At 38.4% G+C, this 137,178-nt stretch overlaps 8 protein-coding genes across 12 annotated transcripts; 5 read left to right on the forward strand and 3 right to left on the reverse strand.

The window, feature by feature from the left end:
* Nucleotides 1–11,064: 11,064 nt before the first annotated feature.
* On the forward strand, nt 11,065–12,079 carry LOC122643301 (LOB domain-containing protein 1-like). Its single transcript, XM_043836936.1, has 2 exons — nt 11,065–11,364; nt 11,687–12,079. Exons 1-2 carry the CDS (start codon nt 11,065–11,067, stop codon nt 12,053–12,055), a joined length of 669 nt encoding a protein of 222 aa, XP_043692871.1. The 3' UTR covers nt 12,056–12,079.
* Nucleotides 12,080–20,827: 8,748 nt separating this feature from the next.
* On the reverse strand, nt 20,828–22,204 carry LOC122643302 (aspartic proteinase CDR1-like). Its single transcript, XM_043836937.1, has one exon. The coding sequence runs from the start codon at nt 22,154–22,156 to the stop codon at nt 20,828–20,830; it is 1,329 nt and encodes a 442-aa protein (XP_043692872.1). The 5' UTR covers nt 22,157–22,204.
* A 1,802-nt stretch (nt 22,205–24,006) lies between these two features.
* On the reverse strand, nt 24,007–43,734 carry LOC122642654 (rhodanese-like/PpiC domain-containing protein 12, chloroplastic). 3 transcript variants are annotated; one of them, XM_043836191.1, is made up of 8 exons: nt 43,477–43,734; nt 39,617–39,766; nt 36,819–36,910; nt 31,756–31,856; nt 26,431–26,541; nt 25,844–25,952; nt 24,819–24,869; nt 24,007–24,245 (listed from the first exon to the last, which is right to left on the reverse strand). In XM_043836191.1, the coding sequence occupies exons 1-8, from the start codon at nt 43,709–43,711 to the stop codon at nt 24,165–24,167; spliced, it is 930 nt and encodes a 309-aa protein (XP_043692126.1). In that variant the 5' UTR covers nt 43,712–43,734; the 3' UTR covers nt 24,007–24,164. The 3 variants fall into 3 exon arrangements, with proteins under 3 accessions (XP_043692126.1, XP_043692127.1, XP_043692128.1); XM_043836192.1 differs by lacking the exon at nt 26,431–26,541; XM_043836193.1 differs by lacking the exon at nt 25,844–25,952.
* Nucleotides 43,735–44,197: 463 nt separating this feature from the next.
* LOC122643303 lies at nt 44,198–46,570 on the forward strand. The gene is made up of 3 exons (XM_043836938.1): nt 44,198–44,500; nt 45,281–45,955; nt 46,106–46,570. The coding sequence occupies exons 1-3, from the start codon at nt 44,198–44,200 to the stop codon at nt 46,568–46,570; spliced, it is 1,443 nt and encodes a 480-aa protein (XP_043692873.1).
* A 9,884-nt stretch (nt 46,571–56,454) lies between these two features.
* On the forward strand, nt 56,455–57,601 carry LOC122643304 (cytochrome P450 CYP82H23-like). The gene is made up of 2 exons (XM_043836939.1): nt 56,455–57,411; nt 57,596–57,601. The coding sequence occupies exons 1-2, from the start codon at nt 56,455–56,457 to the stop codon at nt 57,599–57,601; spliced, it is 963 nt and encodes a 320-aa protein (XP_043692874.1).
* A 9,873-nt stretch (nt 57,602–67,474) lies between these two features.
* LOC122643879 (protein STAY-GREEN homolog, chloroplastic-like) lies at nt 67,475–68,051 on the forward strand. The gene is made up of 3 exons (XM_043837449.1): nt 67,475–67,646; nt 67,727–67,900; nt 68,018–68,051. Exons 1-3 carry the CDS (start codon nt 67,530–67,532, stop codon nt 68,042–68,044), a joined length of 318 nt encoding a protein of 105 aa, XP_043693384.1. The 5' UTR covers nt 67,475–67,529; the 3' UTR covers nt 68,045–68,051.
* Nucleotides 68,052–73,233: 5,182 nt separating this feature from the next.
* LOC122643306 (sigma factor binding protein 1, chloroplastic-like) lies at nt 73,234–73,638 on the forward strand. The gene has a single exon (XM_043836940.1). It carries the CDS (start codon nt 73,267–73,269, stop codon nt 73,636–73,638), a length of 372 nt encoding a protein of 123 aa, XP_043692875.1. The 5' UTR covers nt 73,234–73,266.
* A 29,135-nt stretch (nt 73,639–102,773) lies between these two features.
* LOC122641901 (RNA helicase aquarius) lies at nt 102,774–122,055 on the reverse strand. 3 transcript variants are annotated; one of them, XM_043835228.1, is made up of 15 exons: nt 121,630–122,055; nt 121,433–121,525; nt 120,909–120,971; nt 117,481–117,567; nt 115,350–115,502; nt 115,091–115,251; nt 114,578–114,812; nt 114,355–114,465; nt 111,212–112,270; nt 110,843–111,106; nt 107,344–107,529; nt 104,927–106,081; nt 103,898–104,248; nt 103,519–103,759; nt 102,774–103,356 (listed from the first exon to the last, which is right to left on the reverse strand). In XM_043835228.1, exons 1-15 carry the CDS (start codon nt 122,047–122,049, stop codon nt 103,283–103,285), a joined length of 4,653 nt encoding a protein of 1,550 aa, XP_043691163.1. In that variant the 5' UTR covers nt 122,050–122,055; the 3' UTR covers nt 102,774–103,282. The 3 variants fall into 3 exon arrangements, with proteins under 3 accessions (XP_043691163.1, XP_043691162.1, XP_043691161.1); XM_043835227.1 differs by having other exon boundaries at nt 102,774–103,324; nt 103,379–103,759; XM_043835226.1 differs by having other exon boundaries at nt 102,774–103,759.
* Between the last annotated feature and the right edge of the window lie 15,123 nt (nt 122,056–137,178).

The raw sequence follows: 137,178 nt of genomic DNA on the forward strand, positions 1-137,178 counted from the left end.
AAAGAGGACCCGTCAATATTCAATTTCCACCAGCCCATGCGTGGGTGTTTCCATCTAACTTCGAAATTGGTCCTAGGCTGGGCCTTATCAATCACAACATTCAGGGTTCGTGCCAAGGTGAGGTCCTGGACTGAGCGTACCAAGGCTCCTTTATTTTTTGTGCAATCCGACATCTCAGCGAAGCAAGCTTTAACTACCTGAGAGGGAGTTCTCTGCCGGTTCTCAAAACGCCTTCTGTTTCTCTCCCACCAAATTTGCTTGCAACCAATAATGAGCAAAACTCACCATGCTTGCGGTAATGGGACCACCTTTATTTTCCTGCGCCACCATGAGAAGAGTCTTTCGATGGAAGGGAACCCGCCCCAAGTTAGGTTGAAATTGTACATAATCTCCCTCCACAACTGAATTGAAAAGCCACATTCCAAGAAAATATGATGACTTGAATCACAGGCTGCATAACAAAGATCACAACGAGAGGCTAAGGGAACAGCTTTGCATCTCACTTTGTGGTCCATTGGGAGTGCATCATGCATTAAACGCCAACCAAAGATAGAGGTTCTAGGGAGGAGATCTCGATCCCAAACCGTTAAGGCCCAGCCTGGCGCTGCTGCTTTGTCTCTAATGGCTTCCCAGGCAGATTTAACAGAAAAAAAAACCTGTGCTAGTATGAGCCCAAAACCGCTTGTCTTCTCGGTTGGAGATAGAGATGCCCCTATCAATAATCTTGTTATAAACCTGTTGAAGGTGAGGGTGCTGGTCCACTGGAAAAGACCACCTACCATCTTCTAAGAAATCAGCCACCGCGGCACAGAGATTACTAGGGATATGATAAGGAAGGAGAAGATCCTGCACATTATCATTTCCAATCCATTTATCATACCAGAATTTAATTGAAGTCCCATCTCCAATCACCCATTTCTCTGCTGATTGCACAAAACTCCAAATTTTTCTAAGACCAGGGAGGATGGAGGATGACCCAATCGAATTTTTTAAATTCTCATCTTGCTTCAGGAATCTGCATCTTAAAAAGGCAGCAAAGGGGGTGTCATCCACTTTTATAGACCATGCTAGCTTACAGATTAAAGCCAAATTAAGATCACGCAGTCTGCGAACTCCAATTCCTCCCTCCATTTTGGGCTTGCACAAACGATCCCATTTGACTGTGATGGCTTTATGTGTGTCAGATTCCCCTGTCCAAATAAAATTACGGACCCACCTCTCCATAATTTTAATTGCGCCTACTGGCCAGAGATAAATGGAACAATTATGGATAGGGATGCTGCTCATTACAGATCTAACCAGTTCGATACGGCCAGCCATAGAAAGGAGGTGACCCTTCCAAGAATTCAGTCTTTGCTTGAACTTGTCAATGAGAGGTTGAATTGCATCCTTCTTGATTCTGCCCTTCATCAAAGCGACTCCCAAATATCTAGTTGGAAAATTGCAAACCGAGATATTAAGAGTGGAGACGATCCTTTGCCTTCTGATAGCCGTGACATGACCCAGAAAAATCTTGCTTTTAGAGTAATTAATAATTTGGCCCGAGGCAGCTCCATAGGCTTCCAGAAAACATTTAACTCGCCTGAGGTCATGTATCTCTGCTTTCATGAAAATGAAGAGGTCATCAGCATAGAGAAGGTGGGAAGGAGTGTTTACCAGTGTAGGACCATTGAGAGCTTTGATCCACCCCCTGCTGCGCATATCACTGAGACCCCTACACAGAACCTCTTCAAAGAGGATGAAAAGAAGGGGGGATAGGGGATCCCCTTGACGAAGGCCTCTCTCCATCCCAAAGAAACCCACCGGTCCACCATTGACCATAATAGAGATCCGGGTCAAAACAAGAATTTGGTGTACCCAATGCACCCAAGTCTGCGAGAAACCAAAAGCAAGCATCACATCGAATAAAAAATCCCATTCCAGCGTATCAAAAGCTTTATGGATGTTTAGTTTCAAGCCAATGCCTCCACCCCTGCATTTCACCTTCATCATGTTAGTCAATTCAGAGGCAACCCCTATATTTTCAAAAATTACCTTCCCTTTTTGAAAGGTCCCCTGCTCTGCTGAGATCACTTTGTGTAAAATGGAAGACATTCTGGAAGCCATAATTTTGGGAATAATTTTGAAGAAAAAATTTCCCAAACATAAGGGGCGGAATTGACCAACCTTGGTGGCATTTTCTACTTTAGGAATAAGGCAGAGAAAATTGCAGTTGACTCCCTTGGTCACAATGCCATCTCTGAAGAAGCTTTGGAAGCCACGGCAGACTTCCCCGCTAATAATATGCCAACAAACTCTGAAAAAGGTTCCTGGAAATCCGTCCGGGCCTGAGGCACTAGAGGGGTCCAGGTCAAACACTGTAGACTTGATTTCCTCTTGAGAAGGAATTCTAGTGAGCATTGCATTATCTTCTTCTGAAATCAGAGCAGGGATAACAGACATCAAATCTCCATTCTTGATGCAGTCTCCTTTCTTGAAGAAATTTTCAAAGTGCGCCACCAAGTGATCTCCAATTTGCTTTGTATCTGTGATTACAGAACCATCATCCTTGATAATCTCTCTAATGAGGCTCCTTGCTCGTCGCATCTTAACTGATTGGTGGAAATACTTTGTGCATTTATCTCCATTTTTAACCCATTTATCTCTAGCTTTTTCCTTCTAGAGCTTACCTTGCAGCTCAATGGCTTTTGCATAGTCTCCTCGAGCTTGCATCTCTCTATCAAAAAGATCTTCAGAGAAACCTTCAACCTCAATCAAGCCCTGCACACTTTCCAGACATTGCTTGGTGAGACTAACTTCAAGGTTTATATGAGGGCAGACCTGTTTCGCCCAATCCCTAAGATGGCCTTTGAGCCTCTTGAGCTTGCGGTGCACCACAAAAATTGGAGAGCCCTGAATAGCTTCAGTCCAAGAACTTTCAATCACCTTACATAAATCTTCATGTTCAGTCCAAAACCGCTGGATGCGGTAAGGAGCATTGATGGGGCGAGGCACAATCTCGCAGAAAATAAGCAAGGGAGAGTGGTCCGAGGAGCCACGAACTAAGACCCGTTGCACGCTCCCACTATAGGTTTGGTTCCAATTTTCATTACAGAAGCTGAGATCCAAGATGTCTTGGATGTTACCCAATCTGCGATTATTGGACCAGGTGTACTTGCGGCCAATAGAGTACAGCGGAATGAGCTTGGTTGTATCGATCATGGTGGCAAAATCCTCCGCAGAACCCACGTTGAAGCGCCCCAGACCGGTCTTATCATTAGCATAAAGGTAAGCATTAAAGTCTCCAACAACTAACCAAGGGCAAGAGATCCCTGCGATAGAGGCCAGATCATAGCACAGTTGGTGTCTGTTCGCGCGCAGGCAGCTAACATGAACTATAGAGATAAAACTCTTGGTCCCGTTAAAATCCACTTGAATAGATATATGCTGATCTGAAGTAACAATTGTCGCCGGTCGGTGCAGGCCATTCTTCCAAAAGAACCACAAATTTGCAAGCTTATCATCGCTGTCATTTGTAATAGCATCCACCGCCATGCCTAAAGACTGAAAGAATCGCCAGGGGCATCGATCAATTCCAATCTTAGGTTCATCCAGACACAAGAAGTCTGGGTTGTGTTCTTTTACCAAGTTCCAGAGATGATCTCTCGCACGGGTGTTGCCCACCCCTCTGATATTCCAAAACATGCACCGCATAATAAAAAATTGGGGAAGCCTTCGCGACGCCCTGCACCAGCGTCCCTTCGTTGAGCATTCAAGGTCTCATTAACTGTAGTAGCTTCATGAGACCCTTTTTCTCTTCGCCGAACGCCCATAACAATATTTTCAGGCACTATGTGCTTCTCTCTAGCATTGCACTTCCGTGTAGCTTGAGTGAATGAGATGTCAGCATTTGAATCCTCCGCCAAAGCTGATCCCACATGTGTTATCACAACTGTTCGACCATTGTCCCTGCAGTCTACCGAGGAAGGAGAAGAAGCCTCTCCTTCAGCTTCAGCATTACTCAGCTGGTTCGGTCCAATCAGATGGTTAAGCTGAGAACACATTTGAGCCAGGTCATTCCCATGCATTACGTCTTTATTCGCAGAGAGAGGGGACTCAGCCACAACCGCTAGAGACTCCATAGATCGCGGAGAGGATGGAATAACACCAGGAGCAATGCCAGCATTATCCTTCACGGTCACCTCCAAATCCGCAAGCGAAGCTTCACCTTCCTTAACGGAACCCGCAAACCCTGCTGCAGCATCTTCTCTTTCCTTATCAGTGTCCGCCAAAAGCTCCTTATCCGTAACCGCCACGACAAGAGATTTTAAACTTCGTCGTCACCTCTGACGTCGTCGGCGGTTTCTATCATTGTCCACATAGGTGGCGCCTGGAACAGCTGCATCAACCGTGTCTTCCTGCTCCTGACGGTAAGTGCACATATTCGGTCTGTGTCCATACCTATGGCATTTGGTGCAGCGAGTAGGGGGTCTTCATAAACCACTTTTTGCTTGAACATGTACATCTCCAGAGATCCCTCTTGCTCTCTCTCTACGCAAATCTCGTCCATACGCGGCATGGTATCGTCAATATCAACACAAACTCTCGCGAAATGGCCATAATGTGAATCTTTGGTGCGCTTGTCAATTGCAATCGGTCTCCCAACTGTCTTTGCAATTGACAGAAGAATATCCTCGTGCTAGAATAGGGAATCTAATCCACGATAGCCAATTGAGTAATGGCTTGATCGTCTACCATAAAATCTTTCCTCCACTATTGAAAACGCAAAGGCTGCCCATCCATCCATATCGGACTGCGCCTCCAAACACTGGTCATGTCTTCCAAGTTTTCAAATCGGAAAAGCACAAACCCTTTCCCTAAGGACTTCATCCAGACACCATCTTTCAAACCCCAGTGCTTAGTTGCTTCGCGGAGCCTGTCCATAGAAGTAAATCTAAAGTTGAGGCGCCCAATGAGAGAGAACTTAAGCTTGTCAAGCTGTGCAACGTAAGTCGCCTGAGGGATCTTGATTCTCGTCAAGGCACCATCTCGTATAGGCGACGGAAGGCTTTCAATAGCCGGAAGAGCAGGCTTAACCACTGTAGCAGAAGATGGAGGGGGAACCATCGTCTGCGAAGGCTGGGGCTGGTTACAAGGAAAGCCCAAGAAGATTTCAAGATCAATCATCGGCCTTCCTTCAGGGTCCTGGGCATCTCCCAGGAAAGCTATTTTAGGAACTTCCAAAAATTGCAGACTTCCTGCCATTGCGGAACTCACCATCAACAATGTAAAAGGAAAATCGTACTTGGAATAGTCTTATTACTCCAAAGAAATCCATTTATATTTTTTCAAAAGAAAATAAAAAATTATTCTTGTTCCTATATAATTTTTATGTATATAAATGCGAATCTATAGTTGTTTTCTCCGTAAACAATCTTCTCATTTACAATCAATGTCTTTTGAAGCCTTTCTTGAGCGAACACATTTCTATGGAAAAAGAGAATATCTTCTAGTACTTTTTCGTAATGATTTTCAAACCACCCTATGCTTGGCCCAGGACCCTTTCATACATTATGTCAGATGTCAAGCCAAATATAGTTTTGCTAGTATCAGGTTTTTCTTGTTGTGCGTCGGGCAGAGTGTTGTTGGTTTCAAGGTCTATCAGGACATCTGACACTCCCTTGTTCTATTCGACTTGTGTTGGTCCCATTAGAAGTCGGCATGGCTGTGCGGTACCAACCGACCTGTCATTGGTGTTGACGATGCCTCTTTGTGTACCATCAAATCCCATCTGACACTCCCTTGTTCGATCCGACTTGTGTTGGTCCTATCAGAAGTCGGCATGGCTGTGCAACTTCGATCGATCTGTTGTTGGTGTCGACGATGCCTCTTCGTGTGCCGTCAAACACTCTTTGAGTGCCGTTATTGGCCAATTTTCATGTGTCTCTTGAAGGGGTTGTTAGAAAAACAACGCAGCAGAATGGCGACTTTGCAGAAGAAATGCAAAGGGAAAGCAAAACCACACACACGTGACAAGATTTATGTGGTTCACCCCCAAGAAGGAAGGCTACATCCACGGTCGAGCGATAGAACGAATCTAGTATTTTTGTGAAGCAAATACAAACCCTCACTAACTCATCTCTAAAAGAGATAACTACAATACATAGAAAAACCCTAACCCAGAAAGTACAAGACTGCCCCTAGAGACCCACCCAGTTTGGTTCGGACCTGAACCAACATAGGGCGAAATACATATCAAATCGAAGATCTCGACGAGCTCTACAGTATGCACTTTTTGGTCATTTTGGTGCGTTTAGAAGGCGAAACAACCCGTTGAAGAATCAAATCACTTTCTGGACTGAGATCAGGCTTCACCAATAATAGGGACACATCCCTTAGGAAGGGTACTTCCAAGGGGTCCTTCTCCTCTATATATAAAGGACGTTTTGGACACTTGTTAGAGTGCATTCTAAGTGTTCTACATTCTCTCTCTCTCTCTCTCTCAAATTCCTTTTTCAGTTTTGCTTCTAGTTTTCACTGTTTTGGGAGATGTTTCTACTCCATTCTTTTGGTTGATTAAGCACAACCTGAACGTATCTCGACATGACCCAATAAGAGAGTGCAATAACTATTGGAAGGGCTATTGGTTTATCTTGGAGGTTGATTTCCCAGAACCCTATTGCACCTTAAGGGGCGTTTACAATCTTAAGGAGAGTGACTAGTGGCACTACTCAGCCCCCATCTAATTCTTTGAATGTCTTCATGATGTTAACAAGTTTGTGATGCAATGTAAGTGTTTGTATTCACCATCTTCAACCGCGGTTCGTCTACAAATCAGATAAGTAATCTACACCCTCTTTTTACATGTACATATCATGTATGGTTTTGATGACTAATTTCCAGCACATTAGTTTAGTAATGATTACAAAATTTTTCAAACACTATGTCTTGGGCCATATCAGAGATATATACTAAATCCTTAATACAATACCAGGGCCAAGAAGATTTAGTTGGAGATGGAAGAATATCAGTGATACTGACTACATAATTTTAGTAATGACTATATAATTTTTCATTTTAGTACTAATTTGATGTCACATACTTTTCTCTTACAACCAGACAAAGCCTACTAAAAACAAAAAAAAAAGGGATTTCATGCTCCTTAATTAATGACAAATCTTTCAAAAGTTAATCCAGCAGGAGTCTCATGGGAACTCACTTCACCTGGTGACCTCGCTTTCAATAATGTAGCTTTCAATTTTGAGTAAATCTGGTTATGTCTTTAAAATTATCATGTTTTTCTCCTGCCTTAATTCAAAGATTCCTTATAGTTTTTGTTCGGCCGTATGGTCAATAATAGTTACTATCGTTGGCATTATTCTCCATGCATGTTCTCATGCTCATTTTTTCTTGGACCATAAAAGTCAAAAAATCATTTCCATTGATGGAAGGCTGCTGTGCTGTGCTGTGCTGTGCTATGCTGTATTGTGTGGTGAGTTTGATCGATCTGGTTGATGCATGGTTGCTGGCTTTGGCTCACACTACCAGTGTGAATGAGGAATACCAATGGCTGTTTACATAAAAAGTATCATCCACTGAGTTGAGATCCCCTGCCCCTGCATATACGTTCACTGTCATTTAAAAGGTGAAGAAGGGTATTGTTTATAGAAACAAAAGGGACAGGTGTTGACATATGAAGTGTTCGATCAGGTGATGTACGTGCAAAAGATCTGAATTCAACAATAACTGCCTACCGCAGTTGGTGAGCTGCATGTGGTGCGCTTCATGCCATGCTCACCAGGAGGTCTCCAGTTTGAGTGTTCTAATTGTTACCTTCCACCCTCCCCGTTCCTCTCGAATCATTGTCCTCTCTAATTCGTTGCCCCCTCCAATTCCTCACATGGGAGCGGGAATGACCACCCTACCCCTGTCCAAAAACACTGCCCAAAGTGGGATCCACTCCTCCCTATTAGAGGAATTGGAGGTGATAATTATTCACCCCCCCCCCCCCCGCTTTAAAAAAATATATATATAAAAGCTCCTAATTCCAAAAAAAAAAAAAAAATCTGAACTCTCATCCACATGGGATCAATATATATATTGACAAATAAGAAAAAGATCCATGTGAAAGAAATTGCACCGTCGTGGAAAAGTTTTTCCCTAAACCGTAATTCTCTCTCTCAATCATTCCTGTTAGGGGTGCAGGTTTGGCTTTGTTGGCCCAAACCCACCCTGAGCCCGAACAGGGCTTGGGCTGAGATACCTGGCCCTGAGGGCAGGGTCAAGGTCGAGAATTTCTGCACTGAGTCAGGGTCGGGTCGGGTCGGACTAGGATTGAGGCCTCGGGCTGAACCTGACCTGAGCTTGTTTTAAGTTATATTATAAAATATATATTGATATACTAAACTTCAAATGTCACATATATTTTGTTATATAATATATCATATATGAAGATAATAAGTGATAATATATTTTATTATAGTGTTATTTTATGTAAAATTCATAATTTTCTCCCTGACCCAGCCCCCAACTTAGTCCAGTTCATGTATCTCTCCCTTCCCTCACTCCATGATCAGGGTCAATCAGGGTTAGCTCGGCCCGACTAAGGGGACTCAGGATTGGACTGGGGTTTTAAAAAGCCTAACCCAACCTGATCCTTTTGCAGCCCTAATTCCTGTAGTGTAAGGCAGTAAACATAGGTGTACCACACCAGCAATAATCAACTTGATTAGACACTCCATAACTTCATGATGTATATATGTGTTTTCTTGAGGCTTCATTTCCTTTCAAGTGAAAAATCATGTAAGAGATTTTTTTCTTGGTTGAAACTCTGGTGATTCCTTACAATTCCTTTAAAGAATGTAGGGATAGTATTCTTTTATTTATTTATTTATTTATTTTTTATAGGAAAGAAACAAAATAGATTACTTCGGAAGTGAATACTAAACAATATTGTTAGATTGAGCATATCTAGCTAGATTGATAACTAAGGCTATAAAAAAAGAATCTCCTTGTTTGTCAAAACATAGATATCAGTAATAGTTCCCTCAAAAAATTTAAGGATGTGATTGACAATGTTTTATAAAAATAAAAAAAACTTTTGTAATCACGTTCTTTGAACTTAATTGAAAATCTTGCCTCATGCGGTAGTTTAACTTTTTAATTACAGGGCACATGACTTTGATTTTGGATGACTAGCCCAATCAAAAATGACTGCTAGCCTTGACTTCAAATAGGATGTCCAAAGAAGATTGGTAGGGCCATTGATTTGAGTCTCTCTCTCTCTCTCTCTCTATACATATATATATATATATATAGAGGCATTGATTTGGGATCCAGATCTTCTATAGTCCAGCTGCTCAAGTGGTCATAGCGGTGCAGACCATGTGGGGCGTGCATTTACTGCCGTAGAGAATCTGTTTCCATTAATTTGAGACCTCCAAAATCTCTCTCTCTCTCTCTCTCTCTGTTGCCTTTTGTGGTAGTTAAACTTTTCGACTACAGGGCTCATAGAGTTTGATTTTTGATGACTAGCCCAATCAGAAATGGCTGCTAGCCTTGTCTCCAAGTAGGATGTCAAAAGAAGATTGGAAGGGGCATTGATTTGACTCTCTCTCTCTCTGTCTCAAATGTTTATCATGTTTCAAGTTTGGAGAAGGGGTGGGCTGAGTCATTTGCACGCGCACACACACACATTTGACAGCGATGAGTCATTTTTTATATAGATAACATGTTTCATGAAAGTATAACATTTATCCTTTTGCCATTTGGTATTACATGAGTTTGTCTGTGATAGAGGACTCAGATACGTCTCAATGGTAAAATTTTAGTTCAAAACACATAAGAAAAGTTGCTCAAAATCTGATTCTAAGTTTTAGTAAAATTATCAAGATGGCATCAAATGAAGATGAATATACATTACAAAATGGTGCATCTTTTGTAATTTTAGCTACTTTCTCATTCATTTTAAGATAAAATTGTATAAATGAGATGTTTACATGGCCGTCTATCATATAGCCTTACCCATGTACTGCCATGTGACAAATAGTGATGCGTTATACTTCACGAAACATATATAATTTATATTAATTCCCATGTGTACAGTCTCATTGACACTCATGCTGGTGTAGACGCTACACAACTTGACAACAATATCTTGCCCTATATATATAACTTCATTTCTTTCCAAGTGGAAATCACATGTTTTTTGTGGAATCATCGATAGTTCTTGATACCTACGGTTTGTTGTAGGAATGGAAATGAAATTCTTTAGATAAAGAAAAATGAAACTTTTGTAATCATGATTGTATAAGCTACTTAATTTTTTTCCTACCTTTGGTATTGTAATTTTTAATGTAATATTTATTTTTAATTAAAATTATTTTTATATTTGGTAATTATATTTTTCAACATATTTTTATTTTTTTAGTCCAAAGAATTTGACTGCAAAATAAAGTAAAATTTGAACAATCAAAATTAAAAGCCAAAAATTATTATTATTATTATTATTACAATGATTACAAACAGTTCCATTTCCATTTTAATTTTAATAGAAATACAGAAAGGATAATATAAAGAAGAATAGTGGTCGGTTCATCTATTTAATTTGAATTTTGATTTCATTGCTACCGCATCATTTTTTTTTTTTTCTTCTCAAGCTCGGCACTATTGAATGTTATGTCTGCCAGGTGTCGAGTTATTCATCTTGAACTGCACCGCATTACACCATAGGGGAATTGAAAAGAATTTAAATCCAACATAAAATAATAATTACATGCAAGAACCTTTCCCACACGACGTCAAATAGAAAAAAGACCTTGCCCTAGGTCTTGTCAGGGTCTGAATCCTTAATATAGGAATTATCGAACTTTGAATTGTAAGACACAAGTTTTGCTTTGGTGTGATATATCTGTCAGTTTCAAACTTAAGTTGGCTATTCAACCCCTTCGTTCATAACAGTCTTAATCCATTTTCTTTCTTCTCTTGAACCAATCTTCTTCATCTCCATAAATAGGCCATACTCCATAGCCCACCACACTCTCTCTTCGAAGATATACCTTCAAACGAGCCCCCCTGGTCACTTCTATGACTTCATCATCTCCTCCATTTTTTGTTTCCAGTGATTGCTCTACTACTTGGTCTTCTCCTCAATCATCTTCTGGTTTTCCTCCTCCTCCTCCTCCTCCTTCTCCTCATCATCATCATCATGATCAATCTGAACTTCCTCCTCCTCTTGTCATCAGACCTTGCGGCGCTTGTAAGACCCTCCGTCGACGATGTGTCCTAAGATGCGTCCTTGCACCATACTTTCCCCCAAACCAACCCGTCAAGTTCTTGGCTGTTCATAGAGTATTTGGAGCCAGTAACGTCGTCAAAATCTTGCAGGTACTACTTGTTAGGGTTTGATGTCTTATATTCTGTCGCTTACCTAAGTATGGTGTATAGGGTTTCGCTATAAATTTGTGGTGAAGTTTTTTTTTTCTTTTTTTTTTATTAGGTAGGGGGGATGTAAGATGTGAACCAGGAGACTTGAACTCAAGACCTCCTGATAGCAATAGGCCTTTACGCACCACTAGCTACCAAGTGTGCTAGGCACTTGACCACGGGGTTCTTTCTCTATAATGCAATCTGAGAGAGGTGTGAGGACGAACGGTTGTAACCCTATTCTCTATTGTGATTTCTATTAATCATTGTGTGATTAATGCAGGAATTACCAGAGAGCCAAAAAGCTGATGCAGTGGATAGCTTGGTCTACGAGGCGGGGGCGAGGATTAAAGATCCAGTGCATGGATGTGCAGGTGAAGTTTGCAGATTGCAGAAGCTTGTGAGACAACTTCAGATGCAATTGGCTACTGCACAAGCCCAAGTTCTTAACACACTACTATATCAACAAGAGAGCTTCTCATGTGATTATAACTCAATGATATGTAAGGAGAAGGAAGCTGAAGCTCAACAACAACCCACTTTGCTGCAACAACCCTTAATGGATGATTTCTTGTTGGGTACACCAAACTTCCAGATTTATGACTGCTGCTCATGTAACAATTCATTCTTTCCTTCCAATACCAATAATTAATTTTTGAGGGATTTAGAAACCAGTTACTCTTAAGTAACTACAAATTTAAATTGATTCTGATTTTTCATGTATGAGAACAATTCGTTGGAAGTGTTTGGTTTTATAGAATGATTTCCAAAACACCCACCCCAACCCAATGATGAAGATAATGAATTTTATCATCAATTAATCCGAAGCTACATGGGATGTCTCTTTCACAAAACTAGCCAAACATGCTCTAAACTGTTGGACGAATAGACCAATCTCTGAGTTACTCTAAATGGCAGACAAATCCTCACCTAAGCATGGTTCTCATTTTTTTTTTTCTCTCCTCTAGGGGAGTGGGGGAGGGGGTGGACTGGAGGGGGAGAGGTTTCAGTAGGAAATAATTTTAAGGGAAACAGTTCTCTGAGTAAGCGGTGTAGGATAGGCCAGCGGTCTCTATCTCTATCTCTCTCCTCTCAACCTCTATATATGAATTGTTATGTCCTTTTCTTGTGTATCGGTTAAAACAAACACCAAAGAAACACGAATAATAACAAAACAGAACAAAGATGGCACAAAGATTTAATGTGGTTCACACGCCAATTTGATGTGCTACAGCCATGCCCGAAGTTGAAGATGATTTACTATGTAATGGAAGAAGATTATAGTATAGTTCTCTCAAGAACACCAAAACGAGCTAGATCTCTCACCCAAAAACTCTAACTCGAAAATCCTCAAATCTCAATTGTTTCACTTGCTTACACATCAAAATGCCATCATATAGAGATGAATACAAAATACGAAATGACATCTTTTGTAATTTTAGTTACTTCCTCTACTCACTTTAAACTGAAATTGTACCAATGCGATGCTTGCATTGTCGTTTATCACATAGATTGACTCATGTCGTAAATAGTGATGCGTTCTACTTCACTAGGCATAGTGGCAGGAAGAAAACCCATATATATATACGAACGCACCCAAACACAGGAGTGTACATAAATACCGCCTGCCCCTACCCCCTCCCATGAAATAAAAAATCGCATCTATGTTGATGCCCCTGCATATGCTCTCATCAACCCCCACATTAGTGCAGGCGTTGCACGACTAGACAACGATATAAATAAATCACATTTGTGATGGAAGCTTTGCCAAAGAATCTTGTAAAGCTGGTTGTACTTTTGTTATGTTAATTGATAAAAATTTAGAGCTTGTATCCATAGATTTTAGATATGCAGGATATGCTCAAAAGGCAAAAGCAAACTGATTATACTAAGGACTTCAACGAGCAAAGTTATTGGGAGTAACAATCATAGATGTTTGAACTAATTGTTAAGAGCTGGTTGGTTGGTTGGATCATTGCTAGACTTTTTAATGGCCGTGGGGTTTATTTTCTATTCTCCTATTTATCAACACCATTATGAAACATTATGGAGCATAAGTTTCTATAGCTTATAATCTAGCTAATAGTGTTTAAATAGAGAAACAAAGAGAGACTATGACTTTGAATTTGGATGTTGTTTTTTTTTTTTTGAATTAATTATTATTTAAAAAAAATCATTCAAGACTGAATTCCAATATCTCTAATCATGGCTATGTGATGGACTAATTAAGTTTCTTTTCAAGGGATTATCAATAACTGTTGGATTTTATTATTGTTTTAATATTAAAGATTCAAAATTCGTTTGCCTTTTCTATTGAATGTATCTTTTGAAGGATATACACAACACACACCACACACACACCTGATGATGATAGAAGACAATTTAATTATTCTGTTTAGCCTTCTAAGGAAAGGGGATGAAAATTTCTACATTCCTTTAATAACTGCCACCTGGCCTTTTGGTTGGGCCCAAGTGTTATTAAACAAGTATGAAAGGTCTAAGAAGAAAAACCAATTAGAACCATTTGGAAAACCCAAACATGGGGACATATAATCGAAATAAGCCACGAAGTATGACAAATGGCCTTATCAAGGAGGTCCCGAAGCCATCTTACGGTCAGCCTACCATATTATTTTCAAGCGTGTTTTTATCAGCAATGTTGGGATTTTATTTGGGAAGATGTGGTTAGTTTTGTCCAAACTTTTTTCAAAAATGTGACTCTCCCTACTAGGTGCAACCACACTTTGTTTTGTATGATACCTAAAACTGAGAATGCCACATCTGTGATGGATTTCTGTCCTATTAGCCTCTGTAATGTCAGCTACAAGATCATAGCAAAAACTATGGTCAACCGACTCAAGCCCCTCCTCCCGTCTGTTGTCTCCCCTTTCCAGGCGGCTTTTGTGGCCGGCCGACAAATTGAGGATAACATTGCCATAGCCCAGGAAATTTTTCAGTTTCTTAAGCAACACAAAAGTAAGGTTGGCTATGCTACTATTAAGATAGATATGTCCAAAGCCTATGACAGGGTTGAATGGAATCTCCTGTCCAATCTCCTAAATTATCTAGGATTTGATGACCATTGGATCTCTTTGGTAATGGCTCTAATAACCACAACCTCCTTCTCTTTCAAACTGCAGGGGAGCTCTTTTGATTACCTTGTCCCTCAGAGGGGGTTGCGCCAAGGCTGCCCTTTAAGTCCTTGCCTTTTTCTATTGACTATGGAAGTGTTATCCAGACTGGATATAGGGAGATTGGCCTCTTCAAAGGCATTAAGATTGCACGCACTGCACCTGAAATATCTCATTTGCTTTTTGCTGATGATACTTTCATTTTTTGTCGTGCTACTGATGACGATTTTTTAACTATTATGTCGGTCCTTGATCTATTCTCTGATATTACAGGACAAGAAATTAATTTTGGTAAAAGTGACATTTTCTTTAGCAAAGGGGTTGGGTTGGAAAATAAAAAACAACTCTGCAACCTTTTTAAGATGAAGGAAATGACAATTAAGTCTGTCTTAGGAATTAGGCTATGCCATTCTAGATCCAGACATAAGGACTTTACTATCCTGGTGGATAGAGTCTGATCTAAGCTTTCTACTTGGAAGGCGAATCTTCTCTCCTATGCGGGAAGAAGAGTTTTGATCCAATCTGTATTGGCCTCAACTCCTGCATATCATATGTCCCATTTCCTTCTGCCTCATAAGACGTGTCAGGAGTTAGATAGAATTTACCTTAGATTTTGGAATAATGACCATGGGGATAAGACTCGTAGTCACTTGGTTGGATGGGATTCTATTTGTAAGCCCCCTGCTTTTGGTGGCTTAGGCCTCCAAAAATCAAAGGTCCATAATAGAGCACTAATACTTAAGCTTGGATGGAGACTTATTACTGAACCATCATCAGTTGGGGTAGAATTCTTAAGGCTAAGTATTTTCCCAAATCTTCCATCTTTGACCCTAAAATTTGTCAAAAGAGAGGATCTTAGACCTGGAACAACATATCCAAGATCCTCCCGGACTTGAGGACCATCTCTTTTCGCCGAGTTGGGAATGGACAGGCTACTTCCTGTTGGTACGATCCTTGGGTCCCCATGAGGACAGGTAAGTCCATACCTTAGGTAATTCTCCTCTCTCCAAACTTTGGCTCTGTAAGTGATTTCATTCATAATGACTGGGACATTTCTAAGTTAATTGCATGTTTTCAATCCTCCTCTGTGCATGCAATTCTTAGAATTAGTATCACTAAAGCCGAAGACTCGTGGTGGTACACACTTTCTAAAAATGGGAGCTTCTCTACCAAGAAAATTGATTTGATGTGTTTATGTTGTAATCCGAACAAAACATAATAAATTGTAAGGGAAAGATAAGTAATATTGAAATCCATGGATAAATAGAATTTTGTAGCGAAATTATTGTTATAAATCATATTATTATTTATCATTAATTGTAAGGGGAAGATAACTAATATTGAAATCAATGAATAACTAATCACTAAGAAGATAACTAATATTAAAATCATAAAATGAACCCTACTATCAAATCGTTCATTTACTATCCAGCTAATGTAGTTAACGAGGAGATCAATGGAAGCATTGTTACAATTCTCCTTACAACCAGAAATTTCTCACATTTTAAAATCAATGGATAATCAACACCTATTCACAAACTTTTACTCAATGGTTTTTTATTTGTTTCATTCGGTTTGGTCTGGTTTTTTCGGTTGGTTTTGGTCAATCTTATCGGTACGGGCTAGGTTTTGACACCCTTAATAATTCCCAATCCCTTGTGAAAATTGAACCTAATCCAAATTCTTGACATAAAGAAAAAGTAAGTTTTCCCAAAATATATTTAAGGGAAAAAGAAGTCGCACACCCCTACGCCAGACACGGATGGCGAAATGACCACCCCACCCCCATGTTGATGCCTGGGCACACACTCCTATTAGCCCTTGGACTGGCGTAGGGTCACACGACCAGGTACCGTTCTCTCCTCCATTATTTAAAAAGTCTTAATTATTCACTACCCACCTGTAAAATTTTGAATTCAATTCAAGTTCTCGACATGACGAAAAAGCAAGTAAAAAATATATGGGAGAGAGAACTCTGCATCTGCTTGGTCGCATGACCCCTACGCCAACATGGGGACCAATGGGAGTGCACCCAAACATCCAACATGGGGAGTGGGGTGGTCATTTCGCCAACCTTGTGGTTGGATGTAGGGGCATGCGACCAATCAACTTTTTTTCCCCCAAAATATATATACCTAAAAAATAAAAAGTAAATGCAAAAAATCTTGCTCCATCCAAAACACATGTGAACAAGTTGAGCAGATCAAACCTATGTAAGGGGGAAATTTATCCTCTCCAATTTCCTAAAGCTCGGCAGTGCGGCAGTGCTAGGTGGATATGCCAAGCTGGTGGAGAAAATTATCCTCTCCAACGGTCCGAGCTTTTATAGTCCACCGTTAGGTTGATGTCCACCTAGCACTGCCACACTGCCAAACTTTAGGAATTGGAGAAGATAATAATCCTATGTAAAGGTGTCAATTGCAAAAAAAAACCGTTTTTTTTTTTTTTTTTGTTATAGTGAAATCAATTCCAACTGTTTACCGAAACATAATAGAACTGTTTAAATTAGAACCGCTAAATCGTTTACTAATCAATTAAGTTTTGCTCTTAAAAAGAAAAACGTTTATTAAACGCTTTGGTTCGGTTTTGAATCAATAAACCATTGGTTTGAACTGATTAAAACTGATTAGATTCAATATACCATTGAACCGATTATACATACTAAACCATTTAAAAACCGGTTAGTCCTAACATGCTATATACGTTTTCTACTGTTTTTGTAGTGGATTTACTCCATGTAAATTAATTTAATCTGTTTTCATTTCTTAAGTCACAACGTGAGCCTAATATAGTGGTTCAAACCCAATAAAAATAGGTCCGTTCTCAATTGGGCCCAAAATTGGTAACTCGAATCAAAATCAAAATCGAAACCGATAAAACTATTTAACTAGAACCGTTTAAAAAACCATTTTATTGAAATTTTTTATCAATCGTTTCGATTTAGAATATTTATAGACACCTATTTTGTCACCCCTCGAGCGATGATGACAACAAGGTGCCGATGAATCTAGACACCTCTCTCAAACAAGGAACTCGATTTATGAGAAAAAAGACCACACCACCCTCACATATTTGGTAATTATTAACATGACTCTCTCTCAACCGCTTTTGATGCGATGGTAAGAATTCTCTTCATAAAAGATCCGACATTGTCCAATCATGTGAGAATGGTGCATAACAGGCTTAACAGCTACCGACTCTCAACCCACCTTGCCCAGCAGGCGTAATGCTCATTGTGAGCATCGAATTGAAACGGTATATCACACGGAGTGTCTTGCAACACCAACCATACTGGGATTACCGCACACCCTTTTCCCACGGAGTGTCTTGCAGCACCGTAGGCGGCTGTCGTCAGTGTAGTTACCGCGACCATTCGTAAATTAGGGAAGCTGGAATGTCCCGCTATCTATTGGGCAGGTGGTTGTTCCGAAGAGTATTACTTATTCCACGAGGTCTCTGACAATTATTGGGAGGGGGTTGGAGCTTGGAATCATATAATATTTAAAAATAAAAATGGAGTCGCCACCTAGGATTAAGGCTTAAGACCCAATGGGTCTAGCCCTATCCAATAAAATTAAAAAATGTTACATGATTCCATATGGTCTGCTCAAAGAATTTGGATAAGTGGTCAGGTTTTAGGCACCCATCTCGCCCGATTGAACCGGTCTTTTACTGGATGTTTGATTTCGAATGTTCTCCCATGATGATGCAATTTATGCTAATATTTAAAATGATAAATATACATAAAATAATGAAAGAGCAAAAAAAACAAAAATATGCTTAAACGATCTACATTATGCAAAAAAATAAATAAATAAATAAAAGGACAAAATGATAATATGAACTTGACTGCGAAATATACAAAAAACGTGAAAAATGCGAAATAGGAACCACCCGACTCAGGTGGAGATGGACATACTACATGTTTCTCTCTTGTCGAGCAGGGTATTTCGTAACTCAAACTTTTAGCAGAGTAACAACTATACTATTATGAAAGAGAGATCTCACAACTCAGACTTTGGGTATAGTAACGGTTATAAGTGAGACTTCTGCTACTCGAACTTCGGATAGAGTAACGACGTCACTAGGGATGAAAGATCATTTTGCTTGCACTTCGGGCAACACCAAGGCACTAAATGGATTAGGCAGCGGGCTTCCGCGGCTTAATCATCAACAGGGCTCCTGAAGGCCAAAATAAACAAAAACTAAAGTCCAAGGGAGAAGAAAAATGGACAAAACCTCTCTAGGGATCAAAACCTCCGATTATTTATAGCAAACAAACAACTAAAACTATCACCAAACAATTTGAGATTCACTGTCTCAAACTAGCACCACCATTCACACACGAGAGAGAGAGAGACTCCAAAAGGGTGCTGCCTATAAATAGCTCGCAATCTATCTTTTTTTTATGGGAAGAGACAGAAACTAAAAGGGATTTTGATATCTCTTTAATTATAGATGATAATCTCATCCCTAATTAAAAAGATATTCAACTTATTTTATTTTCCTAATAAATGTTATGCATAATTAAACTCTTTAATTTGCATATAAAGTCTTTCACTAAATAATATCTCATGATGAATATAAGACATGTAATGTTAAATACTGTCTAACCCCAATTCATTGTACATGTCCCTATTAGAGATTATGTGATCACAATCAGATACCAAAAACGCTATCAAATATCGTTGAAATAATATAATAATATATACTTGATAATAAGAAAATAATTTTGTAATCAATTTACAAAAACGCCAAGGATCTAGATTCCAATCCGATTGATCACAAATTTTCTCTTTCTTCTGATATTCCCCAATTAAGGGTAGTGGTTCCATGTTGAACATCTCTTTCGTTCACGATGCACAATCACAAATCCAACACACCGATATATAGGCTGCATGACATCAACCATTAATGTACCAAAACCCATAATGTAACACTGTAACGATAAGGGTCTGTCAGGTCAAATGGTCAACTGGTGATGGGTACGTATCTCTTCTTAATACCACAGATAGTACTACATATGAGAATTGTACCGGATTCTTTTATATACACATGTAATGTGTAATTGCATTTATGCCCTTAAATCATCATTTCTAGTGACATACAATATAACGACCATATGAACAGGATGTCCAATCCTACCCTTAGTTGAGAATTGTTTTGGGTGAAAATCCATGAAACAATCTTATAAGCTCGTAATTGAATTCATGCAATAATAGAAATTAAATTTAATTATTCAAAACAAATTTGGATTTGATGGACATAATCCAACAGTTAAGAGGTTGTAGGGGATTCATTACAAGGGCCTCGATGAACTGGTGGGCCCATGGGGTTCGGGGTGGTCACTCCCAAGGAATTTTTTGTAAGGATACATGGGTATTTCATTAATATGTACCTATGTAAGGTTTCATTATATATTTGCAACGAGATGGTTTTCTTTGTAATCTGAGAGAGGTGCGAGGAAAAGCAGCTGTAACCTCTTTTCCATGATAGTGAAACAGGTCACATCTCATCGTGGACATAGACAATTTTGCGAACGACATAAATTCTTATGTGCATTGTGTGATTGTTGTTTGTGACTTCCATTCTTGTTTGCATTTTTTTAGGTTCTTCTTTTTCAACAGAGACATCTCTCTCTCTCTCTCAAAGAGATAAAAATGGATCCACTCACGACCACTACTTAAACCAAGTTGACATTAGAATTAAATAATCAACATATAATGTCAAGCCTTGACTTTCCCTCTCTCTCTCTCTAAAAGAGATAAAAATGGATCCACTCACGACCACTACTTAAACCAAGTTGACATTAAAATTAAATAATCAACATATAATGTCAAGCCTTGACTTTCCCTCTCTCTCTCTCTCTCTAAAAGAGATAAAAATGGATCCAATCACGACCAGTATTTAAATCAAGTTGATATTAGAATTAAATAATCAACATATAATGTCAAGCCTTGACTTTCCCTCTCTCTCTCTAAAAGAGATAAAAATGGATCCACTCAGGACCACTACTTAAACCAAGTTGACATTAGAATTAAATAATCAGTATATAATGTCAAGCATTGACTTTCCCTTTGCGAGAGAGAGAGAGATGGTTCTCAAAAAGAAAACACTAAATGCTTTTTTTTTTTATAAGAAAAACATTAAATGATCCAATGAAATAATTTTGTTACTGAAACAGTCTATGAGTAGATATAGATATTAATGGAGAAGCAGAAAATATTGACAATATCATTATTATAAACAAAGAGTTCAAAACACACAATCCATGAAATTTCCAATACATGAAACTACTGCTTGGAGCAATCAGCTGGCTTGAAATAGACCTTCCTTTTTTCAAGATCATGGCCAACCAAGAAATCCATTTGAGCTATATTCCCAAATACACTCACACCATCTTGAGGGATAAAGGCAAAGCATACAAGTTCTTCAGACATCTTAACAAAAGTATTCAGCTGTTTCAACTTCAGATCAGCACCACCAGAAAAATGGGCAGTGATTGAAACATTGACATCAGTATCAGCTTTGTAGCATAAACTTAATAACCCTATAGGGTCTCGAACACTTTCACCATCAATCAATTTCTTCACTTCTGATTCAAGATTATCGTACAAATCAATTGGGAGTGTTGTCAATGTTGAACCGGAATCGAGGAATATGTTTCCCTCATCGGCACCAACCGTCGATGAATTCTTGTATGCCAATCTCTTGTTTCCGATACTAATTCCTTCAAGGGTCAAATAATAGAATGTAAGAGGATCCTTTGATACTAAAGGAGTCGAGACGACATCATCACCCGAAACAACAGCTTCACTACCAAAATTCAATTTGCTCGTCGCATTTTCGTTCTCTAAAGGAACCAAACAGTAAGAGAACTTGCCACCAATAGATGATTTCAGTTGCGAAATCAATGATAGAGGACCCCCTCCCAGGCCAACTATACCATTTTCTCTCTCAGTGAAGATCCCCAAGTTTTTGTGTCCACAACCAAAGATTTTGTTTGGTAAGGGGACTGATCTGCCACTAGTGGAACCCAATGTGAATGTCTCAGTTGCAAGAAGGCCATTAGTGAATGATGTGTCCCCATAAGCATAAGAGTACTCACAAGCATTACTTTTAGCTGAACAATCACCTCCACTACCTAGCAGATCACATTGTTTTGATTTGCATGATAGGTTTAGATAGGTTGATGAGTTGTTAGGATCAAATAGAGGATCTTTTTGCTTGTAACATTGTTCACAAGGCTTGCATTGAATCCAAATAAGATCACTACCTGTATCAACAATTGCGAGGGTCTCTACTGGTGGAGTACCAAATGATATTTTCATGAGATATGAACCACCATTAGGGAAAACCTGTGTTGAAACTTCAAATTGGGAGATAACAGATTGTTTGAAATTATTGACCCGAGATATTGATCGACGGAACGCATTCTGTAGACGCTCAAAATGAGTCACCGATGGGTCATAAGATGGAGAGAGAAATGAATCCCGGTGGATAATATCGACACTGAACCCACCATTATCACCAGCTTCAACTAGGGCAAATGTGTAAAGGTAAATAGAGAAGACTATGACTAGAGCCGGTAGGGGTGAACAGGAGCTAAAAGAAGCAACCATGATTCTTTAGAGTGTAGAGCTAGATGTGAGAATTGGAGAGCTCTAACTGCTATATATGTAGAGAGTCTAGAGACTAAAAGACGTTAGAGACGTTACAAGAAATATATGGAAGTTACAAAAGATATATGGAAGTTACAGAAGAGCAACTACAAGACGTTACAGGAAATGCATGTGAGCAGAGAGACGTTTCTTGGGGTCTTCCAATGTATAAACTTTTGGACTTCATCTGATCTGCCATGTGGCAACGTACCAAAATGGCCCATGCTGCAAGTTTTTAACGTATAGTCTCTCTCTCTCTCTCTCTCTCTCTCTCTCTCTCTCTCTCTCTCTCTCTCTCTCTTCATTAATAAGAAGAAAAAAAACTGAAAAAATTACAAGGAGAGCAACCTGGGCATACCCAGGAAGCAAGCCAAAGGAGACAACCCCCATCTACAACAAGGCCATGAGCAGGGGCTGCAACAAAGACTAAAAGAATGCAAACCCTGGCTGAAACATAGCATCAAAAGCAGTCTTCTCTATAATGTGATCGGGGACGTGGATCAAGGCTCCTGAAGTTCCAGACTTAGCAACATCTTTAGCCAAGAAATCCACAATGTGATTTGCCTCCCTACAGTAGTGTGTTCAGGGAATAGAGCTCAAGAATGGTTGAACAAAATTCCAGTCTTGGAGGGCAAAACAAGGGATGGATCTAGACTGGACCGAAAGTACCATTGAAGCAGAGTCAGATTCATTCCAAAGAGCAGGGACACTCATTTCCTTCACTTTAAGAATTCCTTCCAAGAGATCCGCAAACTCAGCTTACAAAATGGTTCTTACTCCCAAAAAAATCTTAAAAGAGGAGACTACTTTTCTTGAGTAATCACCACCTGGGTTGCCCAATGAACTGCCTGGTCATAAGTCATGAATACTTTCCCAAATTTAAGAAATGACTAGACTAGGTCCAAGTCGGTCCGAGTTTTCATTGACTCATTTCACACAACCACACACCAATCCCAAAAGGTTAACCGACTTTTAGGACCGTGGAATGTAGGATATACACAACACACGCCAGTGACGTCACACACACACACACCCAATGATGATGGAAGACAATTTAATTATTCTGTTTAGCCTTCTAAGGAAAGGGGATGAAAATTTCTACATTCCTATAATAACTGCCAATTGGCATTTTGGTTGGGCCCAAGTGTTATTAAACAAGTATGAAAGGTCTAAGAAGAAAAACCAATTAAAACCGTTTGGAAAACCCAAACATGGGGGCATATAATCGAAATAAGCCAGAAGTATGACAAATGGCCTTATCAAGGAGGTCCTGAAGCCATCTTATGGTCAGCCTACCATATTATTACACATGGCTGAGACTGGCAGATGTATAAGATGGGATATTCCTAGAAAAGGGATGTCAAAACACATCCCCCCCCCCCCTCTATGGCTCTTAGGTAAAAATGCATAAAAAGAAAATGGAAGAAAGTTGTCTCTGGGGGAGTGTAACGCCCACGCCCAGACACCCTTTCGCCCCACCCCCATGATACCAACACGCATGATCTCATTGGCCCCCACGCACGCGCTGAGACCCAAAGAAAATATTGCAGGTAAAATTACACAGCTTTAACCTGAAAAAAAACAGGCGCCTAAGAGAAAAAAAGAGAATCTGTCACAAACTATATCAATTATCAAAAACTTTACTAGCTACTAATTTGGATTGTAACAATTTTAAGAGTTTGACTATTGAATATTATAAGACTGATATAGTAAGATTATACCATTTCTTAGCTTGGGAAGCTAAGTAGAACAAATGAAACTTTGAAGCCGAGGGGGATGTACTTACATTATCTCATTTAAAAAAAAAGCCAGAAAAAGAAATGTCTCAAAACTTTATTTCTTAATAAAGGGTGAGAATGTTAAATCTAAACACATGTAAAATCCCATGGCAAGAAACATCTGATATATAGAATTCTACATTTGGGGCAACAGGAGAATGAAATATTCCATTGGCAGGGTTAAGTGTTTTTCAATAAGTTGGGATGGATGCATCTACCTTCACAGCATAGGCATTAATCCCCCCAGATACATTGAATATTCTCTTGAAACCCTGAACAAGTGAAACCATATGTTAGATAAAAATATATAATTCAATGTATGAATGAAATCACCCAAGTGAATGTATGTCTGAGCCTTTCAGAATACATCCACTTACCCTGATGCGTAAGGTCTCCCCTAATACAACTAGACCAGAGACCTGGTGCAGAGGGGAGTGGACAAAAAGCATGTCCATTACATACGAGCAGAGGACGAAAAAATGCACTCCCACAAATGGGGAATTCAGAAACCACATGAAAATGGAACCATCTATCGCTTTGTGTTCCATTAGCATTTGAACTTAGAATAAGATACCACTAATAGCTAATTGTTGAGCATAACACATTGGATTATATTGTAGATATAAACTAATTTAAAAGAATGATCATTCTATTCTTGCAAGTAATGATGAACCAACTTCCATTTTATCATCACTCCCATGCTGATTCCATATTATATGATAAACTTGTGCCTTCAAATATAACAAAAGACAATGGGAATATTTCATTTAATATGGCTGCAAGCTCCACCTAAAAGAAATTCACTTCAATATTCCACAAGAAGAAAATAATTGAAACAGTTCTACCTGTGTTTGCAACCACTTGCCAACCTGTAATGACCGTATCCCATGGTGACACTGCAGTTTAAAAATGAACTATAGTAAATACCTCACAAAGACAATAAACAAGAGACACATAATCTGATCATGATAGGAAACAGTAACCATCTCTACGAAGATTGTCTGGATACATGAGGAGCAAATTAACAGTGGTTTCCACCACATGATGATAGTCTTATTCAATTCATCTTACTGTTGCACAGAGGTCCGCAGAATAGAGAACAGAACCAAAATTGAGAGAGAGTTTATAAGTTTAGACATACAAATTAGAAAACCTCAATATTTCAATCGAGTGTCTACTCTGCTGGTGGAACAGACCTACAGAATCTGAACCAATTCTGATAACGGAATAGGTTTTTTCAGCAGAATCCTAGTGCTACTTGGACTTCAGGTAGCAAGCCTAGAACTCTTAAGAATCGAATAGAAAATTAGGGAAATAGAAGTTGAAAGGATCTGACTTGTGACCTTGATAGAGAGATAGAAAGATATAGAAAAGTTAAACAGGCTAGAAATTAACCTAAGGCCCACTTGGAATCCACCAAACACTTTATTGAATCCAGAATAGCAACTACAGAATCCACAGCAGAAAAAATTCAGAAACAAACTGAACTGATATTACTTCAAATTGTTGGGTAGGTCTATGGCCTGACCTTTAAATTTATTTATAACCTTTGCTAACCAGTAATAGGATAGCATCAGGACTGAACTACAAATACAATAAGCGAAAAGAAATATTAATAAATAGCAACTTATTTTACTTAAGGACTAACTCTAGAAATAGAGATAAGCAAGATTACAAATATCAGGCCTATTCCAGCTAAAGACAAGATAAATAATAAATAAGAAGTGAAATAGAAAGTGATTGAAACAAATTTCAAATAAGGAAAATGTCATATGATGCATGCTATTGCTTTACCTTTACATGAAAAATATCACAATTAAAAAAAAAGAAAAAGAAAAAGAAATAGGACCAATTTACAAAAAGTACTCACCAAAACATAAGTATCCTTCTCGGCATCAAACTTGGTTGTTATTTCTGGCCCCCATTTTCCAAACTGGCGGAGGGGAAGAACCTGAAAACCGGGCAACGACGCTTGGGCACTGTCCTCACCGAACAATCCAAGAAGAAGTAAGAACACAGATATAAATACTAACAGCAAGATAAAGTAAGCAAAAAGTTTACATAGCTGGCAGAAGAAGACAGACAAGTGCCACAGAAATCTCAGAAAGAACAAAGCATCAAATCAGTTTTCATAGTCATCAAATGTCCAATTCCAGAAAGGGTATATTGTTATTGTGCTGCCTATAACCACTGGCAGACCCAAAACCATAGTTGTCACGGCGGTTAGGCGACCCAAGGCGGTGGAGAGGGCCAAAGTTTAAGGCGACACCAACTAGGCGAACAAGGCGTCCAAGGCGCACTAGGCGAACAAGGCATCCAAGGCGCCCGCCTAGGCTACGCCTTGACAACTATGCCCAAAACATATCCAGACTTGATCATTTCAAAACTTGAAGAGAAAAACATGTCTTATAGAAGTTGCTGTCAATTGTAGGAGAGAAATGAGATATAAGTGCATACACTTCTTCAGGTTCTCGAACATCAATCAATTGAGCCTCCTCCAGGAAGCACGGGTCTTGCATTTTGGCATAAAGCTCCTCTGGTTCAATTTCTTGAAGCAAGGGTGCTTCTCTAGAAACAAAGAGTAGGGACAAAACACAGAAAACAGAAATCAGAAGCTGCATTTATAATATAATAATGTACTGAAGGTGTGTAGGTGATACTTAAGTGATAGGCCTTCCTCAATTATTAGGTACCAGCTAGATGGATCAAAAATAACTTTGATGTAACCCAATTTTCAAATTTATACATATTAAAATAGGATAAAAGTTTTAAAAAAGAACTAAGGATAAGCCTTAAAATGTAAACTGCATTGATTAACTATTGGAAAATCAATACCAATACCAACACAACTGATAAAAAATTGAAAAAATGCATCTAAGTTCCAAAAATTAGCAAAAGAATAAGAAAAAGAAAAAAAATTCCACATTGAACAAGTACACACACTGATGTAGATAAGTTCTACCCCATGCAGTGCCATCGCACATCTTACAAAATGAACAAGAAGAAGAATAAGAATTTATGTTCAAGGTCCCAGAGAAAGACATCCGACATGTCATCCTTGTACTCAACTGATGTAGATAAGTAATAAGTTCTACTCCAAATAATACAATCGCAAGAACGGAGGAAAAGGCCTCTACCTTAGCCAATGGTTCCTTGAATGAACCTGTTCTGGTTCAACTGAACCAGGTTCAGATGGTTCAGGCCAGACCAACCAGGTCTGGGTGTTTTTTGGTTCACCAAAACCAATCAAGGTTCGAAAACTCGGGTCTCGGTGCCAACTCGGACCCTTGAAAAACCGAGTCGAGTCAAGATCTTGGCATCGCCGAGTTGGTGCACTTTTTTTTCTCTCGACTCAAAGCCTCATCTCGATGGGTTTTAGACCTAGTTTGAGTCTGAAACTTGGTATTCAGCCTATTTTAGGCCATTTAAACATAATGACACTATCAGATTTTGCACAAACAAAGTCCAAATGGGAGTTTCAGTTAGTGGGAAAGCACGACAGACACTTACTTATTCTAGAAACCAAGACAGACACAGGACAAACACTATTCATGCCTAATATTATTTAAGTAAGTTTGACCGGTACATAACTCCTTCAATATAAATCAGATTTAAGCAATCTTGGACTTGTTGGAAAGCTTTGTTTACAGATTTAAGCAATCTTGGACTTGTTGGAAAGCTTTCAAAACAAAGCTTTCCAACAAGTCCAAGATTGCTAAAATCTGATTTATATTGAAAGAGTTATGTACCGGTCAACTTTATTCGGTGTGCGCGAATGCTGTCAAAATCACTCTGAATGAAAATAGTTTTTTGGACATCAAAACAAATGAATATTTTACCGCACTTTTGGTTTTTAGCAATGTTTTACCATAATAAGATTTATGGAATTTTTAGATCTAAGAAAAACCCCAACATTAGAAAGCTGAAAATTGCACCTACCGCCGAAAATCCGGTTTTTGTTCTTGAACTGGGGGGTTGACTTTTTTTCCTTTTGGAATTTGATTTTTTAACTATTTTTATTGGATTCAAATAGGGGGGTATTTGCTTATTTATGAATAATATCTTAAGTCAATGAAAACATTTACTTAAACGATATTAGGCATAAATAAGTATCTGTCTTGTCTGTCTTGGTAGAATTTCCAGCAAGATCTCGAGATCTGGCACTCATATAAAGGACCTACATGAGCATTTTCCTATGTCAAACCGAGATCTCGGCGAGATATTGTACTTTTGTGACTCGACCCCCATCTCGTCTCGGATTTTCGAAATACCGAGAAACTCGGCGAGATCTCACGAGTTCTCGAACTATGAAACCAATCCTAATTAATCCAATCCAAGTCTTAGTCAAAGAAAGGTCAAAAGTAATTAATGCATGTGTGCAGAATTTGAGAAACATTATCTAGTTATTTACAACTATTATTTGAAGTCTTGGAAGATATTATTCCACTCAAAATCAGTTCATTGATGGTTGTGTAAGTCCTTGAAAATGTAAGTCAGTTCATTGATGATTGTGTAAGTCCTTGAAAATGTGCACCTCATTAAAATGGTCAAAGAGTATTGAAGAAAATACCAATGAGAAAGTCCCAATGGGAATTACCCTCCCAGCCACTCTATAAAGGAATGCTTGAAAGAATTTTGAGATTAAAGACAAAAAAGTTCTATGAAATTTCCAGTTTTATGCCAATAGTTATGAGATGAAGTGGAGCCTAGTAAGATGTTGGGTTGCTTGGTGAGAATCCTTGGTCATATCCCTCTTATCTCTATCTCTTTTTTACTTCTTCTTTTGTTCCTGCAATTTCTTTTTCAGAATATATCCACCTATTTGTTATTAAGTTGTGCTAGTAGTTTGCCGTTGTTTTGATGGATTCCTGAAGGTGTTTGGTCATTGATCATAAGGGACATACAGTGCTAAAACTGACTTCAGTTTTGCAATTCTCACCTAGTCACCTCCCTACGATATTGTCTATTGAGGATTCTGATTTTGTTGCAAGAACTGAACCAGGATCCCATTACACACATGCACACAGACAAAGAGAGAGCATAGTTTCTTTATCACCTACTTACAAAAAAAAAGGAATCACCTTTAAATCCTTCCATGTAAAAATGTGATCATATTACACTCCAAAAATATAGAAGATTTTATATCAATTTGTAATGCAACCAAGGGTCACAAAATCCTACTTTGGGATCACTATGGGCCCACAAAAGTGAAGTAATTCTCAAATAGAAGAATGAGTGGCAATTTCATAATTTCTAGAACAGTTCAAACCCTTAAAGTGAAGTAATCAAGTAATATGACCACGGTTTTAGGAATCGGTATCAGATCAGCAATACAGTACGCAGATGTGGTAACTTTCTATGAAAAATATTGCTTTGATCTGGAATCAGTACTAGTCATGGTTCTAAATCTCGGTTTCGCAAGAAACTGAGATGAGATGGAGTTGGATTTTATAAAATCCAATGTTTTGACAGGTTTTGACCTGTTTCCACCGAGATGTTGGTAATTTCACAAGTTTCGACACATGCCCATCGAAATTTGAGGAAACCTGGCTCGAAACCAGGACAAACACTTATTTATGGCTAATATCATTAAAGTAAATGATTTTATGTTTACTTAAGATATTTTTCATAGATAAGCAAATACCCCCTATTTGAATCCAATAAAAATAGTTAAAAAATAAAATTCCAAAAGGATAAAAAGTCAACCTGATGCAGATTCATCACCAAATAGGGCTTGTTTCATTGGAAATAAGTCTAGGGTTGGGTTACATACATGTTGGGCCTTTGATCCCATGGGTTTCTAATGTAATAGGCCACTTTTCTGGGTCTAAAATAGGGGTACATAGGTTGCATACGGGATTAGCCCAATACTTAGTTTTTATTTTGTGTTTTTAATTGAACCGGTTTAAATTGGTTGCATCCAATTGGTTCAATTGGTCTAATTTAAGTGAAGTGATCCTATTGGCTAAGAGGTTCTTATATCCTATTGGCTACTAGGGAATCTTCTTTTATTTTAGGTAGTTTAAGTTGTTTTTAAGTCATTAGGACTCTATTTTGAGTCTATTTTAGTTTCCTAGTCAGTTTAAGTTAGCTAATAGGTTAGGGATAGGATTAGGCCATTCCTTTTTAGTGTCTAAGTCTATTTTTGAGTCTTCTATATAAGTTTGTAAGGGAGGCCAGCATTGTATACGAATTTTGATTAATAAAAACTCAGCTTTATGCTTGCTGCCTTTGTTGCTGCCTTTGCTCCATCGTGAGTGTGCCTTGTGAGTAATATCAAGGTTGCCTTGTGAGTAATATCAAGGTGAAGGGATTGGTGGACTCCGATCGACTCCTTGCATCTTGTAGATCGGGAAGTGCTTCTTCTTCTTCTTCTTCTTCTTCATTTAAGCTTCTTCAAGCTACTGCTGTTGCCTCTGAAGGAGATCAAACCAGTAAGTAATTTTAGTTTCCTGCATATATCCTTCCCCTCTTCATCCTCTAACCTAATCCACACCCCCTCCATCCATGAAACCCTAATTTCCATTAAACCTGCAACTCCTACCTTAACTAGGACTCCTTCATAATCTCCTTCATAATTTCAGATCTGTCCATCAATTCCAAACCAAACTTCTAGCCTATATCCCTCACACCTCTCCCCATACTCGATCCAAAATCCAGCCCTTAGTCTCCACTTTATCCCCTCCATTCCTTCACTCCATTAAAACCCAAAACCTGCAACACAATTCTGTCCAGAACTACAGAATTTTAAAACCTTCCCAAATCCTATTATTTTTATACCATATTGACCCCCTAGACCTGCCCATTAATACCCTATAAACCCCTTTCCCAATATCCAACCCTAACCCTAGGAATTGACCTAAATCCTAGTGCTGTCCATTATAACCAGCAGCCCCTCTTGTTATTTGATCATGTTGTTTGGCTCCTAGTAGGTCTCCTACCTATCTAGGACTACATTACAACCGTCGCACAGTTCAAGAACAAAAACTGGATTTTCGGTGGTAGGTGCAATTTTCAACTTTTAAATGTTGGGGTTTTTTCTCAAATCTATAAATTCCATAATATGATAAAACATTTCTAAAAACCAAAAGTGCAGTAAAATATTCATTTGTTTTGATGTCTAAAAAATATTTTCATTCAGAGCGATTTTGACAACATTCGCACACCAAGTTTGGTTTGACCGAAACATAACTTCCTCAATTATTATTAGTAGACACTTGTATTAGGGAAGTGTATTGACATCCAAATTATGTACTTAATTCTATGACTCATTGACTCCATGTTTGTATGATTTACTTGTTTAACTTGTCTATTATGTTTTCTAGTACTTAGACAATGTATAAGTATAGATTAGGAATTTAGGATTCGACCGTATACTGCCAATTAAGGGTACAAATCCAAAACACCACTTTGGATGACTATTTTTTGCAATATGAACATTTACATATGTTTATATAGCCTAAAACAAGGTTTCCATAAATATCAGCCTTTAATTTGACCTAAAACTCAACGAAACGCCAACCGAAACTTCGCACGAAAAAAGATCTCGGCAAAATTTCGGTATCTCGGAAATTTCAGCTAGGCCAAAATGGCCCTCCGAGACGAAATTTAATACTATGCTTGCAACTACATCATTTTGGCCATTTAGATGATGTTTATTCTAGACAGGAATCACGTCTCAATCACCACCCACCTAGACCAGTTGCAGGCACTAGGACCCAACAAAGGCAAGGCAGTGGGTGGAACAGCTTATTCAGTTCAAGAAATGGGTTCTGCACATACCTTTCTGACAATACTTGCAACAAGTGCCATCCAAATTTGGTCTTACATCGTACAACTTTGTTTAAAGGTGCATTAAAAGCAGCCTCCTCAAACTCTGGTACCTGATAACAAGGAGGAGGATAAGTGCAGCTTTGCTTGGTAACAGAATAAAAGAAAGCCTTGCAAGAAAAAATTAGAAAAATGGAAAAGGAAAAAAACATAAAAACCCAGATAGAAATATTTGAATGTGTTGAAACTTGAAACAATAATAAAAATGTTATATCTGTACCAATTATAATACTTTTTTTTTTGCTAAAGTCAGCAAAAACTATATTAAAAGAAATAAATGATGTACAGGATTGTAGTCCATACATACCCAGACTTCGGAAAAAATATAGCTATCTTAACACTCCACCTATGGCATTGCCATCAGCAGAGGCCAAGACAGAACTCTTTTGACTTGAGGGACCACCTTCTGCATTGCCATAAGCAGACTCTCAAGACCAAAAGCTCAAGCAGGAACTACAGAGATAAATCATCATCTCACAAAACAGAATCTAGATCTTCCCTGAGCATCCTAGGGAATATAGAGCTAGTAAAAAATGGGTGAGATAACGAAGATTCTGATGTCCTTCAGGTAGCACCTTTCTTGGCTATTAAATCCAGGACCGAATTCACCTCTCTATAGCAATGAGTCACTTTCCAGGAAATCGATGAGAGATATGGCAGAAGGAAGCGCCACTGCTGCAATATCCATGGAATAGACCGATTCACAATGCTTGATACAAACGTATTTGAATCACATTTTATCCACACATGAGAATAGCCACTATCCTTTGCGAGCTGAACACTAATAATAAAGGCTTGAAATTCCGCAATGTAATTTGTAGAGATCCCCAAATATCTGGAAAAACAGCCCATTGATTCACCATCTGAACCTCTGAAGAAACCTCCCGCTCTGGAGTGACCTCGGTTTCCTAAAGAGCATCTATTAATGTTAAGCTTAATCCACCTAGGGTTGTAAACGGATCGGATTCGGCTCGGATAGTGCTATATCCGCATCCGCATCCGATTAGCTATCGGACGGATTCGAATAGTGCTAAACGGATACGGACACGGATATGGATCGGATATTTTATCCGTTTACATGTAAATATAGCTTTTCGGATAGCTATACCCTATCCGTATCCGCATCCGTTTAGCTTTCGGACAGATTCGGATGGTGCTAAACGGATACGGAAACGGATTTCGGCTATTCATTTACACCCCTAAATCCACCCCAGCTCAGGAAATTGCCACTAGACTTCCAAAATGCTATCCGCCAAGGGAGGAGGGGAAGAGATACTCAAATGACGAGAAAGCAAAAGGTCATCAACCAACTTCATCTTACAAGGCATAAGCAGAGTTGCATCCCGGATATCAGCATAAAGGGCCTTCATAATCACCTTGGTAAGCCTACCCTTACCCTCAAATCTTCTTTTGTTTCTTTCATACCAGATATGCACTGGACCAAGAATAAAATCCGCAAGCCAGACATCTTTTAATGGAACCTGAGACGCGGCAGCTCAAGAAGAGAAAAGAAATTCTGCCACGGCAGTTTGAAGAGATCCAGGAAAGATACCCACAACTTCCTAGCTATCGGACAGCCCATGAAGAGATGAGAATGGTTTTCATCAGCCCGTAAGCACAAAGAGCACCGAGAAGCTAATGGAATGCTTTTCTTTGGTGAATAATAATGTCATTGAGAATAAGAGAGAAGAAAAACAAAAGAAGGGGTTGATAAAGACCCACAGAACACAATTGTATGATTTTAAAAGAATATTAAAAGGAATAAAAAATCATGTGGCTACTTAATGGACTCAGCTCCTCCCACATTCTACAGAAGTGGTATCTGCATCTCTCTAAATAGACCATTGATATGCTCAAATTTGTGTGAACAGTCCTAGAGCAAGTCCTAATTCTTTGTGTGTACATAGCATGTTCAAGCAATAAGGTGATTTATTAAAGCTTCTTTTGTCTCTTTTGTAATGAAAATACCATTGGATTTTCTCCAAAACAATACTCATCAGACGGTGGGATTATGAATTAAAAAACAAAGTAGGTTGGAAAGCTTCTGAGGTTTGTTTTAATAAGTTTCACCTTCCTCATGTAGAAAATTCTTCATTCAACCATTTAGCAGGCCAATTTGTTTTTGTTTACCTTTAACTTGCCTTGCCATCAAATGAAGATGTAACATCATTTTTTCTTTTCTTTTTTTTTTTTTTGGGGGGGGGGGGGTTATCTAAAGAAAAGGTAATGGCAATAGACCATGTAAAGAGGAAACATTTTTGTACTACATAAAGCCCCCAGAGCGACCAAAGTATTTGAAAGAGATTTTACCTCCAATCCTAAACAAGCCATCAGCTCCCTCTCCCTTATCAAATATAAAAGTTTAAGGATTGACTTGAAACTACTAGAAAGAATGTTAAGACATACACCAAGTATATCATTTTAAGGCGCGGAATTCAACAGTAGATAGTATTCCATCCAGAACTTGCTAGTGGGAGATCAATAGACAGAATTTCCTGTCGCAACTCCAGCCTGACATACCTGATACCTTAAATAGCCTTCTCAAAAAGTTTGCTAGTGCTTCTAAAACAAAAAGAACAAAAATGTACAAGAATTATACAGGGATCTCTGTGAAAAGCCCCTATAGCTTGTAGCCTAATGAAGGAAACAGCTAGATACCATTCGTAAGACTAAAAACATTCATCCACCCTCTAAATCTTAGACAAAGCCCAATCTCCAAAGCATTTGGCCCACAGACCTCACATTGATGTGATCACATGCTTTCTCCTCATCTAGTTTGCATAGCAGCTCCATGATCCATTTGCATATGCATCACACATTTGCCACATGTACACCATGATATTTTGTCTCCTGCTTATGAAGGTCCTTCGGTTCAGAGATATGAATTAATCCTGATATCATTAACCTTGAGGCAGAACCTAGGTTACCATTTTACAGAGCACCAATTAGACTCATAGACAGAAGCCAGAACACTCAACTCAACTCAGCCTTATACCAACTAAATGGGGTCGACTACATGGATCCTTTTTCCAATCAGCTCTATTCAAAGCCATACTTGTTACTAGTCCTAAGCTATGCATGTCTTTCCTCACCACTTCTCCTAAAATCATTTTAGTCCTACCCCTGGCTCTTTTAGCTCCTTCAATCTGAATCAAATCACCCCTCCGTACTAGAGCATTCAAAGACCTTCATTGCACATGTCCATGACATCTCAAACAACTCGCAACTTATCATCTATCAGAGCTACTCCTAAATTAGCTCTAATCTGTTCATTCCTTAAAGAGAATCGTAGTGTAGCTAAAATGAGGATGTTGAGATGGATGAGTGGTAAAACTAGAGGCCAGAACACTATGACTTATATATTATGAGATGGAGATGGAGCTCCCCAAAAAGGAAACAGGAATAAAATGAGGAAATGAGGAAACAAGAAAGAAGGGGAGTGAAGTGAGGGGGGATGCTGCAACAGAAAGCCACCGAAATCAACAACATTAAGCCACACTCTACCAAGCTGCAACCTCCAGCCAATCCTCTGCCACAGTCTATGCCACCAATATATCAACCCTTATAAGATCAACACTGATAACAGCAGCCATAAGATCAATCCGGATAATGTGCTAATAGCCTAATACTTCTCATCAAGGGAATTTTTTATCATATAAGATAGGCTATATCTTGATTGAATTTGACACTGAAATTTGAGAAGTGGACAATCCAGACTGCACCCTATCTATCATCTTTCCATGGGGCAAAACTAGGTGGCCCATACAGGAAGCCGTTCTTACGTGTGCCAGTCAAAGAACCTTTTGCCAAAAACATATTATCTTGTCTCTTCCAACTGTTCCTGCTGACTTGATTTCTTCCTCTCCAACATATAAAATAGGCTATTCTTATCTCAAGGATTATGATTCTCCAACCATGTTAAGATTTTTCGCAACAAAGTAACACACTTCTTCAGTTTCTTCCACTCCCCAATATAAATCCTTTTTCTTTTAGTTTCTGTAGTCTATTTTCCAGTACTTGGACCCAATATAAGACATTAAGTAAAATGGGAGGTAGATACTGCATCAGCATGTAACTAAGAAACATTATAAACTACTATTTTCCTACCAGTCCGCTTTCACTAAATATTTCCCTTACTTTTCACTAAATATTTCCCTTACTTTATCCTGGTGGAAATTTGAGGGAACCCAACCCCAAACAGAACAAATTTAATAATAACGATAAAATTAGAACATCCTTTTCAAATTTCCAAACACCTAATGTCTCACTTGAAGAACTAACTTCTGCCCCACAACCTGTAACACTATCACACACTTCCAAAATCATCTACATGTTTGAAACCACTTCCAAAAATCTGTGAAATGCATCTCATATTCTGATTTTTTATATGAAGCCCTGAGCCAAAATAAACCAGTTCTTTCAGGTTGAAGCATGAGTTGAATTTGCATTAAAATCAATGGACTTTATAAGCAAGAAAGTTATATGGTCAGCAATTCTGACATAATTCTTTTAAAGGTAATACCTCAAAGACAGCTATTGAACCCACAACCAGTAACACTATCACACACTATTAAACACTTCCACAATCATCCAAATGTTTGAAACCACTTCAAAAATCCGTGAAATGCTTCTCATAAATTTTTATTTTTTATATGAAGTCCTGAGCCAAAATAAACCAGTTCTTTCAGGTTGAAGCATGAGTTGAATTTGCATTAAAATCAATGGACTTTTTAAGCAAGAAACTTAAATGGTCAGCAATTCTGACATACTTCTTTTAAAGGTAAAACCTCAAAGACAGCTATTTTTAAGAACTTCAATAGTTAACGTCTGAAAATAATGGTTAAATTTCCCTTTTCTGTTTAGAAGAGGGGGGAGAAGAAAAGATGATTCATATCTCAGATTTTATGATCCTAATGGATAAGGGTACAAAAAAATTTTTCTTCTACTTGCTAAGATATCTTATTATATACAGAGCTTATAAACAAACCAGAACTCAGATATCTAATTAAATGTACCATTTGGCCCTTCCGCACCCACCCGAGCATTCCTCCCTGTTCTTTGGACGGGCAAATTGAGTATTCCACAGCCAAGTCACTCAGGTCCACTCCTAAAATGGAGCAATACATCAAACCGCATAAGGAAACGTGATTTCACAACTGCAAAATTGACAAAACAAATTTCTCTCAAACCTCAACTATATTCTAAATACAATTAGAGAACATATGAGGGAGATAAATCATGTCTGTTGTAATAAGGTACTTGGGATATACTGCGTCAGTGTGTCACATCACAATCTCAGAGATACGAATGGTTGCATATTGTGTTATCTAATTAAATAGTAGGTAAAGCAACACCAGTCCCACACTAGAACTAGATTTGCAGAAGCTGGATAACCAAAACACAGTAACTAGAGAACACGAGAGAACTTAAATTACTTGAACTAGAATGATCAGAAAGGCCTGATAATCAGATAAGTTGGTCTTATAGATTGATGGACTCTGTCTGCGAAATATCTCAGCAAACAGAGGCCTAAACAAGGATGCACAGAGAAATCCTAGAGAGACTAGGCCAACCCAGTTGCAGATCTGCTGGAACTCAAATACTCAAAAGATCTGATCCATATTTTCAGAATTGTATTCAAGAGAATATGTAAACAGAAACTACTATACTAAGTTTGATGTAAATCTGATTAGCTATGAGGGAAATATAAGAGATTAAATAATGCAGGCCCGGTCCAAAAAAAATGGTTATATTTTAATATCTATTGGGTATGGGCTTTTAATTCTTTGGATTTATTTGTAATGGGTCGAATTGTAAGGCTCAAAAGTGGGTCTAAAGGGGTATATGAAAATAGATATTTAATTAGTAGTCAGGCCCATTAGGTAGTGTACTTGGCTTTAGTGTAGTCATTAAAGAGTTCTCTTTTGGTTAGTTGTGTGGGGCCCAAATTATCTAGATGCCATCTAGAAGATTTACAGTTCAACAATTCTAATTAGTGAAGTATTTAAGAGTCCTTGTTAGATAGTCTAGCTACCTAAGAGCTTTAGATTTAGGAGGCTTGCTTTTGTTTTCTTATAAATATGCAACAACAATAACACCCCCCCCCCTCAACTATGGAATAGAATGGATTAAAGTCCACTTAATTTGGCAATTGCCTATGCGGCCAGTTTTCTCTCCCTTCTTGATCTCTTCTCTCCCCTCCTCTCTTGTCTTTTTCTTTTAAGTTATTGTTCATGAGTACTGTTCACAATCCCAAAACAGTAGCTTTCCCTTACAATTTCCCTATTTTTTTACTTTTCATTAAAATCCTAATCCATCCTACCTTTTTCCTACCACCCTTAATTGTAGTTCAGACCAAGATTTTGAAACACTAGACTGTTCTACAATCTACATCATTAAAGCAAGCTGAAACTGACCAGCAACAAGGGTACCGCAGATTAGAAAGAATAAGGTAAACTGACAAGTAGATTGATAAGGAAATAGAATAAAAGATTTTATAAGAAAATAATAAAGCATGAATCCACTTAACCTTTGAAGAGAATCCACACTTCCACTAAGGAATCCACTTCAGCACCAAGTATAAAAATTTAGGATTTCGGGGGAATTTATTTCGGTAAATTTTGATAGACATTTCATTTTTCATTTCTCACCTCTTTCCCTTTCTTGGTTAGAACTCTGTTTCACTACTTGGTTTTGTTTCGATCCATGTAGCCGATCCCATTAAGTTGGGCTAATTTTATTGTTGCTGTAAATTTCGATAGACATTTCATTTCTATCCTTGTTGAATCCATATTTCACCAAAATTTTGGCATTTCAGTCAAAATTTTGAACCATGCTTGCGCTACTAGAAATCCATCCAACATACCATGAATTCACACAGCCAAATCTTGAAGAAAACTTCAATAATATTAATCATAAATTTGTGGTTACGCCACAGGCCATTACATCTATATATAGAATTCAGAAACTAAACTTCTAACAATCCTAAACTGACTTGGAATACAACCTACTGATTGAAATAGTAAAACCATACACATATTTGACAGTTCCTACTCAAACTAGGACTCTAAACATAATGCAGACTTTGAATGAAATCTGGACTCAAATTCCTAATGATTTTAGGATTAGACTTAAATAACTTCTAACACAAAAAGGACAATAAAGACCGACTCAAATAACCCCAAGGATTTAGACTAAACTAATCTTACCACACTAATCTCATATTCCTAGCTCCTACCCATATTCAGACCCATTAAAGTGACCCAATACAATGAAAAACTCCTTGTACCAAAGGCCCAACACATATGTAACCCAACCTTACAGTGAAAATAAGCCCACTTCTGATGTTTTCCTACATCATTTGGGTTAGGGTTGGTTTCTAAATTTATTATCGTGTAATCTCTAAGTATATCCTATTTAGGGGTTTTACAGCCTATTTTCTCCCTACTCTGGTTTTCATCAGAACAAAAACATGCAAAGCAGCACACTTACAAGGAAATATCTTACTATTGACTGAAGCACAAGACTTTTAGAAACAATATTACATTCTTAGCACATATGAATTTGTGAATTGTTGATTCATGTGAGTTACCATGTTTACAGATATAAAAAGGTAAAACATTACCTTAGCCCAGGAAATTCATTGGTGAAACTGCATTCATGAAATAATATAGTTTCCTCAAATTCAACACAATAATGACAAAAGTTCACAAACAATCCACAATTAATAAATATAAACTTTATATTGTGAGAATTTTCACTAAAGAAAGCAAAGTTATATTCATTTGGATAAGCTAACATTATGTGAGCTAACCTCCTGAAATTTTCTGTTGGACCTCCAGCAGCAGCTTGAGATTCTCTTCACTAACAAGTAAGTGCTGCACCAATATTTCCCTAGGTCGACCACCTCCTCCTCCTCCTCCTCCTCCTCCTCCTCCGACATTGTTTCCAGTACTAAATGAAGCTGAAAGAGATGAAAAATGAGCAACTCCTAATACAGGGTAAACTACCAAAAGAAATTTATCTTTTCTGATATAAATTATAGCACATGCGATCCTCATGCATCAAAGTCTAAGAAATACCAGAGAGTCAAAACAAGCCCATGAAATGAGAGTATTAATGGTAAGATGGTAAGTACTTAAACAGAAGTTTATATGTATATTTAAACCACAGACTCCATGGGATTACCATTTACCACTAACACCGCAGTCCCTTTATAAGTCAATTCGCATATATATAATCTAAAAGGGAAATAAACAAAACTAAATGATGAATTGAAGGAGACACATAGAATTAATAGTTAATGCAACAACTGATCGCAAAGAACTTAAATCTGTTTACACCCCTATTTCGGTCATCACTGGGCCGTACAATCGCGTTAAACAAATACGGTTGCAAACCATTCCCAAGGAATTATTCAAATTTCAAATTTCAAATTTGAATAGGAGTAGTTGCTGACAGGAACTACCCTAACTACCAGGCTGCTTAAAAAAGAGGAAGCCTAGCAACAAATAAAAGATCCAACAAATCAATCAAACAAGTCTTTATCTTTTATCTTCTTTTTTTTTTTCTTTTTTAGGAGTAGTGTAATGTAGATATTCACCCATCTCTATGTCTTTTGGCTTGCTTCAAAAGACATTCATTATCATCAAGTTGCAAGCTTCAATAGTTCGTGGTTAGGAGAGTTGTGAAGACTTCAACAAATTCGTTTCTATGTTGTTAGCAATTTGATCGTAAAGTAGTGGTAGTGTAAATACCAAGTTGTAAGTCTCATCAATTTCGAATTTGTCAAGTTGTAATGACTTCAAAAAATATGTTCTTTAAAGTAAGTAATTGATTTCTTCATCATCTTCTTGGCATTGCAATCTTTGCATTTTTAAAAGTCCTTAGATTACCAAGGCACTGGTAGAATCCATCTTCGCCTGGAGCAAAAGTAGAATAGTTTCCTCATTCAACAATGGTCTTAAGACCGAAGTAAAATTTGGAGGAAACATTTTTGGCATACCCAGTGGGACACTAGCCATAATTGGATCTTATTGCCAAGAAGAAGAAATGTCGATGAAGGGAATCCAATCCCAAATCAGGCACTGAAATGGTGCTCAACCAGGGGCAAATCCCATTGTAAATGAGCACCAAGATGCCGTAACCCATCGTCAAGGGGCACGGTTTATGCATCGGCCTTGCGGCTGTTGTTTTGGATGGCCGACAATATATTTTCTGGCCAATGATCATACCTCATTTGGTCCTCATTAAGCAAGGAGAAAGTTTGTTTCAATTTTGTCTGAAGCAAGGGGCAAATGCGGAGAACCTTTCGAAGGAACTCAGCCCCGAACCAGGTAATACAGGTGTTCAGCCCTGTGTAGTGACCGACATACACGGTCAATATTCAATACAATGCTCCACCAATTCATGAAATTGAGTCCATTAAAAACATTATTGTGAAATGGTTTTTTATCACAATGTTTGTCTTTAATTCAATACTCGATGGCTGAAACCAGACTGATGAGTGCAATTGGTGCTTTCAACAACATTACAAGAAACTTGAAAGCGCATGATTGATTCGAAGTTGCAACAGCCTCTTGTAACGTCAACGTGAAGCGCTCAAAGGAACAAGCCCAACGACCCAACAATCGTGAGCCATTTCTGGTGCAAATAATTCGGCTCCAACAACAACCGTTGCAACCGCTTTCGGAAACATGACCGAGAGTGAGAAGGAAGAGACCGTTGCGAACCAGTTCCCTTCTGTCTTCACCAATTGCCTTCAAGTCTTCAACAGCTTCAAATCTCTATCAATGTTCGGTCCGCTATGTATAATCTTGGAGATTCGCTCTTCTAAAGTTGATAGTCTGTGGTTTTGCAAACCTGAAACAAAGACGGATAAAGAGAAAGAGAAATTGGAACAGAGGAGAGATTGAAAGGGTCAGTAATGAAGAGGCTTGACAGCAAAACGCTCAAGTAGTGGGTAATTAGAGAAGGTTTCACCAACCATGAACTTGGTTACAACCATCTTCCCGAAGCTATCATCACGTTCTTCAAGAACTTGGGCTCCTTCTCAAGTTCCTTACCAGATCGCTCGACAATCTAGTCACCAAGAGCAACCACTCTTACGCTCTTCTTCTTCTAAAGTTAAGTCTTTGTGATTTTCTAAACTAGCATCAAAGACAGATAAAGAAAGAAAAAAAAAATGGAAGAGAAGACAGTGGAGCGGTGGCCTCGGGTGAGATTTGGACATGATGTGGAAGCCGATTGGATTTGGAGTGTTTGACCGATCTTATTTCGGTCACTATTTTGTGATTTCTTTCAATGCACAAACAAAATCGGTCAAGTGCATAATACAAAAAAAAATGACCGATTCATTTCGGTCAATACAAAGTTTCCAAAGAATGGAATTGGCAATAGAATTGGTCACTGTAGATTCCGAAATAAATCGGAAAATACACTCGACCGAGTTAATGCAAATTTCAAGTTGCATCTATCCCAAGCCAATTGCACGGCCTTGGCTTCCCTGACCGAATACGGTCGTATATACACAATCCCATCGAACTAGCGTGATGACACCGTTCAACGGGATTGTGAGGGGCATTGTTTACACCCCTATTTTGGTCATCACTGGGCCGTACAATCGGGTTAAACAAATACAGATGCAAACCGTTCCCAAGGAATTATTTAAATTTCAAATTTGGATAGGAGCAGTTGCTGACAGGAACTACCCTAACTACTAGGCTGCTTATAAAAGAGGAAGCCCAGCAACAAATAAAAGATCCAACAAATCAATCAAACAAGTCTTTATCTTTTATCTTTTATTTTTATTTTTTAGAAGTAGTGTAATGTAGATTTTCACCCATCTATATGTCTTTTGGCTTGCTTCAAAAGACATCAATTATCATCAAGTTGCAAGCTTCAACAGTTCGTGGATGGGAGAGTTGTGAAGACTTCAACAAATTCGTTTCTATATTGCTAGCAATTTGGTCGTAGAGTAGTGGTTTCAGTGTGAATACCAAGTTGTAAGCCTCATCAATTTCGGATTTGTCAAGTTGTAATGACTTCAACAAATATGTTCTGTAAAGCAAGTAATTTGATTTCTTCTTCATTTTCTTGGCATTGCAATCTTTGCATTTTTAAAAGTCCTTGGATTACCAAGGCACTGGTAGAATCCATCTTCGCCTGGAGCAAAAGTAGAATAGTTTCCTCATTCAACAACGGTCTTAAGACCGAAGTAAAATTTGGAAATGAACCATCTCTTTAAAAAAATTCAGCCAACAAAACTACTCTCAAGTGAGTACATTATTATGTGGAAAAAGTTAAACAAAACATGTCCTTTTAATGGAAACCACTCAATAATCAATAATAAACAATTAAGAGTGAGAACATTATAGGCATCCTTTTCTTATTCTTTTTCCTCCAAAAAAGATCATACAGTTCCTAGTTTGCAATTCTCAGAAAGCAAAACCTCTAAAAATAAACGTAAAAATCTTTCTACAGAGTAGAGAAACACCACAATTTACAGCACAACAAACCATGACAAAGAATGAAACGAAGCGTTTGTCAAGAAACAAAGAAATGTCACATAAGCAATTAACCATTAAATTCAAGCTGGAAAAAAAAAAACTATTGGAAGTTGAAACAGAAACGAAACAAGATGTTAACAAAATGAGTTTTACCGAAATTACTGACCTATTCCGTTCAGCCTTGCATTGCCAACCATGGGAAAGGCCCACCCGAAGCTCTGCGAAGGAAGAGAAGGTGACGGGTGCGTGAAGCTTTTGGGAAGAGATGTCGACAACAAAGCAAGTGAAGAGAACTTATGAGGTTTTAAAAATGATGAGACACAGAGAGAGGACAACAGAGAGAATCTGAGAGTGCAGAGATTTGGAGATGCAAGAGATTGGAAGTGAGAAGCCCTCAACATCGCCCTTATTTCGATGTGTTCTTAAGCTGGATCGCTCAGTTGCAAATTGCTTCTGTTTTCGCTGCCAATGGTGTTCTGTTACGGCGCTGTCGAGTGTAGGCTTTGAAGCCTGGAGTGACGGGGTATTCTGTGGAGGACTCACGTGGCAGATTCAGATCATCCATTTATTTTTAGTTATGCTTAGCTAGGGGTGAAACAAGGCCGGGTTAGACCGGGTTTTTTAAAACCCCAGTTCAACCCTAAGTCATCTTAGTTCAACCCAAACCCAACCCAGCCTTAGGTTGGGTTGAGATATCCCAGCCCAGGCCCAACCCTACCCGGCCTTGATTGACCCTGATTGGGCTGGGCTAGGCCGAGTTGACCCTAATTGACACTATTTTTGCAACCCTAGTTGACCCTTTTTTTTTTTTCATTTGCTTTTTCCTATGCATTAAAAATAAGAAGCAGAAGCGAGGTAAACACAGTTTCCTAGCCCTTAAGCTTGAGATGCGAAAGGCATATGATAGGTTGGAGTGGAACTTCGTGGAAGATAGGTTGGAGTGGAACTTCGTGGAAGATATGCTCTTAAAGTTGGGCTTTGATCGGCTTTGGGTTGACCGGGTGATGTCTTGTATTAAGACAGTCACTTATAATCTCCTTATTAATGGCTGCATAACGGGTAATATCATCCCGACAAGGGGGATTAGACAGAGAGACCCAATCTCACCTGCTATTTTCATTTTATGTTCTCAAGCTCTTACTGCTGTTATTAAAAGAGCTAAGGCTGCAGGGAATCTTCACGGTGTTAGGGTGAGGCATAGGGGAGCTGCCATCACACATTTTCTTTTTGCTGACGACTGTTTACTCTCTTCTAAAGTGGCAGGAAGTGAACTCTCTTAAGGAGTGCTTAGATCTTTATTGTAAAGCGATGGGCCAAGTCATTAATTTGCAGAAGTCTAGCTTTCAGTCCAAACACCCATGTTAAATTCAAAAAATGGTTTTCAAGGGTGCTAAAGGTGAAATATGGAGAAGGCCCATCGAAATATTTGGGATTGCCAACTGACTTTGATAGCTCAAAGAAGACCATTTTCAATGAAGTGAAGGAGAAAACTATGAATAAACTACAGGAGTGGAAGGGCAGTTTGTTTTCTCATGCTGGCAGGGAGGTCCTCTTGAAATCAGCTATATACCCCATGTCAAATTTTGCAAGATCCCACTTCAAGTTGCCTGTCTCGTTTCACAATGCCATCAAGAGGGCATCCTCAAATTTCTATTGGGGTAATGCTGAAAGAAATAGAAGGACCCATTGGATTTCTTGGCCGAGATTATGCAAACCAAAATCAATTGGTGGGTTGGGCTTTAAAGATACAAGGCTGCAGAATCGAGTTCTCTTAGCAAAGGCGGCTTGGCGTTTGTGGTCAACTCCAAATTCTTACTAGGCTAAATTTATCAAGTCTATTTACTACCTTGCCACTGATTTCTTGCATTCAAAATTGGGTAATCGCCCTTCGTGGGGTTGGAGAAGTATGCTGGAGGGGAGGGCGGTGCTTTTTGGATGGTTTATTGTGGAAAATTGGTGATGGCCGTAAGGTTGATATTTGGAAGGACAATTGGATCCCTTCGCTGCCCAACTATAAGGTGCAATCCCAAAGGCCCGTGGACTGTGGGCTCACTTTTGTTACTGACTTAATTGATCCAACTAGCCGCACGTGGAAGACTAGCCTCTTACAGCGCCTGTTTCAACTTGCGGAGGTTAATGCTATTTTAAAGATCTCTCTTAGTTTCTTCGCTGAAGAGGATATTCAGGTCTGGGGTGCCTCCAAGGATGGGCGCTTCTTTATGAAGTCGGCATATTGGCTTCTTGCGAAGAAGGAGGAGGAGGACCAGAGATCAAGGGCAGCAACATCTAAAGTTCGCAACTGGGAGATGATTCCAGAAATGGTTTGGAGGAGAATCTGGAAGATTGATACTCTGCCGAAGATAAAAGCCTTTATTTGGAGAACTTGCAATGAAGGACTCCCAACAGGCTCAGGCCTTCATGCCCGACACATTCCCATTGATCCAGTGTGCCCACGCCGTGGATTTGAGAAGGAAATTGGGGATCATCTGTTGTTGGATTGTCCCTGCGCAAGAGCGGTTTGGCATGGAAGTTCTCTTCATTATTCCCCTCCTACGGATGTAACTCCCACCATTGTTGGCTGGTTAGGTAGCTGGGATGTCGTGTTTCGACATGACAAAAGGTTGGTGCATGAGGCACTGTCGAAGGTAGCCTTCTTGTGCTGGTACCTGTGGAGAGCTCAGAATGAGTTGTGCTCCAATTCTATCTACTGGACTCCCCCATAAGTCATCTCCATGGCAAACAAGGCTTATTTGGAATTTGTAGAGGTTGGGAAGCCTGCAGGCCTCTCGAATTAGTCTCAGGTTGCAGATAGAGACTCCCCCCCTCATGTCTGGACTGTACCTCCAACAAGTATTACTAAGATAAACTGCGATGCTACTCTCCCGCAAGACAATGCAAAGGGTGGTCTGGGATTGGTTTTGCGAGATCATGCTGGTAATCAGAGAAAGTTTGTTTCCATTCCCATGTGTTTCAATTCAGCTCTTCAAGGAGAACTGCTGGCTGTTTGTGCTGCTCTGCGGCTGGCTCTTGAGTTAGGTCTCACGCAGGTTCAGGTTGAGTCAGATTGTAGAGAGGTTGTGAACTATATCTTGGATCACTCGTATACAACCCCTATTGATTCAGCTGTGGTGCTTGGTGACATTTGGAAGCTCTCTGCTTCCTTTTCTTCTATTTCTTTTCACTATATTTCTAGGGCTATTAATGGTGTTGCCGATGCCCTAGCCAAGAAAGCCCTGTCATTGGTGTGTTTGACAGATTAGCCTCTTTCCACTCAGTGGCTTCTTGAGCTCTATTCTCGTGAAGCTGCTGCTTGTACACACCCCCTTTCTCAGTAAATTTCCCTTGTACCAAAAAAAAAAAAAGAAAATATGTGATTGGGTATTGGTTTGTTTCTTCATACTTAATTGACTATTAGATTTTTCTTTGGGTTAAAAAACTTAGTCTAATCTTAAAATTTTAAACACTTTCGTTCAATAGATAATTAGACTCTATTTTTTTTAAACCAATAGATAATTAGATACTAAACAAAAATTGTAATATGTAAACACTCAATTGTAAAGCATAACCTAACACAGGGCCGGGCTGGACCGGGCTTACCCAAGGCCTTAACCCTAGCCCAGCGCAACCCTAACCAGCCCTCAGAGTTGAAAAATCCAGCCCAAGCCATGTTTGAGCTTTGGGCAAGCTCGGGCCGACAGGGCCAAACTTGCACCCCTATGCTTAGCATGCCTGGTAGGAAGATGAAAAGTTCATCTTTCTAGTTAAAGCAACGCATGACGAAAAGTCCAAATTTCGCTAAGCACAAGACGGTCGCACCCTATGAAAAGACAATATTTCTCGTAGACAACGGTCATTTTGCATGCCTATCTCTGAGCAAGGGCAGAGCATCGCACATGCGCAGGTAGCATTCTCTTTTCCTTTTTCAAATCACATAATAATGTGGAATTCACATGTTTTTTATTCATTTTCTTCATCTCTCTTTCTTTTTTTTTTCCTCCTTCCTCCACTTCTTTAAAAGACAGCAACCGAACAACCACCCACTTTACAACTTGTCGCCCTTCATCTGCAACCCCAACCTCACCCTATTCCACAACCGCACCCCACCCCCCATCTACAACCCTACTCCAATATCCCCTTTCTGCAACACTGTCTCTCTTTTTCTTCTCCAACCCCCTCTGCAATCCCTACCTTCAACCACTTCTGCACTTCGAAAGATTGTTCTGACAAATATGCTGCTCTGTCATGAAATTTGCAAAATTTTCTCTACCTTAGATGAAAAATGGAAACCTCGAATTACAAGTTTTTCCTTTTTAATGTAATACTCTCCAATCTCAGTTTGTCAGAACCCATATTCTGGTAGGATCGTGACGACGATATTCCATGGGGTGTGATCCACACCCCATGGATGGTGGGAGATTGATTCTAGTGGTCAAATGTCATTGGAGAGGAATTGGATTCGGGATAAGGGAGTGTGTGTGTGTGGGTGGGTGGGTTGATTTTCCCACTTTAGATATTGGACTTAATTTGACAATCATGCTTTGAGGGGACTTGCCTTAAATGTTTACTCAAAGTTGCATATGCAAATTGAAAGATAAATACAAGCAAACAAATTGCTTGCTAAGTTCTAACCCTTACATTGTATAAATACTCTCAAGTTAGCATAACTAAATTCAATGGATTCAAAGGAGGAAATGCATGCTTCTCAAGTCAAAAATGGTGTACCGGTCATTTTGCACGCCCCTGTGTTTGGGCTTAGGGGCGGCAAGCACTGTGCGACCAGGTGCCATTCTTTTGCCCATTTTAAAGATAAAAACAAAAGAACCAAAATACAGAAACATTAGAAGGTGATGACACCATCTTCTATAAAGATCTCGGTTGGATCTATTTTATCGCTTGAATCCATTGCAATCTTCCCAGCTTGAGAAGACTTTCAATTGCTAGAATAACTCTAGGGTTAACATCATGTAATGCCCTTGCATATAAACACCTAGAGGCCGCAAGCGCAGCCTGTATCAGCTCTTCTGAATTGTTTGCCAATACCCTCAAAATTGGCTGCAGAAGTTCCCAAGGCAAAGGAATCCTTCCCCCCCTTCTCCTCCACCATTAACTACACCTTCATCTTCAACCTCCTTAACATATCCCCATATTGACCTGCCCAAGCCACACAAAACTCACAAAAAATCAATCTTAGAGCCTATGGGCATGAGGGCAATCTTTGTAAAATACAACTCTAAGGCCACACCAACAATACGGGCCCTCTTTGTTGCTCTAACAGTGCCATGGGGCTCTAAGTGCCTGCAATTTGGATCCTCTACTGCCGAGCTGCCCGTCCTGCATCATGCTGCATAGACATAGCAAGGCATGAAATGACCGTCTTACCCCTACCCAAGCGCCTTACTCGAGTGGGGGTAAGGCAGTCATTTCTCATCTTGTTGTGTCTACGTAGCACAGCAGGACGGGGCAGCTTGGCAGTGGAGGATCTGGATCTGACAACCCAACTACATTGAGGCCACTAGCATTGCTTTTGGTAGAGACTTTGGATTCATGATATATACTTGAACGTGAAATTCATGGGATGGTAACTGTGATCGCTTGGCCAGCTCTTGATGTGGTCTCATGGGAATAGAGATATTTTAATCTTCTCCATTTCCTGCCCGCTCCATTTCCCCAAGTTCCTCTAATAGAGGGGGTGGACTCCACCCAGGCTGTGTGTTCGACAGGGGTAGGGTGGTCATTTTTGCCCCCTTCTATTAGAGAAACTTGGGAAAATGGACCTGCCCAGGAATTGGAGCATATAAAGGTCTGGAATAGACAGCTAAGAGTAAAACCTCGAATCCGGCTAGGGGTTTTCGAGAAATGGCTCGAGAGAGGTAAATTCCAGAGATGATCAGCAAGAACCTCAATACAACAGAGGGGATTATTGCCGGCACCGGAATTGGGTTGGCGGAGGTGTGATGAGATCTTGGCTACAAGTTCAATGTCGTGGAGGAGCGAGGAGGCAGGATTTTCAGAGGAGAGAGAAGGAGGTAGATGATCACCAAGGATAGGAGAGAGGGATTCAATGGCTGAATGGGCTCTAGCAATAGATTCTTCAGAGTTGAAATTCATGGGCCTCATAAGATCTACGGATAGACATTGTCTATTGAGAGAGAGAGATAGGTGAAAAGACAAGCCTTTGTGGTTGTAAAAACATCTCAAGAGAGAGAGAGGAAGCAGTTTTGTGAGGGATTAATGGAGGAAAAATGGGAAGGAGGGTTGAGAAAGAATAGCATATATTTGGTGGAACGGTTAATGGAGAAAGAATCCGACCATCAACTGGAGTCGCCAAATCCGATCAAAGCCGATCTAGATCAGTGGTGTGCGTGGCTCTTGCGCCTAGACATAGAAGCATGCAAAAGTACCACGCTGCCCTAATGGAAAAGCAGAAATCCAGCCCAAAGCGATGCTTGTGCGTGCACTCCCATTGACCATTGCGCATGTACAGACTCTAGAGGCTCACGCGGCGATCTCTTTCTTCCCAAAAATTTATTAGCATTTTGGACTAATTTATGGACTTGGCTCTCCTCAGGTTTTACCATTTTTTGACTTGACTTTGGTGACTCGCCGAGTTAAAACCTGATTTTCCAACTATGAGTTGAACAATATGGCACGGAGCTTGTACAATCATGAAAGATGTAAGAATTCATTCCTCTTCTTCATTAATCTCTTGCACATAGTTATGTTAATGGAGTAATTAAGAAACCTCACAAAGGTCACCATAAGGTTTTGAGGAGCATGTCCATAGTTACCAAGAACAAATTTTAGACAAAAATTCGGATGTTATTTTTAATATTAATATCATAATGTTTCGCATTATTATCTAATTATATATAATATGTACATATTATACAAGTAATAGGATTGGGATAACAACTCTTAACACCAGAACAATGCATAACTTGAAAACCTTCAGAGCAATCTTTGAATATCTATTTTGAGTAAACCCATAAATCAAGGTGGTCCAAGGCACAACACTTGTGCTAGACATTTTATCAAACATGTCATAAGCAACGTTAATATCTCCAATTTTTAATATAAGACCGCCAGCTTGATTTGAAATGCAATTGATCCCATTTTGCAAAATATGGTCATGGACAAATCAACCTTCTTTCTCCACTCTTGAATTAATGTTGAACTGAGAAATTGGTGAGTACAGCGACAAGTCTAGTTGAATGGGTTTTGGGTGAAGAATGTTTAAAATTTCTTTTAGTCTTCCAAGCTTGCTAAGGATTTTATCTTGGATTGGATGACTGTTGGTTTGGTTCTTCCTGTGAGGTGGTTGACCGTCGTTACCTTTGGAAGTGTTTGGTTACGTAAATCAGAAGAATTAGATTTCGTAGAATCATGATCCTAATATTTGAAAACTGTTTGGTGTAATTGGAACATGATTCTACAGAATCTATCTAATTCCACATTTCAACGGTAGAGGGATTCGTTGTGGAACTCACCTGATAAGGTGAATCTCACAATTGAGATACCGTATATAAAAATGAGATTTTTGGGTGATTCCAAATTCACGATTCAGTTGAAGCTCTAGAACGAAAAAACCTAGGACTGAGCGGGGAAGGGGCACTGAAGCTCACCACCGATCGAAGGTAACAATCTCTGCTCTCTGCTCTCTGCTCTCTCTCTCTCTCTCCCTCGCTCTCGCTCCTCTCACTCTGTCCCTCTGTGACCGATTTATAATTTTTTGCCTTTTTTTTTTCAAATCTATGCTTCTATGTCCTAGTTAGGGTTCCTCATTTGATTTTAATTTTTGTTGTGTTTCTCTTCAAGGCGGTTTCCAGCTACTAAGGCTTCGTTTCCTGCTAGACATTTGGTTAAGGTGAGTTTCTTCTTCTCTTCTCTCGCTCTTCTGTTCTGATTTATTATTCCTCTCCCACCCCCTCCACCCAAAATTGTAAGTTGTTGTTCATCTTTTGCCATACTTGCATCTGATTGTGTATTGTTTGAAATTAATTTTAATAGTTTAATTTCAAGATCAAATGGCATTAGAAAAGAATGATGACAATATTAAGAAATTCCAAGATGATCTATTATTTAAGTGGCATGGAATTGAAGTATTTTGCTCTGAATATCTACAAATTAGGCTAAATGTAACATCAGAAAAAAAAAAATTTGCTAGTTCTGAGCAGAGGATTATTGGGAATGGGTTAATTGATAGACTTATTTCTTTTTTCTCTAAGAATGAAAGGTACATCTTTTAATGTATTTTCTGATTATGTTAATTGAAGCTCCAGTATATTTAACACTATCCATGGTCAATCCAATCTGGCTAAACTGGTTTAGCAGAACTATTTTGTACAGATTTAATAATGGCCTGAGGAGGAGCCTTCACAGTTTATTGCTTATGTTAACTTGGTGTATAAACCATGTCTTGCAGTAGCCAGTACCTAGAGATTAAGAACAGGAGTGAATGATGAAGTTTTATGGGATACATCCAGTTTCCAATTGAGTGGTGCCTGACATCAGTTTCCATGCACTCATATGATTAGTTCATGCTACTTGCAGTTGCAGATTTGAGATTTGTGACATTTCTTTTATATTTTTTGGAGATAAAGTTGTAATGGTATTTGTATATGATTGTTTAGTTGTTACTTTGATGATTCTTTAGATTTAGTAATGTTATGTTGATATAGTAATCCTTAACTCTATTTTTTTTCTTAGGCTGATGTTTGCCATGCCTACCAAATCTTGAAAAAAGGTGGATTAAAAGATGAAAACATCATTGTGAAGTGGATGGTTGTGCCTGAGCGATTAGCTCAATCATGTCAATCTTTCCAATTAATAAACTGTAGAGTGGATGATTGCATTTAGTAGCATTATATTTTTGTAACTAATTAACTGTTTTTTGTTTTAATTACTACAACCAACTAGCTTTATAAGGTATATATATTTATGATTCAAATTCCAGTGCTCCATCTAAAATTGATTAAATCAATATATAGGGTCTAATATACAAAGGTGACAAGTGATTTACATGGTATATTATAAGGAGAAAAAGTGCAAAACTGTACAAGTATGTAGACAATCCTAGAGGCAAAATAAGTGTAAAGATGATGAATGTTAACGAATCAGGGCACAGAATCCAGGTACAACCCTACTTCCAGCTTCAGCTGAAAAGATGTCAAAATCCTTTTGGTAGCCTTCAATATTGTAAAGGTGGAGAACACATACGACTAGGGATTCTGCGAGCCCTACTAGAGAAACAATTGTGTTTTTTCTGTGGGAGTTCTATCATGACTAGGAGAGGTCAAGTCTTAGTGGAAGTTGGTATATCAAAATTGCATAGACTGTATTATACAGAGCTTATGAAGTGATGGTGAATGAAATCAAATTTATACAATTCCTATCTCTTCCAGCAGTATGAAGTCATGGTAGAAATCAAATTTATACACTGGTTTTGTTAACTGGGTTAGGTTTGGAATTTGGGCCTTAGAATGCCCATGGGTTAGTCTTAAATGTGTATTTTATTATAATAAGAGGATAGAATGTAAAGATTTTGTGGGCAAGGTCTCATGGTTATTTGTAAATTTCAAGCTCCACTTGATGGGTCTTTAGTTCAAATTGGTAGAGCACTTGGAACATGAGCATGTTCCAGGTTTGATGGTTTGAATCCATCAAGACCATTTTTATTCAACTATTCAAAACATAGTTAGTTATGACAATAATCTACACAATTTCAAGTGGTGTTTTTCATTATCTTTTTCTCTCTCACACATCAATTTCTTTCTTTGGGATATATGGATCATAAAAAGATGTCATTGACGTTGTTCACAAGCTTGACTTCAACAAAGGAGGCAATTAAAACCATGTGTGGGCTTTTTGATGTGTTCGGTTTTCATTTTTTAGACTTAATCTTACAACTTGACAGTTGAACTATAATAACTATATAAGAATTTAGTGATTGTGATGGATTGTTCACATTTTTTTACTTATGTTGGATTGCAAGGTAATTACATAAGTAGTGGGTTAGTGTTTTTTTTTTTTTTTTTGTGGGTAAACAGTGGAGGTAGTGTGAATAGCAAGGTAATGACAATTAGTTTGTATGGGAGGAGGGAATTAGTTTGGAGAAACTTTTTTTCTTGCAAATGTTGGGCTAGAAAAAGAGTTAACGAATGACAAAAACATAGGAACCAAACAGTTTTTAAATTGGATTTCAATTGAATCCAACTAACAAACTCTGAGTAACCAAACAGTTTTTCAGGAAGAATCAAGTCACATAATCAAAATCAAGGTAAACAAACAGCTATTCAGGAAGATTCATGTTACAGAATCAAGATAACCAAACAGTTAATCTTTCAAAGTTACGAATCCACAGAAACTGATTTCATGGAATTTAATTCAGAATTGCACCAACAGATTTACGCAACCAAAGACTTCCTTCAATACTCCGTTCATGGTTCTTAGATGCACTGCATATGAAATGAAGTAGCTAACTAAGTAATAGAGGAGGCTCCTAGAAACCCTTCGTCCTTCCACCTGGAAACTCAAAACCATGGAAATCTCTACAAAGAACCCAAGCCAATTCTTGCCGGAGTTGTTGCTGAATAACCTGAACTCCGTTATGACATCATCTCAAATCACAGAATAGAATTCATTGTCAGAGAGGTGCTGCTGAATGAGACATCCTAATCTTGAAGTGAAGAACAAAAAATAAGATTGAAAAACAAAATTTAACAAACATTAAAGAAACAAAGTTCGTCGTAATTGGAAACAGAACTGGATTTCATGGCCTTTTATCCAATTTGTGATTTGGGGCTCGAACCTCAAAACAAAAGATAACAGAGGATGAGGCAGTAGGAGAAGGGGTTATTTAAGAGGTTGCGATGCCGGATTTCATGTTGCAGCGGTTGCCGGAGCCAACGGACAGGGTAGCAGGGCGTAGATCTTATTAGAATCTCCTCATTCAGTCTTCTTCCTCGCCTTGACGAATCTGAGCAACGAGAACCCTAAGCAACTACACCTGCAAACCGTAAATGGGGGTCTACTTCCATTTCTATAATATATGTGAATTAATCCGATAAAGTTCGGATCGGCCGAATACAACGTGATCCACATAATAAGTTGAAAGGGCACGAATTTTTCCGATTCATTGGATAGTGTTTGGATTCGGACGAATTATTCCTAAAATTTAGTTCGAATGAATTATTTGCCAATAATTCGCCAAATTAAAGGCTATTAGAAAGAAAAACAGTGTGGATTCTGGTTAACAAAAGATTCAGTTTTATGGTTGGAGATAGGGGTGCAAGTTTGGCCATGTCGGCCCGAACCCGCCCTAACCCACCCTGAGCCCGAACAAGGCCTGGGTTGAGATATTTGACCTTGAGGGCGGGTCAGGGTTGGAAATTTCTGACCCTAAGTCAGGGTTGGGTCGGGTCAAGGTTGAGGCCTTGGGATAAGCCTGGCCTGACCCTATTTTAAGTTATACTATAAAATATCTGTTGATATATATATATATATATATATATTATAAACTTTAAACTTCACCCACATTTTGTTATATAATTTATTATATATGAAGATAATAAGTGATATATTACATTTTATTATAATGTTATTTTAAGTAAAATTGATAGTTTTCTCCCTGGCCTAGTCCAGCCCATGCATTTCCTTCCCCCTCCCCATGATCAGGGCCAATCAGGATCAGCCTGGCCCGACCCTGAGGGCAGGTTAGGGTTGTATTTTTCAGGCCCTGAGTCAAGGTTGGGTTGGGCCTGGGCCCAGTTAAGGGGACTTAGGGTTAGGCTAGGGTTTTATAAAGCCCGATCCAACCCGATCCTGTTGCAACCCTAGTTGGAGATGATCGAAGTGCCAGCCTGAGAGTTCAACACGTGGAAGTTGCGACATTCAATGGTGCCGAGCTCGAGAAGAAAAAAAAACATGCCTTGCATTGAGCTTGCACATTAGATGAAACTTCTTCCACGTGTCAAGTTTCCAAGCCTGCACTACAGTGCACCGCAAGATACCTGCACTGCTGAGGATTTTAATCCTTCAACTCCAATTGATCGGGCGCAACTAGCAAAGCCACTTGAAATTGCCAATTTCCTAGGCGTGCAGGACAATGACTTTCCATTTTTTTTTTTTTTTTGTTTTGGTAAACATGAATTTTTTAAAATTAAAGCAATGAATTATTTCCCTTCTCCATTAAGAAAGAAACAATGAGAAGAAAGTGACCTACATTTTCTCAAAAGAATAATTTATTTTGGCCTCAACTTTTAAATTAGATAATGATGTGGGTGTGGCAATAATATCTCCACACATTTCGAATGGTCCAAATTTGTCTTACACATTTTTATAACATAATATATGCAAGTTAATTGGCCGCACTTATTAGACACTAAGACTGTTTTTTTTGGGGTACTTAATGTCATGTTATCGTGTATCTTAACCTAATTCACAATATCAAGCAAGGAGAGGGTTGGTTAAGCTGTAAACTTTCGATAATCTAGTAGTATACATCAATCACACGACTGGACACAAAAAGGCAAAAGAATCTTTTTCACAAAGGGAGGAGAAGATGCCACATGTTTTTTTCCCTTAAAATGGGAAAATGTTCTCTCGGGGGTTGCCATGCCCAGATACAGTGGGTGGCGAAATGATCGCCCCACCCCCAATGAAATGTGGAAATCCAGCCCCCTAATACCAGTGTGAGCTCTCTCATTGGCTACCGCATGTGCGTGGTCCCAGCGCTCCCCCAATAAAATAAAATAGTTTTGAAGAGGGGTTATAATTACCCGTTGCGGCTAGAGCAGAGATCTTTATCCCTTGTAATTCCCTACCCGGTCCAGTGCCCCTAACAAGGGGGGCACAATGACCATTCCACCCCTACCCGGATGGGGTCCACCCCCTCTGATAACAGGCATTAGGGAATTGGACCGGGCAGGGAATTGCAGGAGATGAGATAATTTTCCCGACCCGTCGATGACAACACCAATGATGTGCTGTGATTCTATGAAGATTTTCCCAATTAAGAAAATGGAAAAATGCAACTAATCTCCCCCCACACTCAATCCAAATAAACTAAATAAAAATGTCTGCAACTTCACTTCTATAATACAAATACCCAAGTTGAGGTTCAATCTTCAATCAGTATCAATCAACCATGGAATTTCTTACTCAAATACAAGCAATTGGAACAGTTTTTGCCTTAATCTTGCTCTACACCTTATGGAGAAGAAAGCTCAACAATCACAAAACAAAAGGAAGAGATGAAGTCCCTACACCATCTGGTGCCTTACCAATTTCAGGTCACCTTCATTTAATTGGTGGACAAGAACCACCTCCAAAAACTCTTGCAGTCATGGCTGATAAGTATGGACCAATCCTCATGCTTAGACTTGGCATTCATCGAACACTTGTTGTGAGTAGTTGGGAGCTTGTAAAGGATTGCTTCACCACAAATGATAGAGTTTTTGCTACAAGGCCTCAAGTAGCTGCAGGCAAGTATTTGGGCTATAACCATGCAGTGTTTGCCTTCACTCCTTATGGGTCATATTGGCGTGGAATCAGAAATAGAACTACTCTTAATCTCCTCTCCAAAGCTCGTCTTGACAAGTTAAAGCATGTAAGAATCACTATTGTAGACATATCCATCAAAGAATTGTACTCAATTTGGGCCAAGAATGGAGGTACTCATCCAGTGAAGGTAGAGATGGAGGAGTGGTTTGATCACCTGAGCTTAAACATCATCACTGAGATGATTGCCGGAAAACGTTATTTGGGAAACATCAATACCGGATACGAAGATGAAGCTAAGAGACTTAGAAGGGTAATTGCTCAACTAAGGTATCAATTTGGGGTGTTTGTTCCTTCTGATGTATTACCCTTTTGTGAATGGTTAGATTTGGGAGGACATTTGAAAGCCATGAAGTCTCTTGCTAAGGAATTCGATTGTATATTGGGAAATTGGGTCGAAGAACATCGTCGTAACATTGCTAAGAAGTTGGCCGGCGAGGAAGAAGGTGAGCTTGACTTCATCGATGTGATGCTAACCACCCTTTCTGAAGAAAATTTGACGTGTAGTTATGATGATGATACCATCATCAAGGCAACTGTGCTGGTATGTTCTTCACAATTTCACATTTATTACAACAAGATTGTAACTTTATTTTTTTGTCCCTTATCTTATTCCCAAAAGTATTTAATATAGGAGTGATCTTGTCATTTCACATGAACAATGACAACTTTTGAAAATAACACGATGATAAGTTACTTTCAATTTATTTTGGAAACCCTTTTTTTAGGCCTGATTTAGTATGATTTCTATTTTAATTTCAGGGGGGTGATTTCTATTTTGAAAATTGTTTGGTTTGATTTTTACATCTTACTGCAGTGAAATACAAATCAAGTGGAATTGAAATTTTAAAATAGTTGAGGAGCTTTTTCAGAATTCCTATTTCATTTGATTTCGCTCTTTCTCTTTAATGGGCACATGGTTAATTGATGGACAAAATAGCAATTTACGTTAAAAATAAAACACACCCTTCTTTTTCTCCTAATGGTCTCACCACCACCTTCACCCTTTCCAAAGAAACATAGAGAATCTATTCTCAGAAATTGAACTATCAAATGGACTTTTTTTTTATCCTTGAAATATTTCATATTGATACAACCAAAACAATGTCAATTTCTTGACCAAAAAATCTATTTGTTGACTATTTCATAAAATCAATCCAAAAGTGAAATAAAAAATCATATCAAATCTGGCCTTACCTAACTATGACTAAAATATTTTTTGAGAATAAGACAAGGGGCAAAAAAGTAAAATTACAACTTCTTAGTTCACCTACTTGATGACGACAAGATGCACCCTTTACTGTTTCTGTCCATTTCACTATTCACTGCAACTCATGGCAGCTGGCTCTGATACCACATCTCTCACCCTAGTATGGACGATCTCCTTACTAATGAATAATCGCCAAGTGTTAAAAAAGATCCAAGATGAGTTGGATATCCATGTTGGTAGAGAAAGATTAGTGGATGAATCAGACATCAAGAATATAGAGTATCTCAATGCCATTATAAAGGAAACATTGAGGTTATAACCTCCTGCACCTCTATTAGTACCACATGAGGCCATGGAAGATTGTCAAGTGGGTAGCTACCATATTCCCAAGGGTACACGTTTGCTTGTAAATCTATGGAAGTTACAAAGAGACCCTCGTGTGTGGTTGGATCCTTATGAATTCAAACCAGAGAGATTTCTCACTAGACATGTAGATGTTGATGTTAGAGGTAAGCATTTTGAGTACATTCCTTTTGGTACTGGTATAAAGTCATGCCCAGGTATCACTTTTGCAACTCAAGTCTTGCATTTGGCACTTGCTTGTATATTGCAAAGATTTAATTTGGAGACTCCCTCTAATGGTCCAGTGGACATGAGTGAAGGATTTGGCATCACTATGCCTAGAAAAATCCCACTTGAAATCCTTTTGACTCCACGGCTTCCATCTAAGCTATTTGAAGATCACAAACTCTAGAGAGATTGTAGTACTTGTTATGATTATGATGGAAATTCGTAGGGGTGCGGTGGTAATTTTGCGTGCCTTTGTGTCTGGGTGTAAGGGCAGCGTGTGGTGCATGCTTCGATTAATGTTCTTTCTCCCGTATAATGTTTATCATGATTGTAATTGTTGGAAATATTTGTCTGTCAAATCTTAATTAAGCGTGTTAATTTGCATTATCTTTTTATGTATGATGTATGTCCAAACTTGTTTTATGGATTGGCCCATGAATTGCTCTGTTCTTTCTGGCTCAAAAATCCCAGCTCGACCCCAATATTAGATATCTCTCCCCTCCCCCACGGAAAAATTTTTGCTGCTATGCCCATAGCAGGAATGTTCCTGCTACAAGGCTAGCAGCCAAAGAAATGGAATTATTCACTTCCCGTTTGGGTTCAAAATACCCTCCTAGGTTTTATTATTTTCTAAAATACCCCTTAAGATCCCATTTCCTTGGCTGCTATCCTTGTAGCAGGAACATTCCTGCTACTATTGTAGCAGCAAAATTTCGTTCCTCTGCCACCCTCCACCCAAAAAAAAGGAAAAAAATAAACAAAACAAAACAAGGGCCCAAGATGTCCAGGGCTTAATTGTGGGCTGGGCTTGAGCTCACATTGGCCCAGCCCTATATATGGATGTTTCTATAAGTGGGGGAAGTACTTCAAAGCAAGGGGTTCATAACCATAGAGAAGATCAGATCGCTGATCTTCTTCCATCTCCAACTTCTAATCCTTGGCCATGGTCTCGTTTAAAAGACTTGTTGTACATAAACGACATAGCTCCTGATATCTACTATACTTCTAAGGGAGATCCTTTTTGTATTGCAGTTGCTAGTAATCTAGCTAAATTTGCTCAAGTAACCCAATCTATGTACATTATTTCTAAGTAGTCTTTCAATATATTTTATTTTCTCATAAAAAAAAAAAAAATTAACCATAGAGAGCCTGGGGATCGGAGGGATACGTATGTGTGAGGGAGGGGGTGGTGAGGATCCCAGTGAGAAGATAATAGCCGACGCCTTGGCATCAACCAACGGCTGGCGCAACGTCCATCTTGTTAGGAAATTGCAACGTAGCAGAATGACGATTTGCAACAGAAAAAGAAAAAGTACAAACACACAAGACAACAATTTATTTGGTTCACCCCCAAGAAGGTAGGTTACATCCATGTCCGAGCTATAGTCCAGATCCACTATTTCGATTACAAAACCTCTCAACATCTCTCAAAGTGATAACCACTATATATAGCGTTTTCACGCGTTACAATATAGAGAAAACCCTATAACTCACAAAAGTACAAAATTGCCCCCAGAAGTCCACCCGGTCTAGTCAAAGGTGCAAACCAACATAGGGCGAATAATATATCGAACCAAAGATCTCGACGAGCTCTTCAAGTGACAGGCCTTTAGCTTTGAGATATACAGTTTTTGACCGCTTTCGTGCGTTTTAAAGGCGAAACAGCTGCCAAAGAATCAACAGTACTTTATAGATTAAAACTGAGATTAGGTTTCACCAATAACACATCACCATGCTGGAGTAGGGAGGACGAGGCATAGATGTTGCTTGAAAATGATGTTCAAGGGTAAGGGTGTCAATCTTGGAACCAAACCGATCAATTGAAGTGGAACCAACCCATTATAATTAGAACCGAGTGGACCGAATAATCAATTGGTCTGTTTTGGTCCTAGAGATAGGGTGATATATATTTTTGGAACTAGAAACAAGCTAAACTGAATTATTGGTCATTACTCATAACTAATTAGGAACCGGTTGTGTTGTTCTTCAACTAACTACTATTCTCTCCCTGAGCCAAACAAGCATACTTATTTTATAATGAGTTATTGAGTCCACGGATTTTAATTATGTTTTGATCATAAATTGAGTATGGATTGAATATATGAGCTAAAAAATCACTCTCTTTTGAATTAATGAACCGGTTTTTTTGGTCTTTGGACCAATTTTAGAATTGCTTAATTGGGATTGATTAAGGATAAGAACTGACCAGGCGGATTGATATTTGGCCCCAATTTAATTAAATATATTGAACTGATTATTTGATTTGTCAGTTCCGGTCTGGGCCTCAAGAGGTTGGGGCCGATTAGGAACCAGACCGATTAACCATAATCAGACTGATTTACACCCCCTATTCAAGGATTTTCTCTTTCCAATAAAGGAGTGGCCAATCTAATTTGAGTCTATGAGACTTACCTTTTTTTCCTTTCTTTTTGCTTACAAGAAAAATCATGGAGAAACTAAAAACGAACCACAAAATTGGAATTACATCCATCAATGGAGAAAGAAAAACATCAAACTTCCAAAAATTCTTACCAAAACTAGAAGCAAATAGTAAGGATCCGGATCCTCTATTGCCGCGCTGTGTAGACACAGTAAGGCGCAAGATGATCGCCTTACCACCACTCAGGCAAGGCGCTCAGGTAGGAGTACGGCGGTCATTGTGCGCCTTGCTGTGTCTTTACAACATGACACAGGACAGGCAGCTCGGCTATAGAGGAACCAAATTGCGAATGGTAATACTAAATGGGCCACCTTGAAAGTGGTCGATCCAATGGAGCCTTTAACATCACCCATAAAGAAAAGAGGCAACCCCATCAACTGCTTAGTATAGTTGGTGGTAACCCTTGCTTGGTAAGTATTAGGGGTCCTATGAAGTAATGGGATAGATTCTCCTACTGCACTGGGTAGGAGGATTGGGGTGGGGGCCGGGCAATTAAATATGAGGCTTTTCTTCCTGTCACTATGCCAAATGAATTATAACGCTTTACTATTTGCCACATGGAAGTATAGAGGATAGTCTATGTGATAGAGGATCAGGCAAGCATATCATTGGTATGATTCCAGCTTAAAATGAGTAGATTAAGTAGCTAAAATTACAAAAGATGTCATTTTGTATTTTTTTTAATAACGAGCCATACTATGAAGTTATGGGAGAGGGTTATAGAAACTCACTTGAGAAAAGAATATCTTATTTTAGATAATCAGTTTAGTTTTATGCCAGACAGGTCCACGTTGGAAGCTATTTATTTACTTAGGAGGGTCATGGAAAGCTATAGAGAGTCAAAGAATAAGGATCTTCATATTTTGTTTATTGACCTAGAAAAAGCCTACAACATATTCCCTCGAGATCTAATCTGGCATAACCTTGAAAAGAGAAGGGTTTCAAGTAAATACGTGGATATCATTAAAAATATTTATGAATGAAGATGTGGTGACTAGTGTAAGAATGGTGAGGGCCAAAGTACTAGTAAATTTTCAATTACAATTGGGCTACATCAAGGATCAACCTTAAGCCCTTATCTGTTTGTGCTTATCATAGATGATTTAATTAGAAACATCCAAGATGAGGCTCCTTGGTATATGTTTTTCACTAATGATATTGTGTTGGTGGATGAGACAAAAACAATGATTAACGCCAAGTAAGAGCAATGGAGATCAACTTTGGAATCAAAAGGTTTTAAGTTAAGTAAAATAAAGAGGGAGTATATGGTGCGTAATTTTAGTTACAATAAGACAGATAATGAGATGGTATATATTGATGAGAGAAAGATTCAACAAAATGATTAGTTTAGGTATTTGGGCTCAATTTGTAAGAAAAACCATGGGTTTCGTCAAAACCCTAATCCCAGATCTCTGTATGGATAACTAGAACACAGTGATGCAAATAAATAAACATGAGGGAGATGTGTACCTTTCACCACGTACGCCGATGAAGAACAAATAAGATAACCCCGAAGAACAATAATGATCCGACAAAGTATGGTTGTGAATCCTCGAATGATTTTGGATAACCGCGATGGGGATCTTCTACAGTTTCCTAGACTCTCCCACAGCTCCCTTTCTTGTGGAAAAAGGAGAAAAGAGAATAGTGACTGCAGGGACCCCTCATCATTAGTATTTATAATACTCTCCAAACCCTAACCCACTTCCACAATGGGCCAAGCTGGTCCGGTCCATCTCAATAAAATAGTAGCAAGTCACGTCAGCCTTTGTATTTCTTGATCCCCATCAATGATCGACCCGATAATTAATTAAACACACACATCGCATTTGAAAAATATCTAACAATCTCCCACTTGGGCTAGATTAATTATAAGGTCATCATTATTAGATGTAGCCGTGGAATCTCAATACAACTATAATGCTACTAAATCTTGATCCAGTTAGCAAATATATCAATGTCGAGCAACAACAGAAAATACACCTCAACATACGGCATATCACTTTCTGTCAGCTACAAACAAAGATTTACTTACTAACATGAACCGCGTTGAGATAATTTTGTACAAAGAATGTCGTACACGTCTATGATCACATAAATATCGTCATCATTCTTTGTGGGTCCTCGAACGTATCATAAACATTGTACGACTCATAGATTACCTTTGCATATCGTCATATTCGCCGGTAATCGAACGACTTGGCTTATCACCAATTGAATATCCTTTGACCAAAATGGCCTTCAACACATCAAACAACATATGCATACATGCAAGTGCTATTCATCATATCAAGTAGAAGCATTATAATTAAAACGAAACATATATCCTTCAAGCTCTCCCACTCAACAAGCATATCAAATAAAAATAATGTGAAACTCCCACTAATCAAGCAGAACAAACAAATCAACAAAAGTCTGAAAACAAATATTCAAATTAAAAGTGCTTGCATAAAATATTTTTTACTTCAACTAAAGTTTATTCCCCTTTTTTGCCATCTTCTGCATCGTTCTTCTTTTCCAACCAGGCCTTTCGTGCATTACAGTCCATTTTCATGTGTCCATTCTGATCACACCAGTAGCAAGAAATTTCACCAACGCTCCTTCTTTCTTTATTGTATGGATGATACTTACCTTTCTTGAAAATTTTTGGATTCTCTTTCTTTGTTCCACTTTCAGACGCTCCTTTGTTCTCAGTCAGGTTCGCACTCTTAAAATTCTTCTTCTTCGTGTTCCCTTCTTCTTGCGCACAGATAGATATCAGTTCTTTCATGGTCCATTTGTCCTTCTGAGCAGCGTTTGTAGATTTTATATTCACATACACATCTGGGAGAGATTTAAGTGCAAGGTGCATCAAAAGTTCTTCTTCTATGGGCATCCCAAGATCCTTCAACTTGTTTGCAGTGGAAGCCATCTTCAGTAAATGTTCTCTGACATTCTCAATACCATCGAATATAGCCCACATAATCTGATTCATCAAATCCCCTTTCTCAGCCTTCTGAGACATCTCAAAAATAGCATTTATCTAATTCAGAAACTCGGTGGCAGTACTTTTCATTTCAACACTGTCACGCAACGACACTGGGATAGATTTCTTCATTTAGTATGCACTTCCAATTAGCTGTCACCCACCTTTCCATCTTAGTTATCTCAGCATTGGTACTCGCATCCGTTAGATCAGCAGGTTTTGGTTATCGAAGAGCCATATCAAGATCAAGCAATCCCAGATTAATTTCTAGGTCATCTACCCACCTTTTGTAATTGTTCCAAAAAAGAACAGGAATAGAAGCCAAAAGATTATTTAGGAGAGACATCCTGTGGAAGAAAAATTCATTCATGCAAATAAACAAATGATATATATACATTCCAAGCACAACATGATCATATTAAATCAGCTAGCAAATGCAAACAATTCATACAAACTACTAGCAAACACAAATAATGATCATCATCACATTACATTTTTGTCCTCTCGGGTCAAATGCACATGTTTTTATCACACCACAAGTACCGCGAGATAGCAACAACTTTCAGAAATTTTCCTCCACCTTTGGGTGATAGAAAAACTCCTAAGTTATGTATCTCAATTTTATAATAATTTATCGCACTGCAAACTATCGCGAGATGTCGATGACTTTCGAAAATTTTCCTCTATCTTTGGGTGATAAGAAAACCCCTAAGCCACGCATCCCAAATTCTTTGAGTATACTATCTTTGGATACACTGCCTTTCCTTGAAAAGATCAGTAGTTTTTAGAAATCCCAGCACCTTTGGGCATCTATAACCCTTAGACCACTATCCCTTCCAATCTATGTGCACATCACATCGTCAATCTTTGGCAACCCTGCCTTTGGGCTAATGTTATCTATTCCGCTGCCTTGACAGAACTATAAAAGGATTCAATGGGGCACTTTGGTGGATCACCATTTTACCCTCTCATAATTCTTCAACTTGATATGCAGCAATATAAGTGAAAGTAAACATATTAAACGTCCATAATGTATTGTGATATGCGCATTCATCGTCAAAGTGGCAGTGGTCAACCTAAAATAGTCCAAATATACTCAAAATTATATAATCGTCCAAAACAGGTCCCTGAAAGTATCAAACGTGCTAAAACCAGGTACCAATAGGTTGGTCTTGAAAATACGAACAAGACAAGACCAACCGGAGCCCAAACCGATGCTCCACGCCCATTATACCATGCATTCAAGATTATTGGAAAATATAAAAACTATCAAAACCATAGTCTCTGTTTATCCAAAATATACTGAATTGCATATCAAAACGAAGAGCACAAAAAAAACAGACACACCAGAAAAAACCATACCTCAAAATTCATCCAAACGAAACCACATGGGCCATTGAAAGTTTTCTGATCATTTGTCCCTTTTTTTTTTTTTTTTCCTTACTTGATTACTTAAAAAATGGATATCGATCTACCAAATTAATCTAATCAATTTGTTATTTAATCAAATTGCCCATAATATAATGTGTATAATATTGAAACACCCTAAATAGTACCACTCTGTGGCAAAGCCCTGTAGGTCAAACTACGGTCCAGGGATAGAACGATGGTTCCCTAGGAAAACCAATTACAAACCAATTAGGGTATTGCATGCCCTGGGTTAGCCCATGGTGTCCCATGGGCGCCCCATTTTGATTTTAGGGTTTCCCATGGTTTCCCATGGGAATCCTAGTGCATCCTTGTTAGGGTTTTCCCTTCCCTGATGTGTCCCATGCAATTATGGAACGCAAAAGGGACGGAGAAAATCACCTCTAATCCATCACATGGCAAGAGGGATCCATCCCATACCTGAATGCGTAGCGAAAATAAATCGATTCGAGTTTCTTTTTCATCCCATGAATATTTAATAATTAATAACAGGAGGAATCAATAAAGAATTGCTAACCTAGTGAGCCTCAAGTGTTGCTCCTCCAATAGACAATGGTTCTTCCTCCAATGAGCGCTCCAAGTAAACAGATCTGAACCTCCAATGGTGCTACCAAGGTTCTTCAAGCCAATCCCAAATGCTCTCAAATTCTTTAGCACAGATCTGGGTTTCTCAAACCCTAGCTCTCAACTGCAGTAGAGAAACTAGAAGAAGAAGAAGAGAGATCACAAGAGGGAGAGAGAGACCAAAACGCAGGAGAGAGGGGGCCAGGCAGAAAACGTGGAGCACTGCCCCCCCTCTGCGTTTTGGTCCCCTTATATACAGCCAGGGTTTAATTAAAAACCCTGATAGAATTAGATTAATCCCTGTGAGAGTCTGACTCTCTCTCTCTCTCTTTGTTTGACAGTTTTGTTTAAACTCAAAGTGCTTCTAAAAGGTGAAGAAGCAGAATCTAATAGAGAAAGTATTAATTAGTTACTTTATTTAATATTTATGGATAATTACAATTAGCACCATATCCATTAATTAAATAAAGAACCAATTAATTTAGCAAATCCAAATAACTCCCTATATGATAACAAATTATCATATACAACCCCCCCCACTAATCAACACCATCATTATGGAATCTAGGGCATGTACACATGTATTGCCAAACCCCAATCCATAGTACATGTCCATATAAGAGCGTCTGTGCATCTGATCGGGTCCTGCAAAACTCGATAAAACACTTTGTTCAAATAATCATATATAATCTATTATTTTATGTAGGGAAATTTACACATACCACCCCTGAGGTTTGACGAAAGGATATTTTCACCCCCTAGTTTTGAAAAATTCTGCGTACCCCCCTGAGGTTTGCAAATGGTAACAAATAAGCCCATTCCGTCAGTTCATGACTAACACTGTTAAAAATTAGACTTGAACTGACGGAATTGCCCTTACAAGAGAAAAAAAAAAAAAAAAAAAACACCTGTAACTCAGATGAGTTGCAGGCATCCCTTTCTCTCCTCCTTTCTCTCTCTCTCTCTTGTAATAATGAGAACTCCTAGCCAGAGATTTCAATGGCCTTCACTTCTGGCTTCTTCACTTCTTCCTTGAGCACAGTAACAGTGAGCACTCCATTATCCATGGCAGCCTTCACCTGATCAATCCTGGCATTCTCAGGCAACCTGAACTTGCGTAGGAACTATTATCTATGGCAGCCTTCACCTGATCTATTTCTTATTTGTATGTCTTCATGTGCACTGCCGCACCGAAATTGCGCAAAACAAAACCCCCTTTCATCACGCATCCGCCCTTCCCTTTTCCTCTATAGTCACTTCCGCTACCCACCGAAATCAAATTATTAAAGACAAACAGTAAACGCGAAGCAAATCAAAGTAGCAACGCAAGCAAAGCAAAAGCGAAGAAGAAGAAAAGCAAAAATCTCTCTAAACACAGCCAAACAGTCCAACCTGTAACCTTTTAAGTCATCGCCTCCTCTCTACCAAGATCGGAGCTTTCAGTCCCCAGAAGACTAATTAGACGCATATTTGATTCATTCTGAGATGGGTTCTGCATCTACCTTCCCTCTCCCCTCACAACTGAAACCATCTCTCTGGGAACAAAAGGGTTCTCTCTTCATCTATGACAAAAAGCCCAGGAACAACCGATCACTTGTTCCGGTAAAAATTCGTTTTGGGATTTCTCATTTGTTTCTCCTTGAAGTTTTAATTAATTTCTTGAGGGGTTTTACTTTGATCAGGTTGCACGGCTTTTTGGGCAGGCGATCTTCGAAGCATCGAAGCTGAAGGTACTGTTCTTAGGAGTAGATGAAAAGAAACACCCAGGAAATCTTCCGAGAACTTATACGCTCACCCACAGTGACATTACCTCTAAACTCACACTCGCTATCTCTCAATCGATCAACAATGCTCAGGTATCTCTCAATTCCATTTATGGTTATTGGGTATTTTTTAGAATGATTTGATTAATTTCATGGGGAAAAAAAAGGGGCTCTTCGATAAAGACAAAAATCTGGTGCTTTGTTTTGCAGCTGCAGGGTTGGTATAATAGGTTATAGAGGGACGAAGTGATTAATTTCCATTTGACTGATCTCCTTACTATAGAGAAAGGAGTGTTTTTTTTTTTTTTTCTCTTGTAAGGGCAATTCTGTCAGTTCAAGTATGATTTTTAACAGTGTTAGTCATGAACTGACGGAATGGACTTATTTGTTACCGTTTGCAAACCTCAGGGGGGTACGTAGAATTTTTCAAAATTTGGGGGTGAAAATATCCTTTCGTCAAACCTCAAGGGTGGTATGTGTAAATTTTCCTTTTATGTAAAATAGATTTTTGCAAAACCATTTCCAAAACAGCACTGGATCCAGATTTCGATCCGACTATACACAGACAGTCTCAATCTTGATGTTCCCCAATCGGGCAGTGGTGACCATGTTGAGTAACTCCTTCACTCACAAAGTGTTCACGCATTCCCAGAACACCGATTTTGATTCGCTTGAGTCTCAATCATTGATGAACCAAAGAATGTGATCACACTTTGCAGCGACAGGGTTCTCTCAGGCAAAGGGTGTCAGTGACACATGTCTATCCCTTCCTACATCTGGCAATAATACATAAGGGAATTGACAAAGTAGATTCTTCGCCAATACACACATCAAACATGTGAGTATTCGCATTCGTACCCTGACATCACATGTCTAGGCATACCCAATGCGACGACCATATGATAAGGGTGCCCAGCCCAAACCCTAGTCGTGACTACCATTTTAAGTAAAACTTACGGACACATAATGCTCAAAAAGTTTATATCGCATGTGATAATATTAAACTAAATTATATAAAAGTTCAATACAAAGAAGAACCGGGCTGAACCGGACCAAATCGGGTTTGATGGACACACACAAGTCCAACAAGCCTCACTCTAGACTTTTTTACATTTTTTGCCTCCAACCATCGCAACAAAATGTCGGAAGGATCTGTTAATCATAGGGGTGTCAATGGGTCGGTTCGGTCCGATTTCGGTTCAAGTTATTCGGTTTCGGTGTGGCTTTTAGAGAAATCGAGACCAATCCAATAAGAACTTTTCAATTTTGGCCCGGTTTCGGTTTCGGTGCGGTTTGGTTTCGTGTCGGTTTCGGTTTATAATAACGGGTTGATATCGGTTTAGATTCGGTTTGGTACCGGATTGTTTTAAATAAGTTGGATTCGGTTTGTGCCTATTTTCTTCTTTTTCTCTTTTCAACTACATAAAATATTTCATTAGCCCCACACTTAAAAAGGAGATCAATGGAACAAGCATTGTTACAAATCAATTTCCCTATTTTCATAACCTCATACTCATTGATTTGTAACAATTTATCTTACAATAATAAATTTGCTCACTAATATTGAAATCAATTCAATGATTCATAACCTTATACTCATTATTTTCTTATCGGTTTCATTTGATTCGGTTTTCGGTTTGATATAGGCCGGTCCGGTGCGGTTCGATTTTCAATTGGTCCCGTCATACCCCAATCCAAAACCGATCCAATAAAGATCGGTTCGGTTCGGTCTTGGGTTTTTTTCAATCGGTTTCGGTCGGTCTTAACGGTTCGGGCTAGGTTTTGACACCCCTAGTTAATCATGCTCGTCGCACCCATACTAGAGTTCTCACTTCCTTCCTTGAAGTGAGGGGATATCATAGACGTGTATAAAATTTCTTAATACACATCTTTATTTTGTATAATTTATTTAAACGAAAGATTGAGTGAGTAATTTAATAAACCAAACCTCATTATTAAAAAATTTTCCAAAAAAAAATAAAATGACAATTGTGGCACTCAATCGCACCCGAGTTTATGGATCCGGATCCTCTCCAACTACTTGGGCATTCAACTCCCATTCAACGGTTGGGAGGACTTGAACACGCATCTCAAAACACTACCAACACCTGAGGATGCATATCCAAGTCCTACCCACCATTGGATTGGTGGTTGGAGAGGATTTTTTCCCGAGTTGATTCATTTTGTTTTTAAATATGAAAATTGTGATGATAAGTTCCCATAATCTTAAACCTACGCCCACCATGGACAGTTGCACACGCAATGAAGAGGGAATTTGGAACCGACTATTATTAGGTGGACAGCTGGTGGAGAGATGAAAACGATGGGGGAGCTTATTTGGTTCAATGGTAAGGTTTTTGTCTTCCACAAAACAACTCGAATTGTATCTTTCAAGCTTTAATTTCTTCTTTGGTTCTTCAGATACTTCTTATCCTCTTTGTATTTACTGCCTCAACTGTCATTTAAATGGCAGATAAGATGTTCTTACAATGCATGAGAAGTTTGACATTGCTGGTTTGCTTGTAAGCCACACGCCTCCAAGTTCTCCCTTCAAATCTGTTAATAAATTTATTGTTTTTCATGTTCTAGGTAAGCTTAAGATGCAGAAATCGATATTTTCAATGTTGTATGTCATATGCAATCATTGTTGAAAGTTAAAAGAAAAACACCAAAATTTTTCATGGACGGCCGTGCATGTGTACAATTGACATTAAATGCAGTCAAATTAACATAAATGGTCATACGAAATGACATAAAATTCACTGCCCTTATTTGATGGAGTTGATGGAAGAATCTTTCATATACAAATAGCTTCGCCATAAGAGTATTGTGAATCATTGATAGATGGGTTTGATCAGCTAGAATCGATATAACAAAAATCAGGTACAGAAAATAATTTGCATCTATACTTTATAAAATAATAAAAAATAGGGAAATGTTTAAAAATGTTTTAAAAACATTGAACAATTATGTTATTGTTATTATTATTATTATTATTATTATTATGAGAAAAATAATATTGCTTGGTCGTGCGGCTCCTACACCTAGACAAAAGAGTGCATGAAATTACCACCCAAACCCCTCTTAAAATAAAAAAATCCCATCTGTGTTGATGCCCCTATGCATACTCTCATTGACCCCTGCATTGGTGTAGGAGCTACATGACCAAGCAGTGATCTTGCCCTATTATTATTATTATTGTTATTGTCATTATTATTATTATTATTATTATTTGTACTTTTATAAGAGGAAACTCATGGTTAGATTACCCCACTCAAAAAAAAAAAAAAAAAAACTAATTCTTAGCTCAAATTGTTAAAAATCATCTGATCATTCTCTTTTAATTTCTTTTTTTTTTGGGTACATTTTAGTTTCTTTTGAGGGGGGGGGAGGGTGTTAGGGTGGTGGATATTTCGACTGATTTTCCATTAATTCTCTAAACTATATAGGGGTGCAATTAAAGTAGGTTGGGATTGGAAGCTGACATATTTTTGGATCAGACTAAACCTTCTTAAATCAGAGTGTATTGATTGTAATCCTTTGCTTTACAATGCAGAGAATAAGAGATTAAATACAAGAGAAGCATTAATGGCCTAGTCTGCTTGTACAAAAGAGGTAATTAAGAAGATAAAGATAGAATTTACAAGGTGGAGTTCTATCCTAAACCTGAGCTTTGTGAATCTCCAAATCCTAAACCTTTTCTGGTTTTGGCCCCTAGATTCAATAAAGATTGTCCAATTAAAGGGTTGTTCCTTGAATTGTGCATAAATCTTCAATTAATTCCACAGTCAACATTGGCAACTTTCTTTCTAATCTAGAATTTTGTATTCTTTTGCACAAACTCAACAATGAATTAATAGATTAATGTGGTTGATTAGTGTTTTGGTATAGGAAATCAAATTTGATGGATGTTTTGTCAAAACCAATAAGGGGTTGTTGAGAAAATATACTCCATATGAACAGAATGGTGGTTTGAACAGTATTCAACATTGCTTTATGAGGTGATTAAGCTGAGATGACTTCATTTCATATTCATCTCCATTTTGGACCAAAGACCAAATTAGTTTTCAAGAGGCAAACTCCTAGCTTACAAAATCCCAAAGATCCTTTTCCAATTCCTCCTATTCTTTTTTGAGGAAAAAAAACCCTTAAAAGAAAAAGAAAGAAGCAGAAGAAGAAGAAATGCATAGAAGATGGGAGGAATTGGATGTTTCTCGCTAGGTGGTGGGGTGGATTCAAGCGTAAGGTAAATGGCAAGTGGTTCAATACTATTCAATTGTTTCCATTTTGGGGGAAAAAAAGGTTACCCATAAGCGTGCCCTACATGACTCCTGCGTCTAAACACAAAAGCACATAAAAGTACCATGCTGCCCCATGAAAAGGTGGAAATCCCACTCAGAGTAATGCTTACGCATGAGCTCCCATTGGCCAGCGTGCATACAGACTCTACAGGCCCACATAGCATCTCTTTCCCTTCGGTGTTTTTAATTTTTTTTTTCTTTTAATTTTTACATGCGATAAAAAAAAAAGAGAAAATTACATGATTAGCTGCTTTTGAGTTTTCATTTATAAAACTGTCCACCCTATGTTTGAGTTAACAAAAATAGACAAAAACAAGTTAAGGTTTACAAAACTAGACAAAATAGTATCTCTCCCTCCCACACTTACTCTTTTAGACATTTTTACCCCTGTCATTGCCTTCTCGTCAGACATCCTCCATTCCTTGCAACCCTACCCTTGTCCTAGCCACCGCCATTCTCTGTTACCCCATGTAACAGAGGGAAAAAAAAAAGAGATTTTTTCAGGGGAGACCTGCCGAGGAAGGAAGGAGAGTCAATGTTATGTCTAGTTTTGTAAAACTAAACTTGTTTTTGCCTATTTTTGTTAACTCAAACACAAAGTGGACAGTTTTGTAAATGAAAACCCAAAAGTAGCTAATGATGTAATTTTCCCTTAAAAAAATTTGGATTGTCGTTCTAAACTTTCCAGAAGAAGCCAAACAATGTGACAGATAGAGCCGATGGTCCAACAGCAAGGTGTACATGGTCCCTGCGGTCCTCCACCATTTCTCTATCTAACCCGATTAATTGGTGAATACTTAATCTATCACGAAGCCAAGCCAAGCGGGCCTCCCAACTCAGTTTGTTCATGACATCCCACGTCGGATTTTTTGACGCCATCACAAGCAGTACGAATGACATCATCACATCTAAAATCAAGCTTTTTCCTGAAACCACGTCACCTCCTAAACCTAAATTATTGAAATAATAAAGAAAACCAAAATTATTCTTTCTCTTTCTCTCTCTTTTCCCCTTCTATCTCTTCCCTCCACGAAACTATGACTTTCTTAACCTGCAAAAGCTACCTCCGTACGCTCTATTAAACAAGGGAAGGACAAACCCATTTCTTTTAAAATAAAAAGAAGAAAAGCCAAACCCTCCTTCTTTGGAATCCAAGAAATGGATAAGCTCAGTGTTCATCAAGGTATCAAGTGTTCCAAACAGTCTCAATCAAAGAAGAAATCAAAACCCATCAAAGTTGTATACATCTCTAACCCTATGAAGGTGAAGACAAGTGCATCTGAGTTTAGGGCTTTGGTTCAAGAACTCACTGGAAGAGATTCTGATTTGAGCAGAATCACAGTTGATGGACGACTTCAGAAGGTTCCTGTTTATGAAGTTATGAAGAGTGGAGATGATGAGTATGAACCTCAAGTTCCTCATCAGATTGAAAGCTATCAGGAATCATCATTACCAGGGAAATCTGATGAGGTTGATGAGCCCTTTGATGATCACTTCACTTCTGTGTTGCTTGAAAACTTTATATATTGACTACTGAGAGACGACCCCTTCTGTGTAAGTTTGGTAAATTTTACTCAAAGTTCTTGTCCTTGGTTTCCTTTTGTAGATTTACATGTCCTTTTAATGGATTAGTCACTTTGTACTTATTTATGGCTAAATCTATATAGCACATCTATGGACTCGTCTCTCTCTCTCTCTCTCTCTCTCATATTCAAGATCTGAATATTTAGAAGAAGGTGATAAAAGAATGGTTTAAAGATCATCTAGGTTAGTAGACCTATGGGGACATAGCTTTCTTGGATCTCAGTTTTTGAAGTTGTAATAGACACATTAATGCTAGGGTTTCAAGGGAGTTCAGAAGTTCAGATTCCAAATCTGTGAAATCTGGTGTCTTGGAAGTGGGAAAAAGATCTCAGTTTGTTGATTTGACCCAAAATAAACAATGGGGGTGTTAAGTTGATAAACTCAAGACTGTTTGGCCGTAATTGGCTTAGTTTGAATGTATTGAGTGTAATCAGTATATAGGGATTTACAGAGATAAGAAGGGAAAGTTACAGGTAAGGTGATAAATATACAAGGCTGGTTATGCTAAATTATCTCCTAAGAATCTCCTATGAATATGCACAAGATATATAGCATCCTAATCGGATGAAGACGTATATGGTAAGACTCCCCCTCAAGGTGGAGCGTGTAGGTTACAAACGCCCAACTTGGAACAGAGTAGGTGAAATTGCTCACGACCAAGTGACTTAGTGAATAAGTCTGCAATCTGTGCGGCACTAGCTATCTTGGTGGGTTGTGATAATCCTTTTTGGAGTTTCTCACGAACCACATGGCAATCAATTTCGATGCGCTTGGTACGTTCATGAAAAACTGGATTGGAAGCTCTGTGAAGGGCTGCCTGATTATCACAGTATAATGGTGTCGGAGTAGTAGGGGTGACACCAAGATCATGTAGGAGGGAAGTTATCCAGGTGATCTCACAAGTAGCTACAGCCATGGCTCAATATTCAGCTTTTGCAGATGAATAAGAAACCGTTGTTTGTTTCTTTGTGTTCCAAGAAATTGGACTGGATCCCAAAAAAATACAGTATCCTGTCATGGAGCGTCGAGTCATGGGACAAGTCGCCCAGTTTGATTCACAGTAACCTGTTAATTGAAGGGAACTAGCAGAAGGCAAAAAAATGCCTTGTCCCTGGGTAGCCTTGAGATACCGTAATAACCTGTGGGCGGCGTCCAAATGAGGTTGGCGCGGCTGGTGCATGAATTGACTGAGAATGTTGACTGTGTAAACAATATCAGGCCGAGTAACAGTGAGATATATCAAGCGTCCAACGAAGCGGCAATATATAGATGGATCAGCCAATAATTCACCGTTGGAGTCAGTTAAGTGAAGGTTCTGCTCCATGGGTATGTCAGTAGGGTGAGTGCCAATCAGCCCACTATTAGCCAATGTATCGAGCACGTACTTACGCTGGGATAAACAGATACCAGAGGAAGAACATGCCACCTCAATGCCTAAGAAGTATTTTAAGGGCCCAAGATCCTTGATGCGAAAGGATATGAATATCCATTGTTGAGTTGAGTGATGTTTTCTTGCTCCGCTTGTGCGTGGCACTCCTTGCTCGCGGAGCAGCATACCGAAAAAAAAAAAAAAAAAAGCCCCTCCCGGGGGCGTTGAATCAAGATGAACAAGATATGGAACTACTTTTCAAACCAACGCATCTGTAGCACAAGAAGGCGGTCATCAGTTGCTGTTAGTCGGGGATGGCTTCCCGATACTGCAGCGATAGCCAGCCAAGCACTCCTGTGGGAGGAAGGGTAAGCAAAGACAAGGGTGAGCCATGAAGAGAAGGCCTCATTAAATTGATTTCCGCTGACTGATTAAGGTCTTCACATCAGCGATTAAAGAAGCATCAGAACCTGTAATGACAATGTCATCGACATAAAGAACGATGAGACAAAAGCATTGTGACGCCGTAGAATAAATAAAGAATGATCGGCCTGGGATTGAGAGAATCCAAATTCTAGAAGAGCAGTGGAAAACTTGGAGAACCACTGGCGGGAAGCCTGCTTGTGGCCGTAGAGAGACTTGTGAAGCTTGCAAACTAGGTTCTCCCCCTTACAACAAAATCCAGGTGGAGGCATCATTTAGACATCCTCGTCGAGGTCCCCATGTAAGAATGCATTATGGACATCCAGCTGTTGTAATAACCAGCCTTTTACAGAGGCTAAGGCAAGCAAAGTGTGCACAGTTACAAGTTTAGCCACGGGGGCAAAGGTATTATGGTAATCAAGGCCCTTGATTTGGGTGTAGCCCTTGGCAACTAAGCAGGCTTTGTAACGCTCAATCGAACCATCAGAATGCTGTTTGATTTTAAAAAACCCACTTCGAACCAATCGGCTTCTTGCCAGCAGGTAAAGGAACAAGGGACTAAGTTTGATTCTCAGATAGGGCCAATATTTCGGTCTGCATCGCATCACGCCATTGTGGGAATTTCATTGCCTCAGTAAAGGTAGTTGGTTTTGTAATGTTAGACAAGGAGGATAGAAAAGCAAAATGGGGTGAAGAAAAGCGAGTATATTGCAAAAAATTGACCAAGGGATGAGATGTACCTGAGAGCATGGTCGAAGAAGACCTTTGAGGGCGGGTAAATTCACAATGGTAATCCCGTAACCGAACAGAGGGCTGGCAGGTACGTTGAGGACGAGTAGAGATGGGGACAGTGGGGACCGTGGGAGGTGGGGAAGCAACAACTGGTGCCTCAACAGGATCAGGTGTGGGCAAAATAGGTGGGTAAGATGGCATGTCATCAGGGTCAGGGAGGGGTAGAGGTAGCACTGGGGAAGGTGGGGAAATGCCAGTTGTTTGAAATGGAAAAACCGTTTCATGGAAAATTACATCACGAGAATCATAAATCTTTGCAGTTGCTAAAACATAAATACGATACCACTTTTGTCCAAATGGATAACCTATAAACATTCCCGGGGAGGCCCGTTGATCAAACTTGTGTTGGATGGAGCTGTTGCGAGCGAAACAGAGGCAGCCAAACACCCTCAAGTGGGAAAGTGGGGGGTTGGTGCCAAAGAGGAGTTCATAAGGGGTCCTACCGTTAAGCACGGGTGTCAGAAGGTGATTTATCAAGTACGCAGCTGTTAAAACACAGTCGCCCCAAAAACTAAGTGGTAAATGGGCCTAAAAACGTAAGGCACGAGCAATGTTGAGTAGGTGGCGGTGTTTGCGTTCTACCACCCCATTTTGTTGAGGGGTGGAAACACAACTAGATTGGTGTATAACCCCATGGGTAGCTAAAAAGGTGATGGTAGGGGCATTGAAAAATTCAGACCCATTGTCTGTTCTTAATATTTTAATTGGATTCCCAAATTGTGTACTAACCATAGCAAAGAAGGATTGGATAAGGGTATTAACTTCAGATTTAAACTGTATTAAATAAAGCCATGTTCCACGAGAATAATCATCCACAATGGTTAAAAAAAAAACGAGCACCAGATAAAGTGGTGGTGCGATATGGTCCCCAAACATCATGATGGAGCATTGCAAAGCAAGCAGTAGTAGAAATTGAACTATTAGAAAATGGTAATCTAGTTTGCTTAGCCAATGGACAAACATGACATAAACATTTCTTAAAAAAAATTTCAGAGTCCAAATTCTTTAAAGAAGAGGCAAGAGAATAACCAGGGTGACCCAAGCGACAATGCCAAAGGTCGAAGGTGGAATCAACAGCAGCAACAAGAGGTGGTGAAGGGCGGTCCAAGAAGTAAAGATCACCAAGGCGTTTACCGGTCGCAAAAATCCTCTTCGAGCGTGGGTCTTGATAGATGCACAAATCATGAGAAAATGTGACATGGCATTTAGTAGCAATGGTGAGTTTAGGAATAGATAAAAGGTTGAAGCGAAAAGACGGAACATAGAGAACATTTTTAAGAACAAGAGAGGGTGTGAGAGAAACAGAACCAATGTGGGTAATAGGGGATTGGGTACCATTAGGTAATATAATGGGGATGGGGCGGGAATGAGGCACAATATCAGAAAATAAAGTGGAATCTGATGCAATATGGTCAGTTGCTCCAGAATCCAAAATCCACGGATTAGAGCCCAAAGATGTATGGAAACAACAGTTAGCTGCGAGGTTGGCCGGGGGGATGTGTGTTACCAGGAGGAAGTAATGATAAAAGGTGCTGAATCTAGGCTGAAGTTAAAGTTGGTGCCTGTGATGAACTCGGTTCTGGAGCAGTAGAGACAGCAACGGCCATAGGAGGACCACGAGGGTGGAACTGGCCATGGTTACCATTACCAGTGCGCTTGGGTTGGTAAGGAGTCCAGCCGTCAAGATAACCATGCTTCTTGAAGCAACGAGACTCAGTATGGCCATTCATGTTGCAATGAGTGCAATGATAATGGGGCTTGGAGCGCTGAACTGAAGATGCAGATAGATCCCTCGAATTAGTAGCCATGGCAGCATGATCAAGCGTGGCAGTAGCAATGGTATGGATGGAGCGTTGGCGCTCTTCTTGCAATAATAAAGAATAAGCCTTTGGAACGGACGGTAAGGGATCCATGAGAAGTATCTGGCTGTGTACAGCCGCATAGGAGTCATTTAACCCTTGCAAAAAATCCATCAAATAATCTGAATCTGAGATGGCATTGAGTTCAGCAATCGAGCCACAAGTGCAGGCCGGGAAGGTATGATAGGAAGACAATTCATCATGATGCCCTTTGAGCATGGTATAATAAGCAGAGATAGAGTCCAGGCCTTGGCTGTGAGTGGATATGGCGTGGGGTATCTCAAAGATACAAGGCGCATTCTTCTGAGAAAATCGAGTGTGCAGATCGAGCCAAGCATCCCTAGCCGAATCAAACCAAAGAATGCTGTGGGCGATTGTGGGAATCGTTGAGTGGACGACCATGATCGGACCATGCTATTACACCGGATCCAATGAGGGAGATCGGTAGAAGTTGAAGCAGGTCGTGGCAGTGATCCATCAATGAAAGAGATCTTATGTTTGGCTTCAAGAGCCATGGTCATAGCCCTGTGCCAAGTGGGGAAATTATTCCCATCAAGAGCAGGTGTAACCAGGGAGGCATTGGGTTGATTGGACGAGTGCAAGAAATAGGGAGAAGTCACCGACAGCGGAGCTAGAAGGGCAGTAGCAGCGACGGCAGTGGCACCCACAGGATCAATGGGATTGCCTATGAAGGTGATGAAGGAGAACGAGAATGAAAAATGATAAGAGGAGGATCAACCTAAACTGATACCATGTTAAGTTGATAAACTGAAGACTGTTTGGCCGTAATTGGCTTAGTTTGAATGTATTAATGAGTGTAATCAGTATATAGGGATTTACAGAGATAAGAAGGGAAAGTTACAGGTAAGGTGATAAGGATACAAAGCTGGTTATGCTAAATTATCTCCAAAGAATCTCCTATGAATATGCACAAGATATACACCATCCTAATCGGACGAAGACATAAATGGTAAGAGGGGGTCTTAGTAATTACTATTGGGATCACGGGTGGGGAAGTAATAATTTTACATCGAATGTAGTAGCCTGATGTAGAGAGTTATAGGTATTTGGGAATATTCTACGGTTAGTTCTCGTCAGAGTGTGGCAATCTGATGTGCCTTTGAAGATGAAATCAGAGAAGATCTCGGTTATCCCCGCATGGAAGGGAAGATGGAAACAACTCCACTCCGACGTGGAGGGAGAGCAATTACTTGTCTGTATTGTAGACCTTGATTTAGTTATTGCACAAGATCATCAACAAATAAACAATATGTTGAAGATGAAATTAGGGGGAAATGAGTCATGTAATCCCCCTAGGTTTTTTTATAGTCCTAGTTCTTGCCAGGTAAATCCCACCTCTCTTTCTCTCTCTATCTATGTGTGTTCAATTTGATCCGGACCATCGGTGTCTCGTCTTTATGTGATAAGAAAGTGACTTTGGCGGCTTTGGAATTCCAACAAGGATGAGCTACGCTTGGGATTGTCGGCAATCAAGACAAGCAACACTGTGATAAAGACGACTTCTAAGCATAAACAGTAGGAAAACCCAAAAATAATAAACTGGTATTTATTAAGGCAGTGTTTGGTATGCATTCTTGGTTTTCATAATGGATTATAATTAAGGGGCTGGTTTGGTTGAGAGAATAATTTCTATGATGCTGAAAGGATCACAGTGGCTGCTATGTCTATGAGTTTAATTAGCATTTCCAAAAAGCCCTTCTATTGGTGTGTCTTTGAGCATCAGACGGTGAGAAGGTACCTTTTACCCTAATGTAATTTGTTGACTCGTTTATGAAAGTAATTTGTATTGTGGATACTTGACAAAAGATACATTGTATCTTTCTGTGCAACTTGGTTCATAATATCTTCCACTATAATTTTGGTTTTAATTATTTGATGAGATGAGATTCTAAAAGATGTGGCAGCGTTGGTTGGGAATTCTTCCTTTTCTAAACTCTGTGGAATGGATGCTTTTTCATTGTTTTCGCGAAGCCAATTTGATAGCAGATTTTTTGGCTAATTCAGTTGCCAGATTTGAGTTCTCTTTACCAGTTGAGAATTGGCTGCCTTTGATGAATTTGGAATTGGAGTTGGACGCTCAACGAAGATCAAGATTTCGCTTCAATTAGCTCTTAACACTATCTTTTTAATTTCTATTTTAGTGGGGGTATTCATTCATGTCGAAGGCTTTGCCGAAGGTGGGATTTGATTACCAATCTGTTTGTTGCTTTGTTGATGTTGTTGTTTTTCCAGTTTATTTTGCATTCTTTCTTTTTCCCCTTTTTAATACAAATTATCTTTTAACAAAAAAAAAATGAGATTCTAAAAGATGTATAAAGTCATCAACTTTTTTATTTTTTTAAAGTATAAACTCTCTCTCTTTCTTTCTCTCTCTCTCTCTCTCTCTCTGTGCATTGGATTTATTGACATTTGATGTATGTGTCCATTAAACACAATTTAATATGATTAAATTAATTATTACAATCTTATTATGTGTTTGTTATGGAAGAAGATTCACAGTTGATGGACTTCAGAAAGTTCCTGATGATGAAGTTATGAAGAGTGGAGATGATGAGTATGAACCTCAAGTTCCTCATCAGATTGAAAATTATCAGTAGTCATTACCAGGGAAATCTGAAGAGGCTGATGAGCCCCTTTGATGATCTCTTCACTTCTGTGTTGCTTGAAAACTTTATATATTGATTGAGAGCCCCCTTCAGGTAGAGAAGTTATCAGAAACTTTGGTGCAGAGTAAGTTTGGTAAATTTAATTTATTCAAAGATCTTGTCCTTGGTTTCCTGCTGTAGATTTACATGTCCTTCTATGGATTACTCACTTTGTACTTATTTATGGCTAAATCTATATAGCACAACTGTGGACTCATCTCTCTCTCTCTCTCTCTCTCTCTCTCTCTCTATAGATCTGAATATTTAGAAGATGGTGATAAAAGAATGGTAGAAGGATCAGCTAGGTTAGCAGACCTATGTGGACATAGCTTTCTTGGATCTCAGTTTTTGAAGTTGTAATAGACACAGTAATGCTAGGGTTTCAAGGGAGTCCAGAAGTTCAGATTCCACATCTGTGAAATTTGGTGTCTTGGAAGTGGGAAAAAGATCTTAGTTTGTAGATTTGACCCAAAATAAACAATGGGGGTCTTAGTAATTACTATTGGGATCACGGGTGGGGAAGTAATAATTTTACATCGGATGTGAATAGCCTGATGTAGAGAGTTATAGGTATTTGGGAATACTCTACGGTTAGTTCTTGTCAGGGTGTGGTAATCTGATGTGCCTTGAAAGATGAAGTCAGAAAAGATCTCGGTTATCCCCAGATGGAAGGGAAGGTGGAAACGATCTCCGCTCCCGCGTGGAGGGGGAGCAATTACTTGTCTGTGTTGTAGACCTTGATTTGGTTATTGTACAAGATCATCAATAAATAAACAATGTGTGGAAGATGAAATAGGAGGTGATCCCCTAGGTTTTTTTTATAGATAGCCCTAGTTCTTGCCAGGTAAATCCCACCCTCTCTCTCTCTCTCTATGTGTGTGTGTTCATGTTGATCCGGACCATCAGTGTCTCGTCTTTATGTGATAAGAAAGTGACTATGGCGGCTTTGGAAACCCAACAAGGATGAGCTAAGCTTGTCGGCAACCAAGACTGTGATAAAGACGACTTCTAAGCATAAACAGTAGGAAGACCCACTAAAAAATAAACTGGTATTTATTAAGGCAGTGTTTGATATGCATTCTAAGTTGATTTCACATTTTTGGATGATAAAGATAGTTATTTTTATCTTTATCGCAGAATTTTGGGCTATCTTACATGATATCTTCTTGCTAAGGAGAAGGGTGTTTGTCAGTTGTGGATTGAGTGCGACTCCTCGGCTGTCCTGATGGCATTCCAAGCTTGACTTATTCTTTGGAAGGTGCGGCAGTTTTGGCTTTCTCTCCTTCCATTCTTGAACTCTATTCAATGGAAGATTAGTTATTGCTTCAGGGAAGCAAATCCAGTAGCTGATTTCTTAGCCAAGTTCTCGGCTAAGGGTGTTTGTTCTTTTACTTGGAACTCGGATATTCCGGCCCCTATGAATGGTTGGTTGTTAGATGATGCTTTAGGGCGCCAGAGATTTAGATTTGGTTAGCCTGTTTGTGCGCTCTTTGCATAGTTTGGGTGGGGTGTCTTAGTCCCATCGTTGTGTTTGTAATTGTCTGGGGATGCCTGGACTTTAATCCTTTGTATTCTTTTTCCTTTTAATACATTTCATTGCTGATCATTAGCAAAAAAGATAGTTATTTTTATCACTTAAAAATACGAAATTGAACAAACACAACCTAAGAGACCATTGCTAATGTAACAAACTCAATTAAGTTATAGGAATTTTGCTAAGGTAATAGACCACTGCTGTGATGCCTCCATTACATGTGGGATATTAAAGAGAGGCAACAACAGTTTTAATTATTTAAATTAAAAATAAAAAAGAAAAAAAAAAGGTTTTCTTAATGGGTTATAATTAAGGGGTTGGTTTGGTTGGGAGAATAACTTGTTTTGTGCGTAAGGCTTGACAAATGATACATTGTATCTTTCTGTGCAACTTGTTTCATAATATCTTCCACTATTTATTTTGGTTTTATTTGATGAGATGAGATTCTAAAAGATGTATAAAGTTATTCAACTTATACATTATCTCTCTCTCTCTCTCTCTTTCAAAGATTTTTTCTCTTAATCGAGAAAAGCATTGGAATTATTGACATTTGATGTATGAGTACATCAAACATAATTTAATATGATTAAGTTTATTATTATGTGTTTATTATAATTATTCTATTTATGTGTAATAGCCCATTTTTACATTATTCATTCTCAACTATTGGCAGAATTGGATACTCTACTCTAGAGTAATAAAATTTTGTATTTCCTCAATAAAGATTGGAACGGAAATATAAATGGGGGCACTTTAATGTGTTGAACACTGATCCAATATGAGCATAAGACCGTTTTTGGCAAGAAGGCTTAATAGGAGCTAGACCTATATCAAAGGTATCCCCAACCCCTCTTTTGGTTCTTTCGGATTAGTATACTATTTTCCTTGATTTTTCATTGAAACTAGGATAGATTTCACTGTTTTTCCTTTATTTTCATTATTGGAGTTTTCATCTCTATTAGTACATTTTGAATCTTTTGATTTGATTATTTTCAGCATGTTTTGATTTCTTATCTTGAGAGAGTTCATCGCTGCTTTAGCCAATTTTTCTTTATTTTTGGGTTTTAAATCTATTCTCCCTCTCTTTTTCATAATTTTCACCATTTCTAGGCTAGATTAGCACCAAGGGTATTTTTATAATTTTAATGCATGAATTTTATTTTATTTGTTTTTATTAATTTTTATGTTATATATGTTGTTTACCATGATTAGAATGTCTAACTCCATGTTTGCCATGATTTTCACATCTTTATCCCTTATGTTGCTAATTTTTCATGTCATGGTGTTATGAATGGCAAATATGTAATTTCCAGCATGTGTATAATGATCTCCAGCATGTTAGCATAGGATGTATCCCCCTACATTATCATGTGTGCTTTAAATTCTAACATACTAACCTTGCAAGCTTAAGCTGGATTCAAGTATGCCATTCATCCCCTTTTGCAATTGTTGTGTGTGATTTCCTAGCATATTGTTTACCTCTATTAGGCTCAACCAAAAACATACAACCTAAAGTTCAGTTTTTACTAGGTGGACCGAGTTGCCTAACACCTTACCTGGACCATAATCTAACACGGACCCCAACCTTTGGATTGGATCAGTTCAGATGGAATCATTTTGTTTTATTTTTAGTAAGGGTCCTAGACCCTAATTTAGGTAGCGACTCTTTGTCAATGAGACTTTGAGGTCTGGTTCCCCCCAAAACCTGTCTATCCTCACACCAAATGTTAATACACCCTAACACACATCACACAATGGTTTTCATATTCAAAACACGTCATATAAATAGAATTTTCTATATCCAACTGTAGTGTTTGACCACAGTCGAAAGAGATATCCAAAATGGAATGCATTGTCCTATAGGATAATATCGAAGAGAGAGAATGTTTATAGGTTATTAAACACAAATCAGTAGATGGCTTTGAATGACCGTATTACTCTCTAAGGATGTATTTCTTTACTTTCAAATATAGGATACAAAAGAGAATCCCAAACAAATAAGTCTCTAAAAATTATATGGGCAAAAGATTGTTGTCAGGCTGCGTGGCCCCTACACAAGCATGGGGCCAATGAGAGAGTTCATGGACATCAACAAAGATGGGATATTTTCAGGAGAGTGGGGTGGTCATTTTATACGGTCATGTGTTTATGCATAGGTTGCATGCAGCCTGACAACAAATTGTTGTACCTATTTTACAATGCCCTTTCTCCTTTTTTTTTTAATATTAAAAATGAATTGATTCAAGAAGGGGTCAGATTCAAAGAATCTAACAACCAAAAAGGAGAAGAAAACCAACATTTAGCAGCAATACAGGATAGACCAAACTTAGCCGAACGATCAACATGAGAGAAAGATATGGAAGAAAATGAGTTACAAAGGTTAGAAAATATCAAAAAGATATATAAGCTGGTGCTGGAGTAGGGGCCACCTAAAGGTTAAAAAGTAAGGGAAAAAGATCTCTATCTGGGAGTGTGGCCTACGCCAGCACTCCCATGAGTCTATCTCTCTCCTCCCCATGTGAAAAGACACTTATGCCACCTTGTTTTAAGGAGGAGAGAGAAAGACTCATGGGAGTGCTAGCGTAGGCCACACTCCCGTACAGAAAACTGCTTCCCAAAAAGTAATTTCATAGTTTATACCTATCAATCCAATAAACTGGTGCATGGTGGGGCCAACATTAATTGTGTAGCAAGTCTTTTTCTCGAGGGTGTAAATGGAATTCTATCCTCCAACATCCAATCGTATAATGTCATTCAAATTGTCTTACTTTATCTACAAAAAAAAAAATTCGTCTTACTTTTCTTTTCTTTTTTTTTTTTTTTTGATGAAAAAACAGGAAAAGCATATATTAAACAGTTAGAAAAGATACAGTATTTATATGACAAGCATTTTTTGCCAAGTTTTTGGCAATAGTCAGACATAGGGTATCCTTACTAAACCTAAAATACAAATCTTGGGCTATTTCTGAGATATGAAGTAAGTATTTGAACAAGTTCCACGGCCATTGGCATTTGGTTGGAGATGGAAGAGATTGAGTGATCCACTTGTTATCACACCATACTTCTTTAATCTTCAACCCAATGCAGGCAGCATGGTCTAATCCCTTACGGATTGCAAAAATGTAGGTAGCCAAATCTTCCATGTACCGCATTTTCCCTGCATCAAAAAACTTAAAAGTGCCATCTACCAAAATGAGATAGGACCACCCGGCAACACTTAGTCCAGGCAAACTGAATCCTGCACAAATTAAGACAGGAAAATCGTAGGTAGGTAAGTTAAAAGAAGAAATATTGAGAGAAACCGCTACATCTTGTGCCATTACATCCTGGGATGAAAAAGAGGGGGGGATTAAGTTTTGATCCGAAATCCATTTGTGGATAACATTTAGAACCCACAATGGGTCAGCCTTTCCTGAGCCAACCACCACTTTGTTTCTAATTGTCCAAATATAATAACAAGTTATAATAAAAATAATAAAAAACCAAGACACCAAATGTTTATTAGACCGAAGTTGAAGATAAAAAAAACCGACAAAAGAGTTTGAATTCATCAAATTTCAACGAATCAAGCCTTAGTCCCAATGGTCCTGCTGCCCAGATGTGTTTAACCCAATCACAAGAAAGGAAAAGGTGCTATAGAGATTCAACACCATTTTCACAAAGAGCACAGGTAGAGTCAATCTGGATCCAGTTCGATAAAGTGGCCTTTGTAGGAAGTCCTGCATTTAGCAAACGCCAGAAGAAAATCTTAAACTTAGGATGAATCTGAAGTTTCCAAAAGAATTTCCACCAAGCAATAAAATTAGCAGAATTATCTGTAGAAATGGACGTTAATTCCTTAGCAGCAATTTTTGTGGTGAATTTTCCATTCTTGGTTTTTAGACACCACCATTGATCCTCAGAAAAAGAAAATTTGATGGGTTGGATGTGAGATAAGATATGTGGAGGAATGTAATTTTTTATAAGATCAAGATTCTAATCAGTACCAAGTTTAAAATGACTAACTGACATTAACTTATTATCCTTGTTTAAAGGAAAAGTGGCAACAGTTGAAAGATTACCCAAAAGAGAAGGAATCCATCTATCAAACCAGAATGAGGTATTGCTGCCATTACCAATCTTTTTTGTTGGGCAATTGGAACATTCTGGAGCTGTGTTGTCATTGTTGGCAACGTTTCTAGACATTTTGATGATGCGGCAGTGGTTTTTGGTGAGTTGGAAGAGTTGAAATAGTCAAACAGGCTTCTACACAGTGTCAAAGGGTAATTTGGTCATTTGGCAGGGTTATAGTGGCATCCGAGTATGGAGGATGTATATTGGAAGTATTTTGGGTCCCTAAAAAGTGTTTGGCAAAGGCTTGAAGCAGCAGGTGAAGGTTTCGTACATCAAAAGCTACGATTTCATAGGGTCGTGCAGTGGGGTCCACTTTGAAACTGTTTTTGGAAGCCTTAATGGTTGAACTAGGTGAAGAAGTGTGAAGACGATGCTAAGGCAGTAAATGCACTTCTAGGCTCTCTTGTAAGCAATTTGCAGAGAGGATGAAGACCGAATTTGAGATGTCCATGTTAGGAGAGTTGTCCTACTTTTTGGGTTTGCAGGTGAACCAGAAGAAAAATGGCATTTTCATATCACAGGTGAAATATGTAAAGGAGATGTTGAAAAAATTCAACATGGAGGACAGTAAACCGGTGGGTACCCCAATGGTTGTAGGATGCAAGCTGACTTCGACAGATGAATCACCTCTGGTGGATCAAACTTTATACAGGTCAATGATAGGCAATCTACTGTATTTAACGGCATCGAGACTAGATATCTTGCAATCGGTTTGCTTAGTGGCCAGGTTTCAGGCAAATCCCAAGGAGACACACTTGTTGGCAGTGAAACGGATTTTTAGGTACTTGAAAGGTACAATGGATTATGGATTATGGTACCCAAGGACAGACCACTTTACACTTACTGCGTTTTCAGATGCAGATTGGACCGGCAGTATTGATGACAGAAAAAGCACTAGTGGCGGTGCTTTCTATTTGGGGAAAAGCTTGGTGGCATGGCATAGTAAGAAACAAGAGTCTATTTCATTGTCAATAGCAGAGGCCAAATATATAGCAGCAGCAGCCAGTTGCACTCAGGTTATATGGATGAAGAGGCAAATAGCTGATTTTGGCATTGAAGGTGATGAACCAGTTGCTATTATGTGCGACAACATGAGCGCTATCAACATTTCAAAGAACCCTGTGCAACATTCCAGGACCAAACACATTGACATCAGGTATCATTTTTTGAAGGAGAAGGTCGGCACCAATGAGGTGAGAGTTGAGTTTGTTCCTACTGAGGATCAGGTAGCCGACATATTCACCAAACCGCTCCCTAAGGAGACATTTGACAGATTGCGAGAAAAACTTGGAATTTGCACTCCACAGGCACAGTAAGTGGTACAGGTGCAAGGGGAGTGTGTGTATGGGCATAGGGGGAGATGCCATGCAGGAAGAGTCACCCTTTGTATTTGTTGTCAAAGGGGGAGAAGAATAAGAATCCATGTGTATAACTCTACAACTCAGAGAGTATGTCAGTGCCTCGATATTTGGTGTTATATGGATGTGGGTTGCCAACAATTCCAAAGGGGGAGATTGTTGGGCAATTGGAACATTTTTGGAGTTGTGTTGTCATTGTTGGCAACGTTTCTAGACATTTTGATGATGCAGCAGTGGTTTTTGGTGAGTTGGAAGAGTTGAAATGGTCAAACAGACTTCTATACAGTGTCAAGGGCAATTTGGCCATTTGACATGGTTATAGTGGCATCCGAGTATGGAGGATGTATATTGGAAGTATTTTGGGTCCCTAAAAAGTGTTTGGCAAAGGCTTGAAACAGCAGGTGAAGGTTTCGTACATCAAAAGCTGCGATTTCATAGGATCGCGCAGTGGGGTCCACTGCATGTGAAGCTGTTTTTGGAAGCCTTAATGGCTGAACTGGGTGAAGAAGTGTGAAGACGATAGAAAAGAAACATAGTCACAAACATTTTAAACCTTGGATCTAGGTTGGACACCTTTATCAAGGTCCATAAGGTGGCAAGCTTCAATCATCTCTCGAAATTATTGGATATCCCTAGTGCCTCGATGGTTCCATCTGCTCTTTTCGTGCCACAAGAGAAAGTTAAAGTGCCCCATACAAATCCAATCAGTAGACCTATTCCTACCAAAGAAGTAAAGGTGTCCCAGACTATATGACGTTGAGAGCGAATTGGATCACTATAAACACAGGTGGTAAAAGATGGGGCAATTCAGAGCTATAATTTTTGCATCAATTGTATGGGGGTCTGAGAACAAAATCTCACATTAAATATCAGAGCGCCAAAGGAGACATAAACCTCCAACAATTCCAATTGGTGGGACTTGGTGGAAGCCAGACATGTGAGAAGTTGGCGCTTTAGGCGAGATACCTTTGGTGAAGGGCAACGAGTTTCCATAAGAAAGATTATATCAGGCTGGTTAGTTTTGAAGAGTTGTTTGAGAGATCGAATTGTCAATGTACTCCCCAAACCTTGGCAATTCCAACTTTGGAGTTCCATGACTGCCATGGGGTTGTGAATCCCCAACTGCCACGGGATTCTGCATTAAAAAATGCATAGAAGATGGGACGATTTGGATATTTTTGGCTGCGCAGTGGGGTGGATTGAGGACCTTGGGGAGGATGTGTTTTGCCCCTAGCTCTTGTCGGTTTGATCTTCAGCTGGGTAGTATTGTTAGAAATGTGTTGAAGGGGATATTTTGTTGGGGGGTGGAGTCCATGGCAAAGTGGTTCAATACTATTCAATTGTTTCCGTTTTGGGGAAAAGAATGCTACCCGGTAGCTTGGTCTGCGTGGTTCCTGTGCCTAAACACAAAAATACATAAAAATACCATGTTGCCCCCATGAAAAGATGAAAAATCCTGCTCAAGACAATGCTTATACATACGTTCCCTTAGCCAGCGTGCATACAGGCTCTAGACTCTAGAGGCCCAGAGAATGATCTCTTTCCCTTCAGTTTTTTTTAGTTTTTTCTTTTAATTTTTACATGCAACAAAAAAAATTGGATTGCCGTTCTAAACTTTCCAGAATAAGCCAAACAATGTGATAGATAGACCGATGGTTCAACAGCAAGGTGTACATGGTCCCTGCGGTCCTCCACCATCTCTCTCATCTGTATTTGCCTCTAACCCGATTGGTGAATATTTAACCTATCACGAAGCCAAGCCAAGCAGGCCCCCAACTCTCAGTTGGTTCATAACATCCCACGTCGGATTTTTAGACGCCATCACAAGCAGTACGAATGACATCATCACATCTAAAATCCAGCTTTTTCCTGAAACCACGTCACCTCCTAAACCTAAATTATTGAAATAATAAAGAAAACCAAAATTATTCTCTCTCTTTCTCTTTTTCTCTCTCTTTTCCGCTTCTATCTCTTCCCTCCACGAAACTAAGACTTTCTTAACCTGCAAAAGTTACCTCCGTACGCTCTATTAAACAAGGGAAGGACGAAACCCATTTCCTTAAAAAAATAAAGAAGAAAAGCCAAACCCTCCTTCTTTGGAATCCAAGAAATGGATAAGCTCAGTGTTCATCAAGGTATCAAGTGTTCCAAACAGTCTCAATCAAAGAAGAAATCAAAACCCATCAAAGTTGTATACATCTCTAACCCTATGAAGGTGAAGACAAGTGCATCTGAGTTTAGGGCTTTGGTTCAAGAACTCACTGGAAGAGATTCTGATTTGAGCAGAATCACAGTTGATGGACGACTTCAAAAAGTTCCCGTTGATGAAGTTATGAAGAGTGGAGATGATGAGTATGAACCTCAAGTCCCTCATCAGATTGAAAGCTATCAGGAATCATCATTACCAGGAAAATCTGATGAGGTTGATGAGCCCTTTGATGATCACTTCACTTCTGTGTTGCTTGAAAACTTTATATATTGACTACTGAGAGACGACCCCTTCTGTGTAAGTTTGGTAAATTTTACTCAAAGTTCTTGTCCTTGGTTTCCTTTTGTAGATTTACATGTCCTTTTAATGGATTACTCACTTTGTACTTATTTATGGCTAAATCTAGTTTGGTAAATTTTACTCAAAGTTCTTGTCCTTGGTTTCCTTTTGTAGATTTACATGTCCTTTTAATGGATTATTCACTTTGTACTTATTTATGGCTAAATCTATATAGCACAACTATGGATTCATCTCTCTCTCTCTCTCTCTCTCTCTCTCTCTCGCTAGATCTGAATATTTAGAAGATGGTGATAAAAGAATGGTAGAAGGATCAGCTAGGTTAGCAGACCTATGTGGACATAGCTTTCTTGGATCTCAGTTTTTGAAGTTGTAATAGACACAGTAATGCTAGGGTTTCAAGGGAGTCCAGAATTTCAGATTCCACATCTGTGAAATTTGGTGTCTTGGAATTGGGAAAAAGATCTTAGTTTGTAGATTTGACCCAAAATAAACAATGGGGGTCTTAGTAATTACTATTGGGATCACGGGTGGGGAAGTAATAATTTTACATCGGATGTGAATAGCCTGATGTAGAGAGTTATAGGTATTTAGGAATACTCTGCGATTAGTTCTCGTTAGGCAGTGGCAACCTGATGTGCCTCGGAGGATGAAGTCGAAAAAAATCTCAATTACTCCCGCGTAGAAAGAAAGATGGAAACGATCTTCCCTCCACGGGAGGGGGAGCAATTACATGTTTGTAATAGACCTTGATGTAGTTATTGCACAAGATCATCAATAAATAAACAATATTTGGAAGATGAAATTAGGAGGTAGTGAATCATGTAATATCCCTAGGTTTTTTTATAGCCCTAGTTCTTGCCAGGTAAATCCCACTTCTCTCTTTCTCTCTCTCTCTCTTTCTATATGTGTGTGTGTTCAATTTGATTCGGACCATCAATGTCTCGTCTTTATGTGATAAGAAAGTGACTTTGGCAGCTTTGGAAACCCAATAAGGATGAGCTACGCTTGGGATTGTCGGCAACCAAGACAAGCAGCGGAGTGTTAGGAGTGTACACTGTGGTAAAGACGACTTCTAAGCATAAATAGCTGGCAGACAGATCTTTATCTGTTGCTGTAACTGCAGCGCAGCTGTGCGCATCGCAGCAGTGGTCGTGTGTGCACAGTGGGGCCCCTCTGTGCACATATGATTGCTGCTGTGCTGCACGATGCGTACAACAGCGTTGTAGTTACAGCAGCAGATAAAAATTCATAGGAAGACCCAAAAAAAATAAAATGGCATTTACTGAGATAGTATTTGGTATGCATCCTTGGAATGCATTCTAAGTCGATTCTGCATTCTTGAATGATAAAGATAGTTGTTTTTATCATTTAAAAATGTGAAATTGAACAAACATAACCTAAGATTAACTAATGGTCGTATGTAAATAACTAGGTTAGAGGAATTTTTCTAAAGAGAGGCAACAACAGTTTTAATTATTTAAATTAAAACAAAAAAAAGGGATTTTCTTAATAGTTTATAATTAAGGAGCTGGTTTGGTTGGAAGAATAATTTTTCTGATGCTAAAAGGATCACAGTGGCTGCTATGCCTATGAAAGTAATTTGTATTGTGCATAATGCTTGACAAAAGATACATTGTGTGGTTCATAATATCTTCCACCATAATTTTGGTTTTATTTGATGAGATGAGATTCTAAAAGATGTATAAACTCATTCAACTTTTTTTTTAATAAGTATAAACTCATATCTCTCTCTCTCTCTCTCTCTCTCTCTCTCTCTCTCTCTCTCTCTCTCTCTCTGCATTGGATTTATTGACATTTGATGTATCTCATGTATGTATCCATCAAACACAATTTAATATAATTAAATTAATTATTACAATCTTGTTACGTGTTTGTTATAATTATTCTATTTATATGCAATAGCCTATTTTTATCATTATTCATTCTCAACAATGTGTAGAATTGAACACTTTGTTCTAGAGGTGCCGCATTTTATATTTCCTCAATAAAGATAGGAATAAAAATATAAATGAAGGAACTTTAATGTGTTGAACACTGATCCATGGAACTCCCGAATAATTCACCACCAGTTGTATTTCACAATGGAAATTTCTGGTAGTTATCTTTTCTATACATGAGAGGCACTTAATGTGGTGTCTATATTTTATGTGCTTGTGGTGTTCTAATGGTTGATGTCTACCGACAGAAATGACTACACAATGGATGTTCGGCGTGTAAAGTATATGCGTGAATGGGGTGACATTCAACAAGGTTTTTACACCCCGTTAAGGGTGAGCATCCAAGTAAGCGAGTTGTCTGACTGTGATTGGTCGAAATACGGGCCCGATAATATTATATTGAATGTTATTATTTGAAAAGTGGTTTCAAATATTTTGGTCGAATCACTGGTCTAGACACTCATAGTTAACAAACATTGAACTAGGGTATATGGCAATGTTTTTATTCCATGCTTACCATTGGGGGTTTCCAGGTTACGTCTTTTTGTATATAGTGACGTCATTTTGTGTGATTAAGGACAACTTAAAGATACCCATTAGGATTACACCACTTGGTTTGATCTCGTCCGTTAATTTGAAATCTTCAAATTAAGTTTTTCTATAAAAAAGATGCATCAAAAAACATAGGAATTACAGAAAGTAAGAATTAGAATTGAGGAGAGAAAAATAAGAGAGTTGTCTTCTTCCTCAAGCTTGAGATTTTTGGCCATTGAAGGTGGTTTTCGAGTCAGAGATCGAGTGTTCATGTTGTAGTCCTTTAGAGGAACATGTCGCTTGTGTGTTCAAGATAACCATGAAACTTTAATTGGATATTTATTCATTTGTGCCCTAAGGGTGAGCTAACTAACTTGCTTACTTAACTCACTTACGGATATATTTTACTAGGTTTCTAAAGCCCATTCTAGTGGTGAAGTAAAGCATAGATGTAGAGGAATGTTGAACCAATGAGCATCTTAAGTTGCCTTTAGCTACTCTAAGGCTTGTGGGACTCACACAATGTATTATTTAGTTTAATTAATTATATTATGATCTTGGTAAATTTTAATAGGCTATAATTAATTACAATATGAGCATAAGGCCGTTTTTGGCAACAAGGCTTAATAGGAGCAAGACCTATATCAGAGGTATCCCCAACCCTTTTTTTGGTTCTTTAGGATTAGTTTACTATCTTCCTTGATTTTCATAATTTTCACTGTTTCTAGGCTAGATTAGCACCAAGGGTATTTTCATAATTTTTTATGCACGAATTTTATTTTATTTATTTTTATTAATTTGGGAAGTAGTTTTCTGTACGGGAGTGTGGCCTACGTCAGCACTCCCATGTGTCTATCTCTCTCCTCCTTAAAATAAGGGGGTAGGGGTGTCTTTTCACATGGGGAAGCGAGAGATAGACTCATGGGAGTGCTGGTGTAGGCCACACTCCCGGACAAAGATCTTTTTCCCTATTAATTTTTATGTTATATACGTTGTTTAACATTATTAGAATGCCCAACTCCATGTTCACCATGTTTGCCATGATTTTCACATCTTTATGCCGTATGTTGCTAATTTTTCATGTCATGGTGTTATGAATGAAAAATATGTAATTTCCAGCATGTGTATAATGATCTCCAGCATCTTAGCATAGGATGTATCCCTCTACATTATATCATGTGTGCTTTAAATTCTAACATACCAACCTTGCAAGCTAAAGCTGGATTCAAGTATGTCATCCATCCCCCTTTTGCAAATGTTGTGTGCGATTCCCTAGCATATTGTTTACCTCTATTTAGCCTCAACCAAAAACATACAACCTAGGGTAGAAGTCCGGTTTTTACCGGGTGAATCGGGGTGCCTAATACATAACACGGACCCCAACCTTTGAATTGGATTAGTTCGGATAGAGTCATTTTGTTTTATTTTTAATAAGGGTCCTAGACCCTAATCTAGGTAACGACTCCTTGTTAATGAGACTTTGAGGTCTGGTTCCCCCAAAACTTGTCTGTCCTTACACCAAATGTTAATACACCCTAATACACATCACACAATGGTTTTCATATCCAAAACACGTCTTCATATAAATAGAACTTTCTATATCCAATGGTAGTATTTGACCACAACCGAGGGAGATGTCCAAAATGGAATCCATTGCCCTATAGGATAATATCGAAAAGAGAGAATGTTTATAGGTTATTAAACACAAATCAAGATCTAGTGTGATTTTGTTAATTGTTTGTAAAACATCTTAAAATTAATATTGAACATTAATATTTATTTGAACAAATATTTTTTAAAATATTGTATTGATCCAACCATAATTACAAAATCTCTTGACAAGTAACTCAATAGATTGGAGTCTAACACTAATTAAATACATGTCATGTAGTCTATTACGTGATATTACCAAGTGGATGATTAATTCGTGAATCACTGCTTCTTTTGGAGGTATTTGTTACAATTATGTAGATGTGTATGCTTCGGTAATTATTTCATTGAGAATGAAATATTTTTCAAAACATTTTATTCTAAGTAGGATCCCAATAAAGTAGAATCCCATTGGGATCCTTCTTCTTCCCATGAAAATTTCTCTCCAAAAAAATATTAGTGTTTGATTGACAACCTAATTGGCATGATTTCAATATGATTGAAATCACACCTTATCAGCTGAGATAAGTTCTTAAACCTAAATGGCATACGGTTTCAATGTGATTGAAAATAACATCTAATGAGATAAGAGAACTCACTAGAGGAATTTGGAATAAGAGGTAGAGTTGGTACTAAGTACTAACTACACAACCCTCTCTCTCTCTCTCTCTCTCTCTCTCTCTCTCTCTCTCTCTCCATGTGTGTTTTGTAAAAACCCATCCTTGAGAGTATTTTTTGAGTACTCAATTGGTGACAATGAATGTGAGACGATTTCGTGATGCACAAAAACGTGAGGAAGAGCTAAGAGTCTAAGGAGAGTTTTCACTTGTGAACTTCAAGGTAACCAGTCTTCCCTGGATATACCTCACATCAGGAAGGACAATCCCTACCAAGGATTTTCCTACAAAATTTTCAAAGAACTTGAATTTTGCCGAACTAGTTGACAATCTAGAGATAGAAATGATCATGTTAGATTTAAAATATATTTAATATATATTTTATTTTATTTTAAGTTTCAAAATGTTTTGACTGTTTTGTTATGGTGTGGGACCTATGTGATCAAAGAAGTAATTCTAAAGGTTGTAACATTCTATGGGTACCCTAAAGTCTATTCATGGTCACTATCATGAGTGGGAAGGTGGGTCAAGGATATTGAATGAGATTAATTTCTCAATTCATGGTCATAGGTGGTGTCTCTCCCTTTATGGGGTATTAAGGCCTTTATGGTCCTTAGTGGAGAATGACCATTTACGGGGTTTTAAGGCATTTATGGTCTTAGTGGAGAATGAATGAATTTTAAGGTCATTCATGACCCTTAGTGGGGAATGACCATGAATTTGGAATTAACCTCCAATTCATGTCCATTTGCATGTCCATAAATCTTATTCTTCAATTTGGTCATAAGTAGATGGTTATTCTTGGGAATTACAAGGAAGTGCAAGGATTGGTCTTGGGCCTATATAAACCCAACCAATTGCTTTGTAAGAGACATCTTTGGATACATGTTCATGTCCATACTTAGTAATCATTAAGAGTATTATTCTCTCTCTCTCTCTCTCTTTTCTTCTAAGTGTGTTAGAGGGTTGCTGTGTTGAAGCTCTTGGCTCCTTCAAGGGACTAGAAGGACTGCAACATCTTCTAGTTGGAGGTTGTTTTATCTTGGGATAGTGGTGCAAAATACTCCTTGGCAGTAGGAGGCATCAATTACCTTAAAGGCAGCACCACAAGTATGACTCAACCTCAAGCTTGTTCAAGTTGTTGCGGGTGTGGTTCTACATCAAATCCAAGCTTTGGTCTTCTCATTTCAGTCAAAGGTCAAGCCTAGTTTCTACTGCTTAATCTATTATATTGCAATTCGTGTTGTTTCAATTATTTGTAAGGAATTATAATACAATTACCCAACAGATCCTTCTCTTTAATACCTCCTACAAAAGTATGTACTAAGATAACATGACTTCGATTACGGATTTTATTAGATCAATAAGGAATGAACGAGAAATCAGCAGATGGGAAAGGTGGTGAATCCTCCTCGAAGGGTTTAGTTTTGGTTTGGCATTTTCGAGTCATCTTCGAGATTGGCTTTCCTGATGACCATACATTTCAAATAAAATGACACTTTGCTCCCATTATAATAGAAAACGATGAAGATTGATGTCAGGTTGCTTGGCCCCTAAACAAGCATGGGGGCCAATTAGAGAATTCAAGGACATCAACAAGGGTGGGATATTTTTAGGAGAGCAGCGTGGTCATTTCACATGGTCTTGTGTCTATGCATAGGTTACACGCATCCTGATAGAATCTTTTTAAAATTATATAAAGGGAGTGTCTCAAGGGTTTGTAACGTATTTTACAATACCCCTTTCTCTCTTTTTCTTTTTCTTTCTCTTCTTTTTTTCTTTTCTTTTCTTCTTTTTTTTTTTTTTTTTTTTTTTTTTTTTTTTGGGACACTTTAGAATGAATTGATTCAAGAAGGGGTCAGATTCAAGGAATCTAGCAACCAAGAAGGAGAAGAAAACCAACATTTACCAGCAATACAGGATAGACCAAACTTAGATGTTGTGTGGGTAGTAAAGTTTGGAATTTTTATCACCTGCGGTTCCCCTACCTGGTACGGTTCCCTAGTGCCTCTAATAAAAGGGGGGTGGATCCCACCCGGGCAATGTATTCCGTCAGGGGGTGGAATGGTCATTTTAGCCCCCCCTATGAGAGAAATCGCACAACCGTACCGATCAGCGAACCTCAGGGGATAAAGGTCCTTAAGTTTGCCAAACGATCAACATAAGAGAAAGAGATCAGAAAAAATGAGTTAAAAAGGTTAGAAATAATTTGGTAGAGGGGGGCCAGCTAGAGGTTAAAAAGTAATTTCATAGTTTGTACCTATCAATCCAATAAGCTGGTGTCAGGTGGGGCCAACATTAATTGTGTAGCAACTAGCAAGTCTTTTTATCGAGGGTGTAAATGGAATTACACCCTCCAACATCCGCTCATTCAGTGTCATTCAAATCGTCTTACTTTTACGTTGCGCTTATTTGCAAAAGAAACATTGAGGGACCCGCCACACATTTCTGTTCCAATCAGAATTGACTTGAATCGGCTAGAATCGACCATGGGATTTTTTTTAATTAATTTCTTATCCGTCATTCCCTCATTTCCTACTCCAACCATGGTTTGAAGAATTGGTGAAAGGATTCAAAAACCTAAAATTGAATTTACTATTTTAACCTCAAACGCAACGACAAGAAAACAAAATACTGAGGGCATGGTAAATTCGGTTACAAGGTATTTGTATCCCAATTGGTTAGATGTAGACAAGCATGTGTCTACTCTTCACATCTTGTAGCTTCTCGTATATTCCCAGAGCTTGTAACAGTTTGGCTGACACTCTGGTGTTATGTACAATAGTCCCACATCGGTCCCATAAGGGTTTGGACATGAGCATATATGATATTGAATTCCCTCCTCTTGTAAGCTGGTTTAATGAGGCTGAGTTCTTCCAATCGTAACATTGGTGCTTTCATTGATCCGTTCTTTTGCGGTTGATTACTTGGGAGAGGCGACTTGGTGCCAGAGTGAGAGCCGCTAGGAAAGGGTTATCTGTCGCTGGGCAGAATCCTAGAACAGGGTGGAGCTGTCTAGAAAGGGCTACCTGATCCGGAGTGGGCCAACCAAGACGTCGGCCGTTAAAGGATGGGGTAGTGTTATGTACAATAGTCCCACATCGGTCCCATAAGGGCTTGGATGTGGGCATATATGATATTGGGTTCCCTCCCCTTATAGGCCGGTTTATGAGGGTGAGTTCTTCCAATCGTAACATCTGGCTAGGAGGGTCATTTCTGTTTCGAGTCGATTAGTCTAGCCTTTATCCACTCTATGGATTCAGGATTCTTGTATCTCTGAATTTACGAGCTTTTCTTGAATGAATAATTAAGCATTTTCATACCCAAAAAAAAGTGTCTCAATGACACCTCTATAAATGTATTTAGAACTTGACACCTTTCAAATACCCTTTATTTTATTCTTAAAAGTTTTTTAAGAAAGGAATATAAAAGGATTCAAAAATAAGCTGAAAATGATAAATATTATCTTTATTGAAAAAAAGTGTTATATTAAAAGTGTAAAACAGTAATATTATAAATCATTTGACACATATATTTATGTTCTTTTTGTTGAAAATAGAGAGAATAAGAGAGATCGGATGGATCAAATTATATTTTAAGAGATACAATTGTCCAACAAAGAAAACTCATGTCATTGTCATTAGAACAGATATGTGCTCTCAAAGAGACACCCCTATCCAAAGAGAGACTCTAGGAAAACAAAAAAAATTTTAAAATGATGGATAAGAGGATAGAAGACCACATGTGCATCTGCCCACCTAGCCTGGCCTTGTCTTGCCACACTTCACCTTGCCAAGGCCTACAACCTTGGCCTGAGCAAGCATGTGAAAGATCACCTAGAACCCCATAAGCATAAGAAGAGATAGTGGTACTCCTCACATGGTCACTACATACCTATGTAATTACCACTCCTCCAAATTTGTTCAAGCTGCAATTTACCAAGGTACTAACTTCTTCTATCCAAGATCTAAATCTGCAGGATTGTAATGCATCGTTCACCGTATTCAGAAGCGTCTATCTGTTTGGAAAGCAAATATGTTGCCTTATGATGGACGTAGATTTTAACTCAATCTGTTCTAATTGCTATTCCTGCTTATCGTATGACCTATTTTGCTTTCCTTGTTAAAATTTGTCGAAATTTTGATTCTATTTGCCTAGGGTTCTGAAATGGAAACAAAGAGGGAGGTAGAAACTCTATTTAATCTCCTTGAACATAGTCTGTTCTCCTAAAAATATGAGTAACCTGAGGTTGAGAGATGATCCTACACAAAAATATAGTCCTCTTATTAAAACTAGGATGGAGATTGTTAAATGATGAATCGTCACTCTGAGCCAAGACCTTGCGATCTAAATATTTTTACAACAGAACCATTTTTTTTATCAAAAAATCATTGCTAAAAGGGGCTCTTGTACTTGGAATAGTGTTGCAAACATTATCACTCTTCTCAAACGCATGGTTTCCTAAAAAAAATTAAGAATGGTCTAAACACCTTTTTTTGAAAATAATCTCTGGCTCCCTCCTCTCATTATGAATGATTTTCCCCATGTTCAACTCAACCATGACCCTCGGGCCAAGGTTAGCGACCTTGCTTCTCCACTTCTTGGAACATTACTACCTTATCTCAGCTCCTACCTCCGTCCTCTTGTTATGAAATAATAAAGACTTCCCTGCCATTCCAATCCTTGGATTGATGGTGGTGTACTCTTTCCAACTCTGGACAATTCACTACCAAATTGGCAGCTAAATTCATTTTGAAAGAAACATACCCTCCACCACCTCACTATAACAGATTGATTTTTTTTCAACTCATCCTCCAAATGGTGGTGTTTATTTTGGAAGCTTGGTATTCACCCCAAATTCCAATTACATCTATGGCCAATGATTCGCCAGGTTGTCTCTTGCATGCCCATGGATTCAGCAGTAGTTCAAAAGGTTGTCCTATTCGAGAATCTCTGGATCTATGCTTATTTTCAACTCCCCGAAGCATTTCGTCGCTTACTACGCCCTTCCTCGTCTCTGGGTGCCTAGGTATCCACCGTAAGCCTTTCCTCGTTTGAACTTCGTCGTTAACTTTAAGGTTATGTCATCCTAAGGTGTTGCTAAATGGAAGGTTCTTATCAACGTCCATGAATGATAAATCATAGATCGAACTGTCGAATCGAAAAAATTGGGTGCTATCATATTCCTTTGTATCGGCAAAGTTCACAAGCTGGAGATAAGCGGACTCGAGCCGCTGACATCCGCCACAGGGTAAACCACTGCTTCTCATTCCTCCCCGACTAATTCTACCATAGAGGCCAATGATAGACAATAACTCCCCCCTCCCTCCGAACACTGCTTACAATTTTCATCATACTATGCTCTTCAAAGAGCAACTCTTCTCAAAATCTCAAAAGGTGTTGAGTTGTAATCCCATTCTAAGGATTCTTGTGGTTCCGGGGAATCCAACTACAGGAGAACCAGGAACGGAGAGCTTCCCCCCTTTTTTCGCCCGACTCTTTGGTCTTAAGAATGTTGGTTTTAAGAATGAGTGATTGCCCCTCTCCGACCCTTACTGCCCAACTTGAGAGCAGACAACTAATGTGTTCCACTTATTGAACAGAGTTCTATGGTCAGTCTATGACCCCTAAATGCCGAAGGCATCCTTGGGATGATCTCATAGTTCCTACGGGGTGGTGACGATGGGGTCGGTCCATGGATTCTCCTTCCTTTTGCCGCATTTCTCTCAAAGGGTTGAAGGGAGATAGTGCATCAAGCTGTTCGCAAGGGCCAACTTGATTCTCTTCCCCAGGGATCCCAGATGAGGGAACCCTAGGAGAGCCGCCTATTCCACCTACCGTCCATGTACGATCCATACTAGATTTGACCAACTGCCAACCTACCTCCTCTACATTCTTGACAACCCATCTTTGTCTCAGTGGAGTCTTTGAGTGGCATGTTTCAGTCCTCTTCCCCATTACTTAGAAAAAGTGAGCCACCGATTCAGGTACAAGATACTATCACTAATGCCTGGACAATTAGACTCACAAAGGACTCCCTGTTTGGGCCATTCTGGACTAATGGATCAACTTGCATACATTCTGTCCTTTCTATAAATCCAATCAAGAAATAATTTGGCATATTATTTTTACTTGTAACTTCTCTAAAAGAATCTGGGCTGCTAGTCCTTTGGGGTTGAGAATAGACCCTTTATTTTTTCTTTCAGTTAGAATATTTTCTTACTAATCTTTTTATTTCCTTATCCCCTCTAATCTAACTTGAAAATCCTGGATTTACAACGTGATCTCCATCACTTTCTATTTGATATGGAACTACAAGAATCAAGTTGTTATTTTGAATATTTTTTCCTAATCCAAAGCAAATCTTTGACAATATCAACCGATGGATTGTTGACTTGAGACTATCCCCTTTCAATAATGAGGATTGCTCCTCTTTACTCACTCATAGTGGTATATCTAATCTCTCTTATTCAAATCTTGAGGTTCTTTCATTAGCACAACCTATTTTCATTTGTGCAGGACAATCTAACAGCTCCTTAAACAACTCTGAATGGGCTTTTGACTTTTTGTTTCAATGTTTTTTGTTTTGATAGAGTCAGATAATATTTTAACAAACAATTCTATTGAGGCTGAAGCTAGAGGCCTTTCTTAAGGGTTTAAAAGTGGCTTTTAACTTAGGATGGACTAATATTAATATTTGAAATGCTTCTACTCATCCTTTGCCTTGGAGCTCCACTCATATTCTCTCACCCCTATAGTTTTAAACTTTTACGTCTATCACCCTTGAAATTTTCAAAATTACATCCATACCTCTAAGTGCTAACTTTGTCAGTTTTAATTTAAAAAGACAATTTTACCCTTTATATTTGTTAAACTCACCATTAAGGGTATTATGGGCAAATATGGAATGAGGTGCTATTAAGGATATTATGGGCATTTAGATAAAATTGGGCGATGACATCATCACTTAACTATGCTAATCTGACGATAGGGGTACGGTTGTAAGAATATTTTACAATACAGAGAAAGTTTTTGAAATAGATGAAATTTTAAGGATGATAGACGTAATAGTTTGAAACTACAGGGGTGATAAACATAAATTTCCCTTAAAAAAAATTTCCTCCTATGGGTCGCCTTGAAACAAAGGGTTCTAGATTCAACTCTTATGGGGTACAAAAAATGGAATAAACCAAGATAACCAAGGTTTGTATGTGAATCTTTATCTTTTGGACCCAGTTTCTCTTCACCATTGTGATAACCTTATTAGCAAGAAGGAAGGGTATTATCTACCATATAAAATAGGGAGTGGAGAAGTGATTCTTCCTTTTCCACAGGTGAAGGAAAACTTTCGTCTGCTTTTTTACATTCACATTAAAACAACAGATGTCATTTAGAAACATTCCTCGTTAAATTTGAATTGTTGGTTAGATCGAGATCAGCCTCGATTAGCCACATTCCAAATTTGACATTCAAACTCAACCATATGACCCATTTTCTAGTGAACTTTTACATATTTTCACTTCATTACTCTGCTCATAAATTTAGGGTTCGAAATTGAATCAGAAGTATCAACCAAATTGACCTGAAATAATATTAGCAATTTAGCATGCATCCCATGTATGCCCATGCACTACTCCAACCATTATAAGTATCTCCAATTTCAATGCTTCATCTGTCATTTGGCAAACTCAGTAATGTCAGAAAAGAAATGCAAATAACTAAGACTGTTTAATAATATATCGTGTGTTAGTTCCATATGTTAAGCCCTAAATGATGTTCCCTTCAAGCTGCAATTTGTCAGTTTACACACAACATAAATTCTTTTACTTGGTACACTTAAACATATCTCAATCAGCACCATTACAGCAGCCAAATCAGCAAAATTTAATCTTCCCTTAGACTTTTCTTCATACGCACCTTAAAATATGATCCGAACATCACAAGGCTGAGCTTGTCTCCTCAAAAATAGCAGAATCATTGTGACCAGCAGCCTCATGTCACCATTAACTGAACATGACAAAGCTAGCCCAAGTGGTCCAGTGCTGTACAGTTGGCTCAATGACCATACTCAAGAGAGTAGATAGAATCGATAAGAAACCAAGGCTGAAATCTGTTCTCTTACAATTATATACAGATCTGCATTCGGATGAACAGATCTTTATCAACAAGCTTCAGACCCCAGAGGACATTCAATTGATTTCTAGTCCTTCACTCTTCCATCCTCGTTAATTCCCCATCAGTTTCAGAGGCCTTCTGAGTTTCCCCCTCTTCCATCCTCGTTAATTCCCCATCAGTTTCACTGGCCTTCTGACTTTCCCCCTCTTCCATCCTCGTTACTTCCCCATCAGTTTCAGAGGCCTTCTGACTTCCCCCCTCTTCCATCCTGGTTACTTTCCCATCAGTTTCAGAGGCCATCTGACTTCCACCTTCTTCCATCCTCGTTCCTTCCCCATCATTTTCAGAGGCAATCTGACTTTCCCCCTCTGAAATACTGTTGTGTGGAAATTTCCCATTTTGATGATTCACAGATCCATAATCCTGATCTTCGCCATCTTCATTTGCACCAATAGGCCCGTCATTGTCCACTGTAATGTTCTGATTAGTATCATGTCCATTGTGTTCACCAAAGGCTGTAGATTCGTGTCCTGAATAGTATTGGTTATAGTTGTAGCTCATGATTCGTGCCTGGCATCAATAAGCATACAAGTCATAACAGTCAAGACCTACCTCTTAAAGATCAAATGATTCAACCAAATCTAGTCACAATTAACCCCTCAGGTATTCAGAGAAAGATAAATGTACCTAGTAAAAGAGGTTGCTTACCTGATGGAACTGATGCATTTGAAAATTAACAAGATTAGCCATCTCCTCAATGCCTCCAATGAAATGGATCCTACCAGTATCTCCCACAAGACGTTCCGTATAAGGAGTAACCTCATCCAAATTTAGGGTAAGGCGATCAGGTCTCTTCAACAGAAGCTGAAATGTAGGTTGTAGTTCATAACACTGTTCAAATAGAGAACGACGGCAAAACACGTACACCCCTAGTCGTGCTCGAGACATAGCAACAACCAATCTTCTAACATCGCGAAGGTGGCCCACAAAGCGTGTACGAACAAGGGACAATAAAATAAAGTCATTTTGCTGACCTTGGAACTTATCAACAGTGGTAACCTGTCATGGTAGAAAAGAATGAAAGAGTCAATAATGGTAACATGAAAGTAAGGCAGGGTATAACGAGGGGAACAAAGCAGCAAATGGATCAGAATGTAAGGTTCCAAAAGAATACGAGGAATGTGGGAGTAAGAAGTTTGCACATTCACTTGTCCCAAGTCCTGACACAAACTGCACCTGAATAGGAGGTCATGCCATTCGACGGGTCCCACATAAGCCTTGTCTACATTTGACCTGATCATATGGATCTAACCCTAGAGGGCGGGCCTTGGTGCAACGGTAAAGGTTGCTCCATTGTGACCAAGTGATCATGGGTTCGAGTCTGGAAACAGCCTCTCTGCGAAAACAGGGGTAAGGCTGCATACATTATGACCCTCCTCAGACCTTCCTTATATGGATCCAACCCTCTAATCCATAGGACGTTCCTCGCCCACTGCATAGAAGACTATGACTACCATAACCCAGACGGTTAGGAGTTGAGGACCATTCAATCAGGACTACATTTTGGCCAGAAGAATTCTTAGTCAGACATTGAATGGTCACTCCCAACTACAAATATACGCTTAACGCCCACAGAAAGTTCAATTTGGAGGAAATTTGAACCACAACCTCCTAACATAAGCAATCCTTTTCAAATTAACCATGTGAAGTAGAATTAAGATTTACATGGTAACTTACCTTACTAGGTGGACCAATAAAGTCATACGGAACACACCGTCTATTGATGACATCACGAATCAGAAGTTTCTGGCCATTATAAGTGGTCAAGATGGAAATCTTATTGGCAGGGTACCCAAGTAGACGCATGTACATATATACACTGACAATATATTCTGCCTCCCCTTCATTTTGATAAAACCAAGGCGACGGGGCACTCTCACCTTTCCCATGATAATCTGGAACATCTACTAGCTGATAATCATAGCAGAATCCAACATTAGCTTTATGGAAGATAGCATGCTCCCGAACATATGGAAGATCCCCCAGATCTCGGTACCTCCAATTGTAAAGCTTGGCTATACTTGGCCTGGCTCTTCCCTGGGCATTGAGCTCAATGTAAGGAATTCCAAGACGAACAAATCTTGTAAACAGGCTTTGATCCATGTGGCTGTATTTCTGAAAAGCCATGTTCTTCACAACAGGGGGCAACTGGTGATGATCACCAATCAGTATGCAGCGTTTTAGTCGTGCATAGCCATCTTCCTGCCTTTGGAGCAACATAGGGATGAAGGTCTCTATTTCCAAGATCTGCGCACTTTCTTCCATAAGCAAGTTGTCATATTTAAACCCCAACTGAAGGAAGTCCTTCCTCTTAAGAGCTGCATGAGTACAAGTCATGGCAACAATCTTTGCCTGCTTAGTCATCAAGTAATTTGCCCGATCAGCTGTTGACTTCAACAATTCAAATGCCCTACATTCTTCCAATTCCTGGAACATGGTTTTAAGATGACGAAAGCATCCTTTGGCCGCACGCATGTCTTTCTCAAAGGACTGACCTGTAAAAACAGGCTCTGGTGTGTTGGAGAAGAACTCCTTAAAGGGAAAGCAGCCTTTAACAAATGCCGGATTATCTTGATTCTTCTCACAAGCAGCAAGAAATTGCTCCCAGCGTGAGTAGACCTGCATCAACCAGAAGTATCCAGCAGTTTCACAAGTGTAGCCTACATCCTCTGGCAGTTGAAGAGTTCTAGCAAGCCTCTCTACTTCATCAAGCAATTCTAAGCGTCGCACAAGCATTGCATTTACACGACCCTGACGGCTGAAGTCAAGATCAGTTGCTAGTTCCTGTTCACCTTGACCCAGGCGGAGAAGGTATCGAGCAGGCACATCTCTCTGGCACGAACAAGAGGCATTCACCAAAAGGTTAAGAGGAAGAAAAAGTCTCTACATAATGAACCAATTGTCTAGAGAATCATTTCCGAAGCTTCAACAAGAAACAAAAATGTATCAACCCAGCCAGCAACAGAATAAAAAAGCTCTAGCAGTCCCAATACAGGGCTAACCTAAAATAAAAAAAGCCGCAAACCAATGACAAGAAGCAAAAAATACAGTGAATGTGCAAATTTTAACTGGATTCCTCACATCAAATGTCCCAGCCATTGTAATTTGTTAAATATCACCGTTGGAGTGTCGGGTTAAATCATCCCCCTAGGAACAAACTACTTGATCAAGTTGGTTGGTCGAGGGCTTACTGGCATAGAAGGTATAGCAAGCCTACATTATAGTTGTCAAGACGACTAGGAGACCTAAGGTGTTGGAGGGGGTGCTTAGGTGACAAGGGGTCTGCCTAGGCATCAGCTAGGCACCCTAGGCGTGCATTAATGACTATATGTAATATTAAAATGATGATTTTATGCAATTATGTTTATATGTAACATAGAAGCCATATCAATGCAATATAATATAATTATGCTAGTAATGGCCTAATATGAGAAAACCAACTTATAATAAACAAAGCATAGTTATCTAATATAAGCATATTCATCAAAAACACAAAGCAATAAATATAAATCAACCTAAACCCTCGAAGTGTCACCAAAGAGTATTGTCACCTTGGAATCAGTAAAGAGCCTGGATGCCTAGGCGACGTCTTGACAACTATGGCCTACATATACTAAGCCGCAGACTACTGATTAGTCAATAAAGCAGCTACCTGAGCTTGTTTCATACTTCGCATGCATGCAGGAGGTACTTAGTCAATCTGTGAGTCTCTGTATATTTGGGAACAGAAGAAAAGGAGGAATCTAGGTGATTTTGAAATCCCTCAATCTAATAAAAGTAGATTGATTCTGAATGGCCTAGTATTCCTTCTAGAATGCTGTTGGCTTATATAATCAACAGTTGAAAGGAGAAAGGACAGGAGAGGAAACAGCCGACAGTGTGTATGTAAAATAAACAACTATATTATATTTCCTTCAGTTTCTCTGTTCAGCAGGCAGAAGAGATAGCCCATTGGTTAGCAAGTAATTGATTAGACACGTTGACTCTAGCAAATTTCTAACAAGACCATACTGGTGGCAATCAGAAAAACCAAACTTCAACCAACAATTTCTTTTATGAATCGTAAAGAAAATGATCACCAATGAAGTTCATACCTGCATTATCTTCTCAAACAGGTCATTCAAAGCCTGGTTTGAATGAGTAATTATCAACGTCCTCTGAGAAGGACAATTATGATACAGAACATTCAAGATCTGGACAGCTGTATCAGTCTTTCCCGTACCAGGTGGACCCACAACCATTGTAAGCCCTGGTTGAACACCGGAGATGATAGCTCCAGTCTGTAAGATAGAGACATCAAGACCAGAAATCAGATCCAGAAAGATTTTGAAATTCAAGTAGATATGATTCAAATATCATGGACAATGTGTTGCATCCGCCTTCCATTCTATAAGCATTTTTGCTAGACTACAACACCCACGAAAGTTGAAGATAAAGCTTACGAGAATAGGAGAAGAAACGTGTCTTAACTCTTCACATAAGATGAAAATCATTTTCTTCTTTCTTTATTAATATTTATTTAATCAAGATGCAGAAAATGAGCAATTTTACTAAATTAGAAACAACATTCTTCCTTTTGTTGGTAAGCTTACCAATTAGTGACCAGACTTCTCAAGTTCCTGTATTATTCTGTATAACAAACCCTAAGCAGAAATAGACTTTCCTCGAAGTAGGGAACTAAGTGTGCAAGAATTATCTGTTGACAGTTCTTACATGGAGGAGCTTGCTCAATGGTGTACTAGTATACTCAGGAAAAAATAGCAGTATAGCACCACAAACACAATGACTATAATCAGATAGCAAACCTCTTGATGCAGGAGCATCTTTATTGTGATACTGTTACTTTTTCGTTTTCAATTAACTTGTTTTTAACCACTTTTAGTAATGCAGGTTTTACTATTTATAGTAAGTACAATGTTTACTATCTCTACAAAGCTTCTGTTTGAGTCATATTGGAAATATAAGTCAAAAGTCCTAGTAGTCCATTTCTTTTCCTTTCCCATTTGATTAGGATTGGTTATTTGGAGCACTTCTATTAGAAAGTCAAAGTCCAAATACATGAGTTTGAGAAAGAAATTGAAAGGCAGCTTAGTATGGTCTAGATATAGCAAATCTGTACTACTACAATTTTTTGTGGGTTCTCATTTGAATAATAGAGGGGTTCAAGTTTATTTGGTTTCTTTTCCTTTTCCAAGCAGGATTAGGATTTGTTATTAGGCTCTCTATTATCTGAAAGTGAAATTCCAAGTAGAAGTCTTCCAGGAACTTTTTTAAGTTTGGCTAGGATTTGGAACAAGGCAGCATAGTTATGGTTCCTATACAGCCATGTCACTCAAAACTTTTTAATATAGTTAATAGCATGGTTCTCTACCGATAGATTAATGATCAACCCTATTCAGGGATTTAGGCATCGGCATCATATTGGCTGATACCAGACCGATACTGATGTAGTCCTAGATTGGTAGGAGACCAACTAGGAGCCAGTCAACCAGGATCTGTTATGAACAGGTGAATTGGCTAGGTCAAAATAGGGTTTTTGGTGAAAAATTAGGGTTAGGGTTTGGATCGAATACTATAGGGGCTGGTGTGGAGAGTTTGAACTAAAAAAGGAGGGATTTGCTGGCTGGTTTGGTCTGGGCAGAATTTAGGTTATGGGAATTGTTTAGTGATGGAGGGATGTTGTGGTTTGAATGGGGTAATGGGAAAACAGCTTGGTTCGAGTATTCCAATTGGGTAGGAGAATACTCGATCCAATTATATAAAGTGTAATTAGCTGAATGGTTTGTTAAGAATTTTGGGGGATGGGATGGTTTCAAGAGATGGGTGGGAAAATTAGGGTTTTGGGGAGGTTTGGAGGATTAGGAGAAGAATGGGTATTGATGGGATGATTCAAACTTACTGTTGTTGCAAGGGCAGCTCAGTTGGTTAGAGGATCTTGAATAATTCTTGAGTTTTGATTTTGAAATTGAAGGAGATCTTTAAAGAACTGGAAGGAGAGCTTCAAAAGAACCACTCAGACTTCACACCACAAGGTGTCGATTAGATCAAACACCAATCCCACCAATGAATCACCCGGCCTTCCCAATGCAAGGTGTCAATCGGATCAAACACCGATCCCACCAGCCTTGATCAAACACAAGACAAAAATCTTCAATAAAGAAGAAGAGCAACAAAAGCTTTCATTAATATCAAAATTCGTGTTCGATGTTTGCCCCCCTTACAACCTTATATAAAAGACTCAAAAATAGACTCCTACACTATTAGGCGTAACCCAATCCTTAACCTATTAGGTAACTTAGATTGACTAGGAAACTGAAATAGATTCAAAACAGAGTCCTAATCCAACCCAACTTAAATACTTAAAAGAAAACTACCAAAATCACTTAAATTGAACCATTGGTTGAACCGGTTCAATTTATGAACAAAAACACCAAAATAAAACTAAGTATGGAACTAAAACAACTAATCCCATATGCAACCTAACTACCCATAGTTTAAGCCCATAAAAGTGGCCTATTACATTGAAAACCCATGGGGATCAAAGGCCCAACATGTACACAACCCAACCCTAGATTTATTCCTAATAAAAGAAGCCTAGTTTGGTGATAAATCTGAATCAGATACTGTATCAGTGAATCGGATAAAAAGCAAAGATTTTAGGTTTAAAAAAAAAGTGTTTTTTGATCTGGAATCGGCTCGATATGGCCAACTATTATCGGTATCGACTGAGACCGATACGAGTCCTGATACCGATTACTAAATCCCTGACCCTACTTCTGAGTTGTCCTTTATCTATTTTTGTTCTCCCCCCCCCCCCTCTCTCTCCCCTTTCCAATTTATGCAATTTTGGTTTACAACTTCTACAGAACCTAGTGGAGTACATGACCTGCAGCATATCAAACTGTGCTGCATTACCTCCATGTGACAAAACTTGCATGGGTTGAGTTCTTCGTTTTCTATTCCTGGTTTTTTTTAGGATTTATGGTTGACACTTCCTCAACCAGTACAAAGGCAAGTTCAGACCACAACCAAAAGAGATTTGAAATACTGACTGCAAGCGCCAGAATGCCAGACCAAGCGCTTACAGAGTGAAATCAGTTACATAAGTCCACCTAAAAGTTGAGAGACACTGATCATCCAATAAGCCAGCAAATTTCATTTCAAGGGAAAACAATATTGTTGCCAATTTTGTGGAGTTAAATTTGGCAATAAATGGATAAATGTAGTCCAGAAGTATAAGGCATTTAAGATCAGATTGGTTAGGATCAATATCAATCTGGATCAGTCTTGGTTGGTGGTGGTCAATACTGATATGGAAAGGCAGGTCTGCCTGATCCAATACTAGTAGCCTGATAATTGAAAACATGACTGCCATAAAATCAACTCAACTTGTAGTGAGCTATTTAATTGGCACTTGTTCTGTGCAGTTCAATTGAAATGAAAATTTCCAAAAAATTGTTCAATCATACAATATCTTGGAAAGCCAAAGATAATTAGACTGATAGAAATTAGGTTTGCTCACAGTTGTCCTCCATTAGAAGATCAACATCAATGCATTTCAATGATTACAAAAAACAAAAATTGATCTAGTACCTGTGTTGGAGTAAACCTGACAGAGTTCTGTTTTGGCTTATCTTGGGGATAAGGACCTGGGTCAGGAGGGACATATGCCTCAACAGTAAGTCGTTCTCGTTCCAAAGATACATCCACCCTATTGCTGTCATCCATTGTAGACGTAGTAGACTTCTTGTTTCCTGGTAGAGCATGAGAACTGCCTTTCATTGCCTTGGGCAGTTTAATTCTAAAGGGAGGTTCAGGATGCAACTTCTCAGTGCCATCTGGATTTACAAAGGAGACCTATAATAAAGAAGCATATTAAATTAAATGTTTAATATATGCAAAGTAGCGAATAATATTAGCATAAATCCCATTAGTTCACAATATCAGGAAGCATAGAATTACCTCATAATCTGTAAAGCTATCCCTCAAATGGTCTGCATCTAGAAAAGTATCTTTGAAATCCACTGTCTCTAGAAGATCAGACATATTTGTCCACTGTGCCGCTGAAGGATTTCCATAACCCAAAAATATGTTATGCAACCATTCAGGAACAATGCAAGTTTCATTCATAAGGTCTCTAATGGACTCCAAAATTGCTTTGAAATTGTTTTCCTTGGGTTTCCTCCTCATTAGTATATTAAATGTCCCATAAACATCCTCTGCACCTTTCTCTGCAATGTCACTGACATCCATGTGGTACTGTGCTGTATCAAGTGCAATAGTTACAGTTCGCAGTTCCCCTTTAGGAGGCTTCCACTCATCTCTTTTAATACGCCCAGTAAAATCATTCATGAGAGTTCCCTCCTCATCACAAATTTCAATAATTTCACATCCACGTACATATTGAAGTCCAAGCTTTTCAGGGACTGTTGACTTTGCAGCCTCCCCAGCACTAAGAGGCTCAAAAGAAGGACGTATAGAAAGTAAAAATAAGACATCATGCTCTTTAAGGGCATTCCATTCAGATCTTATTTGTGCTCTATAACTGGAAATGCTGAATGTAACCTTTGCTGTCACACATGATGGCTTGACTTCTCCAATATTTGGCTGACCTACCTCAGTAATCTTAAATTCCTTGATGGGCACTGCCATCCTTGACCAACCACGAAAAGAAGATTCTCCTTCATTATTAATGTACGCAAGAAGGTGGGGCACAGCTTCCTGAATATCCTCACGAATTTCATACGTTGACTCCAGACGGAAAAGATTGAAATTTCTCAGCAAATAATCATGAAGTGTCAGGAATTGAAGATTAAGCTTTGGGAGAGCCAGGCAACCTTCTCCTGAGTAGTTGATACTTGGTACAAGGCTTTCATTCCACATTATTTGTTCATTTGGGTAGAGGGGAAGAGCATTTATTGCTTCCTTTTGGGACTGCCGTTTCTCAAAGGAGGAGACCATAACTTCAATAAGAAAATCAGTCCTTTCTGCCCAGGGGTCATCCTTTGATACCAATTTGAGCTGTAAGCGAAAAATTATCAGGTAAACATATCAGCAAGTAGCAGTATAAAAAAAAGGGCAAGATAACATTCATGAAAAAAGAAAATCAAAAAATTTGAGAACAAACAAAAATCTGTTTTTTGCCAAAAAGAAAAAAGCAAGGACCATAAAACTCAGTTCTAAATAAACCCATAGGCCATTTTCTCTAAACCCCAAATGCTAAATACATTCATTCTACTGCAAATAACAAACTCAGGTGAAGGAGTGTTAATCTACTTCAGAGTAAATGCTACTACAGTTGCAACCAGCAAATACTTCAACTCATCATAGTCAAGGTTTAAAGTATTGGTATCGGGTATCGTATCGGTAGGGTGATTTTAAGAGACATATCGTATCGTATCGTATCATATCGGAGATACATATCGAACAATACAGATACGCATAAAAATTATCAAAATACACATTGAAATACACTTTTGGAACAAAAAACAATATAAATAAGCAATATATAATAAGTTTCATGCATAAAACCTAAAATGGTGAATAATGTATAACCAAACAAGTGCATTAAATTGAAATTGTTATACAAGATGAGGTTCCTTACATGTTGTAATCGTCTATAGCCATGAAGAGTATTGGATAATGCAAAGGATGATGTTGTAGCACTTTTTGATTCGTTTTTTTAGTTTAAAAGTGTGAAAAAACAAGATTAAATGCAAGATTTTAGACTCTTTAGAGTTTTCCTTCATTTTTTCGTTATATTAAGAGTTGTATCGAGTCTGTGAGTGAAATTGGTTTTTTTATGGAATGTATCGGTGCGTATCGGTATGTATCGGTGTGTATCGATAATGTATCGGTATGTATCGAGCCGTATCTACCGATACATATCGATACGTATTAAACCACCCACAGAACCCTTTACTGGACGTATCGATGGTATCGATACGTATCGGTCATATTGTATCGTATCGTATCGGCCCGTATCGCTTGATACATTTCGATACAATTCGAGGCAATTCATTTTAAAAAAAAAAGGGGAGACGTGTCGGTATCGTCCGATACCGATACGTATCGGTCCGTATCGTATCGGTTGATACTTTAAACCATGATCATAGTTCTAAAACTCGCCGAGATCTCGGAAAACTCGAGAATCTCGAGCTGCTTGAGATGAAATCTCTTACGATATCTCAAATCAACATTGTTTCGAGAAACTCGCCCGAAATTTCAGCGAGATTTTGGTAAAGTACCGAAATCTTGCCGAAATGGTACAAACCACCTTATAAATAGACAGCAACTCAACCCATTCTTCGAAATTTCAAAGAAAACTCGACAGTTTCGTAGCTTTGGACCTAGAGAAGGGAGAAAAGCTTGATCTTGATATTTTTTGCCACATCATCAGTCAATACTATTGGGGGTTGCCACATCACTACGAAGAGATCAATTGCTGCTTATTGTGAAAGATTTGGCTACATTCAACTATTTTAGGTAAAGTTACTATTCCCAAAAACCATTTTTGAAAAAATATGACATACTTGTTGTATGGGAGTAGATTTTTTATATGTCAGACATCGGAGGCTAATCTACGACCTCATGGTGTCAAAATTAAAGGTCCGACATTTACTGCCAATTACGTCTCATAGCGTTCAAACAATGTATAGAATAGGCAATATTACATTAAGCGTTCAACGTTTACTACCAACCAAGGGTGCAAATCCAAAACACCAAATTGGGTGCTTTTTTTTACAATTTGAAGATTTAAATATGTTTATTACGCCTAAAACAAGCTTCTCTTAAAGTTTCGGCACCAACTATGGCCATTTGCCCACTGAAACATCATACTAAAACATATATATATATATATATATATATATATATATATATATATATATATCATAACTCGCCGAAATCTCGGCAAGATCTCAAGATCTCGGTCGTCTCGACCTGGTCGAGACACCGAGTCGGGACGAGTTTTTGAACCTGGCAACTCATTGAGCATATATAGCCCTAAGTGCAACTGTAGATTACAAATATAACGAAGATTGAGATGAGTGCAAAGACTCGAAAAATGCACTTAATTAGTATACATAGTTGAATGTCTTACATACCTTATTGCATAGCAAGTCCTTTAGCTCTTCTGGGGAAAGTACAGACAATTTCTTTGAGAGATCAGCACGTTTATTAATTGCACCAATGTTAGCCAATGCAAGATCACGTAGCTACAATGGCCAAAAGAATATCATATTTAGGATATGATCTAAGAAGAAGGAATAAAAACTGCTTTCAGATAACATCATGTACAAGTATACCACCCCCTCTTACAAAACATACCTTGGGAATTTTTTTAAATGCCAACAACTGAAAAGCCTGAAAACAAGAATAATGAGTTCTAAGAACTTCATCGTCATCTAATTGTGTCCCGACATGATCATCAATCTCGAAACCCTCATAAAACTGCAATAGGTCAACCAGCTGTGCAAAAAGCCGTCCCTTCTCATGAGTATAAAGAGCACTTAGATGACATTTGGCAACAACAGCAACATCAGCAACAACAGCTCTAAGATATCTGTACAATAAAAGAACATCAAGAAATAGAAAATTAGGAACGAGATTTAAAGAGAGAGTTTCGGGTTTATGAACATGCAATATTTTCTTCCATCTTTCTTGAGGCAAAAATGTTCATCCCATGAAAAGATATAAAATGACACATATACATGCAATAATTTATCACCCTTTCTTCAGACACAAAATTAGCATCCCATGAAAATTTAAAAAACAGTTGTCATAAGAGAAGGAAAGCAGCAAATGGAATATCAAATTCAAATGACAGAAAAAACAATATACCTCCTTGTTGGCAACTGGCTTAAAAGATCAATAAGAAATTCCATGAACCTCTCACAGTACAGGAGACAAGCATCATCAAAATGCCCAAAGGTATTAGAATCAACAATTTGGTCATCATTATTACCACATTGCTTGTCAGAGAAAACCTTGGAATCTAGTATCTGACATATACAAGGGGGAGAAAAAACTCCATTAGTTCTGCAAATCCTTTGAAACTTATAGGTACAAACTGCCACATTTATCTTAGTTAAAATGGTACCTCAAGAAACTCTTCAATTAAGTTCCTCAAAAATTTCACTTCAAGTATATTTGAGGGATCAAATATCTCTCCTTGTTCTTTGGCTTGCTTTGCTTCTTTCTTAATCATCCGTTTCCACTTCTTGACTAAATCATTATGACGGCATAGCTCCATCTGCAGATGAGAAAGAAATCACCATTATCCTCTCCTCAAAAAAAGTAGCCTGATAACCATAGGTAACAGGTCTGAATAATATAGGAAGGCCAATGTACTTTTATTGATAAAAAAAAAAAAGTAGCCTGATAACCATAGTTGTCAAAGCATCGTCTTGGTACAATCCAACGTTCCAAAACCCGGTTCAAATCGCTTTGGGCCCACTCAAACACTAAACAAATCAAGTATTATGAGTAATGGCAAATCTGTAAATTTAATCACTGTCCAGCAGTTGATAAATGTAAAATAACAAATGAAAACTCAAACAATGTAAGTAGTGACAGTGCTGTAATTTAGTGAAAGTTCAAGGCTACAAAAGAGGGGAACAAATAAGTGAAAGGCAATGCATAAGTGAAGAGAGGTAATCTTGGAACTAAAAACAAAATAAGGACAACAGTTACTATTGAATAAAGGATAGGGCAAAAAAGGGAATTAGCATTAAAGATAATATCATGGAGGGGAGGGAGAGTTGTCTTCAACCTTAAGACTCCTTCCCCAGCGGGAAACCAGCCCCTCTTTCGATTGGAGAACTCACCCTAGAGTACTCTGATTGAATTGAAACTTCAGTTGAAGTTGCCATAGTAGACCCTCTATAGATCCAATGGCAACAAACCCTAACAGCTCAAGAGTGTAGAAGTTTCAGGACCTGCAACTATGCCTTAGATACTGTCGTCCAGAATTTCAGACCTAATGGTCTTTAATCAACTCAGAGTTACAGCAAGTAGCAGGAAACATGAACAGAATAATAATATGGAAGAGAGAAAAACTAAAAGAACTAATGAGCAGGGGACAACAAAAGAAAGGTAGATAGAGGAGGAAAGGGAATAAGGAATGAGAAAGAATGAAGAGAGAGTACCTGAGAAGGGGTTTCGAATTGCAGGGAAAGAAGGGAAAAGCCATTCGGCCAATGCTCACATAACACCGGTAACGATAACCACACACTTTTTTTATTCAATTATGTTCTCTCCATCGTATTACATCAATATAAAGAGAACTCCCTTACATAATAATAGAAACCCAACTAAAGTGGAAACTAAACAATCTAGGCAACATCTCAAATAAAGAAACTACCAAAATAGTTCCTATGTAATCTACACACCCAAATAAAGATAAAATAAAAGACAGATTACATCTTATGTCAACCAACTACAAACACTTTGGACCAAAAAAACCGGATTGCAGTGTCTGGGAAGGGACATCTACGTAATCGTTGATTTATGTTTATTGTTTTATTTTTTATTAAAATACTTATATTATATACTATAAAAAAAAAAAAGGCGTTCCAAGTCCATGAGGCTGCCGTCATTGCAGTGTCTGGGAAGGGACATAATGTACACAGCCTTACCCCCACTTCTCGGAGAGGCTGTTTCCCAACTTGAACCCGCAACCACTAGATCGCAATGGAGCAAACTAATCGTTGCACCTAGGCCCATCCTCTTTTATTATGTCCTGTGCATTGTCTGTTATATATTGGTTTTCTCATATCATGGCATTACTAGTATAATTAGATCATATTGCATTGATATAGCTTCTATGTCACATAGAAGCATAATTATAAATTATCATCATGACCCTCCCCAGACCACGCAGTGGCAGGAGCCTCGTGCACTGGGTACCTTTTTATCATTGTTATATTACATATAGTCATATACTGCACGCCAAGGGCGTCTCCCCCATCCCCAACCCCTCAAGAATGCCTTGGGTTGCCTAGTCGCCATGATAACTATGCTGATAACTGATACATTTGTGGGGAATGCTTTAACCTTGTACATGCTCCACCGTGAAGCCTAATTAATAGATATACATTTTTCGCTAATCAAATGGGGAACCAGCTTTGAGATGCAGAAAGACTTGCAAGCAGCATTTTAAAGAGAAAAAAGCAGGGGTGAGGGGGAAGAAAAAGGAATAAGAAAGAAAGAAAATAGCATTACAGTCTCACCTGAAATCGACCAAAAGACAGACTATGCCACGACTTCAGACTTGCTAACTTCAATACAGTTTCACTGACAATTTCATCTTCCAGACTCTGTAACAAAGCATGATATGTAATTAAAATGTCAAATGACAAAACAAGAGATTGCACCTCTTTAATTCCACTTCACACGGTATCTATGGGGTGCAAGAAAAGCAAAAAAAAAAATTCAGAAGCATGGAGCATGCATGAGCATCCAAATTTCAGAATTCAAGCCCTACATCAAATTCACATGGAGATAGAAATACACTCCTACAAAGGGAAAATATAGTGAGCGGTCCATCGATTGTAGTCCAGGGTACAATTCCCATTACACTTTGGAAAAGCAAAAAGAGATAATTGAGGGGGGGGGGGGGGAGCGAGGAAATAAGCTGAAAGTAGAAATAAATGACTAAACGAAATGCATCTTGTTCCGTTTGCCTAAAAGCATAGAATCACTATGACAGTTAGTTATCTTGAATTGAAGTAGGATTTTTTTGGTTTCCTGTTTTACGTTATTTCAGCAAGAAGCAAAGGGAGCTTAAGCACACTCCTGGTAGGTGCAAGTTGCAATTCCTTTCTTCCCTGTGCCTCCCAGTTGTAGCCATAGAAATTCTGTTGGTGATCACTTTTGAACTTAATTACTATTATAGAAATCAACTTTAATGGTGCGCACATGCTGCTGGCTTGTCTTTCAAATTGGTAAGTTGAAAGCCCAAGACTATACCGCGCCACCCTTCGAAGATCTTGTTCTGAACCCATCCAAACCGAAAAAGCAACCCAGCCACCCCAATTGGAAGCCTTATTTGTTCCATCCTACGTTTTTCCCCCCAATTTGTAAAGTTTCAATGCTTTCATACTAAATCCAAATCAATCCCTTCATCCAACCTTTGTTCTGGAGGGTTTCTCAATCCAAGCTATCCTGCTACACTAAACCTTAAATCCCTAAACCGGTTAGTCCTTAATCTTCAATATCTTTTCACCATCATCACAACTCCCAATTAAGCCCTGCATCCACTTCGGTTACCTTTACAAATGTTGAATCAAAACCATAGCAACTGGAACTGTAAAAGCAAAAACTATCAGCATATAAGTTACTAACCCCCCATCAAAAAAACCAAAAAAGGTAGTTATAAACTTATAATCTCTCCAAATTGTATGGTTCTAGCCTTTTTCGTTCATCTCTGCATCCAATTTATCAGGTTAAACATTGTTTTGAGCGGAAATATTTGACCCATCCAATCAATACATTGTTACCATGGTGAGCTTAGTGAGCTGCTAACTCAATTGAATACTTTCACGGAGGGGTTTGAAGGTACAAGGAAATCTCTAGAACAACTGGGCAACTGGGGAGGAGAGTTGGTGGTGGAGCATCATTAAGTGATGGTTGATCTTAATGACTAGTTTTAGCTCAAATTGTACACATAGCAGGTGGACTACAGTTGATCTTAATTGGTTGCTGATCATTATGGTAAGTTTCAGTACATGAGGTACCAAAGGTAGCCTGATGGTTACTTTCTAAGAGCTATAACCCTTCTACAGAACAGAATCAGAACATCAAGTGAGAATTTCCTGAATTTGGTCGAGTTCCGATCCAGATACTTTATTCAATTCAGTTTTACAAGTTGAGAGCATTTAATCATTAGCCCATGCCAGAACAAGAAAAAAGTCCAGCTGATCTCTACAAGGTCTTTTACGGTATCCTCATGGTGGATTGATTATTTATAGTAGTGTATCCAAGGAAATTATAACTTATATCTACTGGACTTATCATGTGTAAGAAATGGCTTCATTTTGTTCCTTCAAACTAAAGACCATAGTTGTAAGTTGTAACGGCGTCTAGGTGACCCAAGGTGTTGGAGGGCTCCTGGACATCAAGGCGACACCAAGAAGGCAACTAGGCGGTGCCTAGGCAAGGCGGTCGTCCAGCAGGGAGATTCCTAGGCATCTTGACAACTATGCTAAAGACACCTTTCGCAAGGAGAAAGAACTTTTGAAGAATTCACCCTCGACTTTCAAACTATATGCTTGAAGAATCAGGGGAACGATTGATTACTCATTACTTGGCTAATGGATAAAATTAGTAATGACCTCATCCATCTTGAGCTCAGAACTGCATATTAAGCAGAGTTCCATGCTAAAAGGTGTAAAAAAAATCAGAGTGTGGAGCAGTTTGAGATAAAACCTCAGCACTTCGAATTAAATAATCCACAAGTAGAGTAAAGCTCTAAACCTATTGAGACGCAAAAAGCATCTACAGATCAGAAGAAGCAAGAAAGAGGCAGATGAAATCAGAAATCACTTGTTTTACATGTGGTGGAAAAAGAAAACTTTTCTGCTACATGTCCCACTGGAAAGATATCATTTTCTCAACCAAATCCAACAGAAGGTGAAAACCCTACCAAAGGGGAAGATGATAATAATAGAAGTGATGTTGCATCTAATTTGACAAAATGATAATTTTTTCTTTTCAATTAGTATATCTGTATATGCTTAATAAATAATTTCCATCCCTTCAGAAATTATGTCCAAAACCTAACCAAACCTCAAAAGAAACCTAAAACACTTTGTAAAAATCCATGTGGTTCCTCCCCCCTTTTACCACCCTTCTAACCAAATTTTGCAAATCCATCTCACCAGATTAAGCTTTAATAAGCACCTCCATCAACCTTAGTTTTGCTGGATTTCTCAGTTCCTCTATTTTAACCACATCAATTAATCCTCATAACATAAGCAAATTTCTTAAAGATAATTAAACAAATTTCCAGAAAAATAAATCAAAGTAAATCCAAACAACAGAAAGAGAGAAATAGATTTTAACACAACCAAATCCTAGACAAAGTGTCCCAAAGAACACCTCATTCACAGTACCCACCCCATGGGGGGGAAAAGTTACTAATTCAGAACCTGCTATTTCAAATGCCACCCTGAAATCCACTTCCCCTCCACTTCCCCCAGTTTCATCTCTTGCAGCATAATCAAAAGTACATAAAAACAAAGGGGTTTCTGTTTTTTCCAAAAATCTCTATATGTTATCTTTGAGTAACTCTTCGTATTCAGCAGCTTGTTACATTGCAAACAGTGGCCTAGCAAGATGAATCAGTTATGAGCTACATGCATTAGAATATGTATGGCTCTGAACTGCCCAAGCACATGCTTTCAAGTTTCGAAAAAGTTTCAGTTGATTATCACAATCACAATTGCAGCACAAAATTGAAATAAATGGATTGGTTATAAAGAGGGTTTCTCCTTTTGTTAGAAAATCTAGACAAACAATTTAGATAGATGACATGTCATACTTGATACTACCAGTAACTAGAAGAATTTAAATCGTAGATTGAGACATGCTACAGAATACAGATCAGCAACTTCAACCACGAATATGTTATTTACAATAACCATAGGACACCAGATACCTGAAAGGCATTAATCATGAAAAGCAAATAGTTGGTCTTCTCTGCAATACTTGACGCTTTCTCCTACAAGCCCAAAAAATAAAAATAAATAAAATAATCAGTCATCAAATAAGAGATTCAAATTCAGTACTTAGTTACTCAGGGCAGATCATACAAATGGGAGAAAGTAAAGACTTATTAATTCAGAATTAGATACACATCCACAGTGTCTATAAATGATTGGCAAATAACACTACTAACGTGAATTAATAGACAGATATACAAGAAAGTAATATCCATCCCAATGTCAGATTACACTCCTGTGGTACTTTCAGGTAATAGAAAACTAGTAAGTTCACAATGTGAATTTTCAAGCTTATTTAGTTGTAACTATAAAAAGAGAGTACTTTGAGGTAATAATAGCAAACAAGTAAGTTCACAATGTGAATTTTCAAGCTTATTTAGTTGTAACTATAAAAGAGAGACTACAAATAGCTCTTATTCGAAGCAAAAGGGGAAATTCTGTCCAGAAATAAAACAGGAACCTGTTCTTTAAGCCGAAGAACCCTCTCTAAGAATCCTTTGAACACATCCCTCCGATCATAAAAACACGTCCACGGGGCAACATTCTCCCGAAACTACAAAAATTCAAAACCAAACATTTCACAAACCTCTCCTCCACTTTCACTGGCAATCCCTAATAAAGAGCAAACAATCAATAAAAGAATCACATAGAACCTACCTTCTCATTGATCATGAGGATCATTGACATAACGTGCTCGAAAGTCGCTGTCTCAGGATCGAAATTAGGCCAGAGATAGTTCTCCAAATACTGACTTACCTCCAGAATCATAACCCTCTGCAAAGGAACAGGCTTAAGTCCACCTTTAACAAGAAGCTCTGTCTCGTAAATCTCCTTCACAAGCTCAGGATTAAACGGAGCTCGCTTCGAAGGATCGCCGGCGCCTTTAGACCAATTCTCGGCGGCAATCTTTGTCAATCGATCTCGTTGGATCTCTAGAAGAGTAACGGAATTTGATAGATTCGTTCCGGGTTTCTGCTCAGGCGCCCTTTCGGGAATGTCAGGTGCCAACTCGACTGGATACTCTGCAACACGATGCCGCTTGAAATCATAAGCTCCAGTTCCGTACACCTTCGGCATTTTTGAACTTCGTTTTCAGTGCTTCTTCTCAAGGAGAGAGGCTTCAGGTAGAATCTGCAGAAATCTCTGTTAAACCCTAACTAGGGTTTGTGTGCCTGAATACAGAATCAGAACCCTATTATCTTTACTGGTGGAATGGTTAACGGTATCCACCACTGTTCGTAAGGTACTTTGCCGCCTCTTGACGAAGAGAGAAACAGAGATTGTGAGAACGGCAGTAACTTGAGTCACTAGTGAGTCGGTTCAGAAGGTCAGAACGATGAGCCAAACGGCAAAAGTGAAATCATGACATGGACTGAAGTATCGGTACCGGCCGTTACGTATCGTTAATGCCGGAGATCGATATCAATACAATATTGATACGGATCGGGGATGTTGGCTAAAAAGTGATCTTTTCTTTTCAAATTTTGTCCGATAATGGATTGATGATACGACCGAATATCAGATCGATACGGATGTATCAGTATCGGTATCGGTATCATCGGCAGGTTTGCTTTGACTCAGGTGAGTCAATACTCACCGTGGGTGGAGAGAAACTCGGTCCTATATAGGGGGCATATTCAATGCACGCTCCTACAGCTGCAAGGTCTAGAGAGGATCATAATGTACATAGTCTTACCCCTATTTTTTGCAAAGAAGTTGTTACCAAACTTGAACCCATGACCACTTGATCACAATGTAGCACCCTTACCGTTGTACCAAAGCCCCTTTAAATTAGTAGAAATTATAAATAATAAAAAAATAAAGAAATCACATATCGATGAATGCAGACATGATCCAAACATAACAACTAGAAAATATGAAATTCTTCTACCAAAATATATATATGAAATTCAAAACAAAGCAGCAAAATACAACAATCATTTTTATTTTTTTTTGGATAAAAAGCAAAATACAACAATCAAGTATATAGATATGCTTCTTATAAATAAAAGAATGGGAAAGTGTTTCCAACCCAGTAATAGAGGTTACGATATGTTTCTTATAAATAAAAGAATGGGAAGGTGTTTCCAACCCAGTAATAGAGGTTACGTAGGCAAGTGAGAGCCAATGAGAGCCTTTATTGATTCAATCAATAGGGGTCAAAGAGGTTCACGAGGGAGGATAGAGAAAGGGAGAGGGGGCGCTAGCGGGGTCTGCACCCTTGGTAAGAAGGGGGCACTAGTGGGGCTGTGCCCTTGGTAAGAAACATTCGTCCAAAAAAAAAGGGATAAATTTGTTTAGCCATGCTATAGAGTTCAAACAAAGCAGTAGATATGGCTCAGTTGGGGAATTGGCTTCATTTTTAGAGATAGTTACGAAACACAAATTTCAGCTGTTTCTGAGAAGTTGTTCTTTTCAACTATCGTGGTGGGTGAAGCAATGGCGATTCAGGCATGTTTACTTCATGACCAATCTCTGGGATTGGAGTGAATTCAGGTTGAATCTAACAATTCAGAAGCCATAGCTTCAATTAGCAGTGCGAGCAGTGATCCTACTCAACGCTAGCGGGGCTGCGCCCTTGGTAAGCAGGGGGTGCTAGGGGGGTTGCGCCCTTGGTAAGAAACATTCTTCAAAAAAAAAAAAAGGGATAAATTTGTTTAGTCGTGCTATAGAGTTCAAACAAAGCAGTAGATATGGCTCAGTTGGGGGAATTGGTGTCATTTTTAGAGATAGTTACGAAACACAAATTTTAGCTGTTTCTGAGAAGTTGTTCTTTTCAACTATCGTGGTGGGTGAAGCAATGGTGATTCAGGCATGTTTACTTCATGACCAATCTCTGGGATTGTAGTGAATTCAGGTTGAATCTGACAATTCATAAGTCATAGCTTCAATTAGCAGTGCGAGCAGTGATCCTACTCGATGCCATATTGCTCCAATCATCCATGACATGGTCAGGATAACAACGACTTTTCTTGTCTGTTATTTTTCTTGTATTTACAAGATTATCAATGGTATTGTTGATAACCTAACCTAGAAGGCCCTGTCAATCTTGTGTTAGACAAAATGGCCAAATTCCACTACATAGCTCCATAAGCTATGTGTTCATGAAGCTTTAGGTTATTCATGAGTCATTTCTCAATAATCAGTATCTTACCCACCCACCCCCCACCCCCCACCCCCAAAAAAAAACTAGTAGAATTGAATTTTAATACAGAGGAAAAGGTGGGGCATACAGCCCGCACACTGTAAGCTAGCGTCTGTTGTGTCTATCTCTCTCTCCCCCCCCCCCTTTTAAAATGACCCCATGCCCCCCTTGTATGATGCCCCATCCCGCGCTCTCATTGGTGTCGCCCACTAACTTATTGCACGCATATGATGTGCCTATCCCTCTCCCTTAATAGAGATATCTGTTCTTTTTTCTTGTATTTCCAAGATTAGCAATGGTATTGTTGATAGCCTGGCCAAGAAGGCTCTGTCAATCTCGTGTAAAACAAAATGGCCAGATTCTACTCCATGGCTCCATGAGCTATATGTTCATGAAGCTTTAGGTTATTCATGAGTTGTTTCTCAATAAATCAATTTTTTACCACCCAAAAAAATAAACAACAAACAAGATCATGAGAGTTTCTTTGGAATGTCTTTGAAGATGGCTACCATCTTTCAACTAATGAGATGGAAGTTAATTTTTCGTCCCCTTTTGGAAGGTGGACTGGGTCAATCCACCATGCATGGATTCAATTCCTGTCGTTTTCCCATCTCCTCTTCTCTTATTGCTCACTTTTTATCCTTTTGTAAAGACGAAGAAAGACATTCTATTTTCTCTCCTATTTAGTACGGCAACGAAGAATCAAACTATCACTATATTTATTCCTCTATCTACTTCTTCTTCCAATCGCAGGATAACCCCAAGGGGTTGGGGGTTGGGGGTTGGGGGTTTTTTTCTACCAACTAGGGCCCTCCCTTCACCAGCCCCTTGGGGATGGTCTACAGGGTTCATAACTACTCCTTTTACTACAGAGATTCTTTAGTGGCAACAGGCCTTGTCTGAGGAATCGTCAGTGTTGCAGAAGGCGTCGTTCATTACCTTATCAGATAGAGAGGGGTTCCAAACCTCTTCCTGACGGAAAGACTATTATTGAGGGAAATTTAGATTTGTCGATGAATTTGGTCCTGGGTAGGGTCAACAGTAGGGGGCAAGTTGAGATCTAAATTTTCCTCCTCTTCTATAGGAGAGGGAGTATGATTTAAATCAAAGTCTCTTTCCACCCGATGAGTTCGGGTGGACGTAACGCAGGAAGGGTGGTCTGATTCTTCAAAAGAAGAGGAATTTTTACCAACAGAAGCTAAAGCAGTTGCTTCAACCCTACCTAGCCATGGCATTTGGTTACGTTGAACTCTTTACAATGTCCTTCTCTGTTGAGCTTCTCACTCCTTCCTCTCCTCAAGCTGAAACAAAAACAAAACAGTAGAATTGCATTTTAATAGAGGGGAAAAGGTAGGGCACACTACTAGAATACTGTAAGCTAGCACTCGTTGTGTCTATCTCTCTCTGTCCCCACCCCACCTTGAAATGATCCCATGCCCCTCTTGTGTGATGCCCCATCCCACGCTCCCATTGGTGTCACCCGCTAGCTTACTGCACGCATGCGGTGTGCCTATCCCTCTCCCTTAATACATATATCATGTCTCGATCAAAAGTTGAGATCAAAAATACAAATAGGGGTAAGGAGAGGGAGAGAACTGAAACTTGAAGAGAAAAAAAAAATAGCAATTTTTAATAAAGAATTGTTGATAAGAGAAACTAAGAATTCAAATATGGATATGACAAGATGGAATATGGGAAATTTATAGCGAATAAAATATGGCTCAGATCTGTCACAAACTTAGATTTTATTTATTTTTTGGGTAAATTCACAAACTCATATTTAGTGTTTAGGATTATCAAAATCAATATTTTGTAGCGAAAAATAGGAGACAATGGGTATTAATATGGGATTTAACTGAAACAGGGCAGTATAATAGGAGGGCTTACTAGCAGAGTTTAAATCCAAATATAATGATCATATATGATAAAAACTGTAACCAAATATTGTGTATGAAATTCCAAGGCCAGAAATTAAAGACATGATCTAGTTTTTATACACGACCGTGTATGGGCACAGTCATGCCTTCCAACCATTGGATGGGGTTGGGGACAAAAGTGTAATAACACATCTCCCATCAAATGGTTCAAGAATATCAAATACCTAAGCAAATAGCTAAAGAAAACTTATCTTCTTCTGAAAATATAACTTTAAATCATTTACCTGAGTCTATCCTTTATCAAGAAAGTACCCAAATTAATGTTGTGGAAGCAGTTATTACAAAAAAAAAAAAATAGTATTCCAAGGCCCTGTTAGCTGCAAATCATTCTACCCCTTGTATACTTGAATATTGTACCAGTTTGCCCCCTCTCTAAATTTATAAAAAAAAAAAATAGTATTCTTGTGTTACCATAGTAGTCAATAAAGAATTCACCTTTTCTACAATTGCCTTAATTGACTCTAGAGCTAATTTGAATTGTATTAATGAAGGACTAGTTCCTACTCGATACTTTACAAAGATAACTCGAAAACTTAATTATAAACTCACTAATGTTGCACTTTGTAATAATGATATCTGTCTTCAGACTCCATTATGATGGTTAAAAACCTGGCACAAATGGTGATTTTGGGAAACCTTTTTCTTCATATACTTTATCATATCAATAATATTGATGCTTCAAGAATAACAACCATTGTTAAAGGGATTCCAATAATTTTTAAATTTACTAATGAACCAAAAACTAAATAAATCAATTCTACTCAGCAAATAAAATAAAAGCAGAAATTCATAAATTTTATTAACGAAAAAATTTCTTATAAAACTATATATGATAAAATAAATGCCCCTCAATTACAAAAACAAGTTCAAAAATTTCAGCACACTCTATTTTCCTTGTGCTTTTTGGCATAGAAAAAAGCATATGAACGAGACTTTAATGAAAAGTCAATCCCTACTAAGGCTTGACCTGCTCAAAGAATAGTAGACTTCAAGAAATATGCCAAAAAGAGATCTGTGAATTAATAACTAAAGGTCTTATTAGACCAAGTGAGTCTCCGTGGAGTTGTACGGCATTCTATGTTGAGAATGCAACAGAACTTGAGTGCGGAGTTCCTCGATTGGTTATTAATTATAAGCCCTTAAATAAGACGCTTAGATGCATCAAATATTCAATACCTAATAAACGTGATTTATTAAATAGATTGTATGGTGCCAAGTTATTTTCTAAATTTGATGTGAAATCAGGATATTGCCATAATCAGATAGCTGAAAAGAATATAGATATAAAATAGCATTTGTTACTCCCTTTGGTCATTACAAATGCAATGTGATGCCCTGTGGATTAAAAATGCTCCTTCTAAATTTCATTATGAATGAGATATTTAATCTTTATATTGCTTTTCAAATTGTTTACATTGATGATGTATTGGTGTTTTCTGCTTCGATGGAATAACATTGGAAGCACTTACATTTATTTTGTTAAATTTGTTAAGGAGGTAGGTTTAGCAATTTCAGCTAAGAAGATTAAGTAATTCCAATCTCAAATTAGATTTTTGGCACATATTATTTATCATGGGATAATTCATCCAATTGATAGAGCTATTCTTTTCGCAGATAATTTTCAGATAAAACTCAATTGCAAAGGTTTCTCGGAAGCCTAAATTATATAGTTCATTTCTACATGACTAAAGATTGTAAGCCCTTATATCAAAAGCTGAAAAAATAGCCTAGTCCTTGGACACATGCTCATATGCAAGCAGTCAAGATAATCAAGCTTAAAGTTAAAGAATTACCTTGCCTTATTATTTTGCATCCAGATGCTTTTAAAAATGTTGAAACCGATGCATCTAAAATTGGTTACAGAGGACTCTTAAAACAAAGACTTCAAAATAAAGAATCTTTAATTAGATTCTCTTCAGGAATTGTAGAAACCTTCTTAAATTAACCACAGTTAAAAAAGAAATTTTATCTTTGGTTCACTGTATTTTAAAATTTGAAAGTGATTTGCTAAATTAAAGGTTTCTTATTCGTATTGATTGCAAAGCAGCAACAGAAGCTAGAAAAATATATTGAAAATATGAGATTTTTGCTCGATGGCAAGCTATTCTCTCCGCTTTTGATTTTGAAATAGAATTTATTAAAGGAGAAAATAATTTTCTCCTTGATTTCTTAACCAGTGAATTTTTGCAGGGACAAAAACAAAAGGCAATTCTGCCCAGCCCCTTCAAGGGGTCTCCAAGTTCTTTAATCATTCGACCTTCCTCTTCACCTGCTATCAGCCTTTCTTCTCCAAACATGGTTCATCTTAGCCTAGCTCCTATCAGGATTCAAAGTCCATCTCAATTAAAAAATAAAACCTCTTATGTTGAATCTTCTAAGCTTACTTTTATTCAAATTGGGCAAGTGCATCTTTCAAGAATCCCTTCTGAAATCTCTCAGTTTTATCTTATAAATCATATGCATCATAATATGGTTGCTTCTTCAAAATCGAGAGAATATTATGAAGCTATTCTTCTTGAGATCGATTATGTGATTATATCACATCAGATGAGAAATAACTCGGTCAGAGTATTCTCTAAAATGATGATTACTAAAGTTATCTCTCAAAGAGAGTGGGGATCAAATCTCCTTAAGTTTAAGGCTTTACATTTTTCAGGACTTAAACTTTAAACTTTCAATTACTACGACTACATGGAAATTTGGGATTAGGTTTTCCTTTATCAAAATACTTCTGAATCCCATAGTTGGTTCATCTAGTTTCGTTTAAAAGTCATTTTCAAAGATTTTCCGAACTAGTTTAAATATTGGTTTATTATTTGGGATCCTTTATCCGAAACTCTTCTTGCACCTTTCAAAGAATCTATGTCTAAGTTTAATAAACTTAATTCCTCTCTTTCCTACCTTGAGCAATTCCTATATTTTCATATTTTATATAATATTCCTTGGATTGTCCGTTAGACCTATGTTGTATCTTCCGACACAGGTTCTTGGGATTATATTCCAGAGCTGTAGCAACAAATATATGTTAAATGGTGGGATAAATTTAACATCTCATCTATTTCCTTAGCCACTATAACTTTGAAAAGGGTTGAATTCAAAAATAATATTACTCCTCAATTAGGAGAACCTTCTAGGCTTAAATCTCTAATATCATCTCTTAAAGAAAAAAAAAAATCCATATATATCCAAGTCTAAGCTCCGTCAACAAATTTTTGAGGCCCGCTGTGATGACCAAGATCTTATGCAAGATTCTGACTCAGACCACTTTGATCTTGGTAAGTACAATGTTGACGATTGTGACGGTTGAATATCTGTTTCTCCATCTCCGTGCAACATCACTTTAATTAGGGGTGCAAGTTTGGCCTTGTCGGCCTGAACCAGTCCTGGCCCGCTCTGAGCCTGAACAGGGCCTGGGCTGAGATACCTGGCCTTAAGGGTGGGTCAGGTCGGGCCTAAGTCCCAACCCGACTCTGTTTTAATTTATACTATATAAATTATATATATATATATATATATATATATATATATATATATATATATATATATATATATATATATATATATATATTATAAACTTTAAATGCCACACATATTTTATTGCATATATATTATATATGAATCTAATAATTGATAATATACTTTATTATAGTGTTATTTATGTAAAAAAATTAATATTTTCCTCCCTGACCCAACCAAACTCAGTCCAGTCTATGCATCTCTCCCTTCCCCCACTCCATGATCAAGGCCAATCAAGGTCAGCTTGGCCCAACCTTGAGGGCAGGTCAAGGTTGGATTTTCCAAGCCCTGAGTTAGGATTGGTTCGGGCCTGGGCCCATAAGGAGACTCAGGGTTGGGCTAAGGTTTTAAAAAAGCCCAGCCCAACCAGACCTTGTTGCAGTCCTAACTTTAATAACGATGCCCTTATTTTTTCACGACAATCAAATTGGTGGGTCCCAGTCCTAAATTCGAACTTATCTACAATAGTAAAGAAGATAGCTTTAGCGTTGCGGTACTAAAGTGTTGACTCAGCTTCCTCTAGAGGTTTCTTGAAGAAAATTCAAACTTATCTCCAATAGTAAAGAAGACAACTTTAGTGGTGCGTTACTAAAGTGCTGACTTAGCATCCTCTGGAGGTTTCTTGAAGAAACATAATCCTCTATTATTGTTTGGTTCATTTTTCGAATTTGAAGTTGGTTGAAGTCCGTGGATTTTATTCTCTTTGAAGTCTGCTCTCTTTTGGTTTCTCTATAAATAAGCCTTTGTAGAAGTGTGTTGGTGTGCAAGTTTGGGTGAAAGTTTGTGTCTTAATTTAGAAGATAAAAGTGTGGTGTGCTACTGTGGTGTACTGTCTCCCTCTGGTTTTGCTTCTTTAATAGTTCTAAAGTTTAATAGTCTTGAGGTACGGAACATTAACGGTTTTCGACGTCTTGCCTATTATTCCGATGATACTATTCATTATAAGTCGTGGTCTGTCATGGAGACTATTCAAGTGATCACTTTTATGTAAGTTTACTTTCTTTCTTATTATTTCTGTAATTTTACTGTTCATCCGGTCATCACTATTCATGTGAACAATAACTTGTTTAGATTTAAATGTTTTGACTGCTTTCTATTCTAGTAAGATAATCTTTAAATATCTCTAGATCTCTAGACCGATCCAGCCTGCTCCCTATTTAGGTATCAGAGCCACGAATTTTAGTAAGCTTATTTAGTAAAACCGTTGTGAAAGGACTGTCAGATTATCACTAGATATAAGACTTCATCGCAGAAGTTTTGGTAAGACCTGTTGAGGAAAGGGCAATAAGTGAACAATATTGTTGTTGACTAATTGACTGATTTTAGTTAAAGATATGAGGTTAGGTGATAAAAACGCTTTCATGGCTGGAATATTAAATATGTTTTCTAGGCAAATCGATGCTTCAACCTCTAGGACAGTAGGTAACTTTGAAGAAATAATTATTAAAAATGTTGAAAAGGAAATTTCTAACTAAAAAATTCCTAAAATTAATGTGTGTGATGTTTATAATAAGGGTAATTTTTCATTTATTAGTGATTATACTATAAATGTTCACACATAGGCTTAATTCAAACAATCATTAAGCCTTTAACAAGAATCGGGCTAAACAATTCAATTCTCGTTTGTTTAAAAGATTAAAGGCATTGAACCTTTTTTTATTTAATCCCAAGGATGGTTGAATCTACCTTGAGTGAAGGACCAGATTATTTTAACTGTTTCCTTAATTTCTATGTTGCTCTTTCATATGCAAACATCTTGAAGCTTCTGACCCTTAATCTTCAAACCTCATGGGTTCAATATGGAACTTGGATCACAAAGTCTAGTAGTAGTTTACAGGCTTTATTACAAAATCATGATTACTATCTATCCGAATGCTAAAAGGCATGACCTAAAAGAACAAACTATTCAATTTCAAATTAATCTAGCTATACCTTGGGAAAATATAACTTTACCTACAAAGTGGCATCTTCAAATAGACACAATTCCCAAACCCACTATAAACGGTGAAGTTGTGCAAATATTAGAGTTCTCAACAAGAGAAGTCGATGTACAATATTTCTAGATCTAGGAATTCTTATTCCTCATTTAAGTCTGCTCCTAGTACATCTGATACTAGTATTTATATAAAAGAAAGTTCTTAAAGAAGATCTCTTACTAGGTCTAAATCTAACCCATCAAATAGTTGAAGGTACACCTGTGTATGTAGCCGACCGTGTATATAACCTTGCCTGAAAGATATTACAAAATCAATAGGGGAGAACTGAAGTGGGGAAACAAAGTATCGCCAAGGGAAGAGAAAAATACAAGAAGATAAGCATACACTAACCAGAAAAATAGGAGTAGGTTAAGCTGATGAATATATATATATATATATAAGAGAGAGAGAGAGAGAGAGAGAGAGAGAAATTGAGACCAACATCACCAAAAACTTGTTGTCATCATTGGGAATTTGCAAACTTGAAGTTGGAACAGAGAGGTGAAGCCTTTACCACTGTTAGATATCGTGAGGTTGTTGAGTTGGTAGCGAAGCAGGTTTTGGGATTTCGTATTTTGAGTTTAGCGAAGTCAAAGGGAGAGATAGGAGAAGAGACTCAAATGGGGTTTGAAAAACGACCAAACTCATCGAGTTTCTTGTGACTCAGGTAAAAAAAACACACGATTCTCTTGTGACTCGGACAAAATTGATCATTTTTGCTTTGGTTAAGTCTACATAACTCTTTTACCAGGCTTTACAAATTTTTTACTTGACTTGCCCGAATCAAAACATAGTTTTTTAACTATGTATGAGGTACTTACATTTAAGAAATTATGTTTAAGATACCTAATGTTTAAGAGACTACGTTTAGGGTAATAAGTGTCGAGGGTGGGCAAGGTTATGTTTTCATTCATCAATAACTTATAGAATGGTGTACAATACACAAATCTGTTTATGCCCACAGAATTTGCGCGACACATAAAGACGTATATTGAGGAGCAACGAGCATAAAAAATAAAACAAGCACACACAAGAGACATGAGTATGGTTTGCAATACTATTTATGTCCACAGAGTGAGATCGAACTTCCACTAAGAACAAAGGAAGATATATATGATAATCATTGCAATTTGATTCCCAAACCCAAATCCCCTATACACTCCTTTCTTTCTTTCTTTCTCTCTCTATAACTTGGGGTCATTCTACTCTTGGCTTCTCACTATCTTACCTCTCGGAAACACATCTCTCCTTTTATAGATTCCTCCACTCTTTGAAAGACTCCACCTCTTTAGAATAGTCCTTTCTCTTGAAAGCAACTTTAAATTCTTCCATTTTCTTGGAAGACTCAACTTCCCTAAAGACTTCACCCACTTGAAGATACCACAACTTCTCCATTAGAAGATCATAATGGATAATCTAATCAGACAGTTGACCAAAGCCCATCAATCGACATAAATTATAGACACCAATGCAACAATCTCCACTTTGGCTTTTATCATAGCCATCTTGCAGGTTTGTTGACAAATTTTAACTGCTTTATCATTTCTCTATATTATTTGCAAAAGAAACCATGCACATGTGCCTTTCAACTCGTGCGCTCCATTTTTGTTCGCTCATTAAGGTCATGGGAATGCCACTAACCATTGCACTACCTTAACAATTGATATAAGCCATTTACATTTGTTTCCTTTGACCAAGACTAGACCTCCACGTGAGACTTTCATTGCTCCACTTGCAATTGAACTGTTAGAACCCTTTGAGTCCAATCAACTAAGAAATTAGATCCCTATGCATGTTTGAAACATATTTTATATAACCAAGAATGCGAACTACTCTAACAAATATTTTTTATTTTTTAATTTCACACCCTTGATATCATAGTAGACCCGTCACCAAGTGAAACACTACCTTTGGTTTCATATAACTTGTTAACAATGTTCCTCCTGCAACAAATATAAAAGAGCTTCCAAAATAAAAAATCATTCATCATGATCACAAGAAGCAGTGTCCATACCTTCAAAATGTGTTTTATTCTTTCGTTGTTTCAGACAACCCTCTTCATACGTCCAAATTTACTTTATATGTAGCAACGTATGTGCTTTTTGTTGACCTTTGGTCTTGAACTGTGCTTATACTAGCTGTGACAAAGATCTTATCACCACTCAAACATGAACAATTCAGTTACATTTGTTTGATTCATCTTGAGTCATGTCCTCCTTTTCTTTCTCTTTCAAATACTTTTTCTATTTCGTATAGTTCTTCTTTAAGCGTTGTATCTTGTCACATCAGAAACATATGATTTCATTAGTGTGTTTGTCTCTTAACTTGGACCATGAATATCTCTTTGCAAATCTTCTATCTTTGTTCACGCCCCTTTGTTGGCTCTCATCACCATTCTTCATCAATGTATGTGGTTTTTAACTGTTATTGGGCCTTTTGAACATCTTCGTGTCTAGATGGGCTATTGAACTTTATCTACCTTACTGTGTCCTTCTCAACAAAAGTGTAACGATAAGAGTATCATAAACTACTAGAAGAGAAAATAATAGAAGTAAGGCATTGTTTTCTTTTATTTTATCTCTAAACTCATCAACTGAGTGAAAATTTTGTTGAACTCATTGACATGATCATCAATATTTAATTCTTCCTCCATTTTCAGTTGATATATTTTCTTCTTAAGAAACAACTTATTAGTGAAGGACTTGAACATATATCATTGTTCTAAAATTTTTCACTAATAAGTAACAAAGATTGCATTTAAAACATTATATTTTATCTTATTTGTAAGACACAAACGAATGGTGCTTGCCATTTTTATTTCCATCTTTTTCCAGTCCTCAATTGATATCCTTATTGTCTTCTATCCGATCAACAGTTTAATCAAAACCTATTGAACAAAGAAGTTCTTGATTATGTTATACTATAAGCCAAAATTATTCTTGCTTCTAACTTTGTAGATCCTACCATTTTGTTGATCTCGAATTAACCTTATGCATTTGTCGTCTACTCGGACTGTCAACCCTAACTTGATCTTCAACCTTTATTTCTGATACCACTTGTTGAGGGTGGGCAAGGTTATGTTCGCTTTCGTGAGAAAGTCACAAAATCATCTACAATCCAAAAAATTATGTACACCTACGAATTACGTACATTACGCAAAAATATTTATGCATTAATAATGAGAAAAAAAAAAAAAAACAGGCACTCATAAAGTAATTAGAGATTTTTGATGGGACTCATCAATCCCTACAAGTAAAGAGTGGTTACACTTTCGTTCTAGGTGGCAAATAGTTTCCTAGCAGCAATGAGCTTCTTCAATCGATTATGCATCAGAATAGCCTTCAATTTCTCAACAATCAAGCAACACTAACCGTAATGGCACAGTTGGCCAATAGTATGTCAAATGTTGTAGCATTACAAGGGCTCTCTGCGAATAATGCCTCAATAGATATGACCGTTACAACTCATTTGGTATGTAGTTTGAAATCATGTATTTTCTTTTTTATTTCAAAGGAGGAAAATAGCATGGCTGACTCCCTTGTTAGGAGGGCCCGGTTCTTGATGTGTGGAATTGTTTGGCCCACTTTCATTCTATGGTTTCATGAAATTTGTAATTCAGAATCCATGTGTACTACACATTCTTATCAGTAAAGCTTTGTTTACCAAAAAAAAATTTCACGATGTAGCAATATCGCCTACATAAACGGAGTGAGATCTAATCTTCTGTTAATTAAGAATAATAAAAGAGATACAGTACATTCCTTGCAATTTGATTTTCAAACTCAATTCCCTTGTACACCCCTCTCTCTCTTTTCCTTTCTGACTTGGTCAGTAATTCACTTTCTCTCTCTACCTTGTTGTCTCTCCGTCATAACTTCTCACTCTCTTACCCTTAGGTAGACACATCTCTCATTTTATCGACTCCGCCTCCACTCATTGGAAGACTCTATATCGTCTACTCTCTTGAAAACCTCCATCTTCTTGAAGATTCCACTACTTGGAAGACTCTACACTCTTCCATCTCTTGAAAGACTCGACTTCCTTAAAGATTTCACCTACTTAAAGACTGCACACCTCCCCCATTAGAAGATCCTAATGGACAACCCAATCAAACCATTTACCAAAACCTATCAATCGATCTAGATAAAAGACACCGAACCAATATTAATGAGGTGTTAACATATAATGATGAAATGATCAATATGCCCAACATTAGGTACCTCAAATGTAGTTTCCTTAAATATTAGGTACTTCAAGTGTAATTTACCAAAAAATTACAGTTGAGGTACCTAACGTTTATGATATATGGGGTATCCCACGTTTGAAATATTATGTTTAAAATAAACCTCTATAAATGTATTTATTAGTTAACAAGTTTTAGTCATATGGGTTGAACCTTGCTAGTGTCTTCACGTTTGAGTTTTACTTAGATTGATACCACGCATCCGCACACCTGAACTGGTCCAATTGAGTAGCATCATGGTTAGGTTGATTGCTTTGAATATACCGTGTTATATATATGATAACTGTGTCATATATGAACTTCAATTGTGAACAACTGCTAGCTCAATTGGTTGGAGGCTTGCCAACCCCCCAGGAGGTCAAGGGTTTAACTCTTTTAGTCACATTTGGAACGCGTTAAATCAAGTCCTTTAAATCTATCCTATACTAGGTTCGCCCAATCTAGCACCCATACACTAAATCGAATCTCCCATTAAGCACATAATAGACCAACACCCACTCAGTTCAGGGTTTTTGCTTGGCAGCTGGATAGATAAAAAAAAAAAAAAAAAAACTCCACGTGTTAGAATCTTGCTAGATAGACTCTTAAGTCACTAAAATCCCTGACATCTTTAACAGATTAATAACAAGTGGTAGGGAAGTAATGGAAAAATAAAAATATATACAATTTTTTTTGGGTAAAAAATGTATACAATTGCAGTAGTAGGTTATGCATTATGGAAGGTTTAAGTGAAAGTGTGAAACAATTATCGGATCAGCTTACGTGTTGGCGGTTCCATTCACACCAGCTCTGGCCTCGGGGAAAGAGATATTCGGTTGTAACTTTGGGCCCACACTTTGTTTTTCTTTCAGTTCAATTGCTTACTATCGATACAATCGACCCCCTCATTTCTTTGCTACTATTCTCCCTCTTCACAGCAATGTAAGCTCTTTCTCTCTCTTCAATCGGGATCATATCACTTCTCCTTACTGGGGCATCACTAGGCCTCCGTTGAATATGAACATATTGCCTTAAACGACTCTCTCGTAGTTTGTCATTAATTGGAGCTACTCCCAAGTCCGATCTAATATGTTCATTCCATACTTTATCCTTGTTTTTCCACACATCCATCTTAATATCCTCATCTCTGCTACACAAAGCTTATCAATATGACATTTATTAATTGCCCAACATTCTACCCCATACATCATGACCGGTCAAACAACAGTCCTATAGAGTTTTTCTTTAAGTTTTAAAGGAATACGCCGGTCACACAACACTTCAGACACACCTCTCCACTTCATCCATCCCACTTTAATTCTCTTTGAAACATCATCCTCTATGTTACCTTCTTTATTTATAATAGATCCCATATATCTAAAATAGTCACTTTGCGGTATCTCTCTTTCC

Source organism: Telopea speciosissima, chromosome 10, assembly GCF_018873765.1.
Source record: "Telopea speciosissima isolate NSW1024214 ecotype Mountain lineage chromosome 10, Tspe_v1, whole genome shotgun sequence".
NCBI lineage: Eukaryota > Viridiplantae > Streptophyta > Magnoliopsida > Proteales > Proteaceae > Telopea > Telopea speciosissima.

Coding starts and splice junctions, on each gene's coding strand:
- LOC122643879 (XM_043837449.1), top strand. CDS start 67,530: ATGGGTTCTGCATCTACCTTCCCTCTCCCCTCACAACTGAAACCATCT. Junction 67,647..67,726: donor ACAACCGATCACTTGTTCCG/GTAAAAATTCGT, acceptor TACTTTGATCAG/GTTGCACGGCTTTTTGGGCA. Junction 67,901..68,017: donor AATCGATCAACAATGCTCAG/GTATCTCTCAAT, acceptor TTTGTTTTGCAG/CTGCAGGGTTGGTATAATAG.
- LOC122643303 (XM_043836938.1), top strand. CDS start 44,198: ATGCGAAAGGCATATGATAGGTTGGAGTGGAACTTCGTGGAAGATAGG. Junction 44,501..45,280: donor GGAATCTTCACGGTGTTAGG/GTGAGGCATAGG, acceptor GATGGCCGTAAG/GTTGATATTTGGAAGGACAA. Junction 45,956..46,105: donor TGCATGAGGCACTGTCGAAG/GTAGCCTTCTTG, acceptor CTCTCGAATTAG/TCTCAGGTTGCAGATAGAGA.
- LOC122643302 (XM_043836937.1), bottom strand. CDS start 22,156: ATGGTTGCTTCTTTTAGCTCCTGTTCACCCCTACCGGCTCTAGTCATA.
- LOC122641901 (XM_043835226.1), bottom strand. CDS start 122,049: ATGCCGAAGGTGTACGGAACTGGAGCTTATGATTTCAAGCGGCATCGT. Junction 117,568..120,908: donor TCATGATTAATGCCTTTCAG/GTATCTGGTGTC, acceptor GCTTTGTTACAG/AGTCTGGAAGATGAAATTGT. Junction 106,082..107,343: donor TGTTTGAGAAGATAATGCAG/GTATGAACTTCA, acceptor TGTTCGTGCCAG/AGAGATGTGCCTGCTCGATA.
- LOC122643306 (XM_043836940.1), top strand. CDS start 73,267: ATGGATAAGCTCAGTGTTCATCAAGGTATCAAGTGTTCCAAACAGTCT.
- LOC122643304 (XM_043836939.1), top strand. CDS start 56,455: ATGGAATTTCTTACTCAAATACAAGCAATTGGAACAGTTTTTGCCTTA.
- LOC122642654 (XM_043836191.1), bottom strand. CDS start 43,711: ATGTTGAGGGCTTCTCACTTCCAATCTCTTGCATCTCCAAATCTCTGC. Junction 39,767..43,476: donor TGCAAGGCTGAACGGAATAG/GTCAGTAATTTC, acceptor CATCTCTTTCAG/CTTCATTTAGTACTGGAAAC. Junction 24,870..25,843: donor AGAAGGATACTTATGTTTTG/GTGAGTACTTTT, acceptor TTTAAACTGCAG/TGTCACCATGGGATACGGTC.
- LOC122643301 (XM_043836936.1), top strand. CDS start 11,065: ATGACTTCATCATCTCCTCCATTTTTTGTTTCCAGTGATTGCTCTACT. Junction 11,365..11,686: donor ACGTCGTCAAAATCTTGCAG/GTACTACTTGTT, acceptor TGATTAATGCAG/GAATTACCAGAGAGCCAAAA.